A 144,179-nucleotide genomic window follows, 5' to 3' on the forward strand; every position below is an offset into this window, starting at 1 on the left:
TACCGATTTCTTGCTTCAATTTAGAGATCTCATGCTCCTTGTCCTTTACCAAATCTTTATCTTTTCTTCTATTTTCCAGTTCCCGACTCATCCTAATAGTCAGTCCTTCCAACTCCCTCCTCAGGTTAGTTTTGGATTCATTTAATTTCTCCACTTCTCCAACTAGGGCATCCATGTGGGCATCCATGTCTGCTTCATCAGAAGAGTTGTTTTTAGTAAATTCCATCATCTGCTTAGCAAGCTCTCTTCTCTTAGCTAAAGAGGCTTTAAACTTGATCTTGAGTTCATCATAGGCTCTCTCAGATTCAGCCAAGCAGTGAGTGAGTTCCCTCATGCTGTATTCCCCCATATCTCCTTCCAAGTGGTTAGACTTATAGAAAGGTTGGCTCTGATACCAATTGATGAATACTTAGAGGGGGGGTGAATTAGTATACCCAATAAACTAAACAAACACTTAAGCAGTTTAACTGCAAACCGGTGTAGCAGGTTAAGCAATAAACTGATTAGAACATAAACAAGCCAAATAGAAAATAAAGCATTCACCCACAGAAGTGCAATCACCTTAACACAAGATGTTTTGACGTGGAAACCCAAATGGGAAAAACCACGGTGAGTAAAACTCACAAGTCAACTATCTATAGAATAGTAACCAGATTGGTTAAGGTCTTACAATGTTCTTCACCAGAACAGATCCTGTTAGGAATCCAGATCTATGTTAGGAGATAAGTCCTATTAGAGACTACCCTATTAAAGGATTTCAGATTCACAACTATGAACCACCTTGTTAGAGGATTTACAATAGGCTTGGTTGGGCCTACCTCGTTAAGGGTTTCAGAATTGTCGAAGATATTAGTAATCAACAAGTGAATGATCTAGATAGTAGCACAAAATGATTGATTAGATCCTTGACAACTCCTTTTTAATGCATTCAAGCATTACTTCAGTCTTCTATGTTTTGCACTCTCAATCTCGGTCACAATATACCTTTTCTTGATCAGACCTAATCTTCTCTCAAAAACTTTGCACATATCAACTTCTCTTCTATCTCAAAAACCCTAGACATGATGTCCTTATATGGGAACTTGATTTCATGTCGGTCCAATAAGATTAGACTACAATTTTCTAGGTACAGTGCATCTAGACACATTTGGTAACATGACACAGAAACACCGCCATAGTGTCGGTGGATGATAACTCATCACACAATACATGTACATCGGTTAACTAAATATATCGATCACCAGTTAACAAGTGAAGACAGGAAAACTGGAACATAGTGTTCTGATCAAAAGATTAACTGTCACTCGGGGTCTTTGTTCAGCTTGAGATCTTCATATCACTTGGGGTCTTTGGTCATACTAAGACTGGTAAGCATTTTCTGCACAACTTCGATAGTCTTCAACAAATAAAGACTATACATACAATACCGGTTAGAACAGCTACCGGTTGAGAATAATTCATACATCAAATAAATGTGTGTCCATCAATGACAATCACAACTAAACATCATCAAAATACCAACATGTTATATGTCAAATTACCAAGCATAACATGAATAGGTGTAGGTAACACAACATGACCTACCCTAATAGGAAAGGTTATGACACCTAGACATTGTTTAGCAACATTATCAAAGCCTTGAATAGTAAGAGAAGAAGGTTCGATGAGAGAATGATCCAAATTAATCTTATCTAATAAGTCCACACCACAAACATTAAGGCCAAATCCATTGTCCACAAGGGTTTGTCTTGTAGCACTATCGTTGATAATAACCACAAACATAAGAGGATCATATTGATGTTGAATTTCACGAGAAGGTAACTCATCTTATGTGAATACAATTTGAGCTTTGGATTTGTTTGTAGGATCAATCAAGGCAGACATGTTATTAGATGTCACTGCAGGTGGGACATCTAAGTTTTTCAAAGCATCTTGTAACATCCTGTGATAAGCAAGTGAAGTTTGAACCAAATCCCAAATAGAAATCTTAGCAGGAGTGGCCTTAAGTTGTTCAATGAGATCATACTCCTTGCTAAGATTTGATATACGAGGTGCTTGTGGAAGGGTAGGTTGAGAGGGAGGAAGTGAAGTTGGGATAATGGGAGGAGGAATAGGTTACCTATGGTTTCTTGTGTTGTAAGTATGAGCAACCGTATTATAACTCTCTCCAGTAATTTTCTTAGCATACTCATAAGGGCTCTTAGTAGGATAACCTCCTTGCACAGTAATAATAGGTTTCGTAGGAGTGCAAAAAGAATCATTAGCATAACCACCTTGAACCACTAAGATAGGCTTATGTGGGGAATTTTGAGAAGGACAAGCACCTTGAACTTTGAAGACGGGTTTATTAGGTGTTTCATTCACATGTATCAAATTGATTGAAGATGGTTTAGGAATATGAAAGGTTTCCTTAGAAGACGAATGAAAAATATTATTGGAAGAATTGTTGATAAACTCTTCTTGCACTAAAATATTATCATAGAAGATCAATTTTAGGAGGGATACTAGGGGTAGGCATTGATGTTTTAGAAGAAAGAGTATTACTAGGAAAGGTCATATCATCCTCTATCATCAAAGGATATACATGGGGAATAGACTCTCTAGGAGAAGGATCAACATTACTCTTTAAGTCTCACCTTTGAGAGGGAGATCTTTGAAAGAGATGTCAACGATCTTACCATGAACTAGGGTATCCTTATGAGTAGAACCTAGTTGAGGAGAGGGAGATGCTTTACCTTTAGAGAAAAAATGATTGAGATTTATGGAAGGTGAGATGCTATCAAGAGAGTTATCAATCATGATTTTATCCCCTTTGGATAGGGTTCTCTCATGGGGTAGAGAATAATCAACACCTTCTTCTAATGATTCATCCCAAATAGTGAGGTAATTAGGAAAAGTATTAGAAATAACTTGCACAAAGATTTCCTTATTGCTATTTCCAATTTTGGGAGAAGGGATAACATTGTTCAATAATTCTTCATCCTTAGGAAGGAGAGAATCCTGACATGTATTTAAATCATCCTCTTTCCTCAAAATGTCTTCAATAGGATCTTTAGGGGAGAGAGCATTAAGGAAATTTATTATGATTTCATCTTCTTTCTCTAAGGCATCTTTAGGGGTAAGGTAAACTTTAGGAGAAGGGAAAGCATTTCTCATTAATGCATTATCTCTAGTGGGAATTTTGTTGGAATCAAAAGAGGAAACACCCTCACTAGGAAAAGTAGGGACAATATCATCTTCTTGCACAAAATGAACCTCATGAGGGGAGTATTCTTTAGGAGGGAGATGAACATCTTTCTCCAAATATTCATGCTTAGGAAGGAGATCTTTGGAAGAAGTGCTCATAACCCTTTGTTGTACTAACATGCCCCCATTGGTAAGACCAAGTTTAGGAGAAGATAAGTCAATGTCCATTTTTTTCACTTAGAGAGGCATTGTGTAGGGAAGGTCAGGTAACATTAAGAAAGGTGTTTATGATATCATCCTCTTCTTCTAAGATAGCAAGATGGGAAGGGCACATTTTAGGATAATTGTCAAGATTACCCTTCAAATCTTCATCCTTAGAGCATGGGAGAGTTTTGAAGGGGTTGGTAACAACTCTTTTATGCACTAAAATTTTGGCATAGATAGGAGGAGGTTCTTTAGGAGATGAAAAAATTGAAACAAGGGAAGCTAACTCATTATCACATTTATGAAATGAATGCATCATGACAAAAAAAATTTCCTCTTTCAAATGATAACATATGCAAAATAGAAGGAAATATTCAATTTTAACCAATGCAAGCACTCTAAATATTGATTTAGAAAATGAAATTTATGAGTTAAATGTGTTCATAAATCAGATCTTAAATTAATGATCCCAATTAAGCTATCCACAAGTTCAATTTTGAATTGAGAAATTAGGGTTTGAATAAAATTAACCTCTATTTTTTTTTTAAATTTGCAAGAAATTGAAACTTGTAAATGTAAATTTTGAATTTGAATTTGAAATAGAAAAAAATACTCAGATCTGAGAACATAAATCAGAATTAAAGAAGGTTGGGTTCACGTCGGGTTCACCAAAATGTGGGGGCGGGAAAACAGAAATCGGGTGACTAGGACCTAATCCCACTTTTGCCAACACATTGGGAATACGAAAGAGCCTAGGGAGATAGCTCACTTTGGCTACTTCTTGTGAGAAAGAGAGAGCCAAGGATTACCTCTTAGGGTTTCTATTCCTCTTATTGCAAATGATGAGAAAAAGTAGGGTTTGAATGATCAACTAGATTAGGAGATAAAGAATGAAGCATAAATGAACTTGGAATTGCACAAAATTGTAGATATGAAACTGAGATAGTGAAAGCATGAAAGGGGGAGGATTTTGGATGTGTACCTGATGCTACAAATAGAGCCAAACTGACCAGGACCAGGGTGACACGCCATTGTCCCTAATAATCTGACTAAGAGCTGCAACTGAAACGCCAAAATCTGAAGGTCCTAAGGCTGCAACTTGTCAAAATTCATCTAAAAGTGGAGGGAACATGGCGCCACACCACTATCCTAGGTAGGACCAAGGCGTCATGCCCCTGTCCTTGACAATTTTCTGCACTTTTGAGACTTTTGGGTGGTGTTGATGCCTTTTCCTGATCCAAAACTACCCCCGAGTACCTGTTCCTGCACCTGCAACTAAAAAGGAAGGGTTTGGTTGGCTATATAGGGTTTTGCCTTAGTCAAACCCCTGTGTTGCTGATTTCCAACTCCACAAATAATCGATAATGTACTAAAAAATGTGTGTGCTAGAACCTTGTGTGTATGCAAGATCCTAAAATGAAAGAAACTAGAGCTACCCTACGCATGAGAGTAAACCCTAAATGTAAATGTGAATGTAAATGGCAACTCTTCAAACCAAATATGCTAAATGATCTTAAATATGCAAATTGATGTAAAGAAGCTCATACAAATACATGAAAATAACATTAAATCATACCAATCCCCAAGGAAGAGATATTGTCACTAGATCTCCTATTACTCTTCAATGTCTTCAAGGCTCCTAATTGATGATGAATGCTTGATGAAATGTTGTTGAATGTTGTTGAATGTTGTTGAAGAATCTACATAGGCTTCTCTTTCACTACATAGAAGGTTCGATCGATCTTAGTCCCCTTCAAATGAAGAAAGAGAGCTCTTATGTATGAAACCCTAGATCTTAATTTCGACTTAATTCTGCATTTAGGCCGACCTAGGAATTGAATTTCCTGCCAATCTTTTGCGGTTAAGCATTATAATATCATAGAATTGTGCTCCTGAAATTTCGAGAAAAAAGTCGAGGACCATGTGCACTCCCACCACGGTCCGACCAACTTTTCACCAAATTTTCAGGGCCGTTAGATATGATGATATTAGAGCGAATCCCAAAGTTACATATGATTTCGAGGTGTTTTGATATGCGAAATTGGGCCTTAAAGGTCGAAATAGGACATAATTAGGGTTTATGATTAAATGATTTATTGGAGGAATAAAATAAAAAGGGGCACACTTAGGGTAAAGGGCCCAATTTTATGATGTATGAAGTGATGAAATATGACTTTAGATTTAATTAAATTAATTAATTAAATGCTTAAAGGAAAATTAGAAATGCAAGATGCAAGATACTCTAAGGTGGGTGCTAACCTAAGTGTGAAATTGTACCACCCTAGCAAGGGTGTACAATTTATGACACTACACATACATACATACATACATGGATGCATGCATGCATGCATACATAAATACATATAATTTGTGCATGTGAGGTGGAAATTAATATTATATTAATCTTTAATATATAATGTATGGATAATTATTTAATTAAGTGGATAAACATGTTGATAATCATGGATAAATAAATAAAACAATAAATAGATAGATAATTATTTAAATGAATGAATAATAATAGTCAAATTTAATTAAATAACTTAGGGAATATTCAATTAAAGTGTTAGGCTTTAAGTGATAATGCATACCCTAGGTGATAAGGAGATGATCTATATGTATTAGGCGATGGATAATAAATTGAATGATGATTAGATGATACTAGGACCTATCTGATTAGGTGATGCTAGGACCTATGTGATTAGGTGATGACTAAATAAAATAGATGATGAATGATCAAAGATCCTAGGCTATGATTGGATGAATTAGGTGGTGATGATAGGAAAATTAGTTGATAAGATTTGAAGAGATGAATGAATGACAAGGTTGATGGAATGAATTAGTGATGTAAGTGAAATGGATGAATCTGGTGATATGATGGGATGAACAAGTGATATGATGATTAGATGAAATAAATGATTCTTTGAATTACGACCTAGAAGATGGAAAAATGACAACGTCATAGTGGATGAATGAGTAAATTGGGTGATGATTGGTGTGCAAGAGAAGATGAGATTTTTTGAGTGTCTACATATACCTTGTATTAATTATACATTTTTAATTATATACATGCATTAGTGTTATGGTTTAGATTCATGCTTGATTATTGTGATTTCATATTAAGTGTTTATAAGAGCTTGACTAGAGAATCATTTATATTGTTGAATATAAGTTTAATTGTGATTAATACATTAACTTATAGAATAAATTAAATTATATAGGATTTGATAATATGTTACTATTATGCTTCATGGTATAACTATGTTAATTGAGTAATATATTTTGCGATGTTGCATGTGCCTCAATTTCCATGTAGGAGAATACATTGATAATTGAACTAAGCTATTACTTTGGCTACAATTTTTGAGATAAGATTTGTTTTATCAGTTGTATGCAGAAACAAATAGTTGATTGGCCAAAAAGAAGCACATGGATTAGATTTTCATGGATCATTAACCCTTCTCTCTTCAACTCATAAAGTATCAAGAGATCTACCTATATATGGATTTATATTGGAGAAAGGTGTTTTTAATGGGATTTTTTTGGTTTTGGGTAAAAATAAGGTGGTTTTGACATAAATATGTCATTTGGAACATAAAATGGTGGTTTCAACACAAAATTCATGTGTTTGGTCACAAAAATGGTAGTTTTGACACAAAATTCATGGTTTTGATCATAAAATTATGGTTTGAAGGGATAAATGTGTGGTTTTGACACAAACGAGAGTGGTTTTGCACAATTTTACACAAAAAATGGTGGTTTTACTATTAAAAAATAACCAAACTTTATAATAGTGAAATATGACATTATATATCAAAACTCATCTCTTGGTCCTCTTAAATATCACAATGAGATCAATTTTGAGATACAGAGCTCTTAAAATTTTGATCCCCAAGACCCCCTTAGCAAAGCGCTCACCTACAAGCTTAAACATACAAAAACTTGCATGCAAGTGTTGGATGACTAAAGTTACATCGAGTTCACCAAAATGAATGCATGCAAATAAAAAAATAAAATAAAATCAAACTGAAATCAGTTCAAAATGCATGCAAACCTCTTATTAAGCTAATGAAAAGTTTTATTCTTTGTGGTTTGGGTTCTCAATTCGCCAACATAATGATAGCATTACTTAAATGACATTAACAAAACATTGATGTGAATTTTAATGCTTGATGATGTTTCATTGATTAAGAAATGATGTAAAAAATGGATCTGGTCTATGGATTTGTAAGAGATTTTGATGAAGTGCTAGGATTAAATATAGAAGTTGAGATCTAATCGATGATTTGGGGGATAAATGAGGAGATGTGGCATACATAGAAGAGTTGCACACTATTTTAATACATTTAATTAAAATAATTATAATTTTTCAACTCAATGTTACTAGGGAGTTAATAGATCTTATTGATTAGTCAACTACCTACATGAAGTAACCAAGTGCATGAGAGAATCAAGGGGAGTTGATTATTGCATGGGCAAGTGAAGTGACTTGATTGATGAGTGGGATTGAGAGTCACTTTGAGTGAACTGATTAGACTAATGAGTCAACTAGATGATGTGAAATTATTGTGCTTAGCTTTTGGTATCAACTCTGTGAGTTTATTTCCTCGACGTTACATGATCCATCCTTAGAAAGAAGAGAGCAAGACAAGAGAATAGGATTGAATGATTGTAAGCAAACTAGACAATAAAAAGAGCGAGAGGGTGAGGGGATCTGAGAATCAAGGTGACAAGAGGAGTGGTGGAAAGAAGAGGATACTAGATTGAAAGCAAAATAAAGAAAACCTAATAATAAATAAGGTATATAAAATTGGCAAACAACTAATTCTATCTATCTATCTATCTATCTATCTATATATACAAGACTGGTCAATTTAATAACTAATAAATTGAACTATTTGTGCATGTGAGGTGGAAATTAATGTTATATTACTTTATTGATAAATAATGTACGGATAAACATTTAATTAAGTGGATAAACATGTTGATAATCATGGATAAATAAATAAAATAATAAATGAATAGATAATTTGCTAAATGGGTATATAATAATAGTCAAATTTAATTAAATAACTTAGGGAATATTTAATTAAGTTGTTAGGCTTTAAGTGATAATGTGTACCCTAGGTGATAAGGAGATGATGTGTATGTGTTATGCGATGGATAATAATTTGAATGGTGATTAAATGATACTAGGACCTATATGATTAGGTGATGACTAAATGAAATAGATGATGAATGATCAAAGATCCTAGGATACGATTGAATGAATCAAATGGTGATGATAGGACAATTGGGTGATAAGATCTGCGGAGATGAATGAATGACAAGGTTGATTGAATGAATTAGTGATGTAAGTGAAATGGATGAATCAAGTGATATGATGGGATGAATATGTTGTAGGATGATTAGATGAAATAAATGATTAGAAGAATTACGACCTAGAAGATGGACAAATGGCAATGTTATAGTGGATGAATGAGTAAATTGAGTGATGATTGGTGTGTAAGAGAAGATGACATTTTGAGTGTCTACACATGTCTTGTATTGATTATACATTTTTAATTATATACATGCATTGGTGTTATGGTTTAGATTTGTGCTTGACTATTGTGATTTTATATTAAGTGTTTATAAGAGCTTGACTAGAGAATCATTTATATGATGATTATGAGTTTAATTGTGATTAATACATTAAGTTATAATATAATTTAAATTATGTAGGATTTGATAATATTTTACTATTATGCTTCATAGTATGACTATGTTAATTGAGTATTAAATTTTGTGATGTTGCATGTGCCTCAATTTTCATGTATGAGAATATGTTGATAATTGAATTAAGCTATTACTTTGGCTATAATTTTTTAGATAAGATTTGTTTTATCAATTGTGTGTAGAAACAAATAATTGATTAGCCAAAAAGAAATATGTAGATTAGATTTTCATAGATTGTGAACCTTTCTTACTTCACCTCATAGAGTATCAAGAGCTTTATCTATGTTTAAATTAGTATGCCTTATCATTTTGGTTGCATGAGACCCAATGATGCTTTTTAATGTGTAAGCTTAGATCTCTATAGTTATTTAACTTATTTTACCTTCTATATGAAGTGATATTTTTTACACTTTTTGGAATGGGTTGAATTGTGTGCTAGTGTATTAATTAAATTTTATAATATGAGTTCCTTTGACTACTTTAATCAATTTCAATTATTATTGAATATGGTTTAAACATATTTTAGATGTTTTGAAGGTGCAATCATTCTTACTCTACCTTGATTGAATGAGCCCATGCAACCATCACGTGGTCATGTAAGTGATAAATTATTTTATTATTATTCCATTGAATCTACTTGTGAGAATTTTTTTTTGTTAAATGTAATGGTATTTTTAATCATTAGTGCAATCATTAAGATGGTTGATTCATGTTGTTGTTTTATCATGGTATTCCTTGAGCGTGAATAGACTCGTGTCCTCAATTAATTTGTGAGTGAAATGTGAGTTAGGGTTGAGCCGTTGAGCACTATGCATGGGTTTTTGTGGAGGGGGATTCCTCCTTTTTAATTCATTATTCCATATTGGAAAGGATTTTTGGGGAGGAAAAGGTTGAGAAGAGATTTAATGAGACTTTGAGGTTTTGAGAGTTCAAGAGAAGCTTAGAAATTTTTATTTTTTTGGTTTTTTTCTTGTTACATATGAGTTCACTTGGGGGATTCCCCCAAATGCTCGTGGATGTATAATTAGATCTTGATGGATTTAATGGTATCTTGTGGATAAACTTTAAAGGATTGAGAGGAATGAACATTAGCTTCTCTCCATCATGTGGTCTTTTACTATGGAAGCAATAAACGCTTTTTTATAAGTGACAAATAGTCAATATAGAGTTAATTTTGTTTCTTTTTATCTACATTATAAAATTGAAACTTGTTTCTTTCATTTAGGGGATGTCATATCTATACTATGAGGTGTTCAAAATGTAAATTTAAATGTGATTGATATATGTTTATAAAGGATTAAGTTTTTTGGTGTTCATATTACTCCTTAGTAAGTATGCCTTATGGTTACTACCTTTTATACTTATGCCATCACTATCACTAAATAAACAGAGCTAATTTGAGGAATGGTTTAGCTGTTTTTCGTTAATCCATTTATGATTATGATTATATAAAGAAATATAAATTAATGGTAACATAACATATTCAGATAAGATAAATGAATAATTAATGAATCTTCTTCATTCATTTGGTAAGAACAATCAAATGGTTGCTAGAATTAATCCATACTTCGACTAACATTTATACTTATGAAAAGAGAAAGACAATTAATAGAAAGAAATAAATTAAGGTTATTTTTATAATTTACATTCTTTCCTTCTTATAAATTGGAAAAAAAAAGAAAATCATTTAAGACTTGTATGGATAAGAAGAATATGGATAAGAAGAATAGATTTGCTTATTGAATTTGTTTCATTCTCTTAGTAGGAATGATTAATTTAAGAATAATTAACCTTATTTTAATAGTTCCCTTTACTCTTACTGTGCCTATTTTCTTAGTTAGGGTGAGACCCTGTCTCCCCTACAGTACTACCATAAGATTTAGCTAGTGTATGTAATTGCAACTATGTGTATCCCATGTGATTGAGTTGTCTCACTATAGGAAAATTCTTCCACTTGTGTGTATGTATGCATGTGCTACTTTAATATTTGTGTCATCTTTTGTAGATCAAGGTGATGATGCCCACCTACTTATGCATGTACACATTTCTTTTTTGTGTATAGGAACTAGAGTGTAGTGTTATCATGTTTGATGACAATACTTATGACTTAGCATGTATTGCATCAGATTTGTGTGGCCTTCTTTTCACCCATATTATCCTTAATAAGGATTCCCATAGCATCCCATCTCATTTTTTGTCACAAAATTGGTTCACTCATAGTTTCCAAGCAATTCCCATCATAAAAAAAACTATAACCTAGCTTCTTCAATCGCTCTTTCAAGTTCATTAAAATTTCTCTTGAGAATCTTCATCCTAAAAATCGCTTGGTACTTCCAATTCTTCTTAAAAATTATGCCCCTCACTATCTACTTTTGCAAATCTTCTTCCCATTAGAATTGTGCTAGCTCTAGTCACAGAAAAGCCTATCCTACTTCCATTCTCTTGGTAAAGTCCCTCTTGCATCCCTTAGCATTTGTGTCTCTTCCTCCTAACTAATCCACAAAGTCACCAATTGTTTCTCGCCATGAATTCCTTTGAATATATGGCCCCCTTCTCAATTATCCACACTTCCTTTTTGCATATTAATTCCTTTTTTTTAACATCATTTAAAAAAAATACACATGGCTATAAAATATTCATAAAATTTAAAAATAATTTGAAAGAAATTGAATGTGGTGAATTCCTAGAATGCTTATTTTATGTATTTCTAGTTGAACATTTCAACATATATTCATCTATTTAGTTTGTGAAAGTAATATAATTATATCTCTTATTACACTCAAATAGGAAGATGGAAGACAGTTTTGAAGGACATGTATATAAGGTTTAAAAATTAACATTGTTCGTTACTAATAAATAAAATTGTGTTTCAAATAATCAACTATATATTATATCTGTCTTATCTTCAAGATATATAACTACGTTCTTATTAACTTAAACCATCACATATTCTACATGATTTAGATTATTTTTCCAGCTAATTACTTTTCACAATTATTTACATATTTAGATTTTTTATTCTTCAAAATAAATAATCTTAGAACTTATACAAATAAAAACTAAATAGGAATGTCCAATTTCACAACTTGAAATTTGGAATAAAAATACAATAACAAATATGAAACAAACTTTATTTCATGTTGTATTAGCAAAATTTTCTTTTTCAAAATTTTAAATCATATAATTATTTACATAATATTTTTTTACCAATCATAAATTGAGGATACCACCTACACTTATATGTATAAAGATAAAATATAGGATGTAAGTCAAATTAACTTTCATTTTGTATAAAATTTATTACATTAAACAAGAAAATAGAAACAATCACACAAGAAGATGGATTCTAAAAAAATTCCATGAAGATATCTTGCCCAATAATCTTATGCAAAGCCTTCTCCACTCTAGGCAAATGGATGCAAAGACCCTTGTAATCTAATCCACCCATATCTTCCAAAATCTTGAATTTACACTTGCAGTATCAAAATCATATTTGACAACAATTGAAGAGGATGAGCCCACAACACAACGGTTAGTTGCGAGCCTCCTACATGGGAGGTCTTGGATTCAAGTCTACTCGATTGGTTCTTAGCTCCAGAGAAATGCTAAAAAATACCGCTTTGGTTGTGACTTATCCAAAAAAAAAAAATTATATTAACAAGAATGTTATATTTAGAATTTTAAGAAGAATTTCATGCATTAATATTTTCTTATATATCCTCATTTTATATGATATAAATGTTTTAAACTTTACAGCTCAGTCACATTAAAATTTATTTTTAAATATAGTTTAATTTTCAGTCAATGGACAATTGTCATTAGTTGAAATTGATTCATAGTTGATTAAATCCTTTTAGATGACCAGATTAAGTCTTACACTTGAAATCCCAGTCATCCATGCACCGAGCTTGTGTGTCTACACTGAAGTCAATGAAAATTATTACCATGATTTTATTTTACTATGTATTAACTACCTAGCCTTTTATCATAATACAAATTGATGTGATCATAGTGCAAATGAATGAATAATAGTTCCCTTCACAAGCATTTATAGTAGTTTGTGATAAGCTGAGATGAATGGATCTGAACTATTTACCTAGCATTTAACTTGCTGGAATTGATTCCAGCAAAGAATAAATCTACTATTTCTAACTTGTGTTATTCCATCAATAATAATATTTTGATAGTCCTACCATGGTAAATAATTATTTTTTGTCTTGATGTTGCAAAAGGAGACATCATTATAATTTTGAGAAGCAGGAGGTTGTGTAGTACAAGATACGTATTTTACAATATTAAAAGCGATTATTTATTTAATAGGCATTACTACACAACATATTTGAGTTAATCCATTCAAAGGCCTTTTAATCAAATCGTTACATATATGGGAAAAAATCGAAACAACTTTTTCATTTTGGAATGGTCTATAGCATAAATGCAATAATCATTACTCCTTATTCAACTTGCTTAAATTTTAAAAGCCCAAATATCTCACCTATTGTGAGCAAGAAGGTCAAGCTCGATATAAAAACAAGCAATCAACAAAGTTCTTGAAAGCTAGAGGAAGCCCAAATGTAAGGTTTATAAAAGACATATATGCCTTTTTGAATTAATTTGTGAGTCTTGTTCAAACACATTACCTCGGCACTGCATATTATCTGTGGAAGGGATATATAGCTGACATTCAGGTAATATGATTCATCCAAGTTACTAACCTTACATTGCATTAAATTCCATGAATGTACACCTTTTATGAATTTGAAGACCTGAATCAGATAGATGCTTTTTAAAACATATAATGTAATATGTTAGCAATATGGTTTCTGCATTGAGACCAGCGTACAGAATTCATATGTAAGGTTTTTAAAAGGCACAATCTAGTATTCAATTTTACAAGTTTTAGAGGCAAAAGGGAAAAGTTGTTAGTTAACGAGTATTAGCCATCAAACATGATCTAAATGTGTAAATATATGTTTTTGAAAAACATCCATCTGATTGAGATCTTCAAGTTCATAAAAGGTGTACATTATATATTTTAAAAAGCATCTACTATCTGATTCTGGTCTTCAAATTCATAAAAGGTGTACATTTGTGGAATTTAAAGCAATGTAAGGTTGGTAACTTGGATGAATCATATTACCTGAATGTCAGCCATATATCCCTTCCACAGATAATATGCAGTGCCTTAGTGATGTGTTTGAACAAGACTCACAAATAAAAATGATTAACCCAATTATGCATTGAGAGATTTTTTCAATGACTTGAATGGGAGATTGTATTACTGATAAATCATGTGAATGCTATTAATGAAAGTACAACCTTGTTTCCACAACATGATCAAATGAACACATTCAAACAATGAAAGATGGCTCACCAATCAGTTACACATCCGCCTTGCACTAAAATGTAGAGCTCAATGTGATAACAGTATCCACCTTGCTATAAAGCATATTTCAGTGCAGTTGACATGACCATAGTAAAAATGTTCTTCAAATACCTTTAATCTACTCTAGTACTTTCCATGCATCATGCCCCATGTGTCGTGTCAGTTAGTAAAAGCAGCAGCTTCCTTAGTCAATATAATTACATTTTAGACAACAATTTCAATAGCTGAATGATATTCTACAAAGAGAATTCGTGTTTTTCGGTATTTATTTTGTAACTTCAGTTTGGGAAAATAAGTAAATAATGACATTTAAATTGGCACAGGAATGAAGCCAAAATGCCTAAAATCTAATTGCAAAGAAAAAATTTAGGTATTGGCTTATTAATGTCAACCACGTAAGATACTCATGCAGTTTTGGTAAAAATAATCTTACAAAAATTGCAGGGAATTGCTAATTTATGGAAACCAAGGTCATGCAATTGTGGTTCAAGTTGACCTGTCCTAGATTTCATAAATTAGACATGTGGAATGCTTAAAATTCCACCAAAGATTATTGTAACTGACAGGTAATTGATTGACAACATATTGTCAAAATCTTGGAAAAAAAATAGTATACAATTTTTTGAGAACAGCATTTATCATGATTTTTGCAGAAATAATTGAATACAATAACAAGAAAAAAATTGTGAATACTTAAAGAATATCAGCCAGGAAAGGTTACTCATAATCCAATTGCTGTATGTGATTTTCCACCTTCAAGTCAACTATTCTGTTTCTAAAAATTAGTGAAATGATCCATGCCTGTGTTTCGAATGATATCATAGAGGCCAATCATTATTTCTGCACTTAGTAGAATTATGATAAGCCACTCCAAAGCATCAGATTTTCTATTCTGCAGTATCTCCAAAAAGAAGCGGACATTATGCTGCACAACAGGACCATATCAGGTTATTGCCTTGAAAGTTTTAATATTCCTGCAAACACACATAAAGCAAGAAGAATCTGCATTATAAGAAAAACTTCTCAAGCAATGCACACCTCTACAAACTTTAGTTTGTAATCGAGACTCCCAAATCGCTGTTGTAATTCATATTCATCTCGAAGATACTCCCAAATTTGTGCATATTTTGCATTTTTCCATGCAACGTCTGACCTGAAATAATTATATAGAAATGACTCAAATACACTAGCAAGTAGCAACTACCCTTAGCAAGAGAACTGTTGGGAATGTAAAATCAAACTTCAAATTATATTAGCATGCGTGTTTGTTTATGGTGAAAACGCACACCAAGCAATGTCAAAACATGACTAGGAAATTTTCCTGCAAACAATTAAAATTTAAACAAACATGCAGTTATTATTGAAATAACCTATCACTTTTTGAATATATGAATCATTAATCAAAAATCTCCTTGCATACATAGTGTCCAATTATCCAATCTAACAAATTATTCTTAAATTTTTAATTATTGTATCCTTTCCACTCACTGATAGTCTGATATCCACAATAAAGAGTAGGAACCAGCAAGAAAGTTGTATAGTATCTGCATTGATGATAAACATTGCTTCCCAAATACATTAAGTTTAATATGTATTACAGGATGATGATTATGGTATATACACAAAATGCCATTCATCTACACATACATAAATAAGTTGATATACTGTAAATCCACATTTTATGTCAAACAACTACTAAGTGGCAAGATTTTAAAAGAAACATTATGGTGTAAAGGAACTTTCTTTTCTGTCTGTTTTCATTCAACCAACTTGAGGTGAATTGGGTCCAATCTCCCTAGAATTTGCCATATAGATATGTCAATATGTGATTCTAACAATAATAGCAGTGTTTTGAAATAAGTTTACATTCATAGGATCAAAGTGTATATTTGTCTGTCATCAAAGTGTGTGATTCTAGTCTTTAAGTTACTGGTTTTGAGTGTGAGTTTGGGCACAAGTTCAAGGTTTGGATATAGTATTTTGCTGATTTTTTTTACATGGATTCAGTACTGTTGGGCACATCCAAACAAAAAATATATATATAATATTGAAAGTATCAAAAGTATTTAAATAGCCATAGTTTGCACAGAAAATATAAAATAAAATACAGAGAATGACTAATGATTGATAATTCAATGTTAAGTGTGAAAGATAGATCAAAACTGTTTATTTATGTAAAAACCACAGTAGTAATCAGTGGTTAAAGGGACAACTGCACATGGAAACTCGGTACAAAGTATCAAATTACTCTTCAGTGAGAATATCAACATCATGACTAGTTCATTGGAACCACAAGCAGCAGCACTGCCATTCCCACTAGCTACACTTTGATTATCTTGAGTTGCAGCCTCGTGCTCCTCATCATTGATCAAGATCAATGAAAAGTTTGAAACAAAAGCACCCAATCAGGATGCTCTAGCATTACATCCCAATGTGTCATTATCCCCTCCTTGTATTCGACTTACTTGTGTGAGAAGGAGTAGGTTGGAATGCAAATAACTACTCTTCATTTTTCACTGCCAATTGCTTGTGCTCAACTACGTGGATAAAGGAGTATATATTCCAGTTCTTCCAAACTTAAGAGAAACTCACAAACAATTGAGGTTTGAGATAGACTCAATACAACATTATAGTTTTTTTATAAATTCACAAACAGTAACTTATAAAATTAAAGCAAGAAAGCTAAATAATTAAAAACTCATACCTATGATTTAACTTTGATGGCAAGAGGCTGCAGGTAATTACATACTAGGTCATGAAGGTACCACCATTGATGAGCATTCTTGTACTTGTCTCAGAAAATCACTAAGTTTGTGACCTATAGAAGCTATAAGTTTTAAATACTCACCCACGAATTACAACTATGCCCTTTCCATGTGGATCAAAGAAGAGTCTATTAAATGTTGTCTTGTGCCCATTCTCTAGATGCCAACACCCTCCTAGGTAATAAAAGTATCTGTATGCAGCAGGGTGTTCATTTTGTTCCACCATTCGATTAGAACTATTCTTGCTAACTGATAAAAAATTTCAAAAGGGTCATGCTCCTTAGCTACTATTATACGCTTTATTTTTCTACCATAGATCATATATTGTCATATATCTTGTTTAAACGTGGATAATTTGTAATATGCATCATTGTATCAATAAATCTGATAATACTCACAACGGGCTTAATAAAAGTTATAAAACTCAATACAAATTTCACATGAGTCCACTAATCATTGCCTGGAACTAGTTCTTTGATCTTTTGGGCCCTCACTAAATTTGATGGCTTCCATAAACCCAAAAGGTTGTTGCACTCACTGCCTCTCACACCTTCACATGTCAACTCAAGTCTCAAGAACCTATTATGGTGTTATAAAATAAAACAAATTAGAAAAATTCCAAGTTAAAACATTTACCTACTTTACTTTTTTTAGATTTTAATTTAAAAAACAAAGTACATTATGTAAAATTAAAAACAAAAATAAATTAAAATTTTTAATTTGAAGTAAATAAAAAATATTGAATATTCAAATTTCAAAAAATTATCTTCAATACCTCCAACTTCAAGAAGAATCTACAGATGGCATATGAATTATGATGATTAGTCGCAAACATATAGATCTCATCAATGCCAGTGTAAAGTTGTTTCATTCACTCAATATGTGTGCCAAGCTTGTACATCATCAAGTTGACCAAGTGAACAGCACATGTCATCCAAAACATGTGCCCATATCATTACTAAACCAGCAACTCATGGCTTTAAAAATTTTAGGATTATCTATTATGACTTGAAAAAGTTTTTTGAGGCCCCACATCTTAATGGGCTCTATGAGAATGTTACCAACAAAATGTGCATCTTTCACTTGCCTCTCACAATTAATTGCCCTAAAAAGCATCAACCATTTCAGGCATATTGCAATGACATTAATTAGAGACCTTTTTTTATTATATTTTATTATTTTTCCATTCATTAGAAATGATGGACAAACCGATTTTTGCTTATAAATTCCTGATGGGACGCAATAAAATATATAAATTTTCTTTCCTTGCCAATAAGTTGGTATGTACCTTTTCATAGCCAATACCTATAGAGGCTTCATTTATCTCTCAAACCGTTTCCCACCTATATGGTGATCTTTTGAGATTGAGGGGGAGCCCATTGGCATAGCACAACACAAAATGAGCTCATTAGCATTAGCCCTCGCCTCACTTTGATACCCTCTTTCTAATGCATTCACATCCTTTGATCTTTTGCAAAAAAGAGGGGTAATATTGTCTTCTTCTAATGATGGTGTCATGAGAAATCAATGTGTAGCAGCCACTGTTGGAGTACTTGAGGACTGCATAGGTGCCTTGCAGCTTCCTTTCATGAACAAAGGAATTGACTTTGATCAAGACTAGCCAGCCATAATATTTGCCTCCTCTTTCTCTTGGATACCACAAATGTTTGTCCCTTGCCAACATCGACATATAATTCCTTGCCCAACAATTGTAAATGGGCTATCACCCAGCTATAGGAGCTTTTGTACTCACTCTAGTACTCATTGCCAGACCAAAGATTACCTCTGCCTCCAAGAAGTTGCTCAAACATCATGACCCCACCTTGGGGGCGCTGCCCCCAAACCCCCGTTGAAAAATATGGGGTGAAACTGCATCAATAGAAGTAGGGAAAATTTAACCTCCGAGTCTGACACTGATTGGATCGACCAGGTAGATATAGAGGCTGAGATTGTAGCCATGGCAGAGGAGGAGTGGAGAGCATGAGTAGAGACAGGAGATTCAAAGGTAGATAGTGACACAGATGTTCCTGATGTTGGTGAGCATGGCATGGTGTCACGGGGAGCGTCTATGGCTATCGAATCATCCAGGACCTACCTTAGATGCCTTCGCAGGGGGCCGAAGCCAAAGGGTGCAGGCTCCTCTGAGCCATAGGCTTGTAGTTGTATTTACCTTTGGTATTTGTATGGAACATTTGATGATGATCATATGATAACATAGATTTTTTATTCCATGAGTTTTGTAATATTGTATACATTTGACAATATTTATAAATCCATGTTTGTTATTTCCTTCACCTACAATTTGCATTTATGCTTATGTGATTGATGTATACTTGTGTACGTAATCAAATGAGCCGAGTTTGATGATGTTATTGTGTCTTTAAGGTGTATTCAATAAAGGGTGCACGAAACAAATTTTAAATCTTTTAAAATCTCTAAATTTCTTGAGTTTTTCACTTTCCCGAGTCCAGCCGAGTTTGACTCCGAGTCCCGAGTCCGAGTATGGGTCGGCCTTGCCGAGTCCGAGTCCCGTTTCTTTGGGATGAGCACTTGTTTGTATCAAAGAGCAAGAGGAGGCAAACATTGTGGTTGATCAATCTTGATCAAAGTCAAATAATTTGTCCACAAAAGGAAGTTGTGAGGCACCTACACAATCATCCTCGAATACTCCAATAGTGGCTGCCCCCTGGATGAACTTATTGTAACTCTGAAATGTTTCTCTAAGATGAACTCATTGTGACTGTTAAGTGATTCTATAAGATGAGCTTAACAAACTAGAGCATCTAGATTCACATATCAATATGATAGAGGTTAATTAGCAAGTAAATCATGGCTAACTCTTGTTCAACTAAAGAAGAGGTCAATCAATGAATTATTCACGCTATTATTTTATTTAGCAAGTATCAAGTAATCTAGCCAAGAACAAATAAGCTAGACTTAGTAGATGCAAAATATAGTGTATACATGGGATTCATCCCATAGTGTGAAGGTTAAATTGTGGAGTGTTAATGTTGCCACCAAATTTCAAAGCCCCACTAGGCCATTGCGATCACAGGCTTGTGCATTCATTTGATCCAATATGCTCACAGGTTAGAACCATAGCATTGATGCTGCTAGCATTCATGCCAAGTGACTTAGCAGGCATTCATGCTTGTGCTTCATACTCTCGCTGGACTGGTGGGCTATGTGCTCATGGGTTTGAATTATTGCACGTTCATGCCAGGGAGGAGGTCCCCCATTTGTGGCCTCACCTGGTCTACGCCAAGTTAAAAATCCCAAATTCACCAATCAAAAGAAAAGTGTATACATGTAGTCCATAGTAGCAAATATCTGAAAAAAAAATGTGATTAATCATGGCTCAGCCTAGTCAGTGATCCAATCTGAATAGGATTACTGATTTGTTTTGCAGACTCTGCCACAAATCCCAAGGGACCAGAAATTTGAGAAAAATCTGTAATTCGATTATGAATGAGGCACTGATATTTTTTTCTCTATTTTAAAAACAAATTGGTATTTTTTAATTTCCCACTTAATTGGAAAAATATTCTTTCGGTTTGCCAAGTTAATCTGAAGAAAGATTTTTACTACTAAGTTATAGACCAACAACCTTAAATTGATTGAAAAGCCAAAGAACTAGAAGCTGCCAATAGCAAAGGGTATCATTGAGAATTTGAGCCATTCAAAAATTGTAACCAAAGATTTGTATTTCAGTCCATTCTTGTAAACACTATTGAATAATTACAGTTCTGCATAAATGATGATTGAATCAGTTCATGAGTTCAGGCTGTGAAGGAAATTATTTAGATAATGGAATCTTAAGTTTGAAAACGCTAATTTAAACAATCATACCCAATGAAGACAATTGCCCAGATCTAAAGAGAACATCACTGTTTCAGACACAGTTTAAGTATAATGTTAACATTTTTTGTTATTTCTTGCATTGTATTTTTCAATTGCAAGGAAAATACACAATATTTTTGAAGTTCAACATATTTGCATTATGAGATTAATATAAAAGTTTATCTTGATTTATGAACACTGTCTATAACGAGGACATACACCAAATTTTTAGAAATTTGTGCTCTCATAATGCACATGTTTTCTTAGATGCTAGAAATTGGTGTTGAATTATGTCCTGGTCTAAGTGCTCTAAATGAAAAAAAAAAAAAAAAAAACGAATTTTCCAAGTACAGTAGTTGTACTCTATATGGACAATGTGCTTTCACCATATTCTAGGTGGGGAAAGGTTTACAGTTACACTGAATGATGCCCTGTAAGCAATTCAATTTCATCCAATACAAAGCAGTCAACATCAAACTTATGCCACTGCCAGGTAAGTTTTATAAATTATAGCTAACAGAGGTTTCAGTTGAAGTTAAGATGAAGATGTTTAAGTTGTGTTGTCAAATAGCTTCACCCATGTTCATAACAATGTTGTCTCACACTCAAACAATTTCTTTCACAATCATTTGAAATTATGATTTCTACTCTATCTGCAAAAGAAAGTGACTGGATAAAGGTCAAACAATAGCTTCACCATGTTCATAACAATGTTGTCTCACACTCAAACAATTTCTTTCACAATCATTCAAAATTATGATTTCTACTCTATCTGCAAAAGAAAGTGACTGGATAAAGGTCAAACAAACGATGTTTGCTTTCGAAAAACAAAATTACTAAATTAGAATATAACACAACTAAGATTGTACCGTTTCACATGTATGTTTTCCAAATTCCAATCATGGAAATATTGTTTTAAATTTTAATATTTTGCAGTAGAGCCTTTATGGCTTTCACAAATGTGATCCATGTTCTTGTTCTTTTACTAGAGGACTGCATGCTCCAAGGTCATCCATAAGATTTCAATCATAAAGTTATTTGAGTCTATTATAATTACTGTCATTATTTCACTAGGAGGACGACCGATGAAAGCCAGAAAAAGTCATTGAAATCTTGAAACCATAGCAATATGGCCCAAAATGTACAAATTAGATGCAAGTTCACCACTGAAAACCTAAATATAACCTCTAATAAATACCCGACATAAGTTTGTGTCTAATTTACTTTCCTACTAATCTTTTAGAGACAACAATAACAATAACTCACTCTGTATTAGTAACTAACTTTTCAGATATCGAGAGGAAGCCATCCCACATATCTCTTCTGCAAAATAATAACAAAAAATGATGAAGTCATGGCTGCAAAAATCACCTTTCAAAAAGCCCAAGCTTGAAAATTACATTTGCAAGATTGGTATTTGTCTGTCCAACAAGTTGAAAAAGCTTTTTGCGCTTCATGGTAAATGTGCCTGTCTTCTCCATTCCTTTGTTCAAATCAATAAATTCTGCCACCATACCATCTACCTGAAAAAGAGTCAATGTCTAACAGCTTCTGGCATACATATGCATGCTTCATCATCTAGATTCTATATTAACAAGTTCTGTACGATGACAAGACTGGTATAGAGAAAAAGCTACCTGTCGAACAAAGTGGTCAAGGGCAATGCTTTGTCCAAGCACAATTCCAATAGTACGAATGCAGTCAATATCAAACCTCTTCAGCACTATATAGTCATGACCCTCCCGCATCCAAGTGTCCAATGATGGTTTCTCCACTATAGCATAATCTGCAAAGAAATATGTAACACATAAGCACTTGCTTGCAACACACGACTCCACATTGTAAGCAAAAGGTAATGTGCCTTTGTCTCCTAAACTTACTACATGCTTGTTTGATTTTACATTAATAATAGTTTATATTACTAATTTTACTATGCTTTACCTTTACTAATACTTAATACATGTATATTTATATATTTATTTAAATATTGTTATTGCGGATGCTTCTAATTGTCTGATTAGAGTTGCACTCACAATCAAAGCATACAAATGGGAAGCTTGAGCACAGTTCCCTTAAGCTTGAACAACCTCCAAATTTGGAAAGACTCCCCTATTCTAAAATGATGTAAAAATCAGAGGGTCAAAGGGGGGAAAGAAATAGAATAAATGCGAGATAAAGAAAGGGGATTGCAATTAAAATAGTGTATGATTACTCCCAAATGAACAAGATATACAAAAAATTGCTGAAAATCTAAATTTTCAACAATAGAATAGACAATAAATTCCTCACGCTATAGGCAAGAACTTTAACACTCGAATGAGGCTAACTATTAAACCATCCACATAAAACTCAATCTTGAAGGGAGAATGAAAAAGCCACAAAAATGCTTCTGAATATACATAGTAGCACAGCTCTCAAATGAACAGAAGCTTGCTGAAAACAAAAATCTTAAACATCAGCAATCATGTGCAGAGACAAGATCCTTTGCTTATTTATATACATCACAAACAAATCTAGGCTGTTGAAAGGACCTTCAAATTATATATGGATCATCCTCCTCATCAACATCTCACATTTGCTTCCAAAATACCTTTGCTAGAATAAAAGGCAAGTAGGCCTTAAAAATAGTGAACTATTTTAAATGTTTTCAATCATTGGCCTTACCTTTTTATTCACAAAGAAATATTCTCATTCCTCTCTTTTGTAAGAAATACTTGATTGGTTGTCATTGATGTCAATCCTGGTGATCCGGATTGGTCCGGATATTGCAGTATGTAGTGTTTGCAATATATGTTGAGTGTGCTAAGTGTTGGCAATGCAGAATAGTGGAAGATAGGTATGTATGTATGAAAGGCTATCAGCAATGATTGTAAGTATGTTGCTGGTATACTCTTCCGGTAGACTGTTGCTCCAGAATTGTGTAGTGTCAGTACATGGATATGTTTCTCTTAGTTTTGGTGTTGGTTGTGGCAATCAATTTCATGCTCCGGATGTATATGCATTAATGATAATGCAATCTGGTGGTATTCTGCTAACAGTTCTCCAGATTGCAATGCTTCGCATTTTTATTTTTATTTTTTTGTCTCATTGCAGATATGATAGCACATTTTTGGTATGTTGGTGGTAATTACTTGAGATTGATGTATTCTAGTTTTGGTGCTCCGGAAGTCGTGCTCCGGATGTTGTTCTCTAGAGATATATTCGGTTGTGCAATGTTTGACAATTCTATGAGCTCCGGTTTCCTTCGGTTTTTTATATCTAATGATAATCCTTTGATGATTTGCTATTCATGTCTTTAACTTTCTTTATGCTAAGTTGGATCGTGCTCTTTATGCTTCGAAAACGTGTTCTTGTGGAAATTCAAGAATATGTTCGTTCTGGGTCAGGCCGACCTTGAATGTTTTTATTGTTGTTTTGCTCTGATGCTTGTAGCGTGTGATCTGACCGTTGGAATATCTTTTGGGAAAGTATCTTTGAGGCCGACTTGATGTTGTTGAAATATGTAGCTAAGATCGGATTCTAGTTTAAGTTATTCATATAATTGGGTTGGGCCCCATTGTAACTTATAATAATAGGGCAGGCCCTATTTGGGTGTTCAACTTATGTATTATGTAATTGTTATGGGGCAAGTTCTATCAAATATGTAGCTTGTAATTAGACCTTGACCTATATAATTGTAACGTGTAAAACTCTTGGCATAATATTCTTGCAAGCCGACTTGGGAAAGTTAAAGGGCTAAGTCGCCTATAAATACAAGGCATCAATCATTATTCATACACACGTTCAGGAAATACAATCCCTATCTTCTTTGTGATCAGCGAATTACATTTAGAGGACAGCGAACCTTATCAAGGCACAGCGAAGTTCCTTGAAGGACTGTGAACTGGTCTAAAGGGGGCAGAGAACATCATCCTTGTGACAGTAGATCAATCTTGTAGACAGCAACCTCAATCTGCCATCCTCCTTGCCACAGCAACAGCTGTATTACAGATAAGTTTATGATTGCTATCTGCCCTAGGGTTCTGTGCATATTTGTTGACAGCTTCATGTGTTGAAGCTCATTGTAAACTCAATTGGTTATTGCCTAATCTGGATCTTTGGTTGCTGGGTTTTTCCTCCAAGAGGGAGGTTTTCCCAGGGTACATGTGTGTTATGTGTATGATTTTCCATTCTATATTGTTAATTTGATTACTTAAAATCAACATGGTATCAGAGCTTGGTTCGAATTAGGGGTAATCAGATTGATTGTAGTTGTTCCTCCTCTTTCTATTTGTTCTTATCACTTCATTCGAAATGTTGAACTATCTTAGGGTTGAAGATAGATTGGATGGTGCATCCAACTTCACGTCATGGAGATTCTGAATCATGCTTGCATTGAATGGTAGTGATCTTGCAGACTTTGTGGAGAGATCATCCATTGAACCTGAGGCAAAAGAGGAAAAGACTTCATGGAGGAAGAAAGATTTTCAAGCTCAGAGAATGCTGGTTGACTCTGTGAAGGATCATATTGTACCTATCATCTCTAAGCTGAAGACTGCCAGTGAAATGTTCAAGACATTGGAAGAGATGTATGAAATCAACAACACCAGCCGTGCCCTAGCTTTGAAGCAGCAGCTTCATCACATCAAGATGATGAAAGGTGAATCCGTCATAGCATACTTCATGAGGATTTCTGATTTGAGAGATCAGCTCTCATCCATTGGGAAGGTTGTTGATGATAGTGACTTGACCATGATTGCTCTCAAAGGTCTTCCGGCATCTTGGGAGTCTTGCATTCAAGGAATTAGTGCAAGATCAGAACTTCCCAAGTTCGATCGTTTGAGAGCAGATTGCATACAAGAAGAGTCATGGTTGATAGCAAGAGGAATTGAGCATGATCATTATGATGTAGAAAATCAAGTCCTTGCTTCGCATATGGTTAAAGTGGGATAGAGATAGAGATTCAGATCCTGCCCCTAAATCAAAAAGGAAGAAGGACTTATCTCACATCCAGGCTTTAAGTGTGACAAGTATGGTCATTTTGCTCGGGATTGCAAATTCAGGACCACTCCTCTTGCTTCTTTTGCAGAAGTTGGCATAGGGACATCTCAGGAGGAGTAAAGGTCAAATGAAGGCTTCCTTTTCTAAAAGAAGGAAATGTTAGAGGGAGCTTGACATCTTTAGCTTCAGAGGGAGCTTGTAAAGCTCAGAGGAAGCCAATTTCTTTCAGCTTCAGAGGAAGCCACATCTTTTGGGTAATGCATTTTTCTTTGGGAGAAGTTTGAGGTGAAAGCCCTCGTTCCACCCTCTGCGAGTAGGTATGGTGGATCCACCCTCTGCGAGTAGGTATGGTGGGCATCATTGAAGAAATTCCACCCTCTACGAGTAGGTATGGTGGATATCATGGAAGAAATTCCATGATGGGTTCGTTCACCCTCTAGGAGTAGCTATGGTGAACATATCATGTGTATCATCCATGGGAGTAGCCACGGTGGTAGCCTCTATGTGACTTGATTATTCATAGAATGCTCTCTAGCTAAGAGGGAGTGTTGAAATATGTAGCTAAGATCGGATTCTAGTTTAAGTTATTCATATAATTGGGCTGGGCCCCATTGTAACTTATAATAATAGGGCAGGCCCTATTTGGGCGTTCAACTTATGTATTATGTAATTGTTATGGGGCAAGACCTATCAAATATGTAGCTTGTAATTAGACCTTGACCTATATAATTGTAACGTGTAAAACTCTTGGCAGAATATTCTTGCAAGCCGACTTGGGAAAGTTAAAGGGCTAAGTCGCCTATAAATACAAGACATCAATCATTATTCATACACACATTCAGGAAATACAATCCCTATCTTCTTTGTGATCGGCGAATTACATTTAGAGGACAGCGAACCTTATCAAGGCACGGTGAAGTCCCTTGAAGGACTGCGAACTGGTCTAAAGGGGGCAGCGAACATCATCCTTGTGACAGCAGATCAATCTTGTAGACAGCAACCTCAATCTGCCATCCTCCTTGCCACAACAACAGTTGTATTACAGATAAGTTTATGATTGCTATCTGCCCTAGGGTTCTGTGCATATTTGTTGATAGCTTCATGTGTTGAAGCTCATTGTAAAATCAATTGGTTATTGCCTAATATAGATCTTTGGTTGCTAGGTTTTTCCTCCAAGAGGGAGGTTTTCCCAGGGTACATGTGTGTTATGTGTATGATTTACTTTGCATTCTGATTTTCCATTCTATATTGCTAATCTGATTACTTAAAATCAACAGATGTATATTCTTATCAGTACACACACATATATATACATACACATTATGTTTGTGAGATATGAGAAAAGAAAGTGATGAGCGATAGAGTGAGAGAGTTGACATTTGCGGGTAAAGAAGAAAAGCAGAATTAGTGCGACAATATTTTGAGTGAGTGGATTGGAGCAAGCAAATAGTAAATGAGTTGTAGAGTTTCTTAACCAGATCTACCGCAAGCAGTTGATGTTATGTCTGAGCTTAACATGAACTGATCCCATGCATATGTAGATGCAATATTCTCTATTCATTCTTATTTTCCTTGGCAGTGAACCTTCCAACAGTAAGCCATTGTAATCTAGGCAGTGAGCCCTCTGACAGCGATCCTTTGTAATCTCATATAACTAGTTATATTATCTTGAGAGTTAACCCTATCTGTGATTTTTCACATTTGGGTTTTCCACATAAAAATTCATGTGTCTCTCTTGTGGATATTTATGTTTTGCATTTCATTTCTATTGCATATATCATTTTATGCCGATGTTACCCCAAGTTTCCGGGACGAGGATGGTAGGGGATGGGGATACATGTTTCTGGGACACTGATTTTTTTTGCCAATTTTGGGGACGACTATATAAAAATAGGGAAAATTAAAATATTTGGGAAAATTTTAAATATTCATATGAAAACATGGATAAAACATGCACATATACATTATAGAACCTTAACATATAAGAACCAGCAGAGTTCTTATGCCAAATTTGTGTTAAATTGAGAGTCAAAGTCAAATTGCTTATAGAATTCATTGCCAAAATTCATTGTCAATATGCAAAATTTATGGGGACATTCCCTAGGAGTCCCCTGTCCCGAGATGTCCTCGAGACGAGGATGCCTGAAAAAAAAGCCAAGGACGCGTCTCTGAGTAACGTAGTTTTATGCTAAGGCTAATCGAGATCAAATTTGGTCCCTTGTTGCTAGCTTAACCACTTAAGGGAGATCTTATTTGAACAAATGGCTCCTTTGGATATGACAGGAGAATATTATTTGGATGAAGAATTGAAGACAACCCTTGAAGATCTAAAGAGTGTGGAATCTGAGAATGAAGATTTGAAAGAAAATGTTAAGGTAGCAAATGAATGTGTCAAGAAGTTGAGAGATCAAATCCGGAAGTTCAAAGCAAGGCATTGAGAAGTTAACAAGGAATTAAAACAAGCAAATGAAACCATTGTGAGTCTGAAGCAACAGATTGAAGAAAGCAAGAAAGTGGAAAAATGTCTGAAGGATACAATTAATCAAAAGTTAGAAGCATGTGGGAAGTTGGAACAAGAATATTGAAGCTGAAGTCAAAAGCAAAAGTCAGTGAAAGCAATGCATTATTGGATAAACTATTGACCATGCAGAAATCTCATAAAGACAAAGAAGGATTAGGCTTTTCCGGTGAACAATCAAATCAGAATGACAAAAGCAAAGGCAAGGAGAAGGTGGAAGCTGAGAAGAAACCTGAAGATTCAAACAAGGTCCGAATTCTAGGACCTGCTACAAATAGACCTCGGCAACCTAATGCGCAAAGGTACTCATCATTCAATGGTTATTGTTTTTAGTGCAATTGCTTTGGACATAAAGCTGTAGAATGCAGACGCAAAGTAAGTCAGAATACTCAATGCTTTAATTGTAAAGGTTTTGGACATAAGGCTAATAACTATAGTAATCAAGTCATGAATAGAAGCTATAGACCATTTGTGAATGGAGTAAATGGATCACTTATGAATAAGCCCTTTCAAGGTTATTGTCACATATGCTATAGATTTGGTCACAGAGCTAATCAATGCAGATCTAGAACAAATTTGGTAAATTCAAGACAGAGGAATATAAAGTGTTACAATTGCAGCAAGTATCGACATTTTGCTAACAAATGCAGGAATGTGAATGCTCCGATAAAATCAAATGAACCTAAGAAGAAGAATGCTATGGTATGGAGAAAGAAAGATGCAACTGAGTCTGCTGCACCTGAGTCCGATACGGGTGCTTCTTCATCTGAAAATTGATCCGGTAGCTTTGGCTTAGGGGGAGTTTCAAAGAAAGATCTATTTGTACCCCCTCTCGAGAAGGAGATGCATGTGGTAGCTTGTGCATGTTGGTATTGATCGTGTTAATTATGTTGGGGTTATGCATTATATGCTTCGGTAGATTGCGTATGCAGAAGCACAAACTTCAGTTGATGTCATTATGACATGACAGTTTAGGTGTGAGTCTTAGTTTGGCCGTGAATTCTTGGAAGACCTTTCTTCCAAAACTCAAAGAGAAGTAGAAGAGAATTTTTCAAGCAAAGCGTAATTGAAAGCTTTTTTGTAGTATAAGTGTAATTAAGGAGAATTAAGGAAATATTATCTAAGGGAGAGATATGGCAAAAAAGTTGAGTATAAGTGTTTTGCCATCAATGACAAAGGGGGAGATTGTTAGAAACACTTGATTGGTTGTCATTGATGTCAATCTTGGTGATCCAAATTGGTTCGGATATTGCAGTATGTAGTGTTTGCAGTATATGTTGTGTGTGCAGAGTGTTGGCAATGCAAAACAGTGGAAGATAGGTATGTATGTATGAAAGGCTATCAGCAGTAGTTGTAAATATGTTGCAAGTATACTCTTCCGGTAGACTGTTGCTCCAAAATTGTGTAGTGTCAGTACATGGATATGTTTCTCATAATTTTGGTGTTGGTTGTGGCAATTGGTTTCATGCTCCGAATATATATGCTTTAGTGATAATGCAGTTTGGTGGTATTTTGTTGACAATTCTCAAGATTGCAGTGATCCGCATTTTTTTTTTTCTCATTGCAGATATGATAGCACATTTTTGGTATGTTGGTGGTAATTACTTGAGAATGTTGTATTCTAGTTTTGGTGCTCCAGAAGTCGTGCTCTAGATGTTGTGCTCCAGAAATATATTCGGTTGTGTAGTGTTTGACAATTCTATGAGCTCCGGTTTCCTCCCGTTTTTTTATATCTAATGAAAAATCCTTAGATGATCTGCTATCCATGTCTTTAACTTTCTTTATGCTGAGTTGGATCGTGCTCTTTATGCTTCGGAAGTGTATTCTTGTGGAAATTTGAGAATGTTATTCTGGGTCAGGTCGACCTTGAATGTTTTTATTGTTGTTTTGCTCTAGTGCTTGTAACGTGTGATCTGGCCATTAGAATATCTTTTGGGAAAGTGTCTTTGAGGCCGACTTGATGTATATTCTTATCGGTACACACATATATATACATACAGATATTATGTTTGTGAGATATGAGAAAAGACGGTGACGAGCGATAGAGTGAGAGAGTTAACACTTGCCGGTAAGAAGAAAAGCAGAATTAGTGCGACAATATTTTGAGTGTGAGTGGATTGGAGCAAGCATCGCGAATGAGTTGCAGAGTTTCTTAACTGGATCTACTGCAAGCAGTTGATGTGATGTCTAAGCTTAACATGAATTGATCCTATGCATATGTAGATGCAATATTCTTAGTTCATTCTTATTTTCCTTGGCAATGAGCCTTCCGAGACTAAGTCGTTATAATCTAGGCAGTGAGCCTTTGTAATCTCATATAACTAGTTATATTATCTTGAGAGTTAACCCTCTCCGTGGTTTTTCCCATTTGGGTTTTCCACATATTAAAATTCTTGTCTCTCTTGTGGATATGTATGTTTTGCACTTCATTTATATTACATATATCATTTTATGCTAAGGCTAATCAAGATCAAATTAAGTTCCAGAATTTGAGAATGTTTTGTTTGGGGAATACTGATTCACCCCCCCCCCCCCCGCCTCTCAGTATTCCGGTATGTTCAACATCTTTGAGGAGGAATATTCTTTTAGCTTTTTATTTTAGTTCACATGAAATGTTCCTCTTTTAACTTTAGTCCCTTTTTAGCTTTTGGGACTTATAACTCCCTTAAAATACTTTAGGCTTAGCTTTTAACTTACTTTTTATGCTCCCCTTGTTCAATTTAGAGGTAATACTCCTCAAAGCTTACATAAGTGAACATAAATCGCAATAGCATAGAAGCAAACTATTTAGCTTTAACATAACATGCCTTACACAAAAATTTAAAAGCAAGATCTACGAACAAAAGATGGCAATCAACTATGTGAGCACAAGTAAGAGTGAAGTAGTAGCAAGTGTGGATTTTGGCAAAAATGAGGATGTGAATACCGATGCAGATGGTAAGAGGCTCAAGCAACTGTTTATCTCCCTACAAAAGTTGCCCCTCTTTGCAAAGGTTTTCTTTTAGCTATAGGATAAAAGCCAGATTAGTCAAGGGCCAGAAGGATGAGTGACATGAGCTTTGCAAGAAAGAGTGTGATGTTGGCTCTACTATGACAAAGGAGTCCAAGCAAATTGAAAGAAAGATTTTCTTGGGGTGCAAAAATGTTGCAAACCCCTTCCGCACTTGCAACCATTTATGCAAATTTAATTGTTGAAGGTAGATGCTGCATTTGCTCCTTTTGTCTAGATCCTATAGGTGAGAGGATCCATGGGCTCCACTACTACAATTTGTGAGGTTCTACTCAACAAGATTAATTCCCCTCCTAAGCCTTGCCTTTCAATGGAGCTCAGCAAAATATGATTCAGTTTTGGCAATGGCATCAGCAAGGACAAATCATTCTTATCTCTTGGGGGATATCCCTATTCCTTTTTCCTAGTCCATCCCAGATCTCTACCTCTCTGATCACCATAGTGACCCTATTGTGGAGCACTTGGGTAGCTTAGCTCCCTGGTTTGCCACTTCGTACACGTGGGTAGGAAACCACCTTTAATGGAGATCTACAAATGGGTTGAAGAATCTTGATCCTCTAGCATTGACCCTTTTTGCTCCCCAAAGACTTTTTTATTGTTAAAATTTTAGTTCCAAGTGGATCAAGAGTTTGTTTGAGCAAATGATCCCTAGTTTTTCGGTAGGATTAGGGCCTCCAAGTTCTCATGGCACCCTTTCGTTAATCCAACTGAAGAGGTTTTTTTGCAAGTCCCCTTCTGGATGAGATTTTATAACTTGCCCTTGGTTATCCAAAATATTGATTTGCTGAAACTTTTTGCAGAATTAGTTGGAGAACTCATCAAGATTGAACCTTACTTCCAAAATTTGCAGAATCACTTCATCAAAGTGTGTGTGTTGGTTAATTTGTCAAAATTAAAACCCCTTTCTCACACCATCTTTATTCAATCAGCAACCATCACCAGGATAAAACTTATAAATTATAAGTGATTGCCCTTCTACTACTTTCATTGCAATGAGATAGGACACTTCAAGAATGACTGTAGTTCTCTCAAGGTTTCTGTTGTCATTTTATGACACCCTTGGTCCATCAATAAGAACCGATCAGAGATACGATCCATGGACCAGCACTGCCCTAGTTGATCAAAGAGAAAGTAGAAGAATCATGAAGTGTGAGGTGTTGCCTTGTCCGGAGGAATTTCCTCCCTTGGCCCTTTCTTCCTTCCCTAGAACTCCGGAACCCCGAGGTTCCAAAGTTCTTTCTCTTTACCTTCTCTCGTTTTCCTTCTCCGGAACTCCGGAACCCCGAGGTTCCGAAGTTCCTTTCTTTTCTTCTTCCCTTGCCTTCCCGGAACCCCGGAACCCCGAGGTTCCAAAGTCCCGCCTTTTCCTTGCTCCTTCTCAGTTCTCCAAAACCCCGAGGTTCTGAAGTTCCTTTCCCTTGCCTTCTCCGGAACCTCGAGGTTCCGAAGTTCCCTCCTAGCCTTTCTTCTTTTCTTTCCCTTGCCTTCCCGGAACCCCAAGGTTCCAAAGTCCTGCCTTTTCCTTGCCTCCTTCTCAGTTCTTCGGAACCCCGAGGTTCCGAAGTTCTTTCCTTGTCTTCCCCACTTCGGGAACCTGAGTTCCCGAAGTCCTTGGACTTCTTTCCGACTAGCAACACTTCCGGATGGCGTGATCAACACTCAAAGCTTTAAATGCTCTGACGACTTTTGTGACTTGTGCAACTTCTTTTGTGGAGCCACAGAGGTGCATTTAATGTTTTTGGAAGGATTTCCATCAAGAGAGGTATGGGGCCATGCTTGTTGTGGTGACTTATGTCATGTCTGCATGCTCTAACTTTGGAAGGTCAGTCAATCCACCCTTCTCAGGGTTGCCTTCTCAGGGTATGGCTAGGTTGCTTGCATGTACAGAAGTCAAGTGCATGCACTTCCCTGCACTCCCAGACTGACACACAGGGATCTTGATCACTCTTATAACCATTTTTCTATATACAGGTTGTTAAGCCTCATTGTAAAGAGTTATCTCCCTACTGGCTTGAGCTATTCTATGCACTCTCACTTCTCTTGTATTATTCTATATTTTGCAACTGTAAGTTGGCCATTGGCCTTATAATTAATTGAAATCACCATTCTTGCCTTATTTCAACTTATGTATGCTGTGTATGTTTCCTTACCTTCATCATAGGTGTATGTTTTGTAGTTCTTCTCTCATGTATGCTGTGTTAAAATTTATTTATGAGTGTGACTTGTGGGAAACCTTCTCCCCTCTTGACATTCAGCGAATTCTAACCTCCATACATGCATTGGGGTCACTCATACAACTAAAGTTTGTGCATCTCTTGGGTGTTTCAGTTGATTATTTGTGTCATTTTGGGTAGGGAGAGAAACAATCTCTTCTTGGTGCATCACCTCCCTTTTATTTCAAGCAATTCTCTCTTCCCTTTACCTCTGCAAGTTGTTAGGATAGGCTTAGGAGTAAGTTTCGAAGTGTTGAGTTGATTCAACACCTACATCTGGATTGAGAAGGAAGCCGGCCTTATTCGGAGATTCAACCCCTTGCACAAGGTCCCACACTTCGGGGTTGTTTCTATGTTTCACAAGGTTGCTGAGTTGATAGCTCAGCAAGGGTGGAAGCTTTTCTGATAACAGTTCCCCTTCTAAGAGAATTTATCTTCAAAAGTGGATTTCGTTGGTTACTAGAACTCTGATTTCATTTGAAGAAACTATGGTCACTTCATGGTTGACCAAACTAATTAGGACTGGATTTCTTCTCCCTCTCACCAAAGGACTGCAAGGAGGTCAGTGATAATGTTTTTACTTGTTTCTCATATTTGAGAGGCTTAAAATGAGAGGTTCCCATCGAGCAAAGGATTTGGATTTCCAAATTTCGTAAGTCACAATATTGAGTCTTGTGGCTTACTGCCAACAACCATTTATTTATAATATCATTCTAATCCCTTCTTCATATGCTCTCACCTTGCCCACATTGGGATCTCAGTGAACAAAAGGTGTTAAAGTTTCACGCTTGTTTATTCTGAAAGTGCAAATTGAAAAAACCAATAGTTTGAAGCATTACAGTGGCATCAAAGCAAGTGGCTAAATTTTTTATGCAAATTGTATCACATGCATGCCAGTATGGATTTCAGAAAAATGAAATCATTTTGAGAATCCAAATCAGAAATGCTACAAACTTTGCAGAATATGAATAAGGAAATGAACTATTTCATTGTTCCAATAAAGCAAAGTAACAAAAGAGCAAAAGGAGGAAGATTGTCAAAAAATAATTGATCTTTGATTGGTCCTACTTCCAGTTTTTTTCAGCCAATATTCCTGCAGAAAGAAGTACGCATGAAAAGCCCAAGTTTGGAGCAGTTTGCTGTTAGTTTAAGCACACAAAAGAAAGATCCTATTCAAGAGGCAAGATTAAAACCATAGTGTGATAGAGATGGATGCAAACTTCTTGCCTTTTGTGAATATAATAAAAGTCACACATCTACAAATCTTACATTACTTTTGAAGAATTTTTGAAGATACTCCAAGAAAACAGAAATAGAAGAAAGATGAGGAAGTTAGAAAAGAAAACAGAACCAAGGCCTTGGGAAGTCAACAAGAGGATTAAATCTCTCAAATCTTGAGTGTTCAATTCTAAGCCACCTTCTAGCCAACTAAAAAAGAGCTCTTCTATTGAAAGAAAGAAACATGATGATAGAAATGAACTTAAAAGAACAAATTGTTGCTTTGCATGCAAAGAACCTTGGAGGCTAGACCACAGATGTCAAGGCAAAGCACAATTTCAACATGTGAAGGTGATATCAGACAGAGTCAGAGAAGTCAGATGAAGAGCCAAAAAGGAAAATGGTGGAACCTAAAAAATTGTGATGGATACACTTAAGCTAGAATTACAAGAGAAGATTAAGGAAGAAATTGTGATGATGAAACATGAGAAAGAAGAAAAATCAAAGCTACAAGATATTGAGAAGAAGCAAACCTTGGAAGAATCCACCATACAAGTGCAAAGTATAGAATTTAATGAAGAAAAAGATATCTTACTGACCTTTGCGATTGCAAATCAGCAAAAGATTTATTCAAATAAAGTCAAGGAGAGGTGACTATCACTAGTTAAATGCATAGGTGAAAAAGATGTCCATGTTCAAAAAAGCACCTATCAATCTTTAGAAGATAGAGGTAGACGAGTGACTTTTTGGATGTATGTCAAAATGAATTGAAGAGAATCTTTTGGTAAAATCCAAATTCCTGAGGCACTTGAATGATGGAGTTGATGCAAATTTCTTGAAGATAAGTATTTGGACCATTCCTATGATGTCACTTTAGAATACGAAAGGAATGTGGATCCAAAAAACATATGAGATTGACTTCCAAAAAGACTATTGATATGCATGCACTTAAAAAGGTTGGTGTTGAGTTCACATAATTGACAGCTTGCAGTAAGCAACTTGACTATCTCAAAGATTTTTGTTCAGGGCTTGAAAATAAATGGTACTAGCAAAGATTTGATATATTTGCAAGATTCTTGCCATCTTATTGAAAGAAGGTGAAAGACACAGCTCATGGCAAAGAGTACATAGATCCTTTTGCTCAAGGTTGTTTACATGGAAGAATATGGGATCCAAGGGATACTTTAAGACATCTATATTGAAATTAGAAGTGGAGTGGGCAATGGGCTCTCAACTAATGCCTCATCTTATTGGTTCACCCCTTGTTCATGGAGCTGTTATTCCAATTGCATGGGAAGTTTGCAAGCGAACTCTCAAGAATGTGAAGAAAGATATTTGAAGGAGATTAGCTAATGGCCAAACATATGATGCTTGTGAAGCTGTGAGCTCACAAGTAAGTCTAATGATTCAAAATTTTCTTGTGATGGCCCCCTTTAAAAGAGCATATGAGACTGCAACAACATTTGCTCACGAAATAATAATTGATGAGAATTCTGCGGCATTAAAAATTCATCAGCTAGAATATGCGAATCACTCTCACAAAGGGAGGAATGTCCTTGAAGATCATGTTGCACCTGCAAGCATTTTTCTTCCCATCTATGGAGATACTTCAAAGACATTCTTTTACAAAGATGTTAATAATGCAGCCAAGTGACAACATGATGTTTATAGCCAAGAACTAACAAAGAAAAGACATTTTAAAGAGGTTAAGTGGAGACCAGAAAATCTGCATGAATCGAAGAAACAATTGGTTGTAAGGGAAAAGAAAGAGGTGCCAGTCCTAACACAATTGGATAGCACAAAAGGAATCATTGAAGAATTAACTCCACATTTGAAGAGAGCTTAGATTGGAGAGAAGAAGAGAATAATTGATGAAGTACGTGATGTCAAGACAAGGCATACAACCATACTTGCAGATTTGCAAGCAGCTGAGAAGGTAATAGAAACATTGAAATCAGAATGCTTGCATTTGTTAACAGACAGAGATATTACCATCAGATTTGCAGAAGAAGTTTTAAATGCATCTAAAGAAATGAGAGAAAAAGCTGATGAATAATTTTTGAGCTTAGTTCAGCTGATTTTGCACTTCAAGAGGCAAAAGAACAACAAATTGTTGCAGCAATCTCCAAGAAGCAAGATGCTGAAACATGGACCAAGCAATGTAAGCAGGCAACATAAGAAATAGAAAAATTAAACAATAGAGTTCATGAAGGAACATGCAAATAGACAAGTGGCAGCTACTATCCAAAAAAATCATTACGATGCTCATTTAAATATTCTAGTTCAAATTAAAGTAGCACAGTGAAAGTTGAATGGTGAGATGGTTCTTCACAAGGAATATGTTGGAGTATGTTGGACATTGCTGCTGCTAGGATATGTTGTTGTCATTGATGTCAACATATTCCTATGATTTGCTCCGGTGTTTGCAGATTGGGAAGATCTTATGATCCGGTTTTGAAGTTTTGTATTGCTGATCAGTGCTTTGCAGAGTTCAGTATTTCTTCCAATATATTCCGGTGTGATCTGATATTGAGCTGAGATTTTGGGATATTGTTTGGGATGATCTTGTGTATCTTCATTTCAGATGGATCGTGTTTTGGTGATCCGCAAGTTATCTTTCTTCGTGACAGTTGTTGATTGGTTGTGTTCTTGAGTTTTTAGATGTTGATCGATGAAGATTTGATAAGTGGTGTTGGTGCAACTGTTACTGATGATTCTAACGTGTTTGCTAGTGTTTCCTAATCATGCCCTATTTGTTTTGATGATCCGCATTGATCATTGTGCGAACCATTGGTGGTTTTCATTAACCGGTGATGATTTTCGTGTTATGCGGTTTTCCTGGTGGTGTAGCGTGTTGTAGGTGATCTTGGTGTGATTTCTGGTGGGGTTGAGCGTTTGGGAATTTGAATTAGGTCCATGTTATGTCATGTAAATCATTATATTGGTCTGATGGTCGATCTTTGTATCGTGTGATGTAATTTTGCAATTGTGAGTTGAGGGTTTAGCTGACCTTGTTGTCAAGGTTGATGAATTGTATACATAGGAGATATATTCATGTAATTTAGTGATAGAGGTAGTGTTTGCGTTATCAGAGAGAGGTTTATGTACGAACAAGGATTCATCCTTCGGTATTGTGATTGAGTAGATATTGGTGCTGCAGGGCACACATTTGTGCTTAACCGGAACTGTAATCAGGCATTTGGAGATGCTATTCTTTCAGTTCATTCCTTTCGGATGTGTAGTCTGAATCTTGTTGTAAGCCAGTGACACTTCCTGAGGGTTGTAGCCTTCCGGGTCATTGTATTTGAGTAGTGAGCTCTAGGCAGTGTGCCTGAATGCATGTGCATTCCCCATTGTAATATTTTCACATACTATTGCAGAGTATCATCTTATTGTGGGAAGGTTCATGTTGATGTGTGTTTTAGGCACATAACATTCAGAATAAAATACCAACGCACTTTACCCTCTCTTGAACAAAATCACCTCAGATGCTAAGGGTAAGATCAACTAAAATGATTCCAAGGTTTCTACATGTTAGGTCTTGACGAGTGGGTAACTCAATGGTCGATGTGAATTGTTGTTTTCACTTGGGGACTTACACAAATGCTCGAATCAACTTCTTTGATCATGAATATGTGGAGTAGGTGTGCTGACAAATTAGGATATAGCAATGTAGCTCTGGACTTGATTCTTACTAGACTTACTAAAAAAAGGAAAAAGGAATAGGGTTCAGAAAATCTATTCTAAGCCTACGAATGTAGGAAATGATGAACAAATTCAGTGGAATTGAACTAGGCAAGGTCTCACAAACAGGTTTTGACACGAGCTTAGTGCAATCATCTAAGGTATCCTTGTTGATTTTCAAACTATTACCATCAAACATTGACACCATCCAGGTTGATGCATATCAAGGGATGTATAATAATTGAAGTTAAGCTTGCTTATTTTTCCAGTTGACCACACAAGGCATACTAACCAACGGCAAGAGGCTAGTGGTATGGATTAAGGATTGCACACAAATATACTCTACAAATCTTCCACTCAATCTATTAACATGAAAACAAATTCTAATCTAACTTGGAGGAATTGAGAACCTTGAATGCAAAACAACACTTGAAAGACAAAATCACCATCAAGTCGAACAATGGTTTATATTCAAATAGCTGCAGCATATACCAACAATTCTACAAAAACTCTCCCTTACAAATGAGAGATAATGAGGTATATATATAGTCTCATACAAAATGGATGGCCAAGATTAAAACTAAAACAAGGGCCAAGATCATGCCAACAAAACCCTAGAATTGCCCTAATTAGGGTTTACATAAAAAATGGAGCCACCAACATATGGCCCAATAGAAAGATACCTAGTCATCAAAAAATGAATCTTCTAGAAGATTCCTCCCTGCATCTCTCTCTCTCCTAGCATACTCCAAGAATCTAGCCAATACAGAATCTAACTCCTCCATGGAAATGCTAGGTAAGGTATCCTATTGTAAATCAATCACGTCCAACGCATCCAAGCAAGCATCCAAAGTGTTCTCCCAATCTGGCATGAGCTTCTGCGAACTATGAACATGAATCAACAAAGAGACCAAATCATCCATTTGACTCTTCTTCAATCTTCAAAGAGTCCAAATGATAAAAATACATAAGTTTCATCTTGTCTCTTAATTTTGCTAAGTGTAAACCACTAGCCTCACTGACATCAACACCCAATAACTCCTCTATTGAGGCAAGGATCTTCAACTGAATATCATGAATTGTTCCTTCCATCTCTATACAACTCAGTTGTGCACTCTCATAAGTTGATTTCTTCATGGCCAATGAACAATACCAACCATGGAAATCGTATCTATCTCCATTGTGCACAACATTATCTCTAACCAACATGGACTTAGGAATCTTCTTCAAAGCTCTAAGGCATGGAATAGTCTTCTCCTGAATAGACCTGAATTTTTCCCAAACTCCTCCAAAATACTGTATTTTGAACATGAGCCATGTTGTCATGTCAAATGCCAGGACAAACTGAGTAAAGAAATCATCCGCCTGTCTCTTTGTATTCTCAATCCATTTCTCCACCTCTGAGAGTGTATCTCTCGTTGCCTCATAATGTGAATGTAGTCCACGATCAATTGCAATAGGGTAAATAAGGGTGGGATTCTCACGCCTCACCCCTGCAATGTACTCTCTAAATCTGATATTCTCTTCTTTGTACTTTTCCTTTTCTTCAATCTCTCTATCCAATCTCACACGGATTGCCCTAAGGTTATGACCAACCTCCTAAAATTCCTGTTCTCTTGTAGTTCGGCCAAGGGCAACTGAAGTAATCTAGAAATCAATGGGAGTAGCAATGTCTGTCGTCACACCTGCAATGGGAACAGCCACCTATGCAATCCGCATTCATGTCTCATCTCTAGCTATGTGTGATAAAATCTCAGCTCTCTTAGGCTCTTCTCCTTATTGCTCCTAGCTAAGTAGTCATCAATAGGCTGTGCCTCTGTCATTTTCTTACTTTTCTCCATACTCTTCATCAACCAAACAGGAATAGCAGCCATCTCCATACCATCATCGAGACACATATCTCGATCAAGCTCTCTCAATGCCAAGATAACATCATCATCATCATCAGGATTATTCCTGGTCAAATCATATACATTCTTCCTCAAACTAACCTCCAAAAGGATAGTAGGGGATCCCGGCTGATCATCATCCTCATTAGGTGGAGCAGATGTCGTTGTGGCATGTAAATCCTGAATATTCTCTGGTAATATCAATGTGTTGGAACATTACCCGAACTCCCTGTTCTGTTCTGGCATTTCAACTTCCTTAATTAATGAGACACTAAGAGGTGGTGAAGTAATGATAGGCGAGGGAATGGTAGTCTTTTGTTTCTTCTTCTTGACCTCCTCGATCTTCTTCCCTCTAGCCTTGACTTCTCCTGATGTGTTCTTCCTTCGCTTGGGAGCTTGACTCTCCTCATCCGCATGAATCCTGACATCATTGATAGTCGTCTAATCATCCTCGGAAGCGGATTCCTCCTGTTTCATCTTTTCATAAGTGAAGGAGACACCCATATCAACTAACTTGTTCATCTAAATATCCACCCATGCTCGGGAGAAACTCAAGACCTCTCTCATCAATACATTCAAATCTGTTTCTTCTGATTCTAACCAATTAGGCAATAGAGTCGCCTTCTTCATTTCATTTTCATATTGTGGATGTGTATGATCCATGTCATCTAACACCTGATCAGGAATGAGGAAAAGTCCACACTTTCTCATGAAGTCCACTGACATCCTAGACCAAATTCGTCTCTTCACTGCCTGCTCGTCCATCAAGTTGGCCCAATAATCTTCTATGTCTACCTTGTGGATGAACTTTTCTCCCCTGATCCTTCCAACTTTCTTATCTGGATCAAACCTTTATCTTTTCTTATATGTTGCAAATCGATAGAATGCAAGCTCCTCACTTGTTGTGCTGGCTGCTAAGGCAGACTGGCAAACCTCCAATGTTTTCCCAACTGAAATAGGAAATGCCATGCCCATCCTGTGCTTCTCTTTCTGAATAGAATCAAACTCCAGAAGTTGTCTCACCACTTCCAACAAGATCACTCTATCAGAAGGATACCTAAGAAGCCTGTAGGGTTCGGATTGATATCCATGAATCCTAAGGTATGTGAAAGTGGGAAACTGAATATACCACGATCCATATTTCTCTATCAGCTCCGTTGCCTCCTTGGACAACCTCCTGTGGAGTCCACCTTGCAGCATCCGCGTGATGTACATTGTGAATACATCAATCACTCTCTTATAATCTTCAATTCTATACATGTTCAGCTGTGAATAGCATTCATAACTCATGAATTGTCCTTGTCCATTCCCAACTTCACCTCTGCAAATCAATCCTTTGTATGTATCAAACCGTGCAAGCAGGTAAACCAAATAGGAAGTCATGGCGAATGACTTGGACCGCTCCACATTCCTCAGTTGAAAGTTCAAATCGTCACTTATGATTCTAGACCAATTTATCAATGTTCCTTTTAGACAATCCTGGATGATATAGAACATCCATCCATCGTATATTGCACCCTGCGGCATCCCCATCACTTGGTTAAGCAGGAATACTAAATCACTATATTCCTCTTTGAAGTTTGTGCACATGAGTGTCTTGGGAGCCTTGGAATGATAAGTCCTAGGCTCGATCATCCACTCCTTATTCACCACGGTCTTGCACGCATCCATCTTCTTATATCGGTCTTCATATTCATCTCTAGTTATATCCTTCATGTCTGCTCCACGTGGAATTCCAAACACCTCAGCAATCGCATCCTCGACAAGGTAGACAATGACGGTACCCTTAGGAGTCTTGATCATTCGAAAGCGAGGATCATAACAACATGCACACTCTAGGATAAGCTCACTGCATTGTATGGATTGCAGAAATCCAGCGGGCTGATAAATGCCACTCTTCTTAATGTTCACATAGGCTGCGGAAGATTTTTGGCTTCCAATTCCGAACATACGCTGTCGCATCTGGTTCATGTTCAAGAAATGCATGTTTGTGTCTGTAATCTCCTTTTATCTGGATGACATCTTGGATTCTGGATAGAATCCAGTCTCAACTATCTTTTGTTGTTCTCTCCTTTCCTTGAGTCCGGACTTTGACATCGCACCTGTACGAAGCTTGAAGTTAGAACTTAGGAAAATATAATATTCTTGACAAAATTCCTGACTTCTTAATGATTTAGACTAATTTTGGTATGGAAATCAGGAAAATAATCCACATTCTCGATAGATTTCAACAATTGAATATAAAATGTGACAAGGTTAGGGTATAAAACCCTCATTAAGTTCATCACAATCAATAACTTTCAGACCAAAGTCTGAAAATGCCTCCTTATACTTAGAAATTATGTTCAAATTAGGGTGCAGAAGAGTACACCGGATCAACAATGACCAAGGAAAAGGTGTGAAAGTTATGTTTTCACACAAAACCAAGTCTAAAGACACCTTCAGAAGTCAACAATGGCTGCCAGCAAATCTGAAGACAACCTACAAATTCACAAATTAATCTCTAAAAACATGTTGCAATCACCCAAATATGCACAAACTTGATGAAAACCGATCTTAATGATGAAAGCAATCATATCCAAGAATGTAAGTATGGCTGGTAAAAGTTTAAATTTCTGAGGACAAGTCTGAAAATGGATTACTTCAGACTTACCAGCACTTTGGAAAGTGATTAAAATCCCTAGAAATGATCAACAAATGACAAAGGAATGGACTCCAAGCCAAATCGCCAAAGGTGGAATTGGCTAGAAATGAAAAATTTCTGAGGACAGTAGCCAGCCAATGAAGTTTCAGTCCTGCAACAGCTCTCAAATGGTCTGAAAATTGACTGTAAGTGACCCCAATCAGCCTCTAGACAAAATCGACTAAGGCACAAATGAACTGAAAATGCAATGTAGGTCTGAAAATGGATTTTCCAGCCAGCATGAAGGTGCAAGATCTCAGCAATGGAGGCAAAACTCAGGTCTGAAAATATCAATCAGCAACCTCTCAGCCAAGGCGTCACAAATGGTGAAGGAATTCACTCAGAATCGAAGGCAAATCACCTCCAAATGCAAAATCGCCCCTCCTCCAAAATGGCGCCACCTCTCTAGAAAATCGAAAAATGGAAAATGGAGCTCCAATGGCAGCCCAAACAAATCACCTTGCTGGAAATGAGGAAAAAGAAATGATAAAGTCAATCTTCAACCCCAATGTGTCACTTGGACACTTCACCAAAAATCACCAGCTGGAGAAAAAATCGCCCTTGCATGCATACACTTGGCAAATATAATGATAAAATAATGCTGGGATCTCCTCCTTTAAACTTGCTTTCACCATCAACTTTCACCACACAAGCAATGTGGGATAAAAAACTTGTTCTAATACTTGCCTGGCAAAAATCGCTTTGCTTCTAGAAGGTTAAAATCATTAAATGTTCATTGCAAATCATTAATTGTTTTTTTTTTTTTAAATATTCGTTGCTTTTCATTAAAAAACAATTAAATGAGGCTCATTTATTAAAATATATATTGGGGAAAATCGATTTAACTAGGGATGAAAAAACCCCATTAAAATCATTAAAAAAAGTCAAAATATCCCCCTTCAGGGAAAATCGATCCCAGTAGGGATAAAATCCCTATCAAAATTCATCAACATGCACAAAATTTGGGTCTAGGGGAAAATCAATCTTAGTCTGGAATGAAAATTCCAATTAAAACTTTGTCACTTAAAACAAAAATGCCCCTAGTGGAAAATCAACCCTAGTCTGGACATTCATCCGAACACGAAAAATATTAAAACAACCCTCAATGGAAAATCGCCTTGGGTCTGGAATGAATATCTGCACAAAAATCCTCAAAATCTTGTCACAAAAGGCCTGGTGGAAAATCGATCTAGGTGTGAAGTCATCACAAACATCATCCGCAACCTTATCCATATTCCCAGTGGAAAAAGGAGGGTAGTCAGGACAAAATCCTAACACTTAGTCAAAATTATAGCATCCTAGGGAAAATCGACCCTAGTATGGATTCTCAATGGTGGAAAAATGAGGCAAGTCTGAATTTCAAGGGTGGAAAATCATGGGTAGTTAGGAATATGAGGGGAAAAGCACCTCTAGTGTGGAATTTTGACCTTTAAATCCTTAGAATATGGATTTTCATCTGGAAAATGATGATTTTTCCACTCAAAATCACTAGGAAACTTCAAAACTCAATAAAACTCAATTGGACTTAGGCAAATTTGCCAAAATTTTGAGCGAAAAATAAGGAAACCTATCGGCATAAAGTGCAAAATCAACTCGAATAACTTCCTAGGGGCGAGAAAACAACTCTAAAAGGTCTTAAAATACCTTAGCACTTTAAAATCACCAATGTGGATGTTCAAAAACACATTAACGCTCAAAAGGTCTACACTTAGACAAAATTAGGATCATTTAAAATCTCAACTTTACGTGCTTGATCCTATAACTTCAAAAACCCTAAACGACACTAGGCATGATCAAAACTCCAAGACTTGGCACGGGAAACTCAAAATTGCCCACTAAGCTGCCAAAACCCTAAACTAACCAACGCGAGAAGCAAGAAAAGAGGGGGTCCCCGTTAGCAATGAGGCGATGTGTGAAAAGGTCACAACAGTTCCCACAGTGGTTTTTCCCTTAACCGGGTTTTCCACGTCAAAATATTGGTGTTGTGTGTTGTGCTTTCAATTTGCTTATCTTTGTTATTGTTGCAGTTTATCATATCTGTACTTGTGATTAAGTTTGTCAATCCGGTGAAGACTGATTCACCCCTCCCCTCTCAGTCTTCCTTAATTGTTATTGCCAACAGAATAGCCCTCGAGAAAGTTAAAAATCGTTAGAACTAAACAAATAACAAAGTTGGGCGTGACTAAGAAGGCTTTGCAGGGGACTATGGATCAACAATAAAGGCAATTTGAAGGCAAGAAAGGCAAAGCTACAAAGTCAACTCATAAATAGAACTCAAAAGCAGACAAGCAATCAAAGGAACCCTAGAACTCGTGAGGAATTCAAAACATTTCCGAGATTAATTTGAGAACCCGGTATTTGTAAAAAGGTTCACCAAGGAGGAGTAAAAGAGTTGAATTAACATAACTTGACAACAAGCAATTTCAGAAAGGACATACTGTCATGTTTCCTTTTTCAATTTAATTTAATTGAGAACACCTTAGCCTATTATTTTATTTTCCATAAGCTAAAGGGAAGGGTAAAGGAAATAATAAAATAAATTTAACTTAAGCTCTCTAAAAGCAACTTTATGATTTATTCATAAAAAGGCAACTTATATTTTATTATTAAAAAGTTTATTTTAAAAGAGTGATAAAAAAATGTTGCTAGGAATGACGTCCAAAAATAAAAATATTAATTAAATGGATTTTCTAAACAGTTTTAAAAAATAAAATTTTAGAGGGAAAAGGAGACAAAAATAATAATGTTATTTTTTCTCAAGAAGTAAGGAGTAGTTGAGCAATTTGGAGAGGGTTACCAGTTTCATATTATGAAACTCATATCTCTTGAGATTGAACATTGTTCATCTTTTCTACACTAGAAGAAAATCCTTTAGCAAAGAACAGAGTTAGTATGAAAATCCTCCGACTCATTTGAGTGATTCCATCCAGAGATTACCATTAAGCTGAACAACTGTAGAACATTTTCAAGTTTTAGTTATTTTGGATGTGTAGGATTTTCAGAATATATTACAATTTGGTGTAGTTTTCCAGAATTTGTGTGGAAAGTTTTCAGTCTTTAATTTAAGATGATTTTAGAATATTTATTTACTTGATATTTTCAATGATAAATCTTTTAATATTAATGGTCACCATATCCTTGGCTGGCTGTACCATTTCTTATTCCAACCATACCTCCTATTGCTGATTATAATCATTAGAGGGTACTAATTTTATTGAATGATTGGTACTTATTATGGTCTGCCCTATCATTTTAAGGAAGCTGCAATTCAAGTATGAGTGAAATTAATATGGTTTTTGAAGTGAATATCGCTGACCATACACTTTAAGGGGCTACCGTACTCTTTTAAAGAGTATTTAATATTTGTTATTGGCTGCTTATTAATATCAAAGGAGACCACAGCTTAGGTTGCTGCTAATCTAATACAAGATCAGCCTATCATGATCCTTCTAAGCCAGTCATACCATTTAGGGTGTGTTGCATAAATTTTCATTACGGTTTTATATTATAGATTCTAGCATCATATTTCAACAATTAACATCCAAGAATATAGTTCATTAGAATAATATTACTTTCTATGGGGTATACCACCAAAAATAATTTAAAACTTGGAAGTTAATTTCAATATTGTGAGTGTAGAAGGCTAAGCTGTCACGACATCAGTGAAATATTTTCGATTTCCAACATTATTATTTCTAATAGTAATGATAATCTGTGTGGTTCTCCACCAGATTTAGTATTTGTAATTGTTTTGTAAGGCTTGCCACTAAAACTAGCTTCAATTATTTCATTTATCAGATTGTAAACTGGAAGGCTTGCCACCAAAATAAGCATTTCATTATTTGTAGATTTTGTAACAATCAGAATATTGAGCTATGTGGCTTGCCACCAATAAACATTTATTTATAATATCATTTCAAACCTTTCAGCATATGCTCTCACCTTAGCCAGGATCAATAAGACGTTAAAATTTCATGTTTGTTTATTGTGAAAGTATAAATTTGGAAAAAAATTCAATTTGGTATATTACAAAAATGAAAGGAAATTCGTCACAAATACTCATTCTTATCCTAGAAAACCTTCAAAGTGGACAAATTAGCTTGGTAGCATCAATTGCCTGTCTACCTCAATATTATTGATCACCATGAAAAAGTACAAATAGTAGACACTATTAGTGTAGGTTCTGTTCTGTTATATTTGGGTTTTTCAATTTTTCCTACACGTACTTAAGCTTGCTCAGGTTATTATAGATAATATTTATGAAGGTTGATGGCATTTTCCATTTAAAAAAAGGTGTATAACTCCCACTGATTCCTGGTCATTGGAGTAACTTGTTCTCTCAATGTATTTGAAACTTTTCTTGACCATTGGTTTCTCTTCTATTAAGTGTGTGTAACCGTTTGTTTGGCATCTTCCAAGTAGATGTAATTCCCACCTACTTTTGGTAACTGGAGTTATTAATCCTATTGGTTGTATTGTCTCACTTCGATACATATTCAGTACTCAACGTCACTTCTGATGATGGATGCTGAGCTTTCTTTATGTTGTTTCACATGTCTCTTGTACTGTTAGAAACTAGCTTTGCTAATTTGATTCAAGGATCATCTATTAAATACCTTGAGTGTATACGTTCTTACACTAGGTTTCTGATAGTTCCATACTTATTTGTAGAATCTGATATGGTATCAGAGCCAATGGTGTTAGTAAAGATCAATCCATTTCTAGATTTTAAAGATAATTGTAATTCTAGGTGTGGGATAATTTTCAGCATGTCAATGCAACATTTTTGGCTATGCCACTATGTCCAAAAGGCTTAAGAAAGTCAAATTAGGTTTTTGTTTTGCCCAAATTGGACTCCAAGAAGCTAATCTACAACTAAGTTTTGACTATGTTTGAATGTTTGGATTTTAAAGGTAGCACATTTATCAAGGTATTTTGGCACCAAATGGACTCTCCTATTACATCCAAAAGACATCAAGATTCAAAACCCATAGATCAACATTAAATTTTTTAAATTCATAGTGGTTGGCATCTAAGGCAAAAAAAAATCCCATCTTAGAGTTATACAGCTATATGCAAGTTCATACCATACAATTTTTAAATTTTAAAAAACATCTGGCACAACCCAATAGACATGCAGCCCACATGGGCCGCCCCAAGGACTAGTCTACAAGACCTAGGAGCTCAACCCAACCATGTCACGCCCCCTTTTTGTACTTATTTGTGTTATGGACCAAATTGCCCATTTCCTATTTTTCGCATCTCCCTTGGTCCCATTTCATCTGCATGGTTTCCTCTTCTTTCCCCCAATATCTGCATGAGATCTCCAATGTCTCTAAGTTCAAAGGCATGCTCAATCTTCTAAGTGTTTGTCAATCGTTAAAATTTCAAAGTTCCTCGTCCAAGCAATCTTTCTTGTCTAAGTCTAACTTTCCTTGGTCTTCATCAGACTTTCAGACCTCTTCATCATGTCATGCCTTCCATCCTTCCCCTACTCATCCTTTGTATTTGACATTCGGCCTTGCAGTATCTTTGACTCCCTAACTCCAATGTTCTTGCCCTTGTTTAGTTTGACAACAACATGGGTTATAATGTCATTGATGGTCTATTTTGGCACTGTAAGTTATTCCAACTAGGTTTTCCCACCCAAGAACATTGTTTAAAAGTTAACAATGTGGATCATGTGTACATGTGGCATTAAATGTAATGTCATCTTTTCCAATACCCTAGTTTTTGCAATAAAATCACAACCTCAAGTAAAGTAAGAAATGAAATAGAGATATCATTTGCCAATTAGATCCTAATTGAGACCCCTCAATCATGTTAGATATAAAATCTATCTTTCCTACCACGGTTAGGGGCATTATCTTAATCATCATTATAAATTACACAATGTGCATGTGGATTCCTTTGAGGCTTTTCCCAACAACCCATCCACATTATGAAGCACCATGGGAGATCATACAAGGCATTGTTGATGTGTTTTTTATGACACCTTCAAACACAAAATTAAATACTAAGTATCTTATCCTCTCTTGAACAAAGACCTCTCGCATGCTAAACTATGTAATCAAACGAGATGACTCCAAGGTCCTAATAGTAGGGTCTTGACTTTATAGGTGGATAGACTTAGTGTGTTGATGTGATTTTGCTGGAATCACAAGGGGACTTACGTTTTACTTGAACTTGTTGGAAGGTGTGATCTCAAATTTACTTTAAAAAAAGGCAAAAGGATAAAGGGTTGAGAAAGACTACGCTACTCTAAGAATGTAAGAAATGACTATCGATTAGATACAACCAAACCAAGCTTTGCTTCGCTATGCTGGAACAACTACACAAAGAAGGTGCAATCTCCTAAGGATAAACGAATGATTTTCATATCACCCATGCACACCAACATTATGAACAATGAGCATACAATGATTGAATTTAAGCTTTTAATCAAGTTCACTTTGACCATACACTGCAATTTGCAATCAACAAACTCCAAGTGGTATGAACATAGGTTTCACCATTTATCAACAACAAGATCTTCCATCCATCTAAACGACATTAAAACAAATGAGAAGTAGAGACCATGCAAAGTATTGAATCAACACATGAAATTCACCATATCTTCAATGAAAATAATATGTTTCTTGCAACAAAGTCTTGGCAACAATTTTTGCCTTCTCCTACTCTATTTCTAACAACCTTCTGCTACTAACTATTCACTATTGATCCACTATTAACCTTTACAAATGAGAAGACTGAGACTTATATGGTGAGCTCATTACATTTCAATGGCTCGGACTGATTCTCAAATCAATGGCCAAGGCTTTACAATAAAACCCTAATTAGGGTTAGTTAAAAAAAACTTGTGGCCAATGAAATAATTACAATAATTTGGACAGATGTCCATCTTGAATTTGTCACCAATGAGAGATGAGGTTAGGTACATAGAACTTTGTGCCTCCACATGTGGTAGTTATCCTCCTCGTTGGATCTCAACTTGCTCCTCGTAGATCATCACAAAGAAGTGTTTGTGTTCAAGCAATATCTCTTGATACTCAACATTTCCAATTGTCTAATGTGACATATGTGATGATAGTGGGAGATATTCCCATTTGTATCATCTTAGCATGATCAACTCTCTAGCTTTGATTAGCTCTTCTGAAATTATCTTCATTCCTTAATCACATTTGACCTTGATCCTTGCATTGGTGAGTGATCTTCCTTACCTTGCTGAAGTGTTCCTTGATCTTCTCTCATGTGATGAAGTCTTCCTTCCATGATTTTGATGTAGACTCCATGATATCTATGTTGGATCCTCCCTTTGTTCATGATGTGCTTGGATAGCTCGACTTGATGTGGGGAAGTATCTCCATATGTATGTGGTATATTTGCATGTAGAGTCTCTCCTCGCTATCTCCTTGAAGTACTTCATATATGACCTGATTTGCCTCACGTGGTGGAGTCTTGAATTTTGAAAGTCTTTGTCAACATTGAATCCTCTTTCATGATGTTGATCTTCATTTTGTGATGATGAGTCTTTATTTGTCCCTAGCAATGTTTATGAATGTTGGAGTGTTCTTCATGTTGCACTGTCACTGATTCCTTCTCCATACTTGAGTCCTCCATTCACCTTCATTCCTGAAAAAGAAAGAAATACCTTGGATAGTGAATGAAACCCTTAGTCAAATGCAAGATCAATAAAAAAAATGAAAGTTTCAGGACCTTGCATCATTAATTCACACTGAAGAGCTACAAAGAATAGGCTTGCTAATCATTATCAAACATTGTAGCCAATTCACCAATCCTGGAAATGATGATTTTCACTTGGAAGAGGATGCTTTCAGGTACGATTTTGCATGCAAACAACATAATTCCCTTCTACCATTCGCCTTACTTGAGACTTGATCTAAGTTTTGACAATGATTTGCTTCTGGATTTGATCTTGGAATTTGCCTGTAATTCTGATTTGAATATCGCTCCAATCTGATCTGGAATTCGCACTCAGAAATAAAAAATTTGCCCTTTTCAGACCTGAAAATGTCTGATATGCTGATGATCAGCGTTTGCAATTCTGTTTCTTATTCCCTTTTCAGGTCTGATTTTGCTCCTTAAACTCAGAATTAATTATTTTTTAATGAATGATTAATTGAATGCTTGAGAAAATGATTTCCATTAATGTAAACTCTTTCATATTTGTCAAGGGGTCGGCTGGGCACTTCCGTACACATTTTGCTTAATCAATGATTCACTTTCCTTGCATTTTCACCTTCAAAACAGGTCGGTCTGATTACATTTCATGTTTCCTGAGTGGATTTAAGGACTAATTATGCCCTAGGTCGGCCAGCTTTTGCATTAAATTTGGATAGATTTCCTCCAAGTCAGCCTCGTTGTCATCTTATACCCTTCTTGCACAGAGTATAGGGTGGAATCTCACCATCACCATGCAATCCAAATCAATCAAAATTAAACCTGCTCTACTCTGCTAATTAGGTCTGAGAATTAGGGATGACCCACTTTTTACTTTTTAGGGTTTCTATACCCGCGAATCAGATCTGATTTAAACCTTTTGAAGTCTGATCTTCATCCCTTTGGAGGTCTTCACTCAAGCCCTCGAGGTCGTGGATTTCCTTTGAGTCACAGAATTCCCACTTGCTGATCGTGGATTTCCTCAAGGCAAGGATAAAATTTTGCACTTCATAAGAAAGTCATGGATTCCTTGGAGCCAAGGATAAAAATTGATCTTCCAGCCTTATGGTCGTGGATTCCTTGACCTCAAGGAACATGAGCACTTACCTCCCTCAAGTCATGGATAAAGCAAATCACATCAGCTCACACTTAGTTTGATCATTAAAATTATTTCGCATGTAAATCATGAAGATCAAGGATATTAAGGCAATTTTCATCCCTCACAGCCCTCTAGACTCCCAAGTTATGGATTCCTTGAAGTCAAGGAATTTGAGCACTCACCCTCTTTCCAAGTCATGGATTCCATGGGGTCAAGGAATATGAGCACTTATAGATAAATTGTTCATCTTCCTTTCCAACTCATTGATCTTGTTGATCGCTTCAACTCTTCTTGCCGCCTTCATTAAAACACTTTGTTTTGCAAATCCTGAAATCCTTAAGGATGAATTTGATAGCGCAACATTCACTTCACCTCACCCTCAAGTCTTGGGCGTGGATTCCTTGACGTCATGGAATTTGAGCACTCATAGACAAATGTAGATCTTCCACCCTAAGGTCATGGATTCCTTAATGTCAAGGAATTTGAGCACTCATGACAAATCGTTCATCTACCTCAAGATCACCTCTTGTCCAATTCATTGATTAAGTAAAGGAAGTTGTTGCAAGATTGATTGGAGGTAATCTCTCCTTGTTGAAATCATGGTAAGCATCACCAAACTTATGTATTTTGCCCAACCCTTGGAAGATTGATCATCACACCACTTCACTAGAGTCGTGGATTTGTTGAGGTCAAGGAATTTGAGCACTCAAGCAATAAATAGCTTGATTTCCCTCAAGATCACTTTTGTGTTTAACTCATTGATTTCGGCAAGTAAAGGAATTGTTGCAAGGTTGGTTTGGGGTTATCTCACCTTTGGAATTCCTTTGAGCATTAAGTCACCAAACCTAGTATTTTGCCCAACCCTTGTGAGATTGATCATCTCACCGAAATCGTGGATTCCTTGAGGTCAAGGAATTTGAGCACTCAAGGCAAATCACTCTCTAAAGTCTTGGATTTTCACATTTGATCATTAAGTCATGGAAAAACTTGCTCATTTCGACTTTTACTTATCTTGATGGACAAAATTGATAGTGCCACTCATGGAAAAAACTAGCCCTTAAGACCCTCAAGTCGTGGATTCCTTGAGGTCAAGGAATTTGAGCACTCATGGAACTTACTTTCATCCATACTTGCAATTTTATTCTTTTTGATATCCATTCCTCATCCAGTTCTTGAAGCGCTCTACTCGCTTGAGAGTTGTTCGTGTTTCATAAAATTTATCTCATGACTTAGCTTGCGGGTTGTATTGTGAATCACCTATCATGAAGATCATGACTCCTATCTAACACTTAAGCACTAAAGCTGAGCTCTAAACCAGCCTCTTGGGAGACATGAATCCTATCCCACACTATGGCATTTTTGACTGAAGGGAAGGTGGAGGTCGATTACTCATCTTAGTCCAAGACATGGAAATGAAGACTTGATCACATCCTGATGACAAGGCACCATATCCTCTTACAAGCAAAAGGCTAATGACTAAAGAAACTACCGCCAAGCTAAACAAACTAAGCAAAAGAACTAACCTACGAGCAAAAAAGTGGGGGTCCCCATTTGCAATGGGGCAATGTGTGAAAACGTCATAACAGGGACCTCGAGCTTATCCATCAAGCCCAGGCGCACGGAATGACACCTGCCATTTGGCCTCCCAGCCCCACTCGGGTTTACTCAACTCGAATGGACCCTTAAGCTACTTGCATTCCTTATATGCACATTCTCCCCTCCATAATGGGATGGCAGATTGGCTGAAGCTTTAAAGGAATTTTCATCATATATATATATATATATATATATATATATATATATATATATATATATATATATATATATTAGAAGCAATAGATTATCCAATGGAAGACAAATAACAAATCTGCCAAATCATATTGCAATGCATTATACTTCACACCACAATATTTGATAAGTATATAAACTACTGTTTAATTTATTAATTCTGGGTCTGCAAACTCCTCTTTTATCAAATGCTGATTTCCCATCTACCATCATGGTCCTTTACCTTTATATCTTTGTGTCTATTGAAAAGAGACAACTCATGGTGGTTGCTGTCCCAACAGGAGGGTCACACAAAAATTACGATGGTTAAGCATGAAGAAGAGGAGTCCAGAAAATCTGATAAAAATTTAGAAAAGCAATGGAAGGAACCTAAAGTGGTGATGGATGTAGCAAATTCAAGGTTGCAAGAATGTGAAAAGAAGCAAAAGAAATCCACATTGGTTGTCGAAGGTAAAAATCTTATCCTAATGATTTCTAGTGGGCTCTCACATCAAGGAAATGTTCTTTCTAATGAAAATAAGAAATTAACAGTGCATGTTGAAGATAAAAGAATTGATGATCTTCCTTATCAGAAGAATAGTTGTGACAAAAATTTATTGCAACAGCTTCATATTATATCATCTCAAAATTCTTTTAATTATGAGAAGCATTCTAATAGTGATGAAAAGCTGAAGGGTACAAAATGGAAAGGAAATCCTTTCTCTCAGCTACAAGTTTTTTCAAGCATGACAATGTGGGGCCAAAGTGTCATACACAAAGAACTCCAAACCGAAGGTATTGTCAGGCACACACAAGTTGAAGATTTTGACGAGTTCAATTTTATGGCTGCTAATAGACTAATCATTCCTTATGGCCAAACAGGCAAGAAGCTCACTGCTACCATTGGTAAGTCTCTATAGATTCATCAAATTAGGGAGCTTAAGTCTCAGTTAGAAGGCAAAATTGTGTGGATAGCAAGAAGCACAGCAGTGGAGGACCTACTTACTACTCATTACGTGATAAACAACAGTCTTTATTTTGGAGCTCAAATATCTTTAAATCAGCATGGTGGGGTTATTCAACAACATGTTTCCAAGATCGTTATCAAATAGAAAATTCCAACATGCTAGAGAGTTAGTTGATAGCCGAACCCTTGATGCTTGGGAATTAGTGGTGCAATTCCCCATAAGGATGGATAACTCAGGTGGAGCACATGAGAAATCAATAGCATTAGAATTGCATTAACTCAACAAAGAGCGAAACAAGGATTGTTATCTTGCCAATGTGACATAGAGGCCTATAAAGCAACACGAATGGAAAAATACTTCTGGTAATAGCAGAAAGAGAGGTGCAAGTTCTAACTGAGTTTGACAACACGAAAAGGCTCATTGAAGAGCTACAGGTAGTCACTCTTGTAGATCTACAGGTAGTTAAGAATAACTTGTAACATATGAAATCAGAATATCTGCAGATGACTAAAGATTAGGATATAGTCACCAGAATTGCAGAGATGGCCACAAATGTATTGAAGGAAAAGGAGGAAAGGGTCGATGAACTCACCTCTGAGTTTGAAACAACCAAGGACAACTTATAAAAGATCCAAAGAGCACCCCCAGAGGTGGAACAATTTAAGATAGCAGTGAATTCTAGGAAGCAAGGACTAAGGAAAATGAATAGGTGGTCAAGGAGCTTGATAGGCCCCAAGAGGAATTTGAATTAGAACAACCTCCAATAATATCAAAAGACAAGTACAAAGTTGGGCTTATTTCAGACAGTTAGGCAAGGAGCGAAAAGTCAACGAACAAAGCAGATAGAGGATGACACGATTGACTGGAAATAAAAAATGCTGATCTCAAAGAACAATTGTACAAATTTGGGCCAGCACGGAGAATGGTTTAAACAAGAAAGCAGAAATAATTTTCAATCTCTTCCTAGTTTCCATTGGATTACTGATAACCCCCACTTTAAGATGTATGCAATGATATCTTCTAGTTCAATTTTCTCAGTTTGTGTTAACATCAGAGTAGCACAACAAAAGCTGACTACATCACTTCAACTAAGAATAGGGAACAGCGAGTTCCAAAGACTGAAATGGGATACATCGGCTACTAACCACTTAGAAGCAAATATGCACAGTGAAACAAATGTGCCAACAGGTGATTGCATTTTGTATAAGAATAGAATTCTTCTAGAATGTGGATCTGAGATGAAGCAAAAGACCTTGGAAATGTTGTATAACACACCCATGGTACAACCCTCTAAATCCTGCACAAACCATAGGAAAAAGAGAGATAGATTCACGTGGTTGTTCTTCAAGGAGAGTCTTGTCACAAAAACAAACAAGGACATCGCCTACCAACAAAAAGGAAGAGAATACGACTTTTCAGTAAGTCTGCTACAGCCTCTCCTCATCAAGTTAGGGAAAGGGTATTCCACAAATTCTAAAATTCTCTCTCTCTCTCTCTCTCAGGATAGTTTGCTGTGATTACTAGAAATTGTGGAATCCAGGGACACCTTCTTCACACAAACATTGAAATTTTGAGGAATAGCTCCCCTTCACATGGACCAACCACCAATTGGGTTTCTCCCAGATTGCTGAAAGATGTCACCTATCCAAAATAAAAAAAGAGAATCTCTCTCTCTCTCTCTGATAAAACAAAAGAGGAACCTGTATATTTTTAGGTCAAAAAATATATTTATGTTAAAAAATGTTTCTTTAAAGACCATTTACAAATCAAGTTTTGACTTAGAATAATACTAAAGCTTTGAGATTAGGGATCAGAAAATACATTGACCTTCCCATATAGTAAACTTCCAGATCTGAAATGGATGGTATCATGGTGTTTCAAGAAACTTTGCAATTTTTAAATTTCAATGGAACTGGATTTAAAAACCTCTAGGCACTTCTCTGTAATCAATAACAGGATCAAAGCCAAAAACGAACACCAGAGAATCATAGTAAAGGCATTAAAAATGTATGAAATAGCATCACCTTCTAGTGCAACCATGAAGAGAAAATTCAAAGTAGCTAATGCTTAAATTTATTCCTCATAATATTGCATAAACATATGTGATACCACATCATAAAAGGGTATGCAAGAAAAAAGGGCATATGGATGTCTTCTTAATAAAGGCAAATTAGTTCATCCATACCATCTTTTCTTGTCTCGGTAAGCAAATCAGAAGCATATTTTCTCACAATTTGTAAATATCCTTCTTCTTCCTGCTCTGCAAAGTTGAATAATACAACAGAGCCATATTGGAAGACTACCATGTGGCGATGGTTGCTCCAAGATTCATTCCTAGCTTCTATGCCCTGCTATAATCCAATTCCGCAAAGAAATTAAATTGATTATCAGTGTTATCAGAGATTAGTAAAATACAGTTTTATTCCAAATATGATGAAGCTAATTATAATATATTCAAACTCATTTCAAGAAGCTTCATAGAATATGAAATGCTTCATTTGATGAATCTTCAACAGAATTTGGTCAAATATAATAATGAAGTCATGCTCTGTGATTAGCCTACATAATTAGGATAAAGAAATGGTACTAAATGCTGCAAACACCCATTCTCCATAAGAAACGTAGCATACTAATATTTTTTTTTAAGATAAAAAATAAATAATTAATATATAAATCAATTGCTTCAACATAACATACTCCTTAAAAGGAAATTTCTATTTCCAAAATTAAGATATTAAAAATGAAGCCTTGCACAAGATCTATAGTATATACTTTAATGCTAGTTGATTTAAACCCTAGAATTTGTCGAGAAAATTAGTATTTGTTAAGTAGGTGTTTAGGGGTTGGCAGTTGGCCGACGGTTGCCGACGGTTGGCACCGACAGTCGGTCGACACCCATATATATATGTCTGTGTACCTATCCTCGAGATATGACCATGTTATGTTATGATGCTGGAATGTTATTCTGAAGATACATTGTAATGCTGAGATTAATGGATATATACTTGTGAGTTCTCTACATTTTGTGCATATGTGTACTCTTATGTTTTACTTGCATTCTATCATGTTCTGAACACGTACCCTACGGGCAAAACATTTGGCGTTGTTGCTTGAACGAATCTAGAGAACGAGTCACCCAAGGGAACGATAGGCGTATAACATGGCGAGAACTCCATAATGGGCCAACCAGTGAGCGAACCAAGTACCAATGACGAAGAAGTATTCGAAGGTGAAAGAGCACTAATAGAAGACTATGCAAATATCCTGAAGGCATCCATTGACACTTTCGTTCGTAGGGAAGTCGAGCGCGCAGAGGTTTCCGAGAGTGTGATCTGGGATACACTCGGGGTAAGTCCAGCAATGGATCGTCTTATGTACCACTTGCCAAGGCTTTTAGCACAACACTTTATTGCCCTTCATAACCTGCGAGAAGAGGAAAATCGCGAGGATCACTGCCAGCAGATCTTATAGCAGTTCGAGGAGAGAACCAAACGGTAAGAGGAGTGTTGTGACAAGAACGATCGACAGCAACAAATCCTCAACCCATACTGAGGAGGTAATTCATGCCAGTAACCTTGAATAAAGATAGGAAGCGTGTGCCAAAGGGCCAAGAGGACAAGCAAGAGGCCATCCAAAGAGCATTAAGGTTGGAAGAGCAAGCCGAGAGAAGACTGCGGTTACAGAGAATTGCAGAGGAATCAATTGAAGGAGACCATGGGAGTGTTGACGTGTATTTTGTACACTATCAAACACAGAATAAAATACCTAAAGGTACCTTATCCTCTCTTGAGTAAAGCCTCTGATTGCTGAAGATATCGCGAAAAAGGATCAATCAGGATGACTCCAAGGTTCTTGTATGTAGGGTCTCTACGTGTGGATAAGCTCTTTGTGGTATGATGTGATTAGCTGGAATCACAAGGGGACTTACACTTGATGATTGAACTTCTGATTTGCTTTGAATATTGCTGGAACACAGGATCTTACTAGCTTTGACTTGAAAAAAAGGAAAAAAGATGAGGGCAAGGAAAGGATCTAATCCTAATACTAAGGAATGTAGGAGCAATGATTGATCTTCGATGAAATTCTAACTAAGTCTTGTTTTGACATCGCAGGACCATCTCCACAAGGCTAGTGCGATCTTCGAAGGAAAGCTTTATGATGTTCAAATCATCACTGCAAGCATAGACACCATCAGGTTGATGCATATCAATGAAGAAGCGATAATTGAAGTTAAGCTTAAGCTGAATGATTCCAGTTGACTACGCAAGGCAAGTCTGCAATCAACAAACTGCTAGTAGTATGGATATACGAATTTCACCATCAATCAAGCACATTTCTTCCACTCATCTAATAACATGAAATCAAACATGAGAAGTATAAAGACCATGCAAATTGTCGAATCAACCCATAAATTTCACCATTTCTTCAATGAAGTTACAAGTCTTTTACAACAACATCTTGGCAACAATCTTTGCCTTCTCTCTCTACTCTACTCTAATTGCTATTCTCTCTCTATCTTCTAACTGCTTCCAACTATTCCTAACTATTCTAACTATTTCTAACTATTCTTACTCCTTTTACAAAATGAAATGTCCGGGCTTATATAGTGCCCTCAATACAATTTGATGGCTTAGATCAATTCGAGATCAATGGCCAAGATTTTACAATGAAAACCCTAATTAGGGTTTGTTACAACCATTACATAACATTTAATGCTTGACCAATGATAAAATTGTATTGCTTGGACACATGTCCTCTCTAGAAAATTCCACCAATGGATAGCTAGGGTAGGTACATCGGAGTTTGTGCCACCTTCCATGAGTTAGGTACATTGAATCTGGACATGCGGAGGTGGAACAATCCGACTGGATGAGTGATGACTGGGATGCCACCTTGTCTGACACTTGTAACTTGGTAGATATTCAACTTAATGTTGTTGAGAAGCTAGCTTTAATTAATTCATCTGGAACTATTTGCTTCCTCAACGAACCCTTGTTCTAACTTCTTGTGTCCTTGATTTGCAGGATGATGATGTACCTCGCCTTGGAATGCTGGATTGGAAGAGGTCGCCCTTGATGACGTTAGTCCAAAGAAGGCCGTCCTTGTCGATGCTAGGCTGGATCGAAGAAGGTCGTCCTTGTCCTTGCTTGATCGTCCTTGAAGAGAGTCTTCCGACTTGTAGATCTTTCGAGCTTGGAGTCGCCATCTTAATACCTACACAACATTTCAAAATTAGTAATATATCTTGAAATCTAAAAATTAAACTTTAAAAGGAAGATTCAAGATTTTAACTTAGGAAACCTCATGATAAATCTTGAGTTATCATTTCCTAATTTAGGATTTTCAAAGCAAAATTTAAATCTTCAAAAATGGTGCCAAGGTGATTATGCCATACCTTCACTTGGGAATTAATTCTAAAAAAAGATGCCAAAAATAGAAGAATTCGCTAGGCAAAATGTAGATCAAGACTCCCTTTAGCAAAATGCGCCCCCTTTAGCTTGGAAAAGAACTCCATCTTCCACTAGCTTCTTCAAGATCTGGAAATTCGCCTTCAAATGTCTTCAAAAATCTGGAAATTATCCTCCAATCTAGCAAGAAATACGCCTCTCCAATAGCCTTCAAGATGAATTTCGCCTTCCTTAGCCTCCACACTTGGTAGAAATTCGCTCCACACAAGCTAGATTTCGCACCTCCTTCCTTGCTTCTCCAAATCGCACTTGAAAGGATGATTGAATGATTTGAATTGTGAAACAACACCTCCAATATATAGAGCGCTCACCTTCCACTTACCCATGAGGCCAACCTTGCAAGTAAAGGCAAAAAAATAAATTAAATTAAAAAAAAGAAGAGGCCGACTTGATAAAATGAATAAAAATAATACCTCAAGTGCTTCATCTTTTAATTTTAATTTAATAATAATTAATTTCAAATGCCTCAATAATTAAAATTTCGATTTTTTAAAGGCATAAATTAATTATTAAATGTTTTGCGCACTTATTAAATGTCAATTTAATTTCAAAAATATTTCAAGGTTTTATCGAAATTGGCATTTAATGTGTCATAGATGATATTGGCGCCTAGGCATGGCAAGATAATGGACATCAACAAGATTGCTCTGGTCCCTGGGAGAGGGACAAGAGCGATTTTGCATTTATAAGCTCACTTGTGTTTTGCTAGCTTCGAAAATTATCTTCAACGGATCGATTGCGTCTTCCTTCACCCACCTCAAACGTGAAACTTGCCTTCCTTTTGCCAAAAACTTGTCTTGAGGGAAAATCGCTCTGGTCCCTTGGAGAGGGACAGGAGCGCCTTGGCCTTTATGAGCTCATTTATGCCTTGTTAACTTTCAAAACTATCTTCAATGGGTTGATTACGTCCTCCTTCATGCCTTTGATGTCTCAATTTATCCAAACAAGGTCGGGAATGACTCCACTAAGCTTTTTCGCTCTGGACCCTTGGTGAGGGACATGAGCGATTCGCCTTGGACCCTTGGAGAGGGATAGGAGCGCTTTTCGCTCTGGAACCTCAGTGAAGGTCAGGAGCGAAATTTGACTTTTCGAACTCTCTATCAGGACAATTTTAATGGAATATAACATTTAAGTATAAGTTTCTTATACTTTAAGTTATATTCCATATATACTTTCAGGATGTTTGAGAGTGGTTTCAGACCTCCAGGAGTTATATTGCAAAATCTAGTTTTTTGAGGTTTTTCAGTTTCCAGACTTAGTCAAATTTCAGGATCAGGACATTCTAGACTTAGCCAAATTTCAGGATCAGGACATCACTCAAGCCGGACTTGCTATCCTATTGATCCCCTCGGCGACACTCAAAATGCAAAGGCTAACTAACAAAGCCCTAAAAGACCAAAAAAAAAAAACCCTAAAAAGCAAAAAAGCAAGGGTCCCCATTTGCAATGGGGCGATGTGTGAAAACGTCACAACAGGGAGGTTACCCGAAGGAAACTAGGAAGGTGTCTAAGGGGATGCCAGCGAGAGAGGGGCAGAAGATGACCAAGTATCTGAGTCAATTGAAAACACTATACGCTATTTGGGACACCTAACCCTTACATTAGAAGAAATTAGGGACGGTAGAAGAGTAGAACCAAATACACCATACCAAAGGGAGTCAAGGGGATCCAAGACCGGATGGACAAGGAGAGAGGAGCACACTACAGACAGAGGCGTAGAGGATACGGGAGCGGTTGGGAGTGTCGGGAGGACACCAAGGCACCGTAGTCAAAACGTTATGTTCGGATCGAATGCACCAAACTCGGGAGTGATTCCAGCTGGAACAAGTACACAAAGCGGGTCAAAAGGAACCACCACGATGTCCACAAATCAGAAGTTGCCCAAGTTCATGAGGGATGGGATGAAGGACCCCATATGGCACTGTAGGACTTGTGAAATAATCTAGTCGGCTAATGGGCAGACCAACCATGATGAGTTTGTGGTACATTTCCCCGCAACCCTATGAGGAGTGGCGATATATTGGTTTTCTGAAGTAGGTAGAACTAAGGTGGGCACATGGCCTAACCTAAAGAAAAAATTTCAAGCGAAGTTCAAACTGCTTCGGGATGATAACGAAATTGTAGCAGAAATCAATAGTACAAAGCAGAGCAAGCATGAGAGCGTGCGGACATACAATCGGCAACTCAAGGAGCTGCTAGGGAAGATGGAGAATCAACCGGCCAACGGGCGGAAGAGATGTTGGTTTGTGGAAGGATTGAAATCCTCCCTAAGAAAGAAAATGAAAGTGGTCCCCCCAACATCATACGGGGATGCTTACACCAGAGAAATGGATATAGAAAGTGAGGACAAGACATCACGAAAGAAGAAGAACCGATCTGATGATGATTCTTCTTCTGCGAGAAGCAGTACGGACGAGGAAGCAAGCAAGAAGGTGCAAGCCTTGCAGAAGGACATGCACCGAATGATGAAAGAATTTAAAGCCATGAAGGGGAGTAGCAGCAAAAGTGAAGGGGAATTATGGTGTGCAAACTATAAGGAGGAAGGTCACACAAAAGGCACCTGTCCTAAAAAGGCCTTTTGTGACATTTGCCAGTTATTGGGACACTCCACCAAGGAGTGCCCATACAACATGAAGACCATAGGTGCACAAGTGCTCCTCATGCACGAACAGCCATCAATGGTCGCGGCAGCGGCCACCCCACAATAGCTAGCAAACAACTGCATCATCCGATGGCTACAAAAATAACCAGAAGGGAGGAAAAAACAACAACAATAATAATAGCCGTCGGATACAGTATGATGCCAAAGGCCGACCAATGATCCAATGTCGTACCTGTAGTGAATGGGGACATTTTGCTAGAGATTGCTCGAAGGAGGAAAGTTCGCAACACTTGTGCAAATGGTGTGGTCCTGGTGACCATGTTGATGCCAACTCCCCAAAGTCAGGGGTGAACCTGTTAACCATTGACAGGACAAACGAGGAAGCCACCTTGGCAATCACACGAGCACAAGCGAAGAAAGCTACGTACCCTAACCCCCGTATGGAAAAGGAGAGAGTACGGGAAGCTAAGGTCGACATTGAAAGGGAAATGATGGAGGAGTGTAAGGAGACAAATGACACTACCCGTACTTCGCTATGTGCGTAGTAGGAGCATAATGTCCTAAGGCAAGTGTTGCAGACAGAAGTGCCAATAAAGATTAAGGACCTTCTCGAGACTATGCCACGACTGAAGGCGGCTATCACCTGTGCCATAGATGTGCCTATCTCTACGGCAGCACTCAACACAAAGATCCCCATTAGCCCTTCGGCCGACCCAATGTTACTTGCCCTCAATAGTGGCAGACACCTAGCAGTAGCGAAAATGGGCATATTGGGCACAATCCTCACCAATACCATTGTAGACGGCGGATCAGGAGTGAATGTGTTGCCCGAGGAGACATGGAAGAAATTGGGGAAGCCTACGTTGTGGCCATCAACATTCAATCAGGTGGGAGCCGATCAACACGACATCAGCCTATCGGAACCTTAATGGCACAACAGGTAACTATTGGTACACAACCTTTTATTTTGGATTTTGTGGTAAATCTCCTAAAGAAGAAAGGCTATGATGCAATCCTCGGACGGGGACGGATCATCACAGCAAAAGTAAATCTTAATTGGAAGCGAAATACGCTATCCATGGAAAATGGGGGGAGGAAATTTGTTATTGATTTGCGTACACAAATGGTGAGCGAGGAGTTGGCATCCTCCTTTGGATCTAACACAGAGGGAGAGACTGTAATGTCCCCACCTTGAGCTTACCTAGATTTTGCCTTAAATTAGTAATTCTACAATATAGTTTATCATTTTTTTCTAATTATGAGAGTGACTTAGTCTAGTCATTCAATAAACCTACAAATTCACAAATAAATACATGGATTAATAGCACATATATTACAAAGAATAATAGACATGTATTTCTACCTGTAACCAATCATAGTTTAGTTTGGTAGGAAAGCCTCAAGAGGGTGCCTGAAAACTGCTCAACCCAATTAAGCCCAAGAGCGCACAACGTCCCACTATGACAACTCACCTCTTGGCCCGCAAGAGGCAGGAACGTCCCACTATGACAATTCCATCCCTTGGGGTGGCCTACTTAGCTTGGGAGAACCGGTAAACTGCAATTTCCTAACATACTTCCTCCATTCATTCCTTTGATTGATTACAAGATAAGATATACGTACATATATAAATAATCTAAGAAAATATAACCAAGTAACTTATTCATTATATCCATAATAATATATATTTATGATTTGTCTTTTTATAAATAAATATATTCTTATTGCTATTATTTCAAACATATACGTATGTATATCTTGCTAACATCATTATTACAGATAAATTTATTATTTTTATTCTGATTTGAATATATATATATATATATATATATATATATATATATATATTATATATATATATATATATATATATGTATGTATGTATGTATGTATGTATACGTATATATACATATATATAAAAAATTATATCATCAATTATTAACCTATTTGCTAATTATCTAACACTGCTGCTAAACAATATTAATTGTTATTATAATTGTGGTGAAAAGGGAGACAGATCTGACATGCGTCAGGTCTGGTCTACCCCAGTAATGAAATTAATTATGACTGTTATACGTACTATAGCCTATATTAATATTATTATTAAATTCTGCATAGTAGCATTATCAGGCTTCACGTATTAACGTACGTATTAAGCACATCCCAATGTATACCATCAAGAACAAGGATGTTACGGCTTGTAATTTAATAACAGTTCTGATTTGATCTGATCGATGGTGACCAATGAATCTTCCTTACCCATAATCTCAGCTTTTTTTGACCAAACTCCTTTTTGCATTCGATGCCTTTCCTTTGTCATTGTTTTCCCGTTAAATAGAACCCAATGGCTGTCTTAAAAGCCACGCCCATGCCTATGGTGGAGTCTCTTCCCAAAGTTCGTGCCACAGCCAGCGATTCATATTTTAATTTAGTTAGTAGTTATTATTTATTAGGATTGGCAGTTTTTATTATTAGCAATAATTCTGATTTGATTTATTGTTAACTATAAATTGTTTATCTATTGTTTATTAATACATATAAGTAATATATATGTAATATAATTAAGGAAAATAAATAGATAATGATAGGCTCTGAAATATGTTTATATATTGATTAGTTGTTTTAAAGATTCATGATTGTTTTAAATTTTAATAAATCGATACATCAATATATTCAAATACAATTTATTGTTTCCAATATAGGGGATATGACAGCCCTCCCCACTCAAGATTGCTTGTCCTCGAGCAATTTCCAATTTCTATCAATTCTTGTGAAATGCAGATCTTAGACGCTCCTTGTTAGGTAATTTGTAAGGATGTTGAGTCTTACTAAATTGGTTCCTCCAAGAAACTCCATTTGTTTATTGTCCCTTCCTCTTTTGATTGGGGATGTTTTTGATATCTCCTTTATCGTACCTTGCTTTCTTATTCAATTTTTCTTTTGCTTCTTCATCGGACATTGCCTCTATATTATGAACTTGGCTTTTTTTCCCACATATGTGCCCTAGGTCTTGTTGTCATCTCATAACACCCTTGGTCCATCAATAAGAACCGATTAGAGATACGATCCATGGACCAGTGCTGCCCCAGTTGATCAAAGAGAAAGGCAGAAGAATTATGAAGTATGAGGTGTTGCCTTGCCCGAAGGAAGTTCCTCCCTTAGCCTTTTCTTCCTTCTCCGGAATTTTGGAACCTTGAGGTTCAATTTTCCGGAACCCTGAGGTTTCAAGGTGCCCTGCGGCTCTCCTTTCTCCTTCCCAAAAGCCTGAGGTTTTGAGGTTCTTTCCTCGTCTTCCCCACTTCAGGAACCCAAGTTTCCGAAGTCCTCGAACTTCTTTCCGGCTGGCAACACTTCTAGATGGCATGATCAATACTCAAAGCTTTAAATGCTCCGACGACTTTTGTGACTTGTGCACCTTCTTTTGTGGAGCCACAGGGGTGCATTTAATGTTTTTAGCAGGATTTCCATCAGGAGAGGTACGGGACCATGCTTGTTGTGGTGACTTATGTTATGTCTGCATGCTCTGACTTTGGAAGGTCAGTCAATCCACCCTTCTCAGGGTTGCCTTTTGAGGGTATGGCTAGGTTGCTTGCATGTACAAAAGTCAAGTGCATGCACTTCCCTGCACTCCCAGACTAACATTTCCCTGCACACACAGGGGTCATGATCACTCTTGTAACCATTTTTCTATATAAAGGTTGTTAATCCTCATAGTAAAGGGTTCTCTCCCTACTGGCTTGAGCTATTCTATGCTCTTTCACTTCTCTTGTATTTATCTTGCATTAACGCAACTGTAAGTTTGGCCATTGGCCTTATAATGAATTGAAATCACCATTCTTGCCTTCCTTCAAACTTATGTATGTTGTGCATGTTTCCTTACCTTCATCATAGGTGTATGTTTTGTGTCTCTTCTCTCATTTCTACTATGTTAACTTATTTCTGAGTGTGACTTGTGGGAAACCTTCTCCCCTCTTGGCATTCAGCGAATCCTAACCTCCATACATGCAATTGGGGTCACTCATACAACTGAAGTTTGTGCATCTCCTGGGTTTTTCAGTTGATTCATTGTGTCATTTCGCGTAGGGAGAGGAAGAATCTCTTCTTGGTGCATCACCTCCTTTTATTTCAAGCAATTCTCTCTTCCCTTTATGTCTACAAGTTGTTAGGATAGGCTTACGCGTAAGTTTTGAATTGTTGAGTTGGTTCAACACCTGCACCTAAATTGAGAAGGAAGCCAACCTTCTCCAGAGATTCAACCCCTTTGCACAAGGTCCCACACTCCGGGGTTGTTTCCATGTTTCACAAGGTTGCTGAGTTGATAGCTCAGCAAGGGTGCGAGCTTTTGTGATAACAGTTTTTGGCACGCTCGGTGGGACTTAGTTCAACATACATGCTAAGGATTCAGTGCTAACTCTTAGTGTTTCAGCCTTTAGAGGCAATCACCTTTCAAGCACTTAGCGACTCTGCTCAAAGTCCAATTCTTGTTCATACGAAGTTCACGACTTTGGGACCTCGGAACCCCCAAGTTCCCAAGTCATCGCAACTCTTGCAATTCCAAAAGTTCGGAACCCCCAAGTTCCAAAGTGCTTAAGTCCGGAACCCCGAGGTTCTGAAGTCTCGGCTCAACAGGTCCACTGCTTGCTCATGACTTGTTGCAGCCCCAGATTTCATGCCCAGATTTCATACAAGGGCGTCTTCTAGAGGTAGTTTCCAATTCTAAGAACTCTCATCTTCAGGCACTAGAAGGCGAAGAGGTAGACCTTCATTATCACCAACTAGGGAAGTTAGGGTTGTAAACACTCCATCTCCCAAGTCTCTTTCGACCCCTCCATTTACAAGACCGTTACTGTCAAGGGCTGTCAAGGGCTCCCACCAATCATATCAATAGACCATTGTTTTGCATGGCAAGAAATCAGGTTTTTGTTACCTTCAATGGGGGGAGTCCCCTTATTTTGACTCAATGGAATGACATACCAGTGGCTACGTTGAAGAGTATACGATACTTCACTGGTGAAACAGCTACTACGCCCATTAAGCACATTCAAGACATTGCAAACATCTGCTTTGTCCATAATATCACTTAGGATGATGTTGCTATCAGACTTTTAGCCACATCTTTGAAAGGCAAAGCTTTGCAGTGGTATAGAGGGTTGTCGTCTAGCTCCATTCACAATTGGGACGAATTGGGGGAGAGCTTGTGCAACCATTTTGAAGACAAAAGTGATCACCTATCACTTGTGGAGCAGTTGACAACGATCAAGAGGGCACCCCACGAGTTCATGGGAGATTTCAATTACAAATTCCATAAGACATGGAATAGAATTCTTGCTCTAGTGAAGCCATCTCCAAATCATGCCTTCTTGTATTATCTTAGAGCTCTCAACAACGATATAGCTGTCATGGTAAAATCAATGGGTGGAACCTCTTTACCAGGTGCATATGACATAGCCATAAGGGCAGAAAATTGTTTGATTCAGGTTGGGAAGATAGCTCCAAGGCCTCCAATGCCTCTCTTCCCAGAAGCTCCTACTCAACAACCCACCTTGGCTCCTATCCCCATGGCTTCCGCAGGTCAACCATCCACGCCCTCTACATCCTCAAATGAGCTCCATGAGGTCAACGCTCTATTGCAAAATTTTAGCAATGAGTTGGTGACATTAAAGAGGCAACAAGCCCAGCATAGCAGACCTTATCAGGCACAAAATCAGAACTATCAGCAGAATAGGCCACCCTTTCAAGGGCAAAACCAATGGAGCAACACCAAGCCTTTAAATAGCGTGAACTCCACAGCTACAAGCAACTCAAAAACAATAGTTCCAATGCAAAATAACCTCGCCCAAGAGCAGGATTGGTTTCAACCATGCAATCAGCCACCCAACCAAGGTGCATGCCAAAATGGAGGGTGTGTCCAAGCCTTAGTGGTGCAGGATGAGCCGACCACTTCTGGCCAGCAATATGACCCAAATCAGCCTAGTGTTGGCACTCAGGCTTACTTGCAAGGGGATTCTACCTTTGTCAATTGGCAGGAAGCAGAATTCTATGGTTTGAACCAAACAAATGGTGAGTATATGCTGCAATATAGAAGGTCAAAGAAGAGAGCCATGGAGGTTGCCTCACCTTCAACATCAGCCCAAGCTCCAACGCCCAATATAGCTGCCCATGATACAAGCCAGAATACCTTGTCGTCCAAAGAGCAAAAGTAGACCTTGTAGCCTCAAAGGGGCCTCTAAAGTCAGCTGGTGTTCCTTTCAACATAGTTGATCAGATGAAGAAGGCCAACCTCAATGTCACTATGTGGGAGGCCCTTTCGATCCCATCTCAAAGGGATTTGCTTAAAGAGGCACTGAGGGACGTGGATCAGTCAGGTGATGAGGCAGCAGTCAGCAAAAAGGCAGTCTCCACCAGTTTGGTGCAACCCAAGGAGGAAGAAGATTCAAGCAAGTCAGAAAGCCTCCCCCTTTCTATCTCTCCTTAATCATAGGAGATAACTTGGTTCACAATTGCATGATAGATTCAGGAGCTAGTAGCTTAGTCATGCCTAAGAAGGTAGCTGATCTTCTTGGCATAGAATACGAACCTGTAACAAAAGGGGTGGTCCAATTGGATGGCACTTCTATTAAGACAGTTGAGGTTGCTAAAAATTTGAAGTTAACCTTGCATGCATGCCCTGGTTGCACTGTCCTGCAAGACGTATCAATCATCAACCTCCCTGCCTTCTTTGCCATCTGCCTGTCTAGAGACTTCACCGCCAAGATAGGTGGGTAACTGTCTTCTGATTGGTCGATCATGCTATTTGAACAAGGTATGGTACCAAGGTCACCATAAGGGCAGAGCCATTGCCCAAAACCACATTGAGCCCTACACCCCTAGCCCTATAAACATGAACTACACTTTACATTAAGAGGGGGAGGATTGTACTATCAGTGAACTTGCTACTCTTTTGCAAGAGGTCCCTGATTGCTTGCTGGACGAATGAGCCAATGCTTTTCAGTTTGATCCATTAGCTGAGACTGAAGAGACTGGGCTTGGCACCTATTGTATCCATGAAGAGGATACTCCTACCCCTAACCTCATCAAGACACAAGGAGACTCAGAGGGGTTATGGAGCATGTTTTTCAAGAACGGTGCAGGTGTCAGTGTGATGCTTGTTTCTCTTGAGCAGGAAAAATATTTCTTCTCTTTTAGGCTTCAATTTGGTTGCACCAACAATGTTGCTGAGTATGAAGCCTTAATCCAAGGTCTCCAACTTGCACAAAGCAGAAAGATCAGATCTTTGCAAGTATTTGGAGATAGTGGGTTGGTTGTTAATCACATCCGAGCTCAAAGCATAACAAAGAACAACCTGCTCAAATCATACAAACACGGGGTTTGGGATTTGATTGAAGGATTTGAGGCCTTCAATATCCAGAGCATTCCTAGAAGTTAGAAGAAGCATGTTGATAGGCTTGCAGCGGTTGGTGCTCAATTCGACATACCAACGCATGTTGCAAGTGAGAAGAAGCAACACATCAGGCTTGTTGTGAGGCCTGATGTCCCAGACAATCAGGTAAATTGGCAAGTGTTCGAAAGCGATCGCAGATCGTCAACTTCTTGCAAAATGAAGCAGAATTTTCTGCTAAAAATCAGTCTAAGCTGCAAGACCAGTATGGAGATCAAATCATGCAACTCAACTCCAACAAGCTGCCCAAAGGTCTAGTTACCTTGGAAGGCATTTTCAACTCAGATGATCAGTTGAAGAAGAAGATGAGCTTGGCTGCAAATAAGGGGGATTACAAGCCAGTTGTTGTTGCTGAGGGTAGGTCCTTAAACTTGGGCAAGGTGTGTTCCTCAACCGAACAAGAGGCCTTTGTTGAGCTTTGCCAAAAGTACGATGACATAGTTGCTTGGACCTATGAAGACTTGAAGGGTTTTGACCCTAGCTTAGCCCAGCATACCATAGAGCTAAACCTGGATGCAAAGCCAGTTAGACAAAAACAAAGGCCAATAAACCCCAAGATTGAGCTACTAATGAGGAAGGAGTTGACCAAGCTCATAGAAGCCAATATCATCTTCCCTATCAAGCACTCCTCCTAGGTGGCCAACCTTGTCATTGTAAGAAAGAAGAATAGGGAAATCAGACTATGTGTAGACTTTAGGGACCTCAATAGAGCCTCCCTCAAGGATCGCTATCCCCTTCCCTCTATGGAGCAGATTCTCCAAAAGGTCAGTGGCTCGGAAAGATTTTCATTCTTGGATGGGTATTCGGGCTATAATCAAATCTTGGTCCAAGAATCAAACCAATACAAGACTCCATTTACTACTAAGTGGGGTACCTATGCTTATTGTAAAATGCCCTTTGGGCTAACCAATGCAGGTGCCACGTTCCAAAGAGCAATGGACATGGCTTTCAAGGGTGTATTAGCAAAGTTTGTGCTTGTATACCTTGATGACATAACTGTTTATTCGAAGCATGCAGCTGATCATCTTGGCCATCTTGAGCGGGTGTTCATGAAATGCAGGGAGTATGGTGTGTCCCTAAACCCTAGCAAGTGTGTATTTGCTACTGATCAAGGAAGATTGCTAGGACACATCGTATCTAAGGAGGGCTTGACCATTGATTCAGAGCGAGTGGAGGCTATTCTTTCTCTTTGTAATGTCCCTACTAGTTAGAGATCACTGTCCTGCAAAACAGATTGTTAGAATACAACAAATATATATATATATATATATATATATAATTTGCAATTAAATTTCAATTACTTAATTAACACGAATCTCAATTCTTATTTAATAAAAAGGATACGAGTGTAGTACTGGGACATGTCCTTAGGCGGCTGTGAAGCTCGCCTTCTTGGAACCCATCTTGGTTCCAAGCCATACTAGGAAATAGAAGGTTAAATTGATTCCTATCTTGGATGTAATTTCTTACACCCAAGCCATACCAGGAAATCGAAGGTTAATTCGATTCCTGTCTTGGATGTAATTTCTTACACCCAAGCCATACCAAGGAAGACCATCATATATGGTCAATTCCTTGCCTTGGATGATGCATCTCATCATCCAAGTCTACCAGAGAGGACCGGCCAGATCCGTCTCTTCTTGGATGAACTTTGTCAACCAAGCCATAACATATATGCATATAGATATTCAGTATATACTACCTACCAAGGATTATCATAATCCCTCCATTAGGCTAAGGGAATTTCCTCCCTATAGCCTCCATCATATAGTCACATTATTCATATTACATTTTACAATTCATTATCATTTTCCATTCCATAATTTACATCTGCATTTACATATTCTTTAATCCTCTTTATTGATCCTAGATATACATAAATTTTCTACATGCATACCTATATTTATTGCCACATACATATAAGTAAATATTCATTAATATATATTCGTAAACATGCATTAATATATATGTGTGTGTGGCACACACGTCCACACACATATATACCTTGTGACTCATAACACCTCTTACCTGTATGCAGTTCGCAGCCTGCTGTTGAAGTTCGTAAACCGTAGTTTGCCATCTGCAGATTGAAGTCCGCAATTCAGTTCGGTCCTTCCGTCTTCGTCCTTTTCCGTATCCCCGACGTAATCTCTTGTATCACCTTGAGCTGCCAGCAATAATGGTGTTGTCTTTGACATATTCCATTTATGGGATTGTGCATACGATACTTGGGCCTTCTGCCTTACTAGAATTCTTTCCCCCAAAATCCGAAACAAGATATAAACCAATTCCATCCCTTTTATAGAACGGATTTGATATTCATTATATACCTTTGGTTGGTAACATTTCTTGGGACATGTCTCTTCACAATAGATAGGCTCTCTTAAACCCATCGCACCCTTTCTCTAATTAAAGATTATGTGACTGCACCCTAATAATTCTCCAGCAAACTAATGACTTGCACCTCTTCATTACCTTTGACCAGATCGTATTATTGGATTTCACCTTAGTTACTTCACGGCGTCAACATATTGTATTACTTCAGAATTACGATATCTATGGTTTGTTCCAATCCTTTAATATTGAGGTATCGATTTTGTCCAATAATCTCAATCTTTTAATAACTGCGTTGGTACCTTAGCAGATTGTATTCCTTCCTTATGTCAGGATTAATATTTCATATCTATCGTATTATGTTGCTATCTTTGCCAATATTATTTCTTGTTAGGCACTGATTGGGAGATAGTTGATTTCTTCACTTATAATTAGTTTTCAATTTCTTGTATAGATATTCCATATGGTTGTAACAATATCTTGATATTGGGTAACACGATTATGTCTTGTATCAGCTCTCAAGAGCCTGTTTGGAATAGGCCATAAAGTTCCTTACCGTATTATCAATCACGCCCATACTTCATACAATGTTCGAGGGATTCATTTGAAATGTAAGTTCGTGACAATTGGTAGTACACACTCTTGTGACATTATATTTCTATGTTTATAGATCATTCACTAATTCTAATCAAATTTTTATTTAATTATATTCTTTTGTATTTGTTATTATTATTTATTAAATTATAGTTCGAAGTGGGGACATGACAGGATTGCAAAGTTTCCTTGGTAGGATCAACTTTGTGAGGAGGTTCATTCCCAACCTTGCCACCATGGTAAAACCCCTCACTTCCATGTTAAAGAAAAACTTGGCTTTCAGTTGGACCAAGGAGGGAAGGGCCGGTTTCGAAGAAATCAAACAAGCAATTGCTCAGGCCCCTACCCTCGTCAATCCTAACTATGAAAGGGATTTTATCCTCTATACCTTCGGAGGAGAATCTAGCATCTCAACTGAACGATGATAATTTGGAGCAACCTATTGCTTTCTTTAGTGAGGGGCTAAAGGACTATGAGCTTAAGTATAGCTATGTAGAGAAGCAAGTCCTCACTATTGTAAGGGCATTAAAAAAGTTCAAGCACATGTTATCCAACAACAGGATCCAGCTCTTAGTTCCACATGCAAGTGTCAAGGATTTCCTTCTAAACAAGAACATCTGTGAGAAGAGGGTTGGGTGGATAACCAAGGTCATGGAGTATGACATCAATATCAAGATCACCAAGCTTGTAAGAGGCAGGGGCCTATGTGAACAGCTTGTCTCATCTTCTAAGACTACTTCAGAGGCCACCCTTGTGTTAAAAGAGGATCAACCAACTGGCAACAACACTCAATTCAATTGAGTAAGTGACATGACCACCTTCTTAATGGAAGGTAGATACCCCCAAGGTCTGGATAGGACCAAAAGAAGGCATTTCAGGTTGCAATCCATTCCCTATGTCTTAGTGAATGGCACTCTTTTTCAAAAAGACTCTAATGGAGTCTTACTAAGATGTATCGAGCAAAACCAAGTCAGCAGATTGTTAGAGGACTTTCATGATGTCTCTTCAGGGGGGCACTTCTCTGCAAGGACTACAGCTATCAAAATAATGAGGGCTGGTTATTACTGGCCATCCTTATTCAGTGACTCACATAGATGGGTGAAGAATTGCAAGAAATGTGCTCTCTTCTCTGGGAAGCAAAGACTAGCTGCCCTCCCTCTTCACCCCATCCAAGCAGATCAACTGTTCACCCAATGGGGTTTAGACTTCACTGGAATGATAAATCCACCCTCTAGTGTTGACCATAGGTAGATCTTGGCTGCAACAAATTACTTCACTAGGTGGACAGAGGCAGTTGCGTTGAGGGATGCCACTGAGGCCTAAGTGTTGGAATTCCTTGATGGAATTGTGACAAGATTCAGTGTCCCCTCCACCATCATATTAGATAATGCCAGGGCATTTGTTGGAACCCAAATCAGTTCTTGGGCAGTTAAGCATGGTGTATACTTGAAGATGTCATCCAACTATTACCCTCAGGGTAATGGCTTAGCTAAATCTTCCAACAAGAACCTCATCAGGATAATTAAAAGGACGATTGAAGACAATCAGAGGGCATGGCATACTAAGTTGAGGACAGCCTTATGGGCTGACAGGATCACACCGAAGAGGGTGATCGGTAACTCCCCTTTCATGCTAGTATATGGGAAGGAAGCAAGACTCCCAACTTCCCTGGAGTTACCCTCTCTTGAACTAGCACATCAGCTGGAATTAACAAAGAATGATGCCATGACAGTAAGGCTAGCTGAGCTGATGGAGCTAGAGGAGGTTAGAAGTCAGGCTATGCATACACTTGAGACTCATCAAGAGAAGGTCAAGAAAGTTTTTGACAAAAGGGCTACTAATAGGGTTTTCAAAGAGGGAGATCTAGTTCTCAAGTGGGATGCAGACAGAGCCAAAGCTGGGCGACACTCCAAATTTGATGCTATTTGGAGTGGTCCATATGTCATCACTAGTTGCAAGGAGACCAATGCATTTCATCTCTCCAGACTTGATGGCAAAGTTCTTCCAATCCCAATGAATGGGATTCATCTCAAGCCCTGCTTCTGAAGAGGGTGTTGATGACTATGTAAATATTAGACTAAAAGTTGTTTTGCTTTCATAAGTGCTTGTGCACCTACCGCATTCTCCTTAAGAGGATGTGTGCTCTAGTTTCCAGTTTTCCTCCAAGTGATGGCACGCACATGTTTTGGGTCTTTCAATGACTCAGTGCCCAATGGATGCTCAAGGCTTCTGGACTTCATGCTGAGCAGGCAAGCCTCCAACAGAATTCGCCAAAAATGTTGTCATTTCATGACACCCTTGGTCCATCAGTAAGAACCAATCACAAATACGATGCATGGACCAGCACTGCCCCAATTGATCAAGGAGAAAGGCAGAAGAATTATAAAGTATGAGGTGTTGCCTTGCCCGGAGGAAGTTCCTCCCTTAGCCTTTTCTTCCTTCCCTGGAATTCTGGAACTCCGAGGTTTCGAAGTTCCTTCTCTTTGCCTTCTCTTGATTTTCTTCTCCGGAATTCCGGAACCCCGAGGTTCCGAAGTTCCCTCCTAGCCTTTCTTCCTTTCTTTCTCTAGAACTCCGGAACCCCGAGGTTCCAAAGTTCTCTTCCTTTGCTTCCCTTCTTCCTCTTGAGAACTCCAGAACCCCGAGGTTTCGAAGTTCCTTCCTTAGCCCTTTTTCAGTTTTCCGAAACCCCGAGGTTTCGAGGTTCCCTGCTGCTCTCCTTTCTCCTTCCCAAAACCCCGAGGTTCTGAGGTTCTTTCCTTGTCTTCCCCACTTCGGGAACCCAAGTTTCTGAAGTCCTCGAACTTCTTTCCGGCTGGCAACACTTTTGGATGGCGTGATCAATACTCAAAGCTTTAAATGCTCCAACGACTTTTGTGACTTGTGCACCTTCTTCTGTGGAGCCACAGGGGTGCATTTAATGTTTTTAGCAGGATTTCCATCAGGATAGGTACGGGGCCATGCTTGTTGTGGTGACTTATGTTATGTCTGCATGCTCTGACTTTGGAAGGTCAGTCAATCCACCCTTCTCAGAGTTGCCTTTTGAGGGTATGGCTAGGTTGCTTGCATGTACAAAAGTCAAGTGCATGCACTTCCCTGCACTCCCAGACTGACATTTCCCTGCACACACAGGGGTCATGATCACTCTTGTAACCATTTTTCTATATAAAGGTTATTAAGCCTCATTGTAAAGGGTTCTCTCCCTGCTGGCTTGATCTATTCTATGCTCTTTCACTTCTCTTGTATTTATCTTGCATTTACGCAACTGCAAGTTTGGCCATTGGCCTTATAATGGATTGAAATCACCATTCTTGCCTTCCTTCAAACTTATGTATGTTGTGTATGTTTCCTTACCTTCATCATAGGTGTATGTTTTGTGGCTCTTCTCTCATGTATGTTGTGTTAACTTATTTCTGAGTGTGACTTGTGGGAAACCTTCTCCCCTCTTGGCATTCAACAAATTCTAACCTCCATACATGCATTGGGGTCACTCATATAACTGAAGTTTGTGCATCCCCTGGGTCTTTCAGTTGATTCTTTGTGTCATTTCGAGTAGGGAGAGGAACAATCTCTTCTTGGTGCATCACCTCCTTTTATTTCAAGACATTCTCTCTTCCCTTTACCTCTACAAGTTGTTAGGATAGGCTTAGGAGTAAGTTTTGAAGTGTTGAGTTGGTTCAACACCTGCACCTGGATTGAGAAGGAAGTCGACCTTCTCTGGAGATTCAACCCCTTTGAGCAAGGTCCCACACTTCAGGGTTGTTTCCATGTTTCACAAGGTTGCTGAGTTGATAGCTTAGCAAGGGTGCGAGCTTTTGTGATAACAGTTCCCAATTTGCTTTGCATTTGAAACACAAACGTTTCTTTATTTGGTCTTTAAGATTGCAAACATGTCCATTCCTCCATTCCTCATTGCAATTGTAACACAATTTCTTTTTTCTTCCCTCTTGTTTACAAACATGACCTCGCTCACATTTCTCTTTACAATTAAATCCTTCTTCCTGAAGCCTCTCATGGTCATTTTTAGAGAGAATGGCATTTTTATGTTTGTTTTTATTATAGGGAGGTTGGGTGTGTGTATCCCTTATATTATCCTTTTTGGTTGTATCTTCTAGTTTTAGGGCTTTGTCAATTGCATCCTCAAGAGAGGTAGGATTTAAAGCACTTACCAATCCTCGAATTGAATCCTTTAATCCTTCGACAAATAGATAGGTGAGCCTATCTTCATCAATTCTTGAAACCCTAACTGAAATATTTTGAAATTCAGCTATGCAATCATCTACTGTTCCTTGTTGCTTTAATTGAGTCAAGTCTTTAAAATCTTTTTGAGGGTGTTTTCGGTCAAACCTTTTAATAAGTTTTTGAGAGAACTCATCATAAGAAATTATATTCTGGTGCCCTTGTGTGTGGATTCCATGGTACCACCACTCATGGGCTAATCCTTCCGAATGTAGGATAGTAAATTGCAGTGCATCCTCTTCAGTCATTGGGCTGAGAGTAAAATAGGTGTTCAACTTTTGCAACCAAGCATGGGCTGTGATTTTTTCTGATCCATCAAAGTTTGGAGTGTTACTTTATTCACCTTATGTCTCAAGTCTTTATTTGGTTGCTTCTTTTCTTTCCTAGGTACCTCACATCTCTTGGCTTCACAAAACTCCCTAAATGTTATAAGTTCCCTAATCTCTATTTCCAGATTCACATAAGCTCTAGCAATTTCTTCGGTGCTATTCGTGGATGGGTCAATTTCCTCTTCCTCCCTTGGTATATCTTCCCTAGGTAGGAAAGGGGGTTTGGGTACCCTATGTGTAGATGATTCATTATTATTCTCTGAATGGTTTGAACTTATGTCTCTCCCATTTGAGAAATTGTTCTTAAGGTTATTGATTGAACTCCCCATGTTTTGCAAAGCTTGGAGGAGTGCTTGATTTGTTTTTTCGATTCTTTCATTTTGGCTCATGATGGTTTTATTGGTAAGTTCCATGAAAGTTCTCATTTCATTGGCAATTTGTTCACTCGTGGTGGATGCAGCCCTCCTCATTCAATAAGTTTGCATTAACTACTCTTCACAGGATGGCAGGATTATGCTCTGATACCAATTGTAATGTCCCCACCTTGAGCTTACCTGGATTTTGCCTTAAATTAGTAATTCTACAATATAGTTTATCATTTTTTCTAATTATGAGAGTGACTGAATCTAGTCATTCAATAAACCTACAAATTCACAAATAAATACATGGATTAATAGCACATATATTACAAAGAATGATAGACATGTATTTCTACTTGTAACCAATCATAGTTTAGTTTGGTAGGAATGCCTCAAGAGGGTGCCTGTAAACTGCTCGACCCAATTAAACCCAAGAGCGCACAGCTTCCCAATATGACAACTGACCTCTTGGCTCGCAAGAGGCAGGAACATCCCACTATGACAATTCCATCCCTTGGGGTGGCCTACTTAGCTTGGGAGAACCGGTAAACAATTCCCTAACGTACTTCCTCCATTCATTCCTTTGATTGATTACAAGATAAGATATACGTACATATATAAATAATCTAAGAAAACATAATCAAGTAACTTACTCATTATATCCATAATAATATATATTTATGATTTGTCTTTTTATTAATAAATATATTCTTATTGTTATTATTTCAAAAATATAGGTATGTATATCTTGCTAACATTATTATTATATATAAATCTATTATTTTTATTCTGATTTGAATATATATATATGTATGTATATATATAAAATTATATTAATATATATATATAATTATATTATCAATTATTAACCTATTTGCTAATTATCTACCACTGCTGCTAAAAAATATTAATTGTTATTATAATTGTGGTGAAAAGGGAGACAGATCTGATGCATCAGGTCTGCCCCAGTAATGAAATTAATTATGACTGTCATATGTACTACACTCTATATTAATATTATTATTAAATTCTGCATAATAGCATTATCAGGCTTCACGTATTAAGCACATCCCAATGTATACCATCAAGAACAAGGATGTTACGGCTTGTAATTTAGTAACAGTTCTGATTTGATCTGATCGATGGTGACCAATGAATCTTCCTTACCAATAATCTCAGCTTTTTTTGACCGAACTGCCTTCTCCTTTTTGCATTCGATGTCTTTCCTTTGTCATTGTTTTCCCGTTAAATAGAACCCAATGGCTGTCTTAAAAGCCACGTCCCATGCCTATAGTGGAGTCTCTTCCCAAAGTTCGTGCCTCAGCCAGTGATTCATATTTTAATTTAGTTAGTAGTTATTATTTATTAGGATTGGCAGTTTTTATTATTAGCAATAATTCTGATTTGATTTATTGTTAATTATAAATTGTTTATCTATTGTTTATTAATACATATAAGTAATATATATGTAATATAATTAAGGAAAATAAATAGATAATGATAGGCTCTTAAATATGTTTATATATTGATAAGTTGTTTTAAAGATTCATATTTGTTTCTAATTTGAATAAATCGATACATCAATATATTCAAATACAATTTATTGTTTCCAATATAGGGGATATGACAGAGACTCCTGGAATGGACGAAGGCAGACAGCAGATGGAGCCGAACGATGAGAGCGTTCTGGAATTGGAGGGCTGCTCGGAAGATGAGGTGGGCTCGCTGAACGAGCTCTTCCACTGGCAGATGGAGGATTATGAGCTCTTCCATCCAGAATGCAATATGCTGCAGATTGAAGCAGAAACGGGAGAGGAGGACATGTTTCCTCCTCAATATGGGGAGTATAAGGAAGGGGTGGCCCGAGATAATGAGACTCCGGTGCACCAATTTGGGAAAGACAAACCCATAAGGTACGAGGACCCTACACTGAAGGAGCCAAACCTGGGGGGGCGAAGCAAGCCCGAAGACTATTCTGGTAGGTGACGATTGGAATCCCGTGCCCTTCAAAAAATTTATGGAGTATAAGGATGTATTCACGTGGACCTAAAAGTATTTGAAAGGGGTTCTGTTGTGACCTTTTTCACACATCGCCTCATTGCAAATGGGGACCCTCTCTTTTTCATGCTTTCTAGGGTTTTTGTTAGTATCCCATGACCTTTCGGTCTGATTTTGCCAAGCCTTACTCAGTTTTGAACATTTCGGGTCCTAAGATTGGAAGTTAGATTTTTTTTTGCAAACCAAGTGATTCTAGAGTCAGGACACCTCCAAAGCGCTTAGAGAGGCCAAAGGACGAAGATCGCAATTGATTTGGATGAATTTGGACAACTTTCTATTTTTAGAAAGTTTGCTTTTTTGCTTTTTCCTATTTTTTAGGAAGTTTCGTTTTTGGCATTTCTGGCCCAATCCCCAATATGGCTATTTTTAGAAAGTTTTCTTTCTATTTTTAGAAAGTCTGCTTTTTTGCTTTTTCGGAATGGGTACTTAGGGTTTACACTGCTGCCACTGACCTGCCTCGACCAGGATCCAAAATTTCCAAGTCTTGACCCAAAAAGCCAAATCCCTACATTTTAGGGGGCATGATGCCTCAGGTGATCCACCTAGGCATGGATTTCAAATTTCAAGTTAATCCGGTTAAATTTGATTAAGTTGTGAAATTTTGAAATTTTAAAGATTTTTTTTCTAAGTTTGGCTAACAAAGGTTTCAAAGTATGGTTGCAGGTTCAAATGATGCGGGAGGCCACAAAGAGAAGACCCTCCAGAAGTCCGCCATGTGTTGAGGACCCACCAAAGTCCACCTTGAGCCTTGTATAAATGATGCCATGTGTGTGGGAGGTCATGAAGGCCAACACTTAAAAGTTCGCCATGGTCTTGGAGAAGCCTTGGCAATGGTCTTCAAAGTCCACCTAGGCCATGTAGGAGCCACCTCCAAAGTCCGCCATAGGTTAGGAAGGCTAAGGGGAGGGAAGTCTAAACTCCGCTCTACCTTAGCACCTTGGTGGCCAGCACTCCAAACTCCGCCATGAAGGAGGACCCTTCAAACTCCGCCCAAGGGGTGTAACCAAAGTCTGCCTTGAGGAGAGGTAGTAAAACAATGCCCAAGGTCTTCAAATGATGGAGAAGCCACCAAAGTCCGCCTAGGAAGCCATGAGGGAGATGTCTAGAAGTCCGCCATAGGGGGTATGTTCTAAAGTCCGCCCAAGGTATGGAGAAACCTCCAAAGTCCGCCCAAGGTAGGGAGAACCTCCAAAGTCCGCCAAGGAAGGTTAGGAGGGCCATGAGGAGAGCCTCCAAAGTCCGCCATACCACATAGGAAGGCCCTCTAAACTCCGCCATACCTTTAAGAGGTAGGGAAAGTCCGCCAAAATTTGAAGAAGATGAAGATAAACTTCCAAAAGTCCACCTACACATGAAAAGTCAAACAAAATCAACATGATGTCATAAAACTCCTCCAAAATTTCGAATTCAAAAACCAAAATAGAAAGTTGTCGAAAGAAGAATATTGGAAGATTGGTAAGGATTTCAAGCCTAAAACAAGAATGGAAAGTTTCTAAAAGGAAAATTTGAGGATTAGTGGATATTTTCGAACCTGAATCCAAAATAGAAAGTTTTCGATAGAAGAATATTGGAAGATTAATAGATATTTCGAACTTATAAACCATATTGGAAACTTTTGGAAGATATTTTTCAAACTTGGAAACATGACAACGCTTTCCAAAAAAGACTGAAGATGAGATTAGAAGTATGGGTTGGAAGATTTCGACGGTTTCCAATTGAATAGTTAAATTTATTTACAAATACTTCACTTCAGACTTCATTTCTACACCAACAATTTCAAAGTTACTAAGGAGAGCTTAGTAAATTATTTCAGTTCGAAGATCATCTGGAGAAAGTTTTTGACATTTCTAGAAGTTGGATAAGCTTTTGACCAAAGTTTCGCAGATTTTTGGAAGGTGACCAATACGAGAAGATTATTTAACCTTTACTGAATTGTCTGAGTATTCTTGAAAGAATTCCTAGCCCTACTTCTGCCTATTCGAAGGTGAAACCAAATTCATGATGAAGATTTATGGATTTTTTCTGAATATTTTCCAGAACTTGAGAAATATTTTTTTTCAAAATTTTTGGAAAGGAAATCATTTTTTATTTTTTTGGTTTAGTATGGAAAATTTTTGAAAGTTTTAAGCCTTGGTGGTAACCACAACCAGCCTCAAGACTGAGGGTTTTGAGGTGAAAATTCGATTTTTATGGCTAAGTATGAGAATAAAAATGGAAAATTTTCCAACACTTAACCATTTCACAGCCCCGTTATTTTTTGAAATTTTGCAAAATATTTTCTAACTCAAAAATTTCATTTTTTTTCGTCTGCGGGTCCTAAACACTATGAAGTTCCAGGTAGACAAAGATGCCCCTCCTGAGTCAAGGATGACCTCAAAATGGAAGAATATTGGCGACACCAACCTTGGACACATCAATCTGAGGGAGTTTAAGAAACGCATGTTTGGTCTGGACAACCTTGTGCCTACCACTATGGCACGGAAGATGATGAGGAATGGTATTGTACATGCTGCAGGTTTTCTCCCCACCATGCAATGCATTGAGTTAGTAGTTGAGTGTGCACGGCACTGCAACCCCGACAGCAAGGACATTGTCGCACCAGATGGAAGAGTGTTGGCGAATGTCAGCGAGGAGGCCATCATCGGCTTTCAGAATCTCGGAATATCACAACACAGTATATGTCACTAAGGAGGAGGCTGATGGCATGTATCAGAATCACTTGGAGGAGTACGATGCCATCGTTAATCATTCCTGGCTAGACAAGCCAAGGAAGGGAGCCTCCAAACTTCAAAGGAAGAGCCTAGTAAGGGCATACTTCAAAGAGGACATCGAGGATATGATCGTGCTACTGAACAGAATAATGGGGAACCCTCAGGGTGCTCCATTCGAGCCCTGGATGTATTATTTCATCAACGAAATAATACATGGGGTAAAAATGATAAACTGGGCTCAAATGATAAGTGACAATCGAGATACCCAGCTGAGGAACCTTGAAGCAAATAAAACCTTCTTCATGAGTCCATACCTATTCTACTCTTTAGCAAGAACTTACATATACAGGGGCCTCACTTGCAGAGGGGAAGTAGGGACCAAGGAAAACCAATTTCTAGTCTACGACTGCTATCCTCAACTCCACATGGAGGAGAAATTTCATTTCAAGAGAGTGAATGATACCTTTCTCATGTACATCACTTAGACACTTCAGGGTGGAATGCACCAGAGACTCTCTCGAGAATCCATGGACTTCATCAGTAGGTTTGGATACTGGTATATTCAGTACCCGAAATTCACTTATATTAGGATTCAAGGATTCACAGGATCTCCTTACAAACTCCCCGCCTACTCTACCAATCGAGTGGTGTTGCTCGAAGTTGTACGACAATTAGAAGGGTATATGGCAATTCAGAGAGATAAGCAGAAAAGGGCAGGGACCTCTTCTCTCACAATCGGGAATGGGCTGGAGACATGTCCATCATCACAAGCTGCTGCAACGGCTGAGAAGGAATTGGCTTGGTATCTCTTCTACCAGTACAAGGCAAGGAAGGACTTCGACCCGTTCCACAATATAAGAAGAGTCGAAGGGATGGCCTTTGAGCATAGAATAGATCTGGAAGATTATTGGGCTAACGCAGCTGATAGCTTCAAGATCAGGAAAAGATTCTGGTCAAGGATTCCTTTAAGCATGGTCAGGGCAATAGAAGTGTTCAAAGTAGCTGATCAGGTGAAGGACAGCCTTGAGCTTCAGCAACCAGGTTTCGATAAGGTGAAGGATGAACCATTGGCCTTGATATATTGGACAGAAGGGAAGAAGTCAGACCTGGCCGACCTCATGAGGACGGTAGTTGAGTATTCCAAATGGTGGACCTCAGAAAGGACGAAACCATTAAAGGCTAAAGGTGTCACCTTGACCTATGATTTGATGGGAGTAGATGACTCCCTACCTTCCAACCCGTGTGCCTCTGCAAGCAACACTCGGAATCCGAAAAGTGTCGGATCTCGAAAGAGGAAAGAACTAGTTGGAAGCCTGGGGAAGGCGGTTGGGAAGAAGATCGTAGGAGAAAGACGAGAGTCTAGTGGAGGTCAATCCATTATAAGTGCCGCATCCGTCATACCTGATCAAAATGTTGTCGAAGAGCAGGAGATGGAGGTATATATGGCCGATGAGGGAGCAAGAGTGCTTTCTCCTTCAGTCGAAGAAGTATTGGAAACATTTGTCCAAAATCCAAGCAGAAGGCAGGATGCAGCTGTAGAAGTTGAAACGCCTAATTCACCATTGGTCTTTTTGGATGGTATAAATATTGAACCAGGGAAGGCGGATAACGGGTTTGATCAGAATGCCATTGAGCAATCGGTCGTCCCTGATTGGCTAAGAGAGAAGATAAGGGCAAAGGTCCCCAAGGCAGCCCATTCCGAAGAAATCACTGCAGCCTTTCTGGAAAAGGTGAATGAACCAGTCGTGGTCAAACCACCCAAGCCAACTAGGAAGTTCTCCTTGATCCAAAGAGATAGTGCAGGCTTCAGAACAGTCCAAAAGCGGTACCTAAGGAAGGGAAAACTAGAGGCAATGTTGCCCCTGAGGATTACAAGATGACTACCATAGAACTGGGCAAGCCTACCCAGGAGCAAGAGGTCCAGTACTTCGATGATTCTTGTAACATCCTCAAGACTAGTTTAGCCCAAGAGAGAGAACAAAGGAAGAAGGTTGAAGAAGAAAACCAGCAGTGGAAGAAATATGTTCTGCACCTTACTAGGCCACTCAACCGTGAGGTCCCCATCACCCCTCCACAGCCTCTTCAATAGGAATCAATGAAGGAATATGAGGACATGAAGGGTACATTCGCGCAGGCCAAAGAATGGATTTCAGATGTTTCAATACGAGCTGATACAATGGTAGAAAATCTAGTGTCAGCTCATGAATCTGCTACTTCATTGATCAACCGTATCCAGGACTTGGCCATAAATTGGGAGGATATCGGTGAGATTCAGGATGAGATACTTCCACATCTAAGAATAATCCGAGGCTTGTCAAAGAGAAGTCTGGTGGATACCGGCGTCATACAGGCTGGGGACAGGTACGACTTCAGTACCTGGTATTATGCACTAGTCACTCGGATCGAGGTTTTGAAAAGATCCGAGGCTAAGTGTTGTGAGACAGAGGAGAGCATTAAAGACATTGAGTAAGGTGTTCCATGTAGCATCTGAAATCTGGAAAAAGGAGAGTATAAGGGAGAAGCACCTGCAGGCAGAAAACTTAAGAGCCAGGATCCAGTCCAGCTTCTTCAAAGACTCGGGAATGGTGACAAAGGCGATCTGTCGAAGATTGCGAACTTTCTCTTCATTGATGAGAATTTTCTGGCTCAAGCAGTCGAGTGGGAGAGCATCCTCGCCACGTGTACCGATGATGTGGACATCATCGATTTCCAGATTAGCAGCTTGCCAAGTGTCACTCTGGAAGAAGTCAAGCTAATCGTGTCGAGATACGTTGAATATACCAAAGAGGAAACTGGACATTCTCCTCAGTGAAATTAGCAGTTGCGCCACATGTCCTCTTCTTACTCATTCCAACTGGTAGAGTTTTAGGAAACCCTAATTAGGGTTTGTAACTTTCAATTTGGGCCCTTGATCACTGTTTGATCTCGGTCGTTCATTTATTTTTGAGAACTATATAAGGCTACCTCCTCTCATTTGGAGAGTGAGGTTTTTTGATGTATTGTTGCGAAAGGTCATTTCCAGATAATATATTGCATGTGCGCTGCTTTGTAATCCCTATTGTTTGAATGATTTGCATGGTTTCAAAATTCCTCAACACTTAGTTAAAATTAATATAGATTTGCTTTCATTATTGTTAATTCGAATGAAAGATTTTGATAAGTGTCAATCAATGGTGTATCTCCGCTCATACTTTTGGTGTATGGATGATTTCCATTTCACCGTGTAAAGTTAGTCTAAGCCCATCCTCTGTGCATCCCAACATCTCGATCATAAGCACAACCCATTGAAGATTGCACCGGCTTTGTGTAGTTGTCCCTAGTGTGGCGAAGCGAAGTTTGGTTTCTCGAGAGCATCCAGTTGACACCGTCTCCATAGTTCGTAGGATTAGATTAGCCCTCCTAAACCCTATTCCTTTTCTCCTTTCTTCTGAACGTCTGAATTCCCAGAAAATCCCAAAAAAAAAGAGAGCTTAAAATTGCCAAATCCATCTAAGTCCAACAGTTCAAGATACTTGTCAAACATAAGTCCCCTTCGAAATTTTCAGCATACACTACCCAAGAAGCTATTCCACTAAAGTCGCTTGTTCGCACATATAGACCTTGGAATCAGTAGTGATTTTTCAGGAGATGAGGTGGGCTCGCCGACAACAGATGGAGTCGAACGATGAGGGCATTCTGGAATTGGAGGGCTGCTCGGAAGATGAGGTGGGCTCGCTGAACGGGCTCTTCCACTAGCAAATGGAGGATTATGAGCTCTTCCATCCAGAATGCAATATGCTGCAGATCGAAGCAGAAACGGGAGAGAAGGACATGTTTCCTCCTGAATATGGAGAGTATAAGGAAGGGGTTGCCCGAGTTAATGAGACTCCAGTGCACCAATTTGGGAAAGACAAACCCATAAGGTATGAGGACCCTACACTGAAGGAGACAAACCTGGGGGGCGAAGCAAGCCCGAAGACTATTCTGGTAGGTGACGATTGGAATCCCGTGCCCTTCAAAAATTTTATGGAGTATAAGGATGTATTCACATGGACCTATAAGTATTTGAAAGGGGTTCCCCCGAAGCTATGTCCACCGGATCCCACTCGTACCAGAAGCCCAACCGGTGCGGAAGAGACCATACCGTATGAATAAGAATTATGTTGCAAGGGTGAATGATGAGATAGAATGAATGTAGAAGTAGGCATCATATTCCGGGTAGAGATGAGTGAGTGGGTCTCACCGATAGTGATATCATTAAAGGATGCGAATCAAATTCGCATCTGTGTGGATTTTCGGTGTCTGAACGCGGTCACCATCAGAGATCCATTCCCCATACCCTTCACGGATAGCATTCTCGAGGAAGTGACCGGACACAAAATGTACTCCTTCCTGGATGGTTTTTCGGGGTACCACCAAATTTCAATTGCGGAAGAAGACAAGCTAAAGACCACATTTGTGGTTGAGGACGGTGTATATGCCTACAACCGAATGCCGCCCAAGTTGTGCAATGCTTCGGCTACCTTCCAAAGGATAGTCTTGCATATCTTTCACAAAATGTCTGTGGGGAACTTTAAGGCATTTTTGGACGACTGGTTCATCTACAGTGGACAGGACACACACTTGGTAGCCTTAAGGGAATGCATGGAGCAATGTCAGAGAGTGCGGCTAGCACTAAATCCAAAGAAATGCCAATTTATGGTGCCTTAGGGGAAATTACTCGGCCACATTGTGTGCAAGGCTGGATTGAAAACAAACCCAGATAAGGTGAGGGTAATCATCGAGATGGAACCCCCAACGGATGTGTCAGGCATCAAGTCCTTCCTGGGACACATAGGGTACTATCGGAAGTTTATTAAAAACTTCACTCAAATTTCGTACCCTCAATAAACTGAGACAGAAGGGAGAACCGTATGTTTAGGAGACAACACAAGGAGAAGCCTTCGAGGAACTCAAGACGAGGTCGGTGGCTGCACCCATCCTAGCCTACCCAAACTGGGATAGAGAATTCCACGTACATGTGTGTGCCTCTAATTATGCTATCGGTGCCACACTAGCACAGGTGCGAGGACATGGGTTAGATCACCCCATTTACTTTGCCAGTCGATTGCTATTGAAGGCAGAAAAGAATTATAGCACCACAAAGAGGGAAGCCCTCAGGATGGTCTATGCGGTGCAGAAATTCCGGCACTACCTACTAGCAACTCCATTCACATTTTATGTGGATCACCACGCTCTAATGTACCTAATGAATAAACCTATTATTCAAGGGAGGATCAGTAGGTGGCCACTCCTATTGCAGGAGTTTACCTTCACCATTATTGTACGCCCTAGAAAGAGTCATGTAATTGCTGATCAACTGTCACGGATCAAGTCGAGCAAACCACCCGAAGGAGTGAATGATGACTTCCCAAATGCTCATTTTTTTCAGATAGCCGCACTACCGTCATGGTACAACAATATCAGGGAGTACTTGTCGACTTCACAGTTTTTGGTCAACATGCTGCCTGGAGAGAGAAGAAAGTTGGTTTTGAGTCGGACATTTCAGTTGATCAACAAGTTGCTCTACAAGATGGGACCCGATCAAGTATTGAGAAGATGTGTCATGGAAGAAGAGATCCCCAAGGTGCTAAGAGAGGCACATGAGGGGCCTACAAGTGGCCACATGGGCCCAGACACCACGGCTCAGAAGGTATTGTTGGCGAGGTTATGGTGGCCCACCCTATACAATGATGCTCGAGAATGGGTGGTCGGGTGTGATACTTGCCAGCGGGCCCGCAAACCACTCAAGAGGGACTTTATGCCCCTAGACCCCTCCCATGCGCAGGAGTTGCTTAGGCGATGGGGATTGGATTTCATAGGGCCATTGAAGGCCAGCTGGACGCGGAGGTGTCGGTATATCATGGTGGCAACAGAATATCTGAAGAAGTGGGCTGAAGCACGAGCATTGCTAGACAACTCAGCCCTGAGTATGGCAAAGTTTATATATGAGAGGATCATCACCCGGTATGGCATTCCCATCCAATTGACAAGTGATAGAGGAGGGCATTTCGTAAATCATGTGGTGAAACTTTTGACGACGGAGTTTAAGATTTTTCACTCCTTATCCAACCCTTACTACCCGATAGCCAATGGGCAAGCAGAGGCCATGAACAAAATACTTGTCTCTGTCATATACAAGTCCTATGGCATCAAGCAAGTAGATTGGGAGGAAAAACTTTCGTCTGTCCTGTGGGCTTACCGAACCATGTACAAGGTGACAACGGGTCAGACGCCCTTCCAATTGATGTATGGCCAGGAAGCAATTGTACCCGCAGAGTCCATGGTGCCCAGTTTCCGTATAGCGATTGAGAACCGGCTTGGGGATATGGAAAGCCTGCAGGAGAGGTTGTACGCGTTAAGCAAGCTAGATGAACGGAGAATGATGGCTCAATGGACCATCAAGGCAGCCCAGCAATGTCGGAAACTGTGGCATGATAAACACATCCGGCGTATGAAGTTCAGCCCAAGCCAATGGGTATTGAAGTATAATGGCAAAAATGAGATAAAACCCGGAAAGTTCAAAGTAAGATGATTGGGTCCTTACAAAATTCAAAAAGTTAAGGACAATGGAGCAATCAGACTATCAACCTTGGACGACCATCCAGTTGGAGAGCCAGTGAACGGGTCGAAACTAAAGATATATCACCAGAGGCGGCAGCGGAACGATCCAATTCATCCGAAGGCCACGCCGAGCCGGAGGACTTGAATAGGTACTTTTATTGTTTTTATTAAACAAAAAAGAAAGAAAAAATAAATAAATATATATAGAGAACTCACCGTACGGTTTTTGCCGTCGGGCAATTAAACCGTACGGATGAATGAAAAAAGTAAATTGCCACAAGTCGTATGACTAAGGTGCATAACATCATATGGTGGTGAAGACAAGTTATGAAGTGCCTCAAAACCGTACGGTATAAGCAGAAAGCAAATTAAGCAACCTGTACAAGCAAGGAGAAAACAAGGCATCCGTACAAAAGCAAATAGAAAGGTCGTACGGCTGTGGGAAGTAGATGGTCGACCTCAGTAAAATAAAATTGGGCAAATCATACGGACCATACATTGGCAAAGGAAGGGAAAGGAAAAATCGTACGGCCAAACCGTACACGACAGAGCAGAGGCTGATCGTACAAAGCACAAGGTAAAAGGAGTAGGGGAGTAAATTGAAAATCCATACATGGTTATGCAAAAAGAGAAAGTCCGTACAAGGGCTAGCAGCAATGAAGGAAGAATGCATCCGTTCAATGCCTTATTGTACGACAAAATCCATACATTGCCAGGTGTTTAAAAATATGTACATATGTGAGTACTAATCTGTACGACATCGAAGGAGAAAAGACGAAGCCGCACGAACAAGAGGCCAGAGTCGTACAAGCCACGAAAGAGCATCACTGGCTAGAGCGTAGGGGAAACCAAAATTGTACCAAGGCAACCGTACTCGGAGAGAGAACGAAATAACTGAATTTGAAAATAGTATGTGTTGTCGCTGAAAAATTAAAAGTTTAATTAATGGAGTCACGTACAACAAAACGGGATGGGAGAAAACAGTTGCAGCAGTTACAGCCCCCGAGAAACCAATTGTCGAAACAAGGAAGAATGGCAGAATCAAGCAGCGCAACAGCCATGGACAAGGGGAAGAGAACATTGCCTTCAGGAGTAAAGGTTGCAGGCAGGACAGATACAGGCAAAACGGCCAAGACTGGGAAAGGGAAAAGAATGCAAGATAAGGTGACAGCAGACACAATTACCTTTGAGGGATTGAGTGGCACTCTTTGCAGGACTTGGTGGTTGGAGACAATCGATGACCACCCCATCAAAGAATCCCTTCGGCAGGCACGAGTGCATTGGGCAATCCAGATGCTAGAGTTTGCCATTCGAGATTTTGAGCCACACCTGCGAACAATATGACAAGAGCACTCGGGAGTGGGTGTTTGATTACCAACGGTGTACAATGACAGTGTCATCCTCGGCGGATGCATTCACTCGAGTGTTCGGCATCCCTAGTGAAGGTCGAAAGATTGACAAGACCGCCACGAAGATGTCCGCAGAACAAAAACAGAAACTCCTGTGATTGGTGTGCCGAAGTAATTTGACACCAAAAGAATGGGAGATGGTGACTGCACCTAAGGGGCGCAGGTTGAAGAAGTTGTTCATTGTGCCAAGGGAATGGCAGTGCTTGTTGGATGTGATGAAGAGCTGCCTCACAGGGGCTAGTCGAGCTTCGAACACGGCGATGCCCATGTTAGCTTTGATGAACGGGTTACGAAATGGCACGGTATATGATTGGGCGTCTGTACTCTCGCACCAGATTCATGACTTTCTTACATTGCGGCATAAAGCTTTCTACATGCCATATCATGCCATTGGGTTGTTCTTCGATGTTGTCCGGACACAAGTGCCTCCAAACAGATATGTGAGGCAGTCGCAGAGTCGTGTAGACCCTTCACGACCGCCCATCTTCTATTGGACACACTTAGATACTTTTGCAAGTGGCGGGGATGTTCAATCTAGCAGGAAGCAAAGGCGGCAGGTGGTGGCATCTAAGAGTGAGCCTGAGACAGTAGAGGAGGATAGCAGCGAAGAAGAGGAGTCAGAGGATACTTCTTCTAGGAGTAGTCAGGGAAGTGATAACTTTCGTTTGGTGAGTCGAGGGGAGGTGAGTAGTGGTCCTGTCGGAGGTGCGTTGGACAATACAGAGGAGGGTACAGTTGGCGTTGCACCATCTGGTGGTGTCACACCCTCGGGTGGCACTGTAGGCATCACACCATCTGCCACAACCTCAAGTGGTACTAGTACGCCAGGCATTGCACCATCCACTAGTGTAATACCCTTGCCCTAATCAGTTTCTAATCTCGGTTTGACCTAGGTTAGTTTATCATGTTATAATGTTATAGTCAGATGTTTTAATTATTGTGCGTACATGTTAATGTGGTTTTCACATCAATTCATATGCAAGTTTATTAGTTCTCCTATTTTGTGTTATTAATCTCAGGCTAACACTTTCATTAAGTATATATATATGTATGCGCGTATGACTCTTGGTTGCAGGAGATTTCAGGTACAGTACCGAATGGGTGCGAGGTTCGTCTCCACCTGGATTCGCAGGTTTGAGTGTATCTCTTTGGCCCTTAGAGTTTGGATTAGGTGGTCGTAAGACCCTCGTTTGACCCTAGTCGTGCTCAAGTGAGCGTCGTTAGTATTCCCTTTGGTTGGGCATGCAGGTCGTCTGTCTGTTTGACCTTCTTGGGTTGCGTGTTTGTGTGTGATTAAATTGAGTAATTAATCCTTAATATTTAAATTGATTTAATGTGTGTTTACGCATTAGTAATTAAGGGACTAAATTCAATAGGTTCCCTTTATGCGATTAATCGTTAATTAGAATTGCTCAATTCAAGTTGAAAGCAAGTTCGATTAAATGGTTAATTTTAAATTGATTAATTTATTTTGTTTATGCTTTTGGAAGGAAAGATTTAAATTTAATTGAAATAGAATTAAATTAATCTCTTTTACCCTTTTAAAAATAGAAAGGTTGATTTTAGTTATTTAAAGAAAATCAATTTTAATTAGAAAAGCAAGTTTTATATTTATATTTGATATAGTTTTGAAAGAATGAATTTGGAGATTTTATTTTAATCTAAAATATTTACCCTCATTAAATAATTTGAAATATAAATGATAGTTTCCTTAAAATTAAGAAAATTAAAAATTAATTGAGGAAGAGGCATTTTGATTTTTCTAAATTAGAAATAAATTGTGTAAAAGTATTTTAAATTCAAAAATAAGAATTTTGAGATGGTATTTTTAAATAAAAATGTTTTAAATGCAAAAAAGAGAGTTTTGGTCAAGACTTTTCCCATATAACCTAGGGTTGGAAAATATTTTGGGGAGAATAATTTTTAAAAAAAATAATTCCCGAAGAGACATTTTGGAAGATGTTCTGGAGAAATTTTGGGGAAAAATATTTCTGGAAGAGAAGAATTGATCTGGAGCTTGCAGGTTGGACTCTTCAACAAATCTCTTCCAGGATTCCTAAATGAGGTAGGAATCTGTGTATCATTTTGGTTCTTTGCTTAATCAAAGATTGGGTTTGGTATTCTCCCTATATTTTTTTTGATTTAAATCTCCATTGAAAGCTCTCAGGATTATGTTTGATTGAGAAATTAGTATAGAGTTTGGCTGAATGGTGGAATCATGTGTGAGCAATGATTCTTGTTGCCTAAAATGATTTTTTGGTTGAAAAAATCTAGGGTTTCATTTTGTTTTTAAAAGTTTGTACCAAAAAAAATATATTTTAGCCTCTGTATGAGACTATCGATTTATGAAATCTGGGATTTCATTTTCTTTTTTTAAAAGTTGTATAGAAAAATTATATTTTAGTCTCAGTATGAGACTGGAGATTTATGAAATCTGGGCTTTTATGTTTTTTGTTTATTTTAAATATAAAATGAAATTTATTTTTTTTATTTTGGTGGATTTTGGGTTCGAGGGCGGAGGAGCCAACGCTCAACTCGCGCCCCTCCTCCCCGCAGGTTCGCAGCAGAGCCTGCAACCACATTGGTGGCCGCAGGAACCCTGCGTCCACAGTGTGGCCGCAGGGGCTGCGGGTGGGCTTCCACCACTCCCGATATGGGAGGTGGGCCCTGCAGTGGAAGTTCCTCTTTGGTTATATTTTATTTAATTCATTAAAATTTAAATAAATATTTCGTGGGTAATTTTAGGTATTAAAACTTTTTAATATTGTTTTTATTTAAAAAGTTTAATAGTATATTTGTTTTTTTTAATTAATTATTAATTAAGTATATATATTTTATTAATTGTGGATTAATATATATATATATATTAATTAATAATTAATTTGTAAATTTAATATCATTTATGAACTAATATATATTGTGGATTAATACATATGTATTAATTAATATTAAATTTGTATTGTGTTAAATACATGCAAGGAAGTATCATTAGATTTGGAAAACGATTATCTATTTAATATCCCTTAAATTGTATGTTTCCATTTTTGGAAAGTGTATATTTGTACTGCAAGAGATGAGATTAGATTATTGTGTTCGACCATGGATGAAAATGATGTTTTATTTTTGAAAATGAATATCATATTTTTTATGCGAGTAATGAATAATTGATTCTATATCATTGTGTATACTGCATACATTATAACTATTATCATGTGATTTTCGTTTGAAAACTCACGATGAAATATTTAAATTATTGTACGATGCAATTGAACTTTAGTGAGTTAGTAACCATGAACGACTGTACCTAGATAAGGTAGACAAACTGCAATCAAACTCAGATCATTTAGAAAACTAGATCGATTTTTAATGTTTAAATCAATATGGAAAAAGATTGTCTTTTCCGGTTATTGCCTATGCATGTTTAAATTTCTGTATTTGCATTTGCTTAAGAAATGGCAAGTCTTTGAGTTTGTTTGTTGGACCCTGTCGTAAGATTGAATTAGGTACCTGTTCCTGTCCTCGATCCCGAGTTTGACTATTTTCTTGTGATGGTGTTGTAATCGGTCATATCCTTTATGCGAGTGTCGAATGTTGATTTGTGGTTGACCATAGCTGGTCAGGTCTCTAGATAGAGTACCATCAGTCAGTGCACCTGGTATGAAGTCTTGTTTGACCAGGTGGGTATTCTCTCCATTTTGAACTCCATTTGTTTGACCTTGTGTATTCCTGGATTTAGGAGTTTGTTGAGTATGGTTTAGTGTCGTAAGGGAAAGTGGCTTTCGATTGGGGGCCGCGCCCAAAGTGGTTGCTGGGTAGCTGTTGTGACCATTTCACACATCGCCCCATTGCAAATGGGGACCCCCTCTTTTTTTTGCTCGTTTTTTCGCTCGCTTTTCGCTTCGCTTTTAGGATTTTGTTAGTCAGTCAGTTGTCTGGATTTAGGGTCAACCCTTAGGGTTTTAATTAACGTCTTTTCAAGCCAGAATCCAGTCAGTTTTGAGAGCTTTTGAGCTTCCTTTCGTTGAATGCAAATTTTGAATGCAATGATTTCGCCAGAATGGTCTATTTTCAATTGGAATTTTGAGTGCAGAGCTTAAATTTGTCTAAGTGTTTATGATGAAATGTGAATTTTGACCAATTGACCAATTTTGACCAAATTTTGAGTTCTTTGATTTTTGATCCCAGACATTGAAAATGATTTGTTTTCGCCTTGTGAAGTGATAAAATGTATAAAATCATGTTATTTTGGCCTGTAGGAGCAAAATCGCTCCTGTCCCTCAGTGAAGGACAGGAGCTCGTTTTCAAATATCTTACTATTCCTGCAGGGTCAAGATGAATTTCGAGTTGGAATTGATGAAGAAAGGCGAGATCTTTCCATTGAATATAAATTGAAGATTTTCACAAACACGGAAATGCCTCCAGGGGTCAAGTTCGCTCCTGTCCCTCAGTGAAGGACCGGAGCTACAAATCAAATTCTGCTCTGTCCTTGCAGGATTTTTAATGACTTGACGATTTGAAGAGGTCCAAGGAGATATGTTTTATCAAATGAATATAACTTGAAGTGCAAACATGAAGGAGAATGACCCAGAATGCTAAAATCGCTCCTGTCCCTCAGGAAGGGACCAGGGCGATGTTCTTCATAAGGCGAGATTCAGGCGAAGATCAAGTCAAGTTTATGTTTGAAGGCAAGGACAGAGGTGAAATGAACTCATTGAAGATAAATTGAAGATCATGAAACATCAACAAGGACCCTAAATGCTTAAGTTCGCTCCTGTCCCTCAGGAAGGGACCAGAGCGATTTTTGTTATAGATGATTTTCTTGCCAAGTTACAATCGATCTCAAGGCATGGATGAATAAAGGGGTACATTACGAATCCGTTGAATATAAGTTTTGAAGATGACGAAGTAAAATGAAGCCCACAAGAGCAGGATCGCTCCTGTTCCTCTCCAAGGGACCAGGGCGATACAATGAGTTTGTTGCCTTTTCTTCAAGTTCAAAACCGTTCCTCCAAATTCAAGACATTTCAAGATGAAGAACAAGGTGGCAAGAACGTCTTAAGGCATCTTCATCAAGCACGAAGTATCCAAAATTGCCAACGTTGAAGGAATTACACTAAGACCCCCAGTTCACTCCTGTCCCTCAGGAAGGGACCAGAGCGATATTTCCATAAAGGCATAGATTTCAAAAGTTAAGCAAGTTTCAAGCGACCAAGGAGAATCAAGGGATGTCATTTCACGCATTGAAGGTAATGGCAAGTTGAAGAACATGAGAACAAACTCAAAACCTTGAACTTTGCTCCTGTCCCTCAGGAAGGGACCAGAGCGATATTGAATGTATTGACTAATTCATGCAAAAATCACGTTAAGGCAAGGTTTTACAAGGTTGTAAAAGGTTCAAGGCGTCTTTTGAAGGAGATATACCAAAGTGTTGAACGTTAAAATATTATCAAATGAGCTATAGAGCCTATATCGCTCCTGTCCTTTGGACAAGGACCAAAGCGATTTCATTAAAAACACTCATGCTCTTTCAAAATCAAGACAATGCAAGGATTGGCGAAGTTAAAGACGATCTTTGGAAGACAATGAACGAAGAACGAAGATCAAATGTTTACAAATTTGAGCCAGGACATGGAGATCGCTCCTGTCCCTCTCCAAGGGACCAGGGCGATATTTGCCAAAACACATGATATCCTTTGAAGATCACGTTAAGATAAAGTCGCACATGGTTTTAAACATCATTTGGAAGGCGATGCAAAGGGAAATGGACGTTAAATATTACCAATTTGAGCTTAAAATGGAGAAAAGACAAGGATCGCTCCTGTCCCTCTACAAGGGACAAGGGCGATGATCCTTTAAACATCAAAATGTCTTGTGAAAAGCAAGTGGGACGAACATGGAATGAACAAGCGATGTTATTATTTGCCTTATGATGAAAATTGGAGATCGAAGATGCAAGATCAACGTGAAAACATGAAGATCGCTCCTGTTCCTCTCCAAGGGACCAGGGCGATAATGGTTATAAAGGCATTTGTTCACACAGGCAAGACAATCAAACTCGAAGGACCCGACAAAGTGGTTGATTTGAACGCGGAGATGAAGACTTTGGACGACAAAAACGCAAGAATCATGACCAAAATAGTGGATCGCTCCTGTCCCTCTCCAAGGGACCAGGGCAATGAGGTACGTATCTACCATTTTCAAAATTTTGGCGCTAAATAAACATCTTTGAATTCATTTTAAATGCTAAAGTTTGATAAATTCAAAAAACTCAATTAATTAGCATTTAAATATTGCGCTTAATATTTATTAATTATTTTGCCTTTAAAAAAAAATCGAATTTATTAATTAAAAATAAAAGGCATTTAATAATTAATTAATTAATAAAAAAATCGATTGGAGCGCTTGGTATTTTAAAGGTCGGCCTTGTTATTTTATTAAAAAATCGTTTAAAATTGCCTTATTTTTACCAAGTCGGCCTTGGGGGTGAATGGTGAGGTGAGCGCTATAAAGGGAGAGGTGAAATCTTCATTTTCACAATATTATTTATCATCTCACACATGCGATTGGAGGAAGAAAGTGCGAATTGTGTTTGGAGAAGTGCGAATTTCATTCCAAGAAAGGTGGTGCGAACTATCATCCAAGGTGACGCTAACATCTTCCAAAGGTGGTGCGAGACTTGGAGATTTATTTGTGCGAACTTGAAGATCCATTTGAACGAATTTTGAAGATCACGTCAAAGGCAACTCAAAAGGTGGCGAATTGCTATTTTGCTAAGGCGATTACATTGAAGGCTATTTTCGATCTTTTTGCCTAGGCGATTTTGTCCTTTTTGCATTCTAGAGTTAGCTCTCTGTTGAGGTATGGCGATTTGGTTTTATTGTTTTATTCGTTGATCGTCATATTTTAAATTTTGAATTTTGAATTCCTAGCTCAATCGTTTTATTTTAGGAAATGATAACTCAAAGACTTATCATGAAGTTTCCTAAAATACTCTCTAATCTATGTTATTCATTGCAAAATCTAGCTTCTCATTATGAAATGTTATGTAGGTATGGCAACCCCGAAGGCGGGAGCATCCACCAGTCGTTCAGCTCTCATGAAAGAAGATCAGAAAACCGAAGAAGTGGAGACCAAGATCGTGTCGAAGTGGAGCAACATTGGAGATACAAATTTAGGCAACTTCAGCACGAAGAAGTTTCGAGAGGTCCCTTATATTGGCAAGCCATCACCTGTCGCCCGGAGAATAATAGAGAGTGGCATCATTAAGGCGGCCGGCTTTCCTCCAGCTGTTCAGTGCCACGAGTTGATGATCGAGTGTGCCCGTCATTATGATCCACAGTCCAGAACGATCGTGTCCAAAGAGGGAAACACTTTGGCGTACCTTTCAGAGGAAGCTATAAGTGAAGCTTTCCATCTTCCAGAGCACAGGGACATGATATACAAGAGCATAGAAGGAGCCAGATCAATGTACGAAGATGATCCAGATGCTTGTCTAAGCATAATCAATAAGAACTGGCTACTTAAGATCCGTCCCCGTCTGAGCAAGGTCCCGAACACACCGCACAGGATTGATTTCCAGGAGGAGTACAGAGATTTGATTACCATGCTCAACCGAGTTACAGGAGCCCCTCATGCCTTCTATTTTGAGAAGTGGATGTTTTACTTCATCCAAGTGATTGTTCAAGGGAAAGGTACGATACATTGGGCTAGGATAATTAGCCATTGCTTAGACGTACAGTTGAGGAGACTCAAGGCTACTAAGTCCTTCCACATGAGTTCATATGTCATCTATGCTTTGATCAGGAGTGTTGAGTACGCAGGACTGCCTCACAGAGGAGTGATTGGAAGAGGACCCGGCGAGGTCAGAGCTTGTGATTCCTATGCCTACTTGCATCATCCGCCAGGGAGCAACTATAAGTTGGTTAATGATACTTTCACGATGAACATCACCAGGACGTTGCAAGGAGGAATTCACAACAGATTATCTCAGGATGCACAAGAATTCATAAAGAGGTACGGTGCTTGGTTCATTCAGTTTCCGAAGTTCACTTATATTAGAGTGCATGGATGTCCTTTACCACCATACATGTTGCCGAGATATCCGACAGACAGAATTGTGTTACTTGAAGTAACAAGACAGTTGGCAGCATATGTGAAGGCATTCAGACACAGACATCAGAATGGAGTTCCAGTACCTATCATTTTGGGTAATTCAGTTGAGGTATGTCCTAATGCTTTAGCTATGGATGACGCAGAGAAGGAGTTAGCCTTGTATTCTTTTTCATCTTTTGCTTTGAGAGAAAGCTTTGATCCACATGGACATTTAGAGGAGACAGTCGGCAGGAGGTTTAGACATGAGTATCAGATTGAAGATTTTATGATGAATCTCTTAGATGATCTTGAAGTGAAACGAAAAATGCATTCTAGATTGCCTTTGGATTTCATCAGGAAATGCAGGATATACAGAATGGCCGACCAAGCTCAGGACAGTGGCAGACATATCCAGTCTTCCTATGATAGAGAAAGCAAATCAATAAGGTTGGATTGGAATGAGCCCGAAGTCGTGGATTTAGATACTTTGATGGCACCAGTCTTGTCTTGTACTCGCAGATGGGTTGACATACAGCATCAGAAGTTGAGAGAACAAGGCATAGCTATGACTTTCACTTTGGAAGAGAAACCTGCCGAAGGTGGAGCTAGTGTGAGTGAAGGCAATCCTAATCCTAGAAATTCAGGTGAAGGAAACCTTCGATGTGCCAGTAAGGGCAATCTCCATCCAAGAGGTTCGAAGAGGAAAGAGAGACCTGGAAAGAGAGAATCTTCCAAGAAGAAACAAGAGGCTAACAGAGATCGATCATCCGGTACTTCTTCTAGACCAGAGAAGAGAACAATTCAAGTGGAAGAATCCATGGAGTCTATGGTACAGAATGACAGGCAGGAAGAAGGACAGACACAGCATGGGTCACCAGATGGATCTCTCCAGGACTATGAGTTAGATGAAGATAAAGAAGACAATGCGATGACATCTCCTCCCAGAGAAGAAGAAATAGTGCATAAAGAAATACAAGTTCAAGAGACAAGATCGAATATCCCAGATTGGTTGAAGGAAAGGTTAACTAAGGTGAGCATAGTAGAGGACGAGGACAATGCAATTGATTTAGAGAGCCTTGTTGGACGTTCACATGAAGTAACAGAAAAGAAGAAGGCTACCAAGATGTCCAAGATGATTCGAGATGAGACTGGATCCAGAAAACTGCAGATAGCTACACCGGCAGCAGACAAATATGAAGGTGAGATCCTAGCAGAAGAATATGATATACAGACTTTTGAGTTAGGACCATCCACAGCAGAGCAGACACTAGATGATGCCACCGATTCATTTGAGGCATTGAAAGACAAGCTTAGAGAAGAAATGGAGAAGAATAGAAAGCTTGAGAGAGAGAGAGGTGCATGGAGGACATATTTCAGTCACATCAATGAACCTTTGGGACGTCAGGATCCAGCTAGATCACCAGTGCAAGCACTTCCACTTCAATCAATCAATGAAGCAGAAAGATTCAGGAACATGGTCCAACGTACAAGTAATTGGATGGATAGATCTCATACAGTGGCTATAGAGTTTGTAACGAGGATGATGAAGATTATTCATCAAGCTATCCAGGTTCTTGAGATGATCCACAATTTGATGATAACAGTAGCTGCATTCGCCCATATCAAGGATGTTATCATTCCTGTCTTGAAAGTTATTAGACACACATCAAGGAAGGTCTTAGCACAAGAGAAGATCTTGGAGGGGGAATCTCATAATTTGTTTCATTGGTCAACCTTACTCCATATGAAGAATGTTTTCTTTGAAGACATCAGTACTAGATGTGGCCAAGTTGAGGAGGTGATCAATCCGATCCAGGACAGAGTATTTGAGGTACTTTGTACCATTCTTGGCAGAAGGATCGAGGTCGAGACAGATGTGGATATGCAAGAATTAGAGGATAGAATCAAGATCATCTTTTGCAAGAATGCTAATGTTACAGATGAGCAATATGATCAGATGTTTGCCACCATGCTCTTGATTGAAAGAACAAAGAAACTTGAATCTACTTGGGACGCAGCTCTTCTAGATGCATTCGATCAGGTCATCCACTTGGAAGAGAGTATGAAGAATCTTCCCGAGATTCCAATTGCAGAAATCGAAGGAATCGTGACAAGATTCATTGCATATGCCAAAAAAGAACATTGGAAAGGGAATAAGATTCTAGATGAAAGGTTGTTATAGATGACATGGCATCTTATTTGTCATTGGTTTATGTCTCCTAGGTTTTTGTGCCAAATTTAATATTTGGCTATGTATTTAATATTGTTCAGTAAAAAGGAGGCCATTTGTAATAAACCCTAATTAGGGTTTAGGTGTCATGATCTTGACCGTTGATCTACTTTCGATCTGGACCTTTCATTGTAATTGGGGATGCTATTTATACCCCCATTTTTCATTTCATTTGTTAATAGTGTAATAGTCAATAGTTGATGTAATAGAGAAGAGAGATTAGAGTTAGAAGCAATTTTATTTTGTAGCAAGATTGAGTTTTGAAGAGAGAAATTCAAACAATTGTTGTACATGATGATTTGGAAATCAATGAAATATTGAAGTTATGGTGTTTCGTTGCAACTTTCTTAAGTTATCTTCATGGTTGTTTAACTTACTTGAATCATGCTCAATCAAAGTAGCTTGTTAATTTGAAGGACATAGTGTGAGACTTGATTTTTTGGTAGGATTCGTAATCCAAACCACTAGCTTCTTGCTGATTGTAGGAACGCCTTGCATGGTCGACTGGAGAATACTTTGAATCCCTTAATCTTCAATCATTATTGTATCTTGGATATGTACCTTCGTGGTAGTGCCCATGATCTTTGATGCATTGAATGTCATTTTATTACCTTAGAAGATCGCACTAATTTCAATTGAGTTGTTATCTTATGGCAAAATTGAAGTTGGTTGAATCTTGCCAAGTCTTGTCCATACTAAGTCATTCATAGGGTTAGACTAGATTAGACCTCTTTCAAACCCTACTCTTTTGTTTTTTTTGAAAAGCTTCTTAGTTTAGTAAAATCTTGAGCTTTCGGAATACGTAAGGCCCCTTGGAGGAAACAGCAAATCACATCATACCGCTGGAAGCTTGTCCACACATAGAGACCCTACTAAAAGAACCTTGGAGTCTACCTAACTGATCCTTTATGCGAATCTTCAGCAGTTAGAGACTATTTTCTCAAGAGAGGATAAGATGCCTATTGGTATTTTATTCTGTGTATGATGGTGTACAAAATACACGTCAACAGTAACCCATCGAAAGCGTGTTTAAATAAGTGATAACCTAATAGTATATTAGAAAGTTAGTTAATGAATCACTAAGTAAGATAATTGTGCCTCACATATGAGATGAGTGCTAGTACAGACTCGGCATGCAGTGAGAAGGCCTAAAATGGCAAACCACCAACCTTGTCTTCACGAAAGGTTGTGTTGGGTCCACATAAGGCTTGGATGGGCTGGAGGTTCAGATTAGGTTGCTAGGGTAACCCAGTGGATGGGACCGGAACCTATGAAGACTGGCCATGGTAACCATACCAGGTTATGTGATGACACTTGTCCCTTATGTTCGCTAGTGTGATGTTTTGTTGTCTTGATAGGAGCATTGTTGAGGAGTCGTCCCGATGTTTATGCCCTCGCGAGAACCTGATATCCTATTAGACCTTGGGTTGCATAGGTTTAGGTTCCCAGATGCTCCAGTTGATTTGTTATTATTGCTTCTTATTATGTTCAGTTGGATCCTTTCCTATTCAAGGATCATTCATATATTTATTTGACCAAAGTGGTCGTATGTATTATTGGTTATGTTCGTCTTGAGGGCAGGATTGTAAATGATGTGAACCTTATGTATTCTTCACTATTGATTAAGTATCAGAGGGGTCTTGCAGTTGAGCAAACCCGGAGATGTAGCCCACTAAGGGTGAACTCCGAGATCATTTTGGTGTTATGTGGTGTTTTTGCATTTTTATGTTTTCTTTTAATTCAGCATGTATGGATGCTTTATGTTAAAATGTATAATGGGGATTAGATGAAGATAATCATAAATGCATGTATGTAGTCATTTTATTTAATGCAATAATTAGGATCATCAAAGAATGTAGATTTGATTAATGAAATGTATTCAGTTATTGATAGCGCAATTAAATAGGCATGGGAAGTATTCATTAGTTTATTATGAAGCTAAAGTGCGATATGAAATTAGATGTATGGCATATGTTTAATGTAAGATTGAACGTAATGAATGGTTAAAATTTATTGGATGAACTTAATCATGTTAACCATAGCTTTAACTCTAATGGATGAACCTCATTATGCCATCTATATTTTAACCTTAATGGACAAACTCATCATGTTATCTAATTTTAACTCTAACGGATGAACGCGTCCTATTATCTATAAATTTAATTTACTGAACAAATTATATCCATGTTTTAAGTAATAACATGTAATTAAGTTAACCTGCTTAAATGGATCAAATGTCGTGAGTTGAGTTAGATGTTAAATTAAGTAATCACATTGGGAAACTCCTTAGGTATTGTTTAGTCTTCCGCTGTGTTATCTAAGCTTTTGATAACTCATTGTATCATTATGTTGTGTCTTATTTAAAAAAAAAAAATTATTTGCACTCCATTCGTGTGTTTTAGCTTTATCCCTTTGGGGTTTCCTGGCGGGGCATTACAGCTAGTGTCAGGCCCTCAAGTGGTGGACTTGTCGCATGTGTTGTTTTTGCTCCAGCCTTGTTGCGGGTTGATGGTGTAGTGACTCCACTTCCCACCTCGGGGATGACTATTGGAGCCATACCTATGCTAAGGTTCAGGTAGTTGCGGACACCTCCCATTCAAACACCTCCGAGCATGGAGCCACCCACTCAAACATCTCCCAAGTCGGAGCCTCGACGCCCTTCTACTATAGCACCTACAGTCGAGGTAGTAGTGCTAGCAGTTGAGGCAATGAGCCAGCGTGCAAACACTCAGGAAATGCCCACGGAGTTAGAGACGTCGGACGCCACCACAAATGCCTGGTTGGATAGCTACAAGGTGACCCCCATGGCACCCATAGGACCTCCACCCCCTTCACCACAACAGCGGGTGTTGCCAAAGATTGTGGATTTGGATGAGGGGAGTTCCCACCAAAGGGAGTCGGAGATAGATGTACACCAGGATATGGCAGTGCTAGGAGAGGAGTCTAGGGCTATTGGGGCCCATCATCAAGTAGCATTTGTGGTCCAGGGTGAGTTGAGTGTTGTGGAGCAATTTTTGGCTGATGTGGAGGCCGGTACTCGGAGGATGGTAGCCTCAGTTCAAGACTTGGCTCTGGGAAAGACAGATGAGGCAGTAGAACGTCTGATCGCCTTTGCTACAGGAGGGTGTGATGCGGAATATGCGAAGTGTTTTGACTCCAACGATTGGTCTATGGATGAGACGCCTGCCATGTTGGAGGCATGGAGGTACCCCGAGCTAGTTGGGGAGAGCAGGACACACGCACTGCTCCGAAGGGTCAAACGGGCATTTCGGGACGGATATTATGAGCTCCAAAGGGCTCAACAGTCAGCAATAGGGGTTGAGGCCGAGCGAGTGGCAACTATTACTGCTCGAGAGGAGTTCGCCACTTGGCTCTAGGTGGTAGAGGAGGAAATAGTACAGCAGAGGACTCAGGTGATCATTGTGGAGGAGCAGTTGGCCCAGGTGAAGGCAGAGTTGGCACAGGAGAGGGTTGAGCGAGCAACAGTAGAGACTCGCCTTGCTTCAGTTTTGGAGGATATGGATACGAAGCATAAGGAGGTTATGGAGGTTGTATTCATGGTGAAGACCGCGCGAGAGCGACAGCTATTAGCCGAGCGGGACCTCCAACGACGGACTCAGCAAGTCCACCAGTTGAGGGAGCAGCTGGCTGCATCGACCCCACCTGCACCTTCTCCATCAAGGACGCTCTCTCGGCCCCCAGCGCCTTGATTTCTTTGTATAGTTGTTTCCCCATTTTGTTGTGTGTCGCCCAGAGACGACTCTCTTTTTGGGGGGGGATGATGTTGTCGGGAAAATTAGTATATGTTAAGTAGGTGTTTAGGGGTCCACGGTTAGCCGACAATTGCCGACAGTTGGCACCAACAGTCGGTCGACACCCATATATATATATGTCTGTGTACTTATCCTCGGGATATGACCATGTTATGTTATGATGCTGGAATGTTATTCTGAAGATACATTGTAATGCTGAGATTAATGAATATATACTTGTGAGTTCTCTACATTTTGTGCACATGCATACTATTATGTTTTACTTGCATTCTATCATGTACCCTACGGGCAAAACAGAATTGCACTTGCTTCTACCACAACACAAATCTAGTATATATTCCATCAACAAAATTAAAATACAAAATAGATGAATATGTATAACAGGTAACTCGATCTTGGATAATAAATAATTTTGTAAGTAATCCTTGTTATTTTTTGATAAAAAAGGCATGGAATTTATACGAGATGTAGCAACTCTTTTGTCCTAAAAATATTATCAAAATCAAACACAGTTGTGTTGCTTGTCTTTGTCATGCTTATTGGAGTAGAGAACTTAGAAAATAACATTAAGTCAATGTTCACTTAAAATGGCAAATGTCAAGCATAAATACAAGGTTATGTAAACAAACTACATTACCGGTTCACTCCTATTGGCCCACCAGTTTGGGTCCAGTTTAACCTAGATACGAGTCTAGGTCCAATCCAACCTAGACAGGAATCTAGTTCTAGTCCAACCTAGATGCAAGTTCGGATCTAGTCCACCCTGGTGGCTGTCTATAGTCCCGCCAAAGACTTGTGGGTCAATGTGGACAAACTCAAATGTACCCACAACGAATTTGGCAAGGAGTGACACCCAATTGGTAAGCTTTGGTGGCTTTTTTTGTTTTTTTTAATATCCACAACTGAAAGTGGCCATTGGGACGTTAAACTTTCTGATTCTGGCAATGTAATGCCCCTCTAGCCTCACACCGATGTCAGGATGACTGCCCGTCCCTTAAAACTTCCTTTCTTGGCTCCATTTTGGATATAACTCTCTTGCTTTCTCTTGCACTGTGAAGCTTCTACTCACTATTTACTCCATTTTCTTGAGCATACTAGTCCACCACCTTCAGCCATTGCTACCTAGCAAAGCTCTGCCAACTTGGAGACTATTGCCTTTCCTCATCCCAGCAAGTTGCTACGCTTTTGGGTCTTTAAGGAGGGTAACTATCTGGGTTATCTCAACATTTTGATCTATTGTGTTGATACTAGCATATTAATTTGTTTCATGTCATTTCTCTTTATCCATTTTTATCATGATCGTGTCTATAGGCTGTCCATGGAGGTGGAAACACCAAAGTTGGGGTTTGACTGAGGCAAACCTCTAAACACAGCCGCCCCCAACATTTCATCTTGGCTTCTTGTGTGTGCAAGTTCCAGTGGGGAAGAACGTAGTGTTTGCTGGAGCTTCATTTCGTGGACCCAAGTGAAACATTCCTTTGCTTCCTCCTTTTCCTTTTGTTGTTTTAATTCTATTTAATCTCTTTCAATTTCGTGCTTTCATTGTATTTAGCTTACTGGACATTGTGTTTGTCATCTTGTACTTTCTGGTACGGATCTATGTGCTCTGTCCATACCAGACGTTTGCACGTCGCAATGTCATCCTCAACCTGCATGTGCGTCCTAGGCAAAGAGCTCACAGAGCTGTCTAGAAGGCCTTTGTGACCTGCACTATCATTTCTTGTGATCTATATATTTTAATTAATTAATCTAGTTAGTTAAACACACTTTCTCCTTAATAGCGAACAAACTCAGAGGTTGTAATTACCTAAGGGTTTGTTCCAAGTGGAGAGTTGGAACTCAAGTCCTCGAGGGGTTTGTTTACCCTTCGTAGTGGTTCAATTTTCCTCCTCTACAACCTCCTCCTTGTAAAGTTTGCCAAAATTTATCTTTTTTCCATATTAATGAAATAAAAATTTGTAGTGTTTGTTGAAAATATTACATTTTGTTGAGTATAGTTAGTAGGTAATAAATATAGTTAGTTGTTGGTTTATATCACTTTGTTTGAATAATAAGTGATATTAGACTAGTAATTAAGTTAGGTTATGTTAGTGGGAAGCTACTTTTCCATAAGAAGTTTGCAGTTGGTTATGTAACAGGAAAAATGGATTTGTAAAGCCATGCTGAAAATGTAATAGAATCAAATAATTATTCCTGCATTATATACCGCTATTGTGTCATTTAAAATGTAGAATCAACAATGTTGTATTTACAATTTTGTGCTAAGCCATTTCATTAAGTATTAGAGCCTCCATTGAGATGTAAGTTGGTTAGAGGTGTTTAAATGAAAGAGATGGGAAAGTGAGTGAAAGTAATGTATGTACAATCTTTTGAAGTTTGATATTGTAATGTTCCCTATTAGGGTTTGATCAATTTTAACCATAATTAATCTATTTTCAAAGTGCTTATGACTTAAACTAACTTGATTAAGAGTCAAGATTCCCTTAACATGAATCACATCTTGAATGTTCTTTCTTTCTTTAGTCAATCAAGTACTTGTTATCTTACCACACTGAATAGTTAATCTTATTCTGATTTATTCATAGATCATTACGTATTTACTAATTACTATTTATATGAATTATTACTAATTCTTAAAGGTATTATATTAGCATTTATTATTATCAATATCTATATTTACAATCGTTATATTATTCCTTACTCTGATTTGAATATATGTATACATAAATAAATAAGTAAATTAAGTAATATTACCACCTCTAATATAAATTACTAATACTACTACTTAAACATTACTTGTTAGTAATATGTTTGGTGGCTGGTAATGGCAGACAGATCTGACATGTGTCAGATCTGGTCTGCCACTGCATATGGAATTAAGGATGACTGTCATAGTTTATACTACTATTACCATTGCATAAAAACATCATCAGACTTCATATGTTAATCATACGAATTAAGCACATCACCATGCAAACCCCCAAGAAAAAGGATGTTACTGCCTGTAACTTAATCATGGTTCTGATCTGATATGATCTATCGTCTGACCTCCTTTTATGAGTACAGACTATACGATGATCCCCCATCTATAAGATGGTTGCCGATAACATATCCTCCCCCTTTGGGAATGATTGTAAATGCCTTCTTATATCTTGTTTGGGAATGATAAGTTATGTTGCCAAAAGTCATGCCTTATGTTCATTCGTTTACTAATCGCATCACTTCATTACTATTTGGTTAACGATTATACTTGCACTCTTATCCAATCTTATCTTATATGTTATCTTGTCTTATTCGATCTGCCTTGTTGTGATTATAATTGCTGTCTTTGGTTTCTTAATTCGTGTCTTCTACATACCAACAATAATGATTATCATGATTGCTGCATTGACACTAATTCATTCTGTTTGCCGCCTCTACGGTATTAGCACAGTTGATCTATCTTCCATTGCTACTTTGATGATTAATATTTAATTGAAATCTGTATTGATCCTTTCATAACTACTGTTATATGATTGCTGAATATCGCACCATACTGGATATCTTCTTAGACTAATCGATATATATATTAGTCTTTATCGATTGTGTATGGAGGGTAGGCTATTAACATTGATGAACATAACTTAATCGATTGTTAGATGCTTAAGTCTTTGTTTCGTTGCTTATTCAGTGCTTCAAACCCTTAATGTAAGACATGTCTAATATTCCATCATACATTACTCACGCAATACGTATAAATTCGATGACTTAGTATATATTTATTCTCTGTATGAATACATGAATACAATGGATGGCGAGTTGCTGTAGCTTGTTGTATATGTATATTACTCATCACGTAGCTTGCTGTATATGTATATTACTCCAGGTATATATAATACCAAGTATATCATAATGGTATTATATATATATAATCAGACTGTATTTGAGCGTGTAATAAATATTAATATATAATAATATTTAATAAATAAATTTCAAATAATCATTTGTTGTTAATAGTAATACTTACTTCATTTAGGATATATATATAACGATCAAGGAGGGGACATGACAGATATGTTCTCATTAGCATAGTGAGAAGTTATGCCAGCATGGTGTTGCAATTTTGTGAATCACGATGACGTCATACTACAAGGGCATAATTTTATTTGTTAAAATTATTGAAGAATCATTTGGTCTGGTATTTTTTATGTGCCCAACAAGCGTGCATCATAGAAGGAATAAAGAATGTTGTTTTAAAGGCACTAATTGGTGGAGACGCTATGTGCTTGAACAACATCATTTGTTTCTCAATTGCAGAGAAGGATTGGAAGTGTTTGTTGCTTGTAAGATGATAACATTGTCTTTTGTATGACCATACATACAATCTACATGTATTTTCTATAATTTTGGAAAGGTGCTAATTTATCCTGTTTATAATGTTGTTGAGGACCTCTGCCTTAATCTTTTGCAATGCATCTGTCTCTTATTGCTGAAAATTGCAATTCACTTTAAAATCATGCCATTCAATTACAAATATGCTCTATTTAATAGGTGTTTTGAACAGACATAAGTAACCAGTTAAATTGTGTGTTTTGGCACCTTCCAAATCCATTTGTGATGTTGTTTCTTACTTTTGAAGCTAGCTTACCAGGTTCACCTCCACACCCCCCTGGTTCGGGTCCAATATGGTCCGGGTTCGGTCTGGCCCTGGTTCGACCAGGGTTCGAATTTCCCAGGGGGGGTTCGACCTGGTTCGAACCCGGGTGAACCAAGATCGAACCAGGTCGAACCTGGATGGTTGGGCGGTCCAAAATGGGTTTTTTAATGCAAAATTTAAATTTTTTTTAAAATACACCATGTAAAAAGTCAATTTTATACCCTAAAAGTGACTTCTAAAACATAATCTTGGCTCATTTCTTCTCATTTGTGTTGCAAACAAAAGTTTTTTGACAGCAAGTTGAAGAAAGGGTGAACAAAGTTTGGCTTCCAAGATCAAATAGGAGTTGAAGACTGATTTTTTAAGCTTCAACAAGTGTTGAAGCATCATTTCCATACATTTGCAAGCTCCCATTGGCTACAAGAGGTAGGTTTTTTAACCTTTTTTTCCAACTATTTTTGTTTCACAAATTGTCAAGCATGAAACATTAATTGTTTTTCATTATTTTTTTATTTTTTTTTAATATCTTTATGTTATTTCTTGCCATAGGAACTAGAATGGAATCTACCTCTTCCTCCGTTGGCAATGAACAAACAATTACAAAACAAAGAAATGATCCGAATTCTCCCTTATGGAAGTATGTAGACATTTTAAACACACTTCCAGGAGGTGGGGGATTAAGTTGGAGATGCCAAGGATGTGGTATTGAACATAATAGTTCATATTATCGGGTGGTAGGCCATTTGTGTGGAATAAAAGGAAGAGGCATCAAAAAATGCCCTGGAAAAGATGGTAAACCTATACCAAATGAGACAGTGATGAAATATTTTTAGGAGCATGAGGAGGCAGAAGAGAGAGAAGCCCATTGATTGAATCAAACCGCAGCAAAGAAAACAAGGGGAATGCAAGCCCCATCTAATCCCAATGTTGTAGTACAAGATCACCCCTTCTTTTCCACAAATGAACCTGAAAATGAACCACCCTTGACACACAAAAAAACAAAGGGGCCTTTAGAAACCGCATTTCAAAATGAGAGTAGAGACATTGCTAACCAAGATATAGAAAGGTGCATTTGTGCAAATGGGTTGGCTTTCAATGTTGTTCGCTCCCCATATTGGAAGCAAATGATAAAAAGTGTTAATGAAGCTCCAAGAGGGTATAAGAGCCTAGGTTATGAGAAGGTACGTGGAACATTATTGGACAAAGAGGTGAAGAGGGTTGAAGATGCATTGAAACCCATAAGGGATTCATGGGCTGAAACAGGTGTAACAATCGTTTCAGATGGGTGGAAAAATGCTAAAAATCGTCCATTGATCAATGTCATAGCGGTGTCCCCTAAAGGGGCAATGTTTTTAAAAGTTGTGGATTGTGAGGGCCAAGTAAAAGATGGCCAATTTATTGCAGAAATTCTCATCTCCACCATTGAGTCAGTGGGACCCTGCAATGTTGTCCAAGTCATAATGGACAATGCAAGAAATTGTCGAATTGCTGGTTTGTTGATTGAGGAACGCTATGATCACATCTTTTGGACACCTTGTGCGGTCCATTCACTCAATCTTATGCTACAAAGGATTGGGACAAATAAAATAGATCAGAGGTGTGTATGCAGAGGCTGAAGACATCCAGATGTTCATCACAAACCACCACATGTCTCAAGGGATTTTTAGATCCTTTTCGAATTTGGAGCCATTGAGGGTAAGTGAAATAGTAATTTAATTTAACATTTTCTGATTTTTTTAATTTCAATGTTCATAATATCATTGTGTAAGCTATATTGTGTATTCTTCTTTAAAGTTTGGCTTTATTTTTTAATCATTTTGGCATTAATTTGTGTTATAGGTTGTTAAGACCCGTTTTGCATCAAACACAATCGTCTTAAGACGACTTGTGAAAGTTAGAGTGGCACTATGCAATGTGGTGATTAGCAACAATTGGACTGTATGGAAGCAGAGTAGCAGTGAGAGGGCAGAAAAAATTAGGGAGAGAATATTGAATGAGAAATGGTGGGATCTTGTTACATATCTCCTAAGTATCACTGAGCCCATTATGAGTATGATTCGCTATACCAACATGGATAGGCCTTGCATTGGTGAGATTTATGATGGCATTGACTCAATGCTTGAAAAAATAAAGTTCACTATAAATGCAAAAGAGAATGACCCCGAGGAGAAATTCTTCAAAGAAGTGAAAGCAATTATTGTAGAAAGGTGGAATAAGATGACCACTCCTTTGCATCTTCTTGCCTATGCCTTGACACCAAAGTACTATCTATAGCAATCAGTTTCTTGATAAACCAGGAAGGATTCCACCATGGAGAGATCTAGAAATATCTGATGGGTACAAGGCAGCATTTCTTAGACTATGTCCTGATGATGATTTGCGAGATATTGTTACAAATGAGTTCATAGAATTCGCAAATGGGAATGATCTAAGTGTTGAGGCACTTCGTCATAGATCCAAGAAGGATGCTCATAGCTGGTGGTACTTCCATGGTGCATGCTTCCAACACCTACAAGCCCTCGCTGTAAAAGTTATATCACAAGTAAGTTTAATTAATTAAAATTTATCACAAGTTTATTTATAGTTTACTTTGTCTTCATAGGTTGCTAGTTCATCTGCTTCAGAAAGAAATTGGAGCACATACTCTTTCATCCACTCAGTAAAGCGCAATAGGTTGCTATCTAAAAGAGCGGAGAATTTAGTATATGTGCATTCCAACCTACATCTTCTTTCACACAAACAACATGACTACACACAAAGGGAAACGAAGATGTGGGATATAGAGCCAGAGCATACTAATTTGGAAGCTCCCGCTTCTCAGCTTCTTGCATTGACACTTGATGACTCGGAGGGCGAGCAAACTTATAGTGCAAGTGCAAGTGGCGTTGGCTCATCTAATGTCAATGTCAATGATGAGGAGGATGAGGAAGAGGAGGAGGATGAATTAGTTGATCCATTTGATGATTAAACTTTATATTGTTGAAAATTGAAACAATGATACTTGAATATTTTGATATTAAACTTGATGTATATGATGCTATTATGGTATGATCATGATGCTATGATTACAAGTTTATGTTTGTTTTGTTGTTTATATGATGCTATGTGACATGCTAATCTTAATTCATGCTTACAAGCTGCACAAATATTAAAATATATATATATATATATATATAAAATTTACATGTTTTTGTACTAACGAACCCAAATGAACCCAAACCCCTTTTCAAAATTTTGCCGTACCGGCGTACCAGTTCTTTGAACCCGAACCGGCAAGCTAGTTTTGAAGACATCTTATCACATTTTTGGGAAAGTTCATTGTAATGAGTGCATCATCAGTCAAACTGACACCCTCTTTTTGTACATGGAAATGCATGACAGCAAGATTGATACTTAAATCATGCTCATGCTCTCCGATACAACATTTGACAGATAGAGCTTAAAGATATCAGAAGAGTTTGGAGGAACACGAGAATGGAAACATTTTTCCATCTCAAATTAGCTTCTCACTCGAAAACGGTACATTGCTTGAGAAGCACTAGCTCTTCGTTTAGTCTCCCCTTTCAAGCCAAAGGAGGGTTTATACCCTCAAAGAAGGGAATCCTCTCATTGTTGGCTTCGTTCCTATTGTATACTAAAGGAGGGATTTGTTCATATTGTCATTGATTAAGCCCAACTACCCATGGAAATGCACAGTATATGCATAAGAATGTTTTAGCATCTACAAGACTTGCTAGAATACACTACAGTCAAAAAATCGAAAAGTCAAATAGGATGAGCTCACGTAGTAAAAGCATTTGAGTTTCCAAAGAGGGGGGTCTATGAAATATGATCAAGTGTTGAAATTGGATGTAATATTGCATCAACTCAATGAATGCGGCATACCACAATGGAAAAGGCTGGGTAGAAGTCCTAGTTGAAGCCAAAGGGGAAATTACCAAATTGAAACAATATATGTTTACAATATCGATTACTGGAAATTGCTCTTGCTTTTTATCGCCCTCGCCTTAATCAACTGTGTAAAATCAGTGCACTTACAGTTTTTGTAGAAGAATGTTCAAGCATGTTATTGGACGACACCCTCAGCACGACATTGTTGGCGCTACGAGAATTGGGTGGAACCACGTCGAACACATGCTCCGTTTGCAAACCTTTCAAGTCCACACTGCAGATACGAAACACTTAGCACATCAAACCCTGGAAAAGAAACTTTCGAAACAAGAATCTGGGGAATAATAACTCAAATCAAACTCATCAGATCAAATCCCCCCAAATCGAATCACAAACACGAACCTCGTGCCCAGCAAGTATGCCTTGACTGTAATATAAGTTCCTTGGTTCTTATCAAGTGCTTCAATGTTGGATTCCTCACATGCGTCCACAGCGGGCCACTTCTGGTTCCAATCTACTGTCTCCATAACAGAAGCGCTGCTGCAAAACCTGATTGGTATTCTCCCTAAAAATGCAGGGGAAGAGCAATAGAAACCATTGTCTGCGAATTGTTTTCTATTGAATTGGGGAATTGAATTGACTTCTCTGATAGGTGTTATCAGGATTTTGATACAAGATGTGACTTTGCGAGCCCTGTGAAGTAGCTTTCGTGTTGTTAACATTGTTTCAAGCGTCTTACAGAGATTGTTTTGGCAATGTCGCAAACATTTAGGTAGAGTCCATTGGCTTTTCCACTGTTCAAGAACAATACATCATCTCAACATGTTTATTTAAGGATTTTGAAGCCCTTCAGCTGCCTGCTTCAAAGGATTGAAATTGAGGACAAGCCTTACAGAAAGTTCATTTTTTGTTCTCTGCGAGGAATGGACAGAGAGCTTTTGGACCCAAAAAACCCAGGGGTTTTGATTGGGTTATTATGAGGAAATAAAACACTCATGCTAAATATTTAGGGCAAGGTGATAAATTAACACTTGTATTGGGCGTTGTATTGCGGGAAGTGTCTATTATGGCTTCAAAAAGACACTACGGAATGACTAACAGACGCGCGTTTTATACTGTCGATTTTACAATTAACAATTGCGATTGACTAACCTGTCACTAACACGCTGTACGAAAAGTTTGTTTTGGAGCTAGAATAGCTTCAGCGTGTATTGTGTAAGGCATGATGGTTGAATATGTTATTAGGATAAAATGCAATAATTTTGTGTTAAAATTACTATATAAAAAAATATGATTTTTTTTTGTTTTCTTTATTTAGTCTTAATAATATATTTAAGATATGTTTATTTACATAGTCATATAGTTTGTTTATTTTTTATTATATTGTAAATAATCATTTACCAAAAATTGTAAAGTAAATGTAAAAAATTATTGTTTAGTCAATAGAATAGATATTTGAATTATCAAGTATAAGTGATGGTAAAACTATGAAAATAGTCTTCTTCTAGTCTTAAAGCAATTGAAGCATTATTTTTTGTTAGGAAATTGAGGTTTGCATTTAATAATCTAGTTATTAAGTTAGTTGGGTAGGAAGTTATTCTCATAATGAGAAAATAATGGCTTTATAAAACCAATATATTGAATGTAGTAAGAGACAAATGCTTATAATGAAATAGTTATTTATTTCTATTTGCAATGTATATTTTTTGTTTTTGTTTTTGTTGCTCTACATTGGTATCAGAAAGTCTTTATGATTTTGTGTTGTGAGAATGGATTTGTTATGTTATGTGAAGGTGATTGTATTCTCTCCTTGAATTGATTCACTAATGTTGTGATTGGAAAAACCATACTAGAACTGTGAATGCACTTGTTGAGCATGAAGACATATGGAAAAGATGTGTAGTTGTTGTTTGGGGAATGCAACAAAATAAAAAATGATGATTTTCTTGTTGCATTAAAATTGTAGAAATCATTTTATCGAGTATAGATATATTAAAGGCATAGATGAAAAACTATGCACAGATATGACAATAAATCTGTTGGAAGGGTGTGTGAATATTTTTATTTTCCTACTTGGTAATCATCCTTAGAAGTATGGAATGAAGTGGCATCCCATTCTTTGTTTATGTGTCATCATTACACATTCGTGTCAATTTTTTTGTGAAGGAATTTATACTAGTTTTTAGTGCATATGATGTATGTCACCTTTCTTGGGTTACTACATGTCAGTTTGTCCATGACAATAACATGCTTTCTTGTCTATGTATTGCTTGCTACCAATTTGTATTAGTAAAAAAATATATATTGGTGGTTTGATTTGGTGAAGATTAGGGTTTTAATTATCTATTTTGTTATTATGGAAGTGAAATTATAGTGAATAATCTATGTAAAAGGATGTTAACATTGAATATTTGTATGGAGTTGATACTTCTTTTGTAATTGGAGAAATGAGAGTATATTGGGGTTTTTGATAGTAGGCAGACAATTAGAGGAATGATTTTATACAAGACGAGGAAAGTTAGTGCTCATTAGACTAAAGTCTTGTGTAGGAGTTCCTCATCCATATGATAAGGCAACGAGAATGCTCATCTAGATGTATTAAACCTTTTTATTGTAATGGATAAATTATCAGTTAATATGACATCCTATTTTATGTACAAGGACCTTTATGTGTATATCATATTTACTAATGATGCATTTAAAGCCATTCATATTGTATTTGGTGGTTAAGATCTAAAATTGTAAATTGGAGGTTGGAGGAAATGGAGGTAAGAGGACATCTTGACCTAGCTTCTCGTTTATGGATGATTCACTGCATGAGAAGCATCTTTTCATATCTAGTCCCTTCATGAGCAAGAGGGTGAAATACAGTAATTTGTTGGTTTGTGGATAGTTGAATCCATAAACTTGGTGAGTTGTTGTTGGTTTGTGGATAGTTGAATCCACAAACTTGGTGAGTTGTTGTTAGTTTGTGGATATTTGAATTCACAAACTAACTATGGATAGTTGAGTGTCAATTGGATAATCAGAATGTTTGCCCAGATATGAGGAGTTTGGATTGATGTTGATGTTGAATTGGGTAATCAAAACATTTTCCCGGATATGAGAAGTTTTATTTTATGTTGATGTAGTGTTGGATAATCAAGAAATTTGCCAAGATAGAGACGTTTGGGTTGATTCTAATGAAGAGTTGGATAATCAAGACATTTGCCTAGATAGAGAAGTTTACATTGATGTTGATACAATTTCTACTTGTTTTTCATTTTTCATAATGTAAACCTTAAGGATGGATTGTTAAGAAATTAAGGTATACATTTAATAATCTAGTTATCAAATTCTTTAGTTAAGTGGGAAGTTATTTTTGTAATGGAAAAATAATGATTTTATAAAGCCAATCTATTGAATGTGATAAGAGACAAATGCTTATAATGAAATATTTATTGCTCTACATTTACATTTGATGTAGTAGATAGATGAGGAGGAAGTGTTGACGACATATGGTTTATATGTTGCCTTTGTATTATCTTCTTTTAATGCATGATGGCTACACAATTTGAGTATCTTTGTTGTCTTTTGAATGACAATTTGAAGAGCTTTATGTATATTTTGTACATATCCATTATGATCCACGTATAATTATATTTATATTGCTTTTGTTATGTGTAGAAAGAGGACACACTTATCAATTTAACCTTTTTAATTTATTTATTTTATATTATAGATGACACACATTTATTTATTGTATTTATTCCTTCAAATCCTTGTGAAGGAACAATGTCGAAAGAACCTGAGCCAAGATAGGTGAAGATAAACTTTAATGGGGCCTCCAAGGGCAACCTTGGAGTGAGTAGCTCTAGATGTGTTGTAAGGGATCACAATGGTGTGATTATGGACAAAAAAATTAGTTTGGTTAAGAATTACTACTAACAATGATCAAAATTTAGAGTGGTGGTGCTCATTGGCTTGGAGAGTGGACTAGATCTCAAAGTCCCTCGAGTGCATTTGGAGGGCGATTGTCTTATAACAATGAATGTAATTCAACAAAAATCTATTACAAATTGGAAGTTGTAGAAATGAATTAAATTGATCTAATAAGTGGTGATAAAATTTGAAAGTTTTAAAATCTTACACATTCATAGGGAAGGTAATTCAATTGTGGATGAACTAGCCAAACAAGCCACAAAAGCATCTATGACTGTCAAACTAGATAGTAAGGGATGAGTTGGCGTTGAGTTGGAGATGGCATGATGGCATGATAAATGTGGCACCCACATTGGCCTACGAGACATGATAGATGGGACAAGAACATTTGGACATCATTTTAAGGGCTTATGAACTCGATGGTGTGGTGCGCTTTTTAGGATTTGATAATTGTACTAATTTTATATTTGAATGAGCAACATTTGACATGTGAGATCTAATCGAGTTTTGATGATGTGAGTTCGGTATGGTGGATCTTAGTTGGATTGGTTAGCGACTGGGTAAGTAAGGTGAAGGTACACAAATGATGATGGCATTTAAGTTATTTAGATTTCGAGGTGTGGTCTATTTATTGTGCAAGGCTATATGTAACATGCACTAATCTATGCCAATTAAATTACAACTTTTAAAACCAAAAGGATAGGAAAACTTGCAACTTTTTTTTTGAAAGTATTAACTAAATAGGAGTTGAATGTAAAACAACAAACTTGAAACAAAATAGGGATCTAATCTATGAGCATATCTATTTTGATGCAAATGAAGATTCTAACATTTCAAATTAAAAGAGTAGAGAGGGTTGGAGCTTACATTTTTCCAAATGCTCATTCTAATCTTTTCATAACTTTACTAGTAGACTAATGAGGAGGGAAAGTATCATCAGGGTGCTTTTCTGCCCAACTATGGACTTACTAGTCCCCCATGCCATATCCAATTGGATTGGACCGACCTTTCATAGTGAGGTAATGAGAAGTTGAACTCGTGTCATTTGAGACTGGTTTATAATCCTACATAGCTCCCTAGTCGGTCATACACTAAAAAATACCCCTAATTAGTATGACCTCTGACTGGGGTGTATATCTGGACTATTGAACTGACTGACGCTCTTTGAATTGAGCATCACCTTGGCCAAAGGTTTTCACTTAGTTGCAATCACGCCAAAGCATGAAGTCAATGTTACACCCTACTCGACAGCAACTTGGGTTCACAGGTCATAGATCCACCTATGGTGGTACTAAATATGAGTGACCATTAAAATAAACACTAGGTAATCACTTGGAACTCGCAAATGAAGTGTAATAAACAAGGAAAACAAAAGTCTCTAATTAAGTGTGCTTAGCTTGAACCCTTTGGTCGGTAATCTCCCTCTTACTGAGGATGACAACCTTACTATTCTTATGTGTAAACTATTTCCTTTCTATAATGGTGAAAAATTAGGATTTCCACCATTAGATGTATGAAAACCACTAATTTGCCATTACATTCAAAAGAGGGTGAAGTATAATAGATTCAGACACAAATCAGAAATGATAAGGACTGAATACTGATTGGATTTAGAGGAGCATGAATTTGTTTGCCCGATTTTGTGAGTCGAAATGCTGAATTAAGATAAAGTGATAAAAAATGAAGGTAAATATGCAAAAATAGTGAACTACAGATGCAGGACTGAGACACACACCTGGATCTGGGTAGTATATGCACATTTAGATTCGATCCTCAAAAAAGCTCCAAAAATGTCGAGATCGGAGTACCCATCGCTCTGGTCCTCCTAACTTTTCAGACACCAAAGAGGGTTGATTCATCTCTACAAATAATACCAATTCTGAAGATTGCAACTCCGTACCTATTTCTTACACGCAGAAAGAAAGGGAAATGGGTTGGGAATAGGGGCTTGCCTTAGGCCAAACCCCTGTTTTGGAATTAACCATGAAATTGAGATAAAGATAATTGAAATTACTGTAATGGAAGGTTCTCCTTTCGAGGAAGATGTTGAATAATGATTGAAAATCAAATGATATACCTCCTTTTGAAGTTTGTTTGTCTCCACATAGAATTAGGGCTTGATGAAGTCTTCAACAAAATAAGATGAAAGATGTCTACTTCAATGCTTAATCCTTGAATTTATTGCTACTCCAAGGCTCGAAGGAAGACTAATTATTACTCAAATGCTTGAATTCTTAATGTCATATGTGTGCTCTTTCTAATTAATAGATTCTTGTGGATGTCAAAATGAGAAGGGAAAACCTCCTTTTATACTTGCCCGTTGGAAAACTTGTTAATTTCTTGACATGAGCCAACACGGAGAGAGCAATCCTGCTCAATTTTGAAATAGGGCAAATTTCCTACCCCTATTTAGGGCTAGGATAAGATGCCAAGTGCATAGAAAAATTAAAAAATGATGCTATTCATGAGGGACATGAGCATAATCAAGTCCCAATCAGGCTAAGCGGTGCAAACGCTAAGTTAGGGACCCAATGTGGTCAAAATTGTTCAAGGGTGCAATTTTAGGATACTACACTTTCTTAAATCATTGTTTCAAGGTCTTAATTTAAATTAACTACTATAATATGAAAAATGTAAGGCATGCCTTAGAGCTACTAGTTCCCATATCCACTCTAAGATTTTGGAAACAATCATGCATTATGAGAATTTGTTGTTTATGAACTATCCAACTATTCATATTGTTTTTGTATATGCCCATCTGCATCAAATCTATGCTATAAGGCTACTATTGCATGTCTAAGCTTCTTCATTCTAGAATTAATCTGACAATCACTCGAGAGGAGTGTTCTCTAATTTGTTTAGAGTAGCTAAACACAGTTATGGAGATTCTCCATATTGGTTTAATTCTAAAACAAAATAATAATGAAGAGGTTTTCACAGTGATTGATATTTTCCTGAATATAAATATCCTAATTTTCTGAGTTGTATTGTTCAGCTTGTTCATTTTTAAATTGTTATCAAATAACAAAATAAAGCTTATCATTGATGTAGTTCGAAAAGAACAATATACAGTATGCAAAGAAGAGTTTTAAATCAGCTATGGTATGACAAGAACATTTACTGTGTTCTAGAACATAAATCCCTTCCTTTCACAGCTAGAAACCAAAGAATTTTGTTATGCGAGCACATATACAGATGTAGTTATCTTGGTCCTGATTACATACATATATGTACTTACATTTGCATGTATTCACATACGATATATATATATATATATATTCAAGCATGTGCCATGTGTAATTTTAATTTTAGTTATTAAATAATAATAATAATAGGAAGACTAATAATAATAATAAATTAGCTTGAAGTGCCAATTCCAAGACTTAAGAGGTAAAAACCCTAAACATCTACTTAGACCATAAGAGGGTTACCTAGCACAACAGATAAACGAACCAAGGTCAATGATAGACAACTTGACTTAACTTATGGTTAGGGTTTTCAAATGGCATGAGCTCTCTTTCATTACCTCCCAACCTTATGATACTTCCCCTCCCTTCTCTGAGGACGACGAACTCCTGCACACACTTGGCCAATTCAAACAGTTAGTCTGAAATCCTGTCATAACTCTAACATCACAATATTATCAACAAAAGTAAAACATCTTATATGTCATCATGTTTAACATCAAAACATCAATGCAAAAGTTGTGAATCATCATTTCATTGTACTGAGCATAAATAACATTACTCAAATATGACATGAAACATCTAGGGCACGAGTAACATTGCATAAATATAGCATAAAAACATCTAGGGCACAAATAGCATGGCATGTAGTACCCCTCCTCGATCAGACTCTTTTTTTATTTATATTTGACTTTAGTTGACTGTTCAGCGGATACATTATTGTATATTGATTCAAACTTTATGCGATGTTATTTCATGCTTTATCTGGATTTGTGGTGTATACTTTCATGCAGCATCTTAGTGCTTATGATTAATGTTATTTTTATGGATCATTATCATGGACTTACACTTTTATCTTATATGTGGGATGCGTTATTTATATGATTCATGTTTGCAAGTGTATGGGATGCGAGGGGATGATTTTCCTTCACTCACTCTGATGAGACAGGGAACATCGTGATTCTCCTTCATTGGTGTATGTGTTGTGTTTGTTTATATGTTTGTCTATATGCACGTGTGGTTCTTTGGTGCAGGACATTGCAGGTACAAGTATTGGGTAGGTATGAGGTATCGACTCCACCCGGTTTCACAGGTCTGAGCATGCCTTATATGTCCAATGGGAGTGGAGGGGATAGTGGTTGGACCCTAACTTGACCCGCAATTACACTCATGTGAGTGTTGTCAGTCGGTCATCTTTTTTGTTTGACTAGTATGCAAGTCAGAGTGCTTTAGTATTGTCGTCTTGTGAGTCGTCGTTTGATCACTCCTTGTTTTACGTATTTTCATTTATTTGAATAGTTATTTAATTGAGTGAATGATGCTATTTTTGTGTTGGCGTAATTAGTTAATTATTATGCTCTTGAGATTATTGATTTAATTAACTAAAGGAATTGCTAGAATTAAATGGTTAAAATGGCTTATTTTATTGTGCTATAGTTGTATTATTATTTTGTGAAAAGAAATAAGTATTTGCCTTGCCATTTAAATGTAAAATGATTATGTTGAAAGAAATTATCATGGGAAATAGAAAATGAAATAAATAAAAGCTTTTTTTTCCTTTTACCTTTCCATTTGACTTTTGTATTTTATTTTATTGGAAAAGAATTGTTTATGGAAAAGGTAAATCTGATTGCTTTTACTTTTTAAATAGTTTAATCTGATTGGTGGAGAAAACTTTTAACCTAGAAAGTTTAGGTTGAAATATATTTTTCCCATATATTCTTGGGAGTTCACAGGAAGAAGGGAGGCAAAATTTTGAATGAGAAATTTGGAAAACCATTTTGGAATAGGAGTTGGAGTTGGTTTTGGTTTGCAAGATTGGGATTCTTCCATCCATTTGCTTCCTGGTTTGCTTGAAGGTTGGATAATCTCTTCTTGTTTAATTTTGAATGTTTTAGTTGATTCCTGTGTGTTAAAAAAATGTAAATCTCTTTGTAAATTCTTGTTGAATGATTGGAATGAAAGAAAGAGTGTTTGTTATTGATGATTTTGTTGAATTCATATCAAATGGGTGCATGTTGAAAAGAAATGATTCATCTTTCCATTTGTTGTTTGTTATGTGTTCTTGCAAAATCAAGTTCTTGAATTATCTCTTCTACTTGGTATAGAAAGGAATAGAATTAGTTTGTTGTGTGTTTTCTAGTTTCTATTTGCCCAAGATTTGGGGCTTATGTTGGCAAAAATTGGTTATTTGCCTCTTGCAAGATGCAAGGGATTCTTCTTGTGTAAAGGAAGTGAAGAAATTTATCAGAAACCTTCTCCTATCTTTTAGATCCTTCTATGTTGCCCAAAATCTTTATATAATTGGGGCTCTTGTGTGTTATTAATTTACCATTTACCTTATTGAAGATTATAATCTCATATTTTGGTATTTTGGCACTGTGTATGTGCTCCCGTGAAAACAATGAACAAGGGATGTTTTAATTTTATGATTAAATTGTTTTAAAAGAAGTTTTTATTAAATTAATTGACCCTTGCCCATGTGGCAAGCTAGCCCCACCACGTGGGATGGTATTGGCTTGCTACCACAGTAGTAACACTACCAGTCGGTAGGACAACTACTGGTCAGTAGGACTGCTACCGACAGTAGCAGCACTACCAGTGGTAGCAGCACTACTGGCAGGCAGTGTCTGCTACCACCGACAGTAGCACTACCCGCAGGTAGGGCTTTGCCCACCATGTGTCGTTGACCCCTCACGGTGCATTTTAATGTGTCGTTGTTTTTGTTTATTAAATGTTATAAAAATTTTAAAGGTTAGTTTTAATGTTATGTTAAATGGTAATATGTAAGTTAATTTTATATGTTGGTTTTTAATATTTATTTAATAGATTTAATTATTGAAAATCAAGGCTTTGGATTTTAATTCAAACTGATAAATGTGGATGTATTTTTAGAAATAGATCATATGTTTATTGTAATTCATATTCTTATTTGGTTGAATAATTAATATGGATTTTATTCTATGTTGGAATATTGAATTGGAAATTATATAGAAATTAATGACGGTTTCGAATGACGCATTAAATGATGGGTGTTTTTATTTAATTTTCAATCAATGAATTTTGCAAGTGTTTATGATGTTGTTTTCTCAAAGATTGTCTGAGTGCGGACTTAGTGAAATTAGCCTTGCTTGCAAAAAGTATTATTGGTGGTTATTTCTTGTCTGTGGTTCAGTCGTCCTGTTGTGGCATATTTGGTACCTTTTGACCAAGAGATGTATGATGACCTCGTTGTCTTAACCATGCAGTGTCTTTTCCTAATGGTTAACCAAGAGTTAGTATGTCCTTGGTTTGACCACTTGTATTTGGATAGTGGTGTTATGGCTTCCTATTTCACCATAGGGTCCTCATGGAGTGACCATGTTTTGTTTAGTGTCCTTTGAGAGAGTGGCTTTCGAGTGGGGGCTGCGCCTAAAGTGGATGGTAGGATAACCACTCGAAAGTCAGTTAATAAGTGATAACCTAATAATTTGATTATGAGGGGGGTAGTTTATAACATTAATTAAGATATTGTACCCCACGAATGGTTGAGTGCTCGTATAGGCTCAAGGTGTAGTGGGAAGGCCTAGAATGGCAAACTGACCACCTTGTCTTCACGAAGGATTGGTAGGGTCCGCATGAGACTTAAATGGAGCCAGAGGTTCCGAAAAGGTTACAAGGATAACCTAGGATGGGGGTCGGGACCTATGGAGGCCTACCATGGTAACCATCATAAGCTATACGATGACACCCTCTCTTTAGGGTCACTTATGTATTGTGATGTCGAGTCACTTGTGTATTGTGATGTCAAGTCACTTGTGTATTGTGATGTTGAGTCACCTGGAATATTGTGGAGTCGTATTGTACTATCATGGAGTCATGATATTCTATCGACCATGTCATGTTTTTGCTTGCTTGAGGGTCCTCTGCTATATCCTAGCACAGTGGGGTGATTCCGGTTTGGGATCACATGGTCGGGTGGTAGTGCCACTTCCCATCAAATTTTCTTGTTCGTACCTTCTTGCGAGGATTGGCTTCGCAAGTGTTCCTCTGGTTCGTGACTCTTGCTCCATCTCATGTTGGAGATTATTTTTCTTTGGAGACCCATGTGGTCAATTGTATCAATGAATTTATGTAACCTTGTAATCTGATGTAAGTTGTAAACTTGTTATGTATATTGAGAGCCATGCATTGGAAGATCAATGTAATCCTAAGTTTTGGATGTTATTTAGCCACTTTTTATATGATTGGTGTAAATACTTATTGAAGAGAAATTATATTGTATCCTTTCAATCTTTAATGGTGTAATCTATTATTGCATATGGCTTATTATTTTCAATGAGTAATGATGGTTAATTGGATTAATCGTAATTGTGGAATTTAACTTTTAGTTTAATTCTTCATTGGTAACCCTTTAGGAATTTTGGTGTAAGTCTTCCACTTGTGCTATTATAGTGCTATTGTTGTTATTAATGCACTTAATTATTATCCCTTAGTTGTAGTTATTCCTTTGGGGTTCCCGACGGGGCATTACATGGCATAAATATAGCATAAAACAGCTAGGACACAAGTGGGATGTAACACTATGGGTATGTCAATTTCATTAAGCTAGGATGCAAATTTTCGAGACTGGAGCATGCAAGGGCCCTTAAAAATTGGCCTTTGTGGTGATGTGTTTCATTTAGTTAGTTAATTTTTGCCCAACAAAGCAGAAGTGAGTTGTGAAGAAGAGATGTATACACCTATCTGTAGAAACAGATTACTTTTTTAGGTGATATTTTTGACAAAAGGTTGAAATGAATCATTAAATCTAGTCATGAATTGATAATTCATGCAGTGAAAATGTTTTGGGTGGAAGGAATTTTGAAAACTAACCATCGTCATTGGGTTAATACTAATATATCAACCATGTTTTGGCTACTCTTTTAAATGTTGGGAGATTAAAGGAGATAGAAAAATTTAATTTTCCTTAAGCTTATTTAGAAGTGATAACTTGGTGAGATTGGGGATGTGTTGGAGAATGCAAAATAAGGCAAGGGCATTCTCCTTCCTAAGGACTACTATGTAGTTTGTTGTCAAGGTCATGAGATTGAGAGGTATACTCTCGTCATCTTTACAATTCTTGCCTTAATCCCACAAAGAAGGGTTGAAGTGGAAAGGAGCATTCTATATTTGAAGAAAGTTTTGGAATTGATACCATATGACGAGACAGGTTAGCTTCAAAAATACCTAAAAGAGGAAGGGCTAGTAGAAGAAGATGATGAAGAATCTAAGATTTCAGGGTAGATATTAAGGAGGAGGTTCAAGATTCTACCAATGCAAACTTTTTAGAGGTGGAACTAGAGAAGCACGTGACTTGCAGACTTGCATGTCTTGTCAAGGAAAGGTTTGAGACCAGGATGGCAAAGTGGTCTAGGTAGTGGTATTAGGGGAATTTCTTCCTTGTCTTAATTTTATGTTTATAGTATGTATTTCTATTATGTTGCAGTAGAATGTAGGGAGATTGGTTGTTATAATAGTTTGGGAGATATGTAAAGTGGTTTTTGGGCCTATCTACATTTTTTCTCAAGAGACCTTTTGGATGTGTAGGGACCTTTGTGTATAGGTGGTTTTTCTAGTATGCCCTTTTTTATGGATGACAGATGATTGGCTAGGCCAGATTGAACAATGGAATCAATGTAGATGTAATATTTTTATTATATAAATATAAAAAGGGTGCAACCCCTTAGTTGTTTTTTATCAATAAAAAAAAGATGGACATTTTACTCTCTTTAAAGAATTTATATATTATTTGTATCTTATCTTTAAGGACACATGGAACTTAAATTTTACAATTTTGACAAGCGCTTAGTTTGGAAGTAGACAATGATAATTTTCGAGCTAATTTAACACCAATGATTATTTATTTTGAGTACATGTTGAATACTTTCAATGAAGGCCCGCATATTTTAAATATAATATAGGTTAAACAAGTTGTGAAATGTCATGATTGTAAATTTAATAAACTAATTTTATTAAAACTTCTTAAAATATATGATACAAAAATAAGGATTGACAATTAGATCTTGTAATAGCTAATTAAAACAAGATAAAAATACATGAGCTCAACTACACATTAAACATCATGTCAATTTGATATAATCAAGATTTCCTTCTACCCTTTTTTTTTCAAATAATCAAGTTATCTATGCATACTTGAGTTGATTCACCTTTTATGTGTTCTTCGATGTCATTAAAAATAAGAGAGGTACTGGAATTATGGATGTTTGACTCCTAAAGAAAATATTGGTCTACACATGATTAGACATATCAATTGGTAGACACATTGCCTAAATTCAAGCATTGTTGTGTAAGACATTTATAATCTTGTCAGACATACCTCTACTCCCCAATACTATATGCAATCTCTTTTTTTACTTATTGTTAATATGCTTATTGCCCTTTTTTCTCCTCTAAGAATCTAGACATGGTTTTTTTGGGGGAGCTCTTTTTTTTTATTGGTAATAAGAGTTTATTATTATTAAAGATAAAAGATTTACATCCTTGCAAGTTTAAAGTCCATCAAAAAACCACATACCACCCATACTCAAAACTAGCCAAGAAACTGACTAAAACCACTTATCAAACCACCCTACCAAAACCACTTAAGCCAATGTTCAGAGCTTCCAAAACACACTCAAAAAACCAATTTTCTATCTATCCGAGCTACAAAAGACATCTAAATAGCATACCATACAAACTAAATAGTTTGTGATGAGAGATGAAAAACCAGGGTTTAACCCCATAAAACATTACACATAGTAGAAGTAACAATTTTTTTAACAAAGCTACTCGTGCCTCTCTCAAACTTGAATGGCCACCACCATCCTCTTTCTTTGTCATCTAACTTTGGTTTCTGCAAGGCTCACTTCCTCCTTTGCCCTTTGCAGTTTGGCCTCTACCTCCATTAGTTGTACAAAGACCTTCAGTGCCTCACATCCTGGATTAGCCTCCTCTCTGCAATGGGCTTTGAAAGGACCTTTCAACCACCTCACAAAGGCAATGCATTTCTCAAACACTTCATGATTCAAATTTCCAATACCCTCCTGAACATCAAACCCAACACCAGGGACTTCCCATTCCAAGATTGAATGCATGCCATCCAAGTAGTCTTGATGCACAATTGCTATTATAACCCCTCTCACAACCTCCACTGAATCACCCAAATCCAGCCCCCACGCCATTATCAGGGAATAGATATCCATTGCATGCATTTAACCAACCTCTCATCCTTGAACAAGAACATTCCATTCAATCTTCTATCTGACACAAAGCCAAGAAATGGGCATAACTATTTTCTGGACTTAAGCATGAAATTCGCTTCCATTTCTCTATGTCTACAGTGACACCACCTCACACATTTTTTCGCAGTCACTTTCCTTCCACAGTTTTCTCCACATAAGCACCGAGAAAGGAAAGAAAAAGATTGCACCATCCTACCATCGCACAAACATGATGCATCCATAAATGCACAGTACTAATTATGTGTCATCACCTTTTGAAAGAGGCCAATCTCCAAGGTCCTTGCATTTAATTTGGTACCAAGTACAAACTCATCAATACTGCGAGCATTCAAAGCAAATAATGTCAGTTACCAACTATGCTGGCCAAAGTACTTCCTCATCAGTGCTACCCCACCACTAGGTTACAAAAAGGTCTAATTCACACACCATATTGGATAAAAGATCTGCCACCCCATTCCCTACCCTCTTAATATGTGAAATACAATAATCTTGAAAGGAGTTTAACTTTTAGCAAATAATTGAAATGAATTTAATTATATGTCAACATGGAGAGGAACCCTTCAAAATTGCATCAACTATAATTTTAGTCTCCTTCTAAATGTACTTCAAAATTTTAAGGTTGCAAGCCAATTCGATCGCAAGCAGTGATGCTTGCGCCTCTGCCTCACTGTTAGTACCATCATGTAACCTTTGAGCTCCTTTAATTAAAACATTAACTTTCGTGTCACGGGCCACACATTTGGCACTTGAGATTCTCGGGTTGCCTCTCGAAGCCCCCTCAAAATTAACTTTAACGCATCCTTGCTCTGGCTTGACCCAAGCATTGTTTGAAACCCCTCCACCACTAGGATTGACCCTAGAAAGCCCATGAACGAGCCTTTTTGGAGCTCTTTTTGTAAATATATTTATTACCCAATTTTACTCCTTCTAAGAATGTAAACACGAGGTTCTTTCAACATTAAGGACCACTTTCACTATTTTAATATCAAATTGGAAGATTTGTCCTTATTGGCTCAATCACAATGTATCACCTTAGCAAGTTAATAAATTTAATGTGTAATTATGAAGTGGCTTGGTAGGAGAAATTTAATAAAGTGGTATGAGCAAGCTTAATGTAATCAATTTCCAGTAAAAGTGATCATATTTGAGTTGCATGTATTTGAAGTTTTCTTTACAAGTACCTATAGTTTATAAAAATATAAATAAAGAAATTTATATGCAAAATTAAATTCTACATGCTATTTTGCTTTTAAATACCTATTATAACTAGATATTGAATCTAACAAGTAGGGTTTTGAATTCATTTCGTGTGTACACTTTATTGAATGTGAAACCCTATTTTAAAAATGGTGCTCAATATGTAATTTTACTAAGGGGACACCACTGAGGTGAAGGAAGACACCCCTGAAGATAAGGAGATAGGTCCTGGAAAAAGAACTCGCGCAAGCACCAGAAAGAAGCAAAACCAAAGCAAGGATATTGAGGAGATCAAGCGGACTGTTGAGAACACAGAGCAACTGGAGCTGGAAGTTGTCGAGTTGCTAAAGAACTTTACCTAGACTTGGCTTTTCTTTTCTGCTTTTTATGTTGTCTTGTCTTTTGTTCCTGTGTGTTGTGTCTTTCTGCTGTTGGCTTTTTGTTATCCGGCCAGTTGTCTTTTCTATGTTTGTTGTCTCTATCTTTTTCAGTGTTCCCTAATGGCTATCTTTTGATCTAATGTTGTATAGGGCTTTAGGGGCCCTTCAAAACCTATTTTCCCCTAATAAAAAACAATTCAAGTAATTATTCAAAACACTAAAAATTGTCCAAAACCTACAAACAATATTTTTACTAATTATTATTCTAAAATAATTAAATAATATATTATTTAATTAATCTAGCATTATTCTTCTAAATCAAAATCAAAAATCAATTTCCCTCTCTCATCATAAATTAAATTTATTTTAATTATTTAATTATCTTAATTTCTTCCAACATTAATTAAATGATTTTTATTATTATTTTTTGCATGCATGCATGCATACTTAAATAATCTTTATTATTTAATTTTTTTAATCATTTTCTATCACACGCGTTAATTAAATGATTTTAATTATTTAATTTACTAATTTTCTTTCACTTTCCTATAACTAAATAATTATTTTAATTATTTAATTAGTTAACTAGGTATTCTATAATTAAATGAATTCTTTAATTTATTTAATTATTCACTCTTCTAAATATATTTCTTCTAACAATAAACAAGATACTTATTTTATTTATGTTATCCCCTTATGCACTCAATTAAATAATTTTTTTTTCTATTAATTATAAGGATATCACAATACAAAATTATCAACATCAAATGTCTCCCAAAGAATTGTTCACATTACATACATGTATATGTTGTTCAAAGTCTTATATGCTATTACACAGTTACTATAGGGCTAAACATCTAACAAAATTATGCTAATTATATACAAAAAGAAGTAAGAAAGAAGTAGTCCAGTCTAATCCATAGATATCTCTCCTTCAGGGCAGCTGACATCCCCCACTGCATCACTCCAGGCAATCCACTCTTGCGGACCCTTGCACCACACCAGGATCTTACCCCACAATATGGGATTAGCATATGGATGGAGAATTGGCTCGTCCACAGGAATGTTCTGGATTTGTCCTTGGAGTACCATGTTTTGTTGGGCGTTGATCTCTCTGATAAATTTTTCTAACCCAACTTCAAACTCAGATCGCTCACTGGAAGTCCTAGCCCAAGTGAATCCATGAGAGATTTCCCTTGTAAAGATTCTCACCAAGCCATCCTGCAGTAGGCTCTCAAACTTCCTCTGAGAAATTATAATGGCCACCATAACCTACAATTTAATGTCAAAAGAATTGAGTCTCCTTAGAGACTTAATAAGGTTCATATCCCTACCATTGAAAAGATTATCATTCCTAAATCTCCAAATTAGCCATTATATTTCAACAGAAAGAATAGACCAGAAATTTTGAGTATTCTTCTTCAAGCTTTGGATGTGACCAACAAGGATATCAGTGATCTCAATATTATACCAAGTTTCAGACTAAAAATACTCTAGACCTCTTTAGAAAATAAACACAAAAAGAAAATATGATTAACAGACTCAATAACTCTGCAACATGAACAGATAGTAGCTTCCCCTCTATGTTTCTGAATAGGGAGTTTTTGCAGAAGAAATTGCCAACAAAAGAATCTGTTTTTGGGCTCAATAGGTCTGTACCATAGGGTCTCAAAGGTCTTCTTCCAAGAGGCAGTATCCAACCTTAAATTCCAACAAGAGTAAACATGTGAAAGGATATTGTCATTATCGATAAGAAGGAAATAAATATTCTTGGCTTTGGTCTTAGGTAAGAGGGATCCATCCGACCATTTGAAAAAGCAGAACTTGGAGTTGTTTTCATTACAAGGTTTGGGAAGATTGAGAAGGAGGGAAGCCTCTCTCGGCATGGTATAAGTCTTCTTCTAAGAAGGAGGTATATCATATTCAACCATTATATCATTTCAACTTAACAAGTGTCCATTTCTAATGATATCAAACAACTTATTAAGTCCTTTTCCTGCCCAAGTCTTAGCCGAACAACCCTGCACCAAGGCCAAGTGCTTACTATTATACTTCAAGTTCCACCATATTGATTATTAATTTTTTTTTAATTATTTAATGCAAATTATATCTTCATTCCACCTCTCAACTACCACTCACTCTGAGTTCAACTGATCAATCAAATCATCTTTTTCAATAATGCAATCAATTATCTCCCAATTATACCTCAATCTATTATTCTTCTCATTAAATCTCAACCATTGATCTTCAATCTTTCACATTAGATCACCATCGTTGACCGACATCAGACAATCTATAAAAGCTATCTTCAACCATCATTCAATCTTAACCATAATCTTTGATGCTTTAGTGAAAGAACAATCTTTGAGATTTGTTGTGTGATCATAATTGCTATAGTGCTACATTAAATTCTGAAAGTAACCTATATACCATCCAAGAAAGCTACAAAGAGCAATGGAGGTAACCAAAACAAATATATGAAGGTATATTTCATTGTTCATTATTTGATTTCAAGCATTTGATTTACGTACTTCATTACTTGAGATTTAGGATCTTGTTTGTTTTATAGAGTTTTGTGGTTGGCCCATTTATGATTCACACTAATTTATTTCCTTGTCTTGCATTTTGACACACTGTGTGGGACCCACATCCTTGATACTAACAAATTTGTGAAAAAAAATGAGTTTTGAAGTTTCAATAATTTTGCATCAAATCTGAGTGTATCTCCGATGCATCTGAAGGTTTCTATAATGCATTTGTAGCTTGGAATGATGCATCTGAATTTGATTCTTCACAGGTGCTAGGGATTCTGCTATGCATTTGTGATGTTTAGGGACACAATTATTCTGACTATTAACATGTTTGTTTTTTGTGATAGCAATTGCTTAATTTATAGTCCATGTCATCTATATCTCTGATTTTCTAACCCCTAATAGTGAATTTTGGCTTCCTGGTCATAGTAGTGTTTCAGTTTTCATTGTTTTTATTACAAGATTGCATGACACATCTGTCTAATTATTTGACATAGTCGCAACATTTGGCAACACGTTTGTGCATCTCAGTGACATAATCACAAAGTTCTCTAACACATATGTTTTGGGTTTCAATGCAACAACAAGTATTAGTGATGCATCTGTCTATAGTTTGATGCATCTATTTTAGGGTAAGAAATAGGTAAAAACTTTGGGGTTTCAATCATTTTACACATTTCAATTCATGTAGATAGATTTTTTGTGTTACTGATCATATTTGTGTAGTTATTTGGTGAGCATTAGAGAAGACATCAATCTCAAAACTACAGGCATATTTTACTGTAGTTTGTGCGTCTATGATTTCTAGCTAGCTTACACTTTGACCTCAATCATGTTTCTTAGTGGGGTATGTAAAGGGGGAAAAGAAAAAGTCGTACCTCAACTAGTGACCAATGTCATGAGCCACAAGATTCTTGATTTGCCAATACTTGTTTGGCGAGGAGAGCAGAGGAGACCCCTCCAATCGTAGGCTATTAAATATGAGCTCTTTGTTCATGATAGTCCCCTTCTAAGAACCTTTGTTCATAGAATCTTAGGAGGCATCGATCATTGCTCATTATAGTGTAGGGGATGCAAATCATACCTCATAGTTACTCATGATGTACTCTCTTGAGGTGAGATATAAATTCTTTAGTTGGGCTTCTCTACCCTCTTAAGGAGAGAGAAAATGTGAGCCCTTGTGTCACTAGATCTCTAGCTATTTGCTCTCAAAAGAGAGGTATCTCACACTACTTGCATTGTGGTCCTACATTAAGTATACACACCTACTTGAATAATTAGGATATTCTTTCTTACAACTACCTTTAATTTGTGCAATAATAGTGATGCCATTGGTCTTAGCCTTATTACCATGAGTCAAGAGTCAATAGATCATTCTATTTTTAATGTGTTATGACTATCTTCTTACAAAAATTGAAAGATCAAACATTTTCCCAACATGTAAAATTGTCTTGGACACAAATTTGAAAAATTAAGCTAGATTAATGCATTTTAACCAAACTATCACGCATTTGTCTTGAAAAGCCTAGGGATACACAAAGTGTGGCAATTGTCATATTTTGTTATGCATCTATTGTAGTTGAAATTGCATCTATTGCAGTTAGCTACACATCTACATTATTTAGTCAAGCATCAATGCAAAACTATTATGCACATGTCTTGTCAACCATATTTTGAGTTTGACCTAACCTGAGTAGAGTTACATAGTTGAATCTATCTATCACACATTTATAGCAATTTGCACCACAAATGAGATTTTCCCCAAGACTTTTGTTTCAAATTGAGACACTAGGGTTTTTACTTTGGGAATCCAAATCTTAGACATCAAACCTTATTTATATAGAGACCAGACACAAAGACTCGAGACCTAGCATGTCATCCTAGCTTTGCATTTGCATTTTGCATATCCTTGCATTCAATTAGTTTAAAAACACATCTTTTAGAATCAAATCTTCATCAAGCATTCATCCAACAACATTAAACTAGAAAACAAATAAGATTTAGGTCAAATCTTAGTTTTCATTTGTTCCCTTGATCTCACATTTTTCAATATCTTACATCCATCAGGTCTATACCTCACAAGTCTAGAATATGTTTATTTTATCATATAATAGTTGAGTCTAAATTCATGTCTAGTATGCATTTAACTTTTTATCGAAACAACATCTTGAGCATTATCCTTTTGATATCTTGACATCTCTTTGTTCAATTTGGTTCACTATCACATTAGCATTGCATTAGCATCCAAAACATTTAATAAAAATTCCAAAAAAATAATCATTTAGCATAGACTCATTCCCATAGCATTTTAGCATTCATAACATATCATTAATAGTCCCTAGGTCTCTTATGGTTGAAATAATATCCCAAAACAAAAGGAAACAAATGGTTCTCGATTCAAACCCTAATAGAATGATACAATTCATATCTTCTTCAAGTTCGTACCACACACCTCGACAGGGAGGTATATTACAACCACCCACTGAGGATTACTCTTGTTACATCCTTCTTTCATGAACTTTTTATATATTTGCTTAAACTATATAAATAGAGATGTGGTGATGTTTTTTGAAGTTATTGATTTAAACATTTGTTGATGGATTTATAAAATAAATGATATAAATTATAGCAATTAATGCTTTGCTATTCTTGCTTCTGGTTTTGATTGTGTGTAATTTTTTGCATCAACATTTCACATCACACTCTGTGATCCATCATTAGGATGAAAGAATTCTTTGTTATATGGATATATTGTATGGTAAAAAGATTATGTTTAACTACCTTCATATGTCTAAGTGGTTGTAGGAGATTTAATCACCCTCATAAAATAGAGGGAGAGTATCATCAGGGAGAGGGACATAGACATGGGGAGAGGTCAAAGTTTCCATCATTTCCAAGATCCTTGAGATAAGTAACATTTTAGGGTTTGATTGGTTATCCTAGTGTTGTAGGGTCAAGCTAGCATTATGTCATTGTTGTTAGTTTCCAGTTATCCAGTTCGTCCGGTCAAGGTTGCCTTCTCATGTTAATCCTTTTTATTGTAAAATCTAATTAATGCTTTAAAGAGAATTTATAATGATAATTGAGTAATGAATTCAAATTTGGGAGTAACTTATATTCAAACAATTTTTCCCTCATCATTAGTAGTGTGTATATATATATATATATATATATGAGAAATATAAACACACATACATATATAGATACACATATATATACATACATATATACATACACACACATACATACATATATACATATATATACAAATACATACATATATACACATATATATACAAATACATACATACATATGCATATATATACATACACGCATACACATATACATACATAAATACACACACATATATATGTATATGTATATGTATATGTATACATATACATACATATACATACATATATACATACATACATATGTATGTATATATGTGTGTGTATGTATATGTATACATATACATATACATATACATATATATGTGTATTTATGTATGTATATACATACATACATACATACACACACATATATATATATATATATATATATATATATATATATATATATATATATATATATATATTTATATATACACACACACACAAACACACACATGTGTGTGTATATATGTATATATGTACATGTACATGTATATATATGAGTACATATATATGTATATATGTATATGTGTATATATACATGTACATATATATACATACATTTACATGTATATATATGTATATGTATATACATATATGTATATTATATATACACATACACATACACATACATATGCATGCATACATACATACAGTGATCGATAATTTAACAATTCACTTTTGAAGAATGAAACATAGTGGTAACAGTTTAAAAGTCGTAGTCTCCATAGTAATCATTAGTGAGCTGAGCTTACATGAAACATAGTGGTAACAGTTTAAAAGTCGTAGTCTCCATAGTAATCATTAGTGAGCTGAGCTTACCATGAGCTAGCGATGTATTCATATGATAACACTCATATCGTGGGTGGCAGTGAGTGTTGTTATTTTTTTTTTAACTGCTATGTGGTAGAAAGATCTCGTTTAGGATAACCAATTCTTGATCTTGTTTTGGGGCTCGACCATAAAAGACAATGACCAGTTTGTGATGGGGATTACCATCAGTATGTCGCAATAAGATCGTATTGATAAAAGTATAATGGTTAGTTTTGCAGAGAAAAGGGGGTTAGAAGCTCTTACTTGGAGGATCGAGTCCTTAGCTGGGGAGCAACATCATCATATCAACATTGCCAAGCTTAGTAACATGCATGTTTCATGAACATATTCTACTCTTTCTCGAGCTTCTTATGTATTTAATTAATAATAATCAATGCATCAAAAGGTTTCATTATAATACTTGTAAAGTAATTGACTGATATCAAACGAAGCTAGTTGTATAATCGACTTAATAGCAAAACAATCTTTCCTTACATATGACCGTATGGATACTTTCTGTAATCATTGTTTCAATATAGTATTAATGGTAGTATCAAGCTCTTTCTACAATCAATTAACAGAGGCTTCGCCTCGATCATGTAGCCAAATAAGTATGAGTTTGCAAATTGAATTCCATTTCATGATTCAGATGTCGATAGTTGTGTTCGACTTTCTAATAGAATGCCTAGCTTGAAAGACCATGATAGGTTGATCTGCAATAAGAAGACTGTTATAGTAGTTATATCTCTGTCCAAGTAACACTACGTGAAAGAATTAATGGAGGTTGATAGACCATTAGATCATATGGACTCTATTTGCACTATGATTTTGTTACAGTCAATAAGGCTAGAATCTGTCTCATGTATTGTTATAGCCGATAAGGCTAGAATCTGCACACGTATTTATAATAGCTGATAATGGTAGAATCTGTAACATATAATTATAACAGTCGATAAGACTATAATGTTAAGTTAGGAAATCATCAAGCAATTTCAATAAGGAATCATGGATTTTGATAAATGTGTAAAGAACATGAAGACTATGAAGCACATGCAAGTATGCATGCATGTGCATGCACATTTGCGTTGTATCAATTAAGAAAGTGGCATATGCACGTATACATGTATGTGAATAGATGCACACACATACACATGCATTGAGCCAAGCTATAATACATGCATACACCAATAACAATTCATAAAAATGTTAAGTGCCAAGAAGAGAGTAGAATCTCTTGAACTAAACTTACATAATGATTATTTTGTCATTGATTCTAATGGTTGACTTAATACATCCTTGAGCCTAGAGTTGTTACCTCTGAGTAGTAGATAGAGTACAATTGTCATGTCACAATGGTTAAATCTACCTAGTCATGTCAGCCCAAACTTGAGTTAAGATGAACAAGTTGAGTAGGGTGTTGAACATTGACAACATGTATAATGCACTTGCAACTTATAAACCTTGGCCAAGGTGGCTCAAAGTTATGCATGTGCTTGTCAGTTCACATGAATTAGATACACTTCCTAGTCAGAGGTCATACTATTTAGGAGGCACCTATAGTCTGTGACCAACTAGAGCTGTGTAGGTTCTAAACACTAGGCTTAGATGACAATGAAATCTAGTCTTGTATCTACACACTCATGAAGGGTAGAACCACTTTTGTAAGAAAGGTGTGGAGGGGACCACTTGGTCTATGGTTGGAGGTAAAGCACCCTAATGATGCTCTCTCTCTTGCAATTAAGACAAGTCTTGTATGAGATTCCAGATTAGAAATTGATTCGTTAGTAAATTCTAACCCTCTCTTTTACTTATTACATTTGATTTTATGAAAAGAGAAAAGTTAGATTGTTTTGATTATTTGTAATTTTTATGCAAGTGAAGATAGATTACATTTCTATTCAGGTTTTAGAATAGTTGGAAAAGTTTCAAAAATTTGAACAAATGCTAGCATGGTGATTTATTATTAGTAAAAATTTAAATGTATATTTCCTTAGTTTTTATTTTGATTCAGTTGGCATGTTACAACTCTTTGGATAATGTTAGAGAATAAATGACTCTAGATGAGATTGATGATGCCTCTCATGATTCTAGGATATTGGAAGTTATAGAAGCACTTTTAACAAAAGAGCCAAATAAATATTTCTTGTTGCTAGCCTAGAAGGGGCTTTAGTTAGCACCAAGTTTTGATCTTTCTCAGATCCAATAGACCACACCAAATGTCATATCACAAAACTTAGGCTCGATAAACATGATACCTCAACCAAACAATAACAACTAAACATGAGAATTCCCTTGGCCAATACCACCCATGACACAATAAACATCAATATTCCAACACCAAGCACATTTGAACTACAATTCACAAACCTATGTTTTAACATGCCACCATTAACCCAAACATCTACCCAGCCACCCAACACGTCATTAACCAAAAATCACCAACACAATGTTGGACACCTACCATCTCATAAACAAACATCGCTAATCCTCTACAACAAACAAACACAAACTTCAATCAACAACACAATATTCCACCTCTTGTCTCACAAACAAATGTAAACTTCAATAAAAAATCCAATTTTCCACCTCCCATCTCACAAACAAACATGAAAAAACCACTTCCACAAATCAAAACAAATACATTTCTACAAACAACACTAATCCTCTTTCACAAACAAACACAAGCTTCAACCAACCAAACAACACCTCACTTCCACCCAACAACACAATAAATAACCCCAATGCCAACATGTATATACCTATATTACAATCTCACACATTCATCACTCCAAAACCTCGTACCTCCACCACAAAATCAACACACCTTCACCATGAATAACACGTACAACCCAAATCTTGCCATTACACATCATAACTACATCCCCTAACACAATATTCTACCCAACCAACAATCCATGTACACATTTACACCTCAACCTAGCCAAAAATTCACATCCAACACCCACCAATCAACACAACATATGACCTCCCATCACTACCACAACACATACAACCAACCCCCCACATACCAAGGAACAAACCTATACATAGACCCAACATAAACCAATACATACCTTCCACAAACAAACATCCTCATGCAACTATCTGCAACAAGTATTCTAGCACAAAAAGTACAAACCCTGCAATAAGAAATGTCAAACATGTAAGTTAGCGAACCCAAAAATATATATACCACAAACATATGTACTTATCCTTTTGATAAAAAATTATACATTTCACCCTTCCCTATAAACTTTGAGATGCCCAAATTTGATAAATACAAGGAGAAGGGAGATCCTAGAGATCACATTAGAGAATTGTACATAGCTTGTATGGAGGTTGTACATAATGACACATATCTCATGTTCCTCTTCCCATGTAATCTTGGCGGACAAGCAATGGAATGGCTCTTTCATTTTCTACGTGGCATTAGGACCTAGAATGAACTAGTTGACAAATTAATTGCACATTTCTCTTATAACATCAAGAACATGAAGTATCTATAATGAACCTCCGCAATACAAAATATATGAATGTATCTAATCTTTCATTTCCTTCTTGTAGAGATGGAGGAATCTTTCCAATAAATGTCCTTGCCACATACAAGAAAACAACTAGTGCAAATTTTTGCACAAAATCTGAATCAAGATATGATGTTCCATCTCCAAATCCAAGGCTCTAATTCATTTGACGAGTTTGTCGAAAAGAGTCTATCTATCAGGAAGGCCCTTGTAGAAAAAGGACTTGTAAAAATATTCAATGAGACCAAAGAGAACACTAATACATCACATGACAAATCTAATTTTTGGTCATCGAAAAAAAATACAACAATTGACGGTGTAGTAGATGCTAATGTGGTCAATAAGGCTCAATCCATGAGTAGCCTAAAACGACCTTCAACATCAAACATGCAAACATTAAACAAGATTCAATCATAGAACAATGTTCAATCAACAAATGTATCTCATAACAACTCACAATATTATCCTCCAAGGACAAACAACAACTTTCCAAGATTCCAATACACACCCTTAGGGAAACCCATTCAATCAGCTTTAAAGAATTTTGTACAATCAAACATCATCACACCTTCAAAATTAAAATATTATGAATTAGGACATTTCAAACCTTCATGGTGGAATGACAATGACTTCTGTGAATCTCATAGGTCTAAGGGATATAAAATGTCTAGGTTTTATAGACAAGAATATTATTCAAGATTTAATAGACTAGGGAGAAGTAGTCAATCATAATTCATCTAGGTCCTCTAATACTAATCACATCATATTCAAAGATCCCTTGCAAACCAAGGAATTGGGAAAGCCTCTAGTTCAAGGACAAATGCTAGCAATAATGCCAAATACACCAATGTGTCTCATGAGTATACAATGAACTACATCTAGGAAGTTGATACTCATGTCTCAACAATTTCTATTAAAAATAAAAAATCTTGATTGTGTCATTGCTACACACTGATTCAAAATGACCTTGCAAGGGGCCACTTCTAAATCCCAACCATCAAACCAATACAACCTTTTGGACCATCTACAAAAGACACCTTCATAGATCTCTATTCTTGACTCATTCTTGAGCTATTACGTATATCACTTACCCATAAGGTTGTCATAGACAAAGAACTTTAGGATTTCTCAATTCCCATTGACATAAATGTCAACAAGTTTCAAGCCATGGTTAGACATCTTTCTACTACTCACCATGTCTCATTCATAGATCATGATGTGTCTTCACACAAACCAAATTGTAACAACCCACTCCACCTTGAAGTCTTTATTGATAAACATAAAATCAAATGACTCTTAATAGAAGGAGCGGGCTTGAATATATGTACTATATATTTGGTTAAAATATTAGTATTCTTTGAGGTAGTCATTGAACATAAAAAAAGGATTATGATTAAAGCATATGATGATGCAAAACTTCCTTTAAAGGGTATTAACACTCTTCCTATCAAAGTTGGACTAGCAGTTTAGGATATTATCTATCAAGCCTTGGACCTTGACCTTCCTTACAACCTTGTTATTGGTCATCCATGGATTCATACCATAAAATCCATCCATCTACGTACCACCAATAATTAAAATTCCTATACAATGGAGCTAAAATAACAATACTAGGTGATCCCGATCTTTTCCAATTTCAAAGTAACTTGAAACGAACTCTTGAGTGTCAAGTGCCAATTCTCAGATAAGCTTCATCATCCACCACATCTACCTACATTGATTTCTCATAATTATCTAAATCTTCCACTCCATCTACCCCTTTCCTTGATATCAAGGTCAAGGTTGATGACAAGGGGTGTGGCGACTACAATATAGCTAGCTCATTTTGCATTGGAAAGTTTCCCACCTCACCTAAATCTTAGGGCAAACCACATCAAATTTAAAAGGAGTTTGAAGTCATCATATAGTACCAAACTCCTACCACCTTTACCAAATGGGGAGAACTATATAAAGAGAACATAAAATTGACATCTCTTAGTGGCTTTGCAAGGATGCGGAGGACACAAAACTTATTAAGTTGCTAGTTGAAAAGTATTGCATAGACTTCACAATCATAGGAAAAAAGGTTATGATGACCATATTAGCCTAGGAATTCAAAAGAAAGGAATCAAAGAGCCTATCCAACCTAAACATCTCCCTAATAACAAAGGGCTTGGGTGTCAACCATTGAGATTGAGTACTTTTAGTACTAAGTTACTTTCAGATAAATATATTAATTCTATTGATGGCATTGAGAATTTTGATGAAGATATTAGTATACACTCTAATGATGATGCCAAAACCTCTTATGAGAACAAACATATGAACAATCATTGTTGGATCAAATAATTTTGGGACCTTGACAATTCCTCAATATTTACCTTAATTGTTGCATCCTTAGTCTTCACAAATACTAATGATAGCATCCCCTTAGTCTACCCACAACTTATTGATTGGGACCAACAAAGACCTCCAAGTTTGGATCTATTCAAAAATGATGAAGCAAATTTTGAGTTATGGAAATTTGAGAGGGTGTACCCTTGGGAGATCATAAATCTAGATTCATAATAGATCTTAACATTAATGCCTATTTTGGTGAGGGTGTCCAACCTTCCAATTGCAAAAAATTAAAAATGAAAAAGAAGTCTCTAGGTGAAAACTGAAAGGAACCTTTAGACAATGAAATAGTAAAAATAAAGGATGTATCCAAGGGTGAAAACCTTTCGAAGGTTCTTGAGGATGAAAGTTTGGATAGACTCTTCGTGAATGAAGAGAGATCTTCACTTTTGGTGGAAATATCAGAGGATTGGTACAACTAAGAGTTCAAAGATCACATACTTTGCGGCTTCCTTATTAGAGATAGAGAAAGCATATTTTATCAGATTGTTTATACAAAGATAGATAATTTTTTTTTGGTTTTATGATGACATACCTGGGCTTGATCTAGAGTTAGTCCTGCATCATTTACTACTACATTTGGGTGTTAAGAGTTTTAAGAAATAACATAGAAAAATGATCCCCCAAATTACTTTATTAGTTATATTTGAGTTAAAAAAGTTGCTAGATGTTGTCTTCATTCAACAAATAGACTATGCTAAATGGATATCAAATTTAGTGCTAGTCACCAAACCAACTGGGGGCATTTGAATCTATACTGACTTCATATATTTGAAAAAAACATGTCTTAAGGATAACTTTCATGGATTTAAAAAAAGTAAATTAACCCTCTTTTGCAGTAGACTAGTTGAATTAAGCAAATTGAGACTAAGTGCATAAATGACAAAGAAACGATTATATCTTGAGATAGAGATGTAGGATGAAGCTATGCACCTAGAAATAGTAGTAGAATGTCGAGACGAAGCTTCCTTGCAAATCTAAATAAAAGTTGCAGGGGTCATGTGTAAGTTGCACAAGGTCCTCCAAAAAATTCAAGCACCGAAAAGGGTTTTTTCGTCTTTGAAAATGAAGCCTAAACCTAACTCACCCAATTAGGGCCTTCTATCCATGATTCCTAATGTTTGCCAACTCAACGTGCCAAGCTTAGGGTATGGTGACAAATCTTTGTTTTGACTTCCCATGTCTCAAAGTCAAAAATAAAACATAGAATACATTGCAACCTAGCATTCCACAAGGTTTCAGAGAGGAAATCCACCCTAGAACGTTAGGTTGGAGTCATTTTGCTCTCAAAACCCCAGTTTTTAGGGCTCTTGAACCTGCCTGCAACAAAATGGAGTTTATTCGCAAACTACAACACTTCAAGACTCCAAATCAAAAGAAAAATGAAGGTAAGACACCAAAATAATAATCCATGTCCCTTTTTTGGGATTCTCGATCCGTACAGGTCGTACAAACTTTCAAAGAATAGTAAAAGCTCGATAGAACACACACAAATGGGAAACAAAAACTTGTTTATTTGCTTTAGATCTTCAACAAACTTCAACAACCATTTTTCATCGGTCTTTCCAAGCATTACACTGGCCTTGGAGTAGTTACAAATGCTCACAACCAAATGTGACAACCAACTAACCGTTGGTGTATGAAAAATATTGCAAAGTTGTTGTTAGCAACTTTTGCAACTTTTGCAATTTGTTGCATAGGTGAGCAATTTTGCTCAAACCCAAACTTGGTCACTTCAAATGACTCATATGGCCTTAAAAACTTCAAAACAACATCAACAAACCTACATTAACCTAAAAACAACTTATCCTATTAAGTTCTCTACATGGCACCCTTAAGAGCTCACATGCCAACATTGGCCAAACAAAGATTCTTAGGGCCCTTACAATCATTTGAGCACACACTATATGGCCTCTTGGTCTTATTACAAAACTAAAAACATGATTCCAACATCTTGGAAACAATATCAATGAAAATTGCTAAGTGCCCCAGCACCACTGTTGCTTCACTTATCATCGACTTATGCAAATAGGAGGGGAAGTGCTCCTTATATACTTGCCAATTAGGGGTATTTAGGTAATTTCACATCTTAGGCCGACATAGAAAAACTTTTCCTGGTTCATAATTGACAAGCCCAATGCAAGGGGGGACCAAAGGGGGCCCACAATAGGGCTAGGAAAAGGGTGCCATGCCCCTATCCTGAGAGGTTAGGGGCACCATGCCCCTGTCTTGCCTTAATTTAGGATAGGCAATAGAAAAAGGCAGTGC

The 144,179-nt window shown here is 37.2% G+C and overlaps 1 protein-coding gene across 2 annotated transcripts; it reads right to left on the reverse strand.

The window, feature by feature from the left end:
* Positions 1 to 14,845: 14,845 nt before the first annotated feature.
* LOC131073624 (protein RETARDED ROOT GROWTH, mitochondrial) lies at positions 14,846 to 114,602 on the reverse strand. 2 transcript variants are annotated; one of them, XM_058010110.2, is made up of 7 exons: positions 113,954 to 114,602; positions 113,699 to 113,825; positions 56,994 to 57,159; positions 22,737 to 22,885; positions 22,471 to 22,622; positions 15,533 to 15,647; positions 14,846 to 15,419 (listed from the first exon to the last, which is right to left on the reverse strand). In XM_058010110.2, exons 1-7 carry the CDS (start codon positions 114,271 to 114,273, stop codon positions 15,270 to 15,272), a joined length of 1,179 nt encoding a protein of 392 aa, XP_057866093.1. In that variant the 5' UTR covers positions 114,274 to 114,602; the 3' UTR covers positions 14,846 to 15,269. The 2 variants fall into 2 exon arrangements, with proteins under 2 accessions (XP_057866093.1, XP_057866094.1); XM_058010111.2 differs by having other exon boundaries at positions 56,994 to 57,156; positions 113,954 to 114,600.
* Positions 114,603 to 144,179: the final 29,577 nt, after the last annotated feature.

Source organism: Cryptomeria japonica, chromosome 11 (assembly GCF_030272615.1).
Source record: "Cryptomeria japonica chromosome 11, Sugi_1.0, whole genome shotgun sequence".
Lineage (NCBI taxonomy): Eukaryota > Viridiplantae > Streptophyta > Pinopsida > Cupressales > Cupressaceae > Cryptomeria > Cryptomeria japonica.

Bases quoted from the DNA above. Each gene is read 5' to 3' on its own strand.
- LOC131073624 (XM_058010110.2), bottom strand. From the start codon at position 114,273: ATGTTAACAACACGAAAGCTACTTCACAGGGCTCGCAAAGTCACATCT. The intron at 113,826-113,953 runs GTTCGTGTTTGT...TCGTATCTGCAG, and splicing joins GCATACTTGCTGGGCACGAG to TGTGGACTTGAAAGGTTTGC. The intron at 57,160-113,698 runs GTAAGTGCACTG...ATTGGATTATAG, and splicing joins AACATTCTTCTACAAAAACT to CAGGGCATAGAAGCTAGGAA.